Source organism: Theropithecus gelada, chromosome 5, assembly GCF_003255815.1.
Source record: "Theropithecus gelada isolate Dixy chromosome 5, Tgel_1.0, whole genome shotgun sequence".
Classification (NCBI taxonomy): Eukaryota; Metazoa; Chordata; class Mammalia; order Primates; family Cercopithecidae; genus Theropithecus; species Theropithecus gelada.
The window spans coordinates 90,001,023-90,112,131 of NC_037672.1; the positions used below are offsets into that span (position 1 = coordinate 90,001,023).

A 111,109-nucleotide genomic window follows, 5' to 3' on the forward strand; every position below is an offset into this window, starting at 1 on the left:
AAAAAAAAAAAAAAAAAAAAAAAAAAAAAAAGAAAAGAAAAGAAAAAGAAAGAAAGCAACAAGGGTCACTAGCTTTCATTTGACTTTTCATATTGAGGAAGCCCTTAGAACATGTTTTCCCACCCACCCCGTTTATTAATATAATACCTTGATGTACAACCTCGCATCTTCTGATGGACCTGATATTAGGATAACCTGGGTCTGTGGAGTCCATCCAGGTAGTCTCCAAGGTCTGGAGGAGTATGGGGTTGGATGATGACAGAAGAGGTCAACCACTACTTCTTTCTGTTTCTTAAATACATTGCCATGGCTATTCTGATGTCACAGTCCTGGGATAAAGTCAACAGACCCATCCTTCAGTTTCCTCCAACTCTCTACCAGTTCCATTTCTAGATGGCTCCCCATAATGTGTCCGAAACTGGTGGGTTCTTGGTCTCACTGACTTCAAGAATGAAGCTGCAGACCCTCGTGGTAAGTGTTGCAGTTCTTAAAGATGGTGTGTCCGCAGTTTGTTCCTTCAGACGTTCAGATGTGTCTGGAGTTTCTTCCTTCTGGTGGGTTCGTGGTCTCGCTGTCAGGAGTGAAGCTGCAGACCTTCGTGGTGAGTGTTTCAGCTCTTAATGGCCACGTGCACCCACTGAGCTGCAACAAGATTTATTGCAAACAGCAAAAGAACAAACTTTCCACAGTGCAGAAACGGTCCCCAACAGGTTGCCACTGCTGGCTCAGGCAGCCTGCTTTTATTCCCTTATCTGGCCCCACCCACATCCTGCTGATTGGTCCATTTTACAGAGAGCTGATTGGTCCACTTTACAGAGAGCCAATTGGTCCATTTTGACAGAGTGCTGATTGGTGCGTTTACAATCCTTGAGCTAGACACAGTCACAGAGTGCTAGTTAGCTAGATACAGAGTACCAACTGGTGTATTCACAAACCCTGAGCTAGACAGAGTGCTGATTGGTGCACACACCATCCTCTGGCTAGATATAAAAGTTCTCCAAGTCCCCATCCAGTTCAGGAGCCCAGTTGGCTTCACCCAGTGGATCCTGCAGGAGGGCTGCAGGCGGAGCTGCCCGCCAGCTGTGCCTGCACTCCTCAGCCCTTGGGCTGTCCACGGGGACCGGGTGCCACTGAGCAGGACGGGGCGCCCGTCGGGGAGGCTCAGGCTGCAGCGGGGGAGCCCACTGCAGAGGGAGGAGCTCAGACATGGCGGGTGCAAGTCCCCAGCCCTGCCCTGCAGGGAGGCAGCTAAGGCCCAGGGAGAATTTGAGTGCGGCCCCGGCGGGCCAGCACTGCTGGGGTACTGGGCGCAACCTCCACAGCTGCTGGCCCAAGTGCTAAGCCCCTCACTGCCCTGGGCTGGTGGTGCCAGCCGGCCCGCTCCGTGTGCTGGGCCCCCCGAGCCAGTGCCCGCACCCGCCGGATCTCACACTGGCCCGTCAGCACAGCCCAGGGTTCCCGCCGGTGCCTCTCCCTCCACACCTCCCTGCAAGCAGAGGGAGGAGGCTCCAGCCTCAGCCCGCCCAGAGAGGGGCTCCCACGGTGCCGTGGTGGGCTGAAGGGCTCCTCAAGTGCCACCAGAGTGGATGCCCAGGCCGAGGAGGCACTGAGAGTGAGGGCTGCTAGCACATTGTCACCTCTCAATAGGAGTGGTTGTCTTCTACCTGGTTAGACTCTTGGTTTCCCTCACTTTCTATCCTCCAGAACACCCTTCAGGATCCCCTAATTGCCAAGTGAGAATCCAGCCCTGGAGATGATCCAAGGGAGGAAACTGGTGGTACCACTAGGTGAGTCCTGCTTACCTAAGTGGTCATACAGTGTCTTTCTACCTTAGCATCTCGTTTCCTAAGGCTTACTGTATCCTTGGGAGAATTTGACCTCTTTTGATGTTTATTCCAAATTAGTGAGAAGTTTTGTATTCCTGGTATTGCAGTGCTAAGATTCAGCATGAACCTTGTCCCACTCTTCTGTTTTAACCCACCAGGTCATCCCCTCCAGTGCCCCAGAATAATCCCACAGATGCCCAACTTTCACTGGGCCTGCAGCTCAAAAACTATGGAGAGTTACCAACTAGACTACACAACTCCAAAAACTTAGAAAGTTTCTCATGCTGGCCTCAGCCTTTCCATGCTCTTTCTTACAAATGAGGTCATTCTGCCCAAGCCTACTGACCATTCTGCAAGGACTGTGCTGGACATAGGGCTGGTATGAGTTTGAAGACTGGTGGGAAGAGGAGCTCAATTCAACTCAGGAAATTTCCACTTTGTTTACTATCCCTTCACCTAGTAAACAATGCAAAGTATATGCAGTATTCAAGCATACATACATGATGGCTCGAACTAGTGAACATTGTTTCATTGTGACTTCCTTATTTCCTCAGAAGGCATGTTCAAAGTTGGGTGGTCTCAGCAGTTTGTACAGAGGGAAACATTTTCTAAACCAGAGGAGTTCAAAGCCCAAATCCTCCTGCCTTTAATGCCAATTTAGGTTTTGGACTGGAGCCTATCAGCTCATGTCACCTTCACCTAATGTCCAGGTTCTGAATTCATAAGTTCATTCTGTACCATAGTTACATACCTAGTCTCAATTCTCCATTTTATTTCTGTCTGGGCAATTAGATTTATTCCTTATCTTTTCTTACTCTTTTCAGGGGCATTTCCAAACTTTCACCTCTCTCCTTGGACTTTCTACCATCTTCTCCATTCTCCCTCCATTATAGACTAAAATATGTCCATTGAAATCTATATGTTGAAGCCAAAACTCACAATGTGACTATATTTGGAGACAGGGCCTTTAGGGAGGTTTAAAGTTAAATGAAGTCATAAAGACGATAGGGACCTGTGATGGTAAATTCTGGGTCAAGTTGACTGAGCTACAGGATGGCCAAGTGGCTGGTAAAACATTATTTCTGGAAGTATCTGTGGTTATTCTAAAATATATTAGCATTTGAATGGGTAGACTGAGTAAACCAAATTTTCTTCTCCAATGTGGGGAGGCATGATGCAATCCATTGAGAGCTTGAGTAGATGAAAAAAGTGGAGGAAAGAAGGATTTGCTGTCTCTGCCTGACAACTTGAACTGGGATGTGGATCTTCTCCTACCTTCAGCACTCCTGGATCTCAGGCCTTCAGACCTAGACCAAAATCTACACCATTGGCTCTTCAGCACTCAGGCTTTCAAACTATACCACCAGCTTTCCTGGGTCTCCAGCTTACAGATAGCAGATGGTGAGACTTCTCAGTCTCAAGGATCATGGAAGTCAATACCTTAAAATAAATCTCTTTATATATACATATATAAAAAAATATATAAAATAACTCTCTCTATATAAAATATATGTATTTATATATGGGAGATTGGAATATTAGACTATATGTATATACACACATATATATGTGTACATATATATGGTCTAACATTGTAACTATATATAAAGTGTATATATATATAGTCTCCTATTGGTTCTGTTTCTCTAGAGAATCCTGAGTAGTACAGATTTTGGCACCAGGAGTGGGTCTAGAGGAACAGAATTTTTTAAAGAGTGTTTTCTGAATTGGTTCTGTAGTTTCTAGAATCGGCTCTCTATTGTGATTAGATTTAAATATGCTAATGAATATATTTCTAGTAGTAAAGAAAGCTCTGATTGTCCATGTTGTAATCTGGCAATAGAGATATGCAAGATACCTGCACTGGATACTCCTAATCCACTGCTTATGAGAAGCAAGAAGCTGGGTGATTGTGTATATGATACTTTCCAACATTTTTCAAAAATTAATGAATATGCTAAGGTTGGCTGGTTGCTCTTAATGACACTGGAAAACGTGGTTAAAAAAAAAAAAAAGCTCAGGGATTTGTATTCCAGCTCAAGTGCCATATAAATGATCTGAAGGCTCTGTGTGTTTCCTGAAAGAGACCCTTATTTTCTGTAGCCGCAAGGCTGAGATGATTGAAATATCAAATCACATGCAGAATCTCATCCTGCAACTGGCTGAATTATAACAAGTTGAACTCCCAGCCTTGCAGAGTGTCTACCGTTAAAGTAGATTGGGATTAGGAAACAATGAGATCCTACAAATTGGAATAGTGACATGTGGGATAACCTTGATGAATGAAGCTGGGAACACTGAGTTTCATCAGTGAGTTTGAAGACTCATCAAAATTCTGATGAGTCTTTTCTGGAGTGTAAGATTTCTCCTCATCCCCAGTACAGGCAGTCTCCCCATCCCCAGTGGCACCGGTGTTTTCACCTCTGACTGAGGAAATAAACCCTGCAGTGACTGAAGAAACTACCATGTTCTCTCCTGAGGCAGTTGCCATGCAACACAATGCTGAGTCTCCTCAAGACCCATCCCTACCAATCCTCTTTGCTTCTAGACCTATAACTAGACTCAAGTCCCAGTGGGCCCATAAAGGAGACTTAAAAATGTGACCCATGAGGATGTGAGCTACACTCCAAAAAACCGACTCCAGTTTTCTAATTTATACAGCTAGACATCTGGGGAATGTGTGGGAATGGATATTAAGGGTGTGGGGGCCAGGCACCTTGGCTCACACCTGTAATCCCAGCACTCTGGGAGGCTGAGGCAGGTGGATAACCTGAGGTCAGGAGTTTCAGACCAGCCTGGTCAACATGGTGAAACGCCATCTCTACTAAAAATACAAAAACTGGCTGGGGCTGGTGGTGCATGCCTGTAGTCCCAGCTGCTTGGGAGGCTGAGGCAGGAGAAAATCGCTTGAACCTGGGGGGCGGAAGTTGCGGTGAGCCGAGTTTGCGCCACTGCACTCCAGCCTCAGCAACAGAGGGAGACTCTGTCTCAAAACAGCAACAGAGGGAGACTCTGTCGCAACAACAACAAAAAAAAGGTGTGGGTTAATGGTGGAAGGAACAGAAGGAAGTGGAAGGAACAGAAGGATCAGGTTAAATTTACTGAGATAGCTTCACTAAGCAGAGATTCTGCATTTAATGCTGCAGTTCTGGGAGTCAGAAGGAGCTCTAAAAATTGGTTTGGTTGGGTATCTGAAACATGGACCAAAAGATGGCCCACAGTGAGCAATCTGGAAGTGTCCTACCTGCCCTGGTTTAATGCAGAGGAAGGGAATCAAAGGTTTAGGGAGGTTGATATGTTAGAATGGATTTGTTACTTAAGACATAGTCATTCACCCTGGGAGGATTCAGAAATCATACCTTTCATCAATAACATGAGAAATGAATTTGTGTGGGGAGCCTAACATTCTTGAAAAAGTTTGTGATTGCTCTTCTCTGTAGATGGGACCTCACTATGGGAACTACAGCCACTGAATTGGGAAACCTAAATGCAATGGGAATAATTGGATCCCAGGGAGGCAGGGGCCAAGTGGTGGGGCAGGGACTAAAGGTAGGTGGGCCTGGTAACCATAATGAACAACAGAGTCAGAGAAGCAATCAGAATAGTCTGACTCTCACTAACTTCTGCTATTGACTAGTTGATCACAGTGTGCCTAGAAGTGAAATAGATAAGAACCTACTAAATTCTTACCTCATCTGTATAAGCAGAAAACTTCCAGGTCAGGTAAACAAAAATCTAACCTGAATCATAAAAACAGAGAATGACAGCTACTCAATCAACCCCCAGATTTCAGCTAACTAGGATTCATGGGTCCAGGAGTCAAAGAGTAGAAAAGGGAGTGAAACAATTCAATATTAACCCTAGTGACAGACCCAGAACACCTTGAATAAAGGCGACACTAAATCCCTTTGAGGAAGGACTCCAGTACACTGTCAAAAATTTACACTATTAAGGCTGGGCGCAGTGGCTCACACATGTACATGTAACCCCAGCACTTTGGGAGGCCGAGGTGGGTGGATCATGAGGTCCAGAGTTTGAGACCAGCCTGGCCAATATGGTGAAACCCCATGTTTACTAAAAAATTAGCCAGGCATGGTGGTGCATGCCTGTAGTCCCAGCTACTCAGGAGGCTTAGGCAGGAGAATTGCTGGAATCCCAGAGGTGGAGGTTGCAGTGAGCCGAGATCACGCCCCGCACTCCAGCCTGGGTGATAGAGACTCCATCTCAAAAAACAAAAACCAAAAACCAAAACAAAACAAAAAATTACACTATTAATCTCCTAGTCTTCCCCAAAAGAGCTATGGTCTTTTACCAGGATAACTGCATTGAAAAAAAGGAAATAATCAAACATCTGTGGGACTACTGGACTCTGACTCTGAACTGACACTAATTCCAGAAGACCCGAAATATCTATATATACTGTGGCTCACCGGTCACAGTAGGGGATTATGGAGGTCAAGTAATCAATAGATATTGGAGAATAACAATGGATTATCATAAGTTTAACCAGGTGGTGATTGCAATTGCAGCTGCTGTACCAGATGTGATTTCATTGCTTAAGTAAATTAACACAAATGATTTTGAAGGTTGGTGGGAATGGGGACTTAACTATGGAAACTTCCATTTTATTTACCATCCCTTCACCTAATAAACAATGCAAAGTATATGCAAATATTCAAGGATACATGATGATTCGAGCCAGTAGACATGGTTTTGCTGGGACTCCCTTTTTTCTCAGAAGGCATGCCCAAAGTGGAGTTGTGTCAGCAGCTTGTACAGAAGAAGAAATCCTCAAGGTCAGAGGAATCCAAAGTCCAAAGCCTTTTAGATTTGTCAATTTAAGTTTGGGGCTGGAGCCTGTGAGCCCATTTTGTGGGGTGACATAAAACACATTCTCTGGTGTCTGATTGACAGCCCCACTAGGCAGAGATTCTGCATTTAATGTTGCAGTTCTGGGAGTTAGGTCTTGTGATGGTTAATGTTGAGTGTCAAATTGATTGGACTGAAGGATGCAAAGTATTGTTCCTGGGTGTATCTGTGAGGGTGTTGCCAAAGGAGATTAACATTTGAGTCAGTGGACTGGGAGAGGCAAACTCATCCTAAATCTGGGTAGGCACCATCTAATCAGCTGCCAGAATAAAGCAGGCAAAAGTTGGAAAGAGCAGACTTGCTGAGACTTCCAGCCTTCTTCTTTCTCCTGTGCTGGATACTTCCTGCCCTCAAACATCAGACTCCAAGTTCCTCAGCTTTTGGACTCTTGGACTTAATACCAGTGATTTGCCAGGGGCTTTTGGGCCTTCAGCCACAGACTGAAGACTGCACTATCGGCTTCCCTATTTTTGAGGTTTTGGAACTTGGGCTCACTTCTTTGCTCCCCAGCTTGCAGACAGCCTATTGTGGGACTTAACTTTGTGATAGTATGAGTCAATACTGCTTAATAAACTTCCCTTTTTATATACATCTATCCTATTAGTTCTGTCCCTCTAGAGAACCCTGACTAATGCAGGTCTCTAACAGTTTGTTTGGTTGGCTGTCTGAAACATGGACCTGGTATCTGATATGCAGCTATTGATCTGATAAATTCCTTTCTCCATCCCTGCCAATAATCTCCACCAGAAGTTGTTTGTTTTCAGTGGGCAAAGTCAGCAATGCACCTTCACTGTCCTACTTCAAGGTATGTAAACTCTCCAGCTCTATGTCATAATTTAGTTTGCAGGGCTCTTCATCACTTTTCCCTTCTATAGCATATCACACTGGTCCATTACATCGAGGACATTATGTTGATTGGACCTAGTGAGCAAGAAGTAGCAATTACTCTAGACTTACTGGCAAGACATCTGTGTGCCAAAGATCAGAAAACAATTCAACAAAATTTTAGGAGACTTCTATCTTGGTGAAATGTTTCAGGGTCTTGTGGTGTGAGGCTTGTTGAGATGTCTTCCTAAAGTGGAAGATAAGTTTTTGCATCTAGTATCTCCTGCAACCGAAAGAGGTACAACAACACCTACTTCCTTTGTAAGAAACACTATTGGCCTGCTAGTGGGCCTTAGGAAACCTAGAATGGTTAACACATTACCATGAAACCTGGACTGTCCATCATGAACTTGGTGTTCTGTCCCACCAAGCCATAAAGTTAAGTGTACACAGAGGTACTCCATCTTCAAATGGAAGTGGTGTATATGGGAGACTGGCTTTGAGCAGGCCCTGATAGCGCGAGTAAGTTACGTGAAGTGACAAATGCCCATGCTTCACACTCCTGCTACACTGCCTTCTCTCTTCCAGCCTCTACCCAAGGCCTCATGGGGAGGTACCCTATGATCAGTTGACAGAGGAAGATTCAGGACTGGTGTACAGGTGATCCCACACAATATGCAGACACCACAAGAAAGTGGACAGCTGCAGCACTATGGCCTCTCTCTGGGACATCCCTGAAGGACAGTGGTGGACAGAAGTCCTCCCAGTGGGCAGAACACCAACCAGTGTACCTGATTATTCACTTTGCTTGGAAGGAGCAATAGCCAGTGATATACCGATTCATAGACTGTGGCCAATGGCTTTGCTGGTCAGGGACTTGGAAGGAACATGATTGGAAAACTGGCAACCAACTTATTTCCCCTGGAAATATGGGGAAGAGGGATGTGGTTAGATGTCTCTGAATGGGGAAAAAACATGGGAGTTGTGTGCTATTACCAAAAGGTGACCTTGGTAGAGGAGGACATGAATAAGTGGATAGATGACTGTTCTGAGACTAGTCAGCCTCTTTCCTCAGTCACCCCTGTCATTGCCAATGGGCTCATGAATGAAGTAGCCATGGTGGCATGGATGGAGGCTGTGCATGGGCTCTGCAACATGGACTTTCACTCACCAAAGCTGACCTGGCTATGGTCACTGCTGAGTGTCCACTCTGCCAGCAGCAAAGACCAACATTGAGAGTCCCTGATATGGCACCATTCCCAGGGTGATCAGCCAGCTACCTGCCCATGGGTTGATTACATTGGACGACTTCCCATCAAGAAAAGAACACCATTTCGTTCTTAGTGGAATAGACACTCTAGATTTGGATTGGCCTTCCCTGCATACTTCTAACAAAACTACCATCCATGGACTTACAGATTGCCTCATCCACTGTTATGGTATTCCACACAGCATTGCTTCTGATGAAGGAACTCATTTCACAGGCAAAGATGTGCAGCAATGAACTCATGCTCATGGAATTCACTCCCTGAAGCAGCTGTCTTGATAGAATCATGGAGTGGCCTTTTGAAGACACAAAGTGGGCACAGTACCTTGCAGGACTGGGGCAAGCTTCTTCAGAAGGGTTATATCTTCTGAATCAGCATCCTATATATATGGTGTTGTTTCTTCCATAACATGGATTCACTGGCCTAGGAATCAAGGGGTGGAAATGGGAGTGGCACAAATCACTACCACACTAGTGATCCACTAGCAAAATTTTTGCTTCCTGTCCCTGTGCCCTTTGCTCTGCTGTACTAGAGATCTTTGTGCCAAAAGGAGGAATGCTTCCATCAGGAGAGAGAACAACGATTCCATTGAACTGACAGTTAAGACTGCCACTGAGCCACTTTGGATTCCCCATGTCTCTGAATCGACAGGCAAAGAAGGGAGTTACAATGTCAGCTAGGGTGACTGATCCTGCCTACCAAGGAGGAATTATACTTCTGTTCCAGAATGGAGGAAAGGAAGAGTATGTCTGAAACATGGGAGATCCCCTAAAGCATCTTAGTATTACTAAGTCCTGTGATTAAGATCAATGGAAAAGTACAACTCAATCCAGGCAAGATGACTTAGCCAAGTAGTGGCTAAGACCCCTCAGAAATAGACTGGGTCACCCTGACAGGTAAAGAACCATGACCAGCTAAGGTGCTTGCTTAAGGCAAAGGGAATAAAGCATGGGTAGTGGAAAAAAGTAGTCAGTCACAAGTACTACCTACGACCACATGACTAGTAAGAGGAATGAAGACTAATTCTCATGAGTATTTCTTCCCTATCTTGTCATGGATCTTTGTGTCAGTTTTAGTCTTACTTCAGGCTGCTGTAACAGGGTACCATAGACTGGGTGCCTCATAAACAACAGAAATGTATTTCTCACAGATCTGGAGGCTGAAAGTTTGAGATGGTACCAGTTTGACTGGATTCTGGTGAGGGCCCTCTTCCAGGTTGTAGACTACTGACTTGTCCTTATATCCTCACATAGCAGAAAGAGGTTGAGGAGCTCTCTGGGGTCTCTTTCTGTAAGGGCACTAATCACATTCCTGCAGACCCCACCCTCATGACATAGTGCCTTCCAAACCGCCTTATATTATCACATTGGGGATTAGGATTTCAACACATGAATTTTGGGGAGTCATAAACATTCAGTCCCTAACACACTCTATATGTTTTCTTCCTTCTCTTATTCTCTTACCTTGTGATAGATGTATTGATATAATAACATTTAAGTATTAATTTTATATCATATTATTTAAGTAATGGGATATTATGGAGAAGAGTAAATATCACTCAAATACCTCATCTTCTCTTCTGGGAAAGGAGTTGGTGTGTTTTCAGTTGTATGCAAGGTAGTTGTTATCGTGAGGTGAAATTACGACATTGTTATTGTCTTTATTTGGAGTTTATGGTTTAAGGAGATGTGTATGGGTTCCAAACTGACAAAGGGTGGACTTGTGATAGTTAATTTTGTGTTTCAACATGACTGGGCCATGGAGTGCCCAGACATTTGCCCAAACATTTTTCTGGGTTTATCTGTGAGGATGTTTCTGAATGACATTAACATTTGAATCTGCAGACTTGAGTAGATGGCACTCAATAATATGGATGGGTCTCATCCACTCAATTTAAGACTTGAAAAGAAAAGAGTAGAGGAAGAGGGAACCCTTCCTGCCTGACTGCTTGAGCTGGAACATGAATCTTTTTCTGCAACCAAACTTGGTCTGAAACATTGGCTCTTCTTGGGTTTTGAGTCTGCTGGCTTTTCAACTGGAACTACATCCAGTTCTCCTGGTTCTCAGGTTTTCAGATTCAAACTGGAACTTATGGGTGCTTGCAGATTTTGGGACTTCTCGGCCTCCATGACTGCATAAGCTAATTCCTTAATAACCCCACCCTCTACCTACATATGGTACATACCTACACATATGGTACAAACACACGCAAGCACTATTGGTTCTATTACTCTCCAACCTCCCACCTTGCCTCACAGCACCCTTTGAATCCCCTGTCTAAGCTTGACTTAACAGGGTACAACCATTCAGAGCTCCTCCATGGGTCTAAGCTTAAGAGCGGGGACCAGGTATTATCCCTAGTCCCTAACCCTCTGCCTGACACACAGTCAGTTCCTCCAGGGCTCACCTTCTGCTTTCCTGCCTGCTGAGTACTTGGCTGTCAAGATTTCTGTGCTGGCTCCCAGATGGCTTCGGCCAGACTATACTGGGGGCTGCCTTGTGCATTTCCTCTACTCCTTTGAGTGATGTTGCCCTTCGTCTCCTCAGAGCAGCAATGAGATCCTCCAAAGCTCTTTCAAAGTAGGGCCTAGTGGAGCCAAAGGCAGCTTCCAGGATGTCAGGGCTAGACCTGGCCATCCTTAATTGGCCTTCAACATTTCACTTGGCCTATGGCTTTTAGCACTAATCACAGAGGAAAGTTGCAAAAGCACAGGGCATGGGGTTGGGGTGGCATGGAAGAAAGCACATAGGATTCAGAACTAGAAGATGCAGGCTCCAGGCATACTTCTTTCAGTTACTAAGTGTGAATTTGAATAAGTCACTGGAACTCTGCAACCCCTTTGTTTTTTTGTTTTCATTTGTTAAATGAAAATAATAAAATCTACCTCATCGGGTGGTTGTGTGACTAAAATGAGACTATGTAAAAAGCACTTTGTCAACTGTGAAATATAATTATAAGCCTCTCGAAATGGATCTATCCTTAGAAGTTTTCCAAAACTAAAGAGGGAAGAATTTTAGTGACAGCCTTTGAATTCCAAATATGTATGAGTGAGCCAATGAGGAAGAGAAGGCTAGAAGGACACAGTGAACAAAGTGGACCAGATAGGTGAATATAAAATCTTATTTACATTGAAATCTATGTGGACAATCTCTAGTTATCAAATTATAGCTCTTCTTCACAAGAGCTGAAAAGGAGCAAGAAACATTCCAAAATACTCAACTACTATACTCTGAAGTAACAGACTGTCTGTAACCATTAGCTGGGAAACATGTTACTACAGACCTTGTAAAACATGTCACAGGATACTGTGTTTATTCGGTTAATCTGCAGAGTATGTTTGTTATAGAAAACTGAATTTGCTCAAACCATAAATGAGCTTACCAACCCTGGGTTAATTTGCTCATCACTATGTATTTGATGTATTTTGCAAGTCAGAAAGCATTCAGTACATACCTATGAGAATGGCTAAAATTTTAAAAACTGAAAATACTAAATGCTGATGAGGGTATAGGGAGCCACTAGAACTTTCATACATTGTTGATAGAAATGCCAAGTGGTTATGACTTTGGAAAATGGCTTGGCAATTTCTTACAAAATTAAACATACACTTATCCTTTGACCCAGCAATCCTATTTGATCCCAAAATGGTCTAGAGAAATAATAGCGTATGTCCACAAAAATATTAATAATTGCCCTGAACTGGAAATAATCCAAATGTCCACCAACATTTCATAGCACATCCATTCAATGGAACACTGCTCAGCAATAAAAAGCAATGAATCAATGGTGCATGGCTAAATCCGAAAAGCATTACAAGTGAAAGAAGCAAAAACAAAAGGCTACATAACATAGGATTCCATTTATATGACATCCCAGCAAACGAGAAAAAATTAGAACTCACTGGATGCCAGGGCCTTGGGTTGGAGAGAGGGCATTTCCTGTAAAGGGCACTAGGAGACCTTGAATGAGCCAGACAGCATACAGACCTACAGAACTCAATCTTCTTAGCTCTTGTCAGACTTTTGTTTATTTCTTGGGGCTCCCCAAGGCGCTGGGGTGGAGACGGACTTTAGCTTCAACCTCAGCTTTCCAACTTTCCAGCTATGTTGACTTTAGACCAGTTACTTAAATTCTACTTCAGGTTCCTCTACATACTTCACCTAAGTGTTGAAAGGTGTTGAAGGAGGTCAGTATAAAGCACACTGGCTGGACACTTTTTCTCAAAGGAGCTAAATGATGTCAATAAGCAACCAACTGGTCTTCTTGACTACATCTCTAAAATCCATTAGAGCTTGCTGACCCATCCAGGTGTTGGAGCACCAACAAAACCAGATCCATGAGTATGCAATGTGGCATCACACCGATTCCTGATCTCTCCCTATTATACCATACTCTCCAAAAGGAACTCTCAGCTCTAGCCCAGTTGGTGTTTCTGGTCTACCATTTCTAAGTGTCTAAAGGCACTGACACTCAGTGGGCATAAGGCCTCCCATTCATAGGTCTTTCCTAATTCTTCAGTCTCTTGATTTTTTACTCCAGTTTCCTCTATGCACTCTTGTAAACTTTAATGCCTCTGTTACCAATTTCACATAGGAATTCTGCCTAACACACAATTAAAGTTTGTTGATACAATGATTATATTGAGAATCTGAAAACCTGATGTAGGCAAAATAAGGACTTGGAGGATTTATGAGCACTTTGAGACACACAGAACACAGACACACAGAACAGGTTGCTAGAAGGCATCTATTACTTTATTCAATAATTTTGGAAATGTGATAGGATTACAAACCTTGTCCAGGCCCTACTCTTACAATGGGATACATAGAAGTCACTACAGGTAATGAAGCTAAAATGAACAATAAGCAAGTAGAGACAAAGAAAATGCAATGACTTTCAACATGCTATTGAAAGTTGGCCCAAAACTTTTTCATGAATTATTTCACTGGTAATGAGTACAGCTGTAGCTTTCTATACCATCACACATGTATCCTAAGATTTCTAGAGAACACTAGTTTGTAATTTTAGATATTCACACTTAGGCAATTCTGAGATGTCTCTGCTGCAAAGTGTCAGAGGGAAAAACAAACCCTTTTCAGCTTCCTTTCTCACAGCCAGGATTCTTTACAATCTATATTCTTCAGAGAGTGATTGCAAAGGAATTTCTTTCAAAGGACCGAATACACTTATTGGAGAAGAGATTCACATTTTAAATGATGGTTTTTAAAGTTTCCATTTAATTACTATAGTCAATCTTTGTTTTTCAGTTTCCAATTATTATTCTCGGCATAGCCTACGTACTAATTCACCATGATTTCTAAGCAAGTACTTATATACATGGGATGATTTTATTTTTTGTTAAGGCAACTGGAAATAAATGCTAGGAACAAATTCTGGCAGAGAAAAAGCTAAACATTTTTCTGCTGAACGTGCCAAAAGTGGTGAACATGCCGATTTTGAATTACCTTCTGCCTTACCGGGCCAGAAAGCTTGATGTGTTACTTCCTCGCGTGATAGGTTTTTTTTTTTTTCTAGCTATAGTAAAGTCCCAAAAGCAATTCTTTTGTAAAGGAATCAAAAGCTTTCATCTTTTGCTTACTCTTCATGTAAGGATTTGGAGGTAACATTCCAATAACTCATTTCTATTTGATGCAACCAGTGACCATAGAAAAAGCATGTCCTGCCTTCATGTATGCTCAACAAATTAAGAAAGTCACTGTCTGCAAACAGCCAACTTTCTTCCTCACTTCGGTAGCCCTGGGGTTGAGCCAATCGTCTTCGATTTCTTCCTGTGGGTGTTTTTCATTTTTTCAGTTCACTTTCCTCTCCACCCCATCATTTCAAAGGGCTTAACAATGTCTTTCCTTTAGAGTGATCTTGTGTAAGTTTTTCCGTCATGGGTATGTCTGCAATTCATCTCTGCTGGGTTTTTTGTCTTGAGCCAGCATTCGTGGCTTACTCTCTCCTCAGTCTATCTTGTTCCAATTACACCGGAGAACTTTATTTCAATTCCCATGAATATACATGTAGAGTCCTAGTACTGTCCAGTGGAATAAATCTCATGTTCCTATTTTCTATTACTGGATAACATGTCTCATGAGTTTCTACTGTTTGCTCTGCCACAAGTTAAGAATTCCCTGTCCTAAGGTTTGTTGCCTCTCACTGCTATCAATTTGGCATTAAGCTTTTTCCTTTATCTCCACCTCTCTTGATGTCTAGAAGCAGAGGTATTTTCTTGGCGTGATGCTCAGCTTTTGGCCCAAATTATGGTTTAAAGAATCATCCACATTGACAATTTTAACAGTGTGCACCTGGATTCTAAGGAATCTTATTTTCTACTTCCTCTCTCTTGCTTTCAAGCTTATAAAAATAAAAATCATCCTCGATTTATTCTTGGATTTTCTAATCTTTACATGTTTCTTAGGTCCTGACAATTCTTTGCCCAGAGAGGAAATTCTGTTATCTGCTTCCTTCCATTTTCTGGCCATCTACTACATGGCCAGAGGTCCTCCCTCAGAAAGCTTACATTCTAGTATAGTGTAAGACAATTTTAGAAAAGGGTAGCCAGGGCTAATACACACATACAGATCAATTGGGTGGCAGCCTTGAGGGCAGTAAAAGTGGTCATTCCTGCCTGGCTTGTGGCCCACAGTATGTGCTTAATTCTTCTTAGCTCAATGTGTAAAAATATACAAAACACGGTGGGTTTTTAAAAAATCACGATTTGGCTGAGGAGTGACTGCACTATCTTTAATCAAAACATTTAAAATACTGTTTCTAGATTGGAAGAGACTAAAGAGGTGTAACAACTAAATACAATGCTTATCCCTGGATTAAAAAGATAACAGCTATCAAGACCATGACTGGTACAAATGGGGATATTTAAATCTGCACAGTTTATTATAGTATTGTACCACCATTAAACTTCTTGAGCGTGATCACTGTATCATTGTATCATGCATCATAGGAGAATGCCCTTATTCCAAAATATCAGGTGTGAAGTGTCATAATGTAATTTATTCTCAGAATCTATTTACAGAAAGTGAGAAGTACACACACATGTATAGCACAAGAGTAAGGCAGGAAATACGGTAAAATGTTAACAACTGAAAAATCTAAGTCACAGGTACACAGATGTTCATTATATTATTGTAGCTTTGGAAATTTTCAATAGAAAATTGGAAAAAACAAACAAAAAAGGATGAAAAATGCTTTAAAGACTACCTTAAATGGTTTTTGAAGAGAAAGTCAGAAGAGAAGAAAAAATTTACACATCTGTTCTGAAACCAAACACAAATACTTTTTATTTATGGGATATCATTTTACATCAATTTCATTGAAACCTAAAACCAGTTTGCTTTACTCAAGTTAGGTGGCATAAGCTGGGAGTCACAGGACTTGCACACTTTTATGAATGTAATGCAAATACCGACGACATGAAGCATTCACAGTTATAGGTTACCTGCTGCCATTGAACAGTAACCCCCAATAGAAATTATTTTATGAAAAAAGCAACCCACGTTTTGGTCTCATTTACAGACACCCAACATTTTAGTTGGTCAACGAAATGTATACATTTATTATACAACATATGAAGGAATAAAGGATAAGGCTTACAGAGGTATTTTAGCAGTTGTAATAATAAAAACTAAGGACACAAACTAACTTTTAAAGCTTTCTGTATAAACTTCAAAAGCACTGTTAAAATGGAGAGTGAGAGACAAAATAAATCTATTGTGAAACCAGAATCTAGGTTTGTCTAGTCAGATTTATAAAAACGTAATTCAGAGTTCATGCTTCAAAAAAGGTGCATGTAACATTACAGTGGATGTTTGGGGCAAATCAAGTAATAAAATTTCTGACCTACTTCAGCAGCAAACATCTAAAGGTTGTATTCCATGACAACAGAGTATTGCAATGTGGAGTTCAAAACACAATAGAAAAAGAGAAAGGTTTGTAGACTTAGGTACTAAAGAAAACCCAGATGAAGGCACCCTAATTTATTCAACAGTAGCCAGTAAATAAGTTATTGATGATTGTTCAATTTTGTGCAACTTAAGAGAGGTTGTTAAGAAAATGTATTACTCTGACCCCTTTTTCTCCCCTTAGAAATAACTATATAAAATCAAGAAAACCAAGGGTAAGCACTCTGCCACTCTGCGGTCACAGAGGTTTATTTTTCAAGGCAATTTAAAGATTATTTGGAGCTTTCTTAATATGCAAGATTATCCCTTTGGAATACTTACTTTCTTATCATACATAATGCAATAGTTTTTACACAGTTTTTTCCCTACCATCAACATGTTGATTGTGGAGTAACTGTAACATCTCCCTCCTGTAACAATCCTCTCATTTTAGAATTAACTGTGCTTATTAGCATTTAAAAAAAAATCTATATTCTAGCATAATGTTTAAAATAACTCCATCTATGATTTACATTTGCTTTAAATAAAGCTACAGTTGATCAAATTTAAAGAACTGTATGACCTGTTGCCTTTAAAGTGTAATTTTTTAACTTTATGGAATGATTTTGAAAATGAATCAATTCACAGATCCAAATCTGCCTAGGCCAGCCACCACTGCAAAACAAATGCATCCATCACATCAGTTTTAATAGCTGTTGCTTGCCATCAACATGTTCTATTCTTTTCAGATATTGGTTTATGCAAACTGGTATTAATTTTTAAGGTTGAAAGTGAATCTGCAAACAAGGAGTGGTTAAGTATGCTTAATCACTACAGGGTTTTTTAAACTTCTGGTTTATTTCACAGCAAATAAAACCTTTCATTTGGTAGAAAAAGAAAGTCGTTGCATTCTACTATATCATTATTTTGTATACACACACGCACTGTATATACATACAAAATTTCTTTCTTTGGTGGGTTAGTTAGGGAAAAAATATGAAAATGTGAACACTGTTTGCAAAGAAATGGTAAAATAGTGGTCAAGAGTAGCATTGTCTGTGTGCTTTATTCACTTAATGCCATTTAAAGGATCACATGTCACCCACAAGAATTTTTAGCCAGACTTCCAAATAACCCAAACCTTTTCCAATCATCACATGCTTAAATCACGGATCTTGCTGACGACAGCATTTACTTCTTCAAATGCACCACTCACTCAAATCATTAGACTTTTGTGTTTTCACAGAACTTTAGGGACTGAATTAGTCATTCAATAGCACCAGATAGTTGGGGTGAAAATGTCATCTCTATATTTCCTCAAGAATGGCAAAAAAAAAAAAAAAAAAAGACATAAAATACAAACCTAAAACTACCATTCTGTTTATTCTTGTTTCCTCATCCACAAAAATAATGGCCATCACCCTTCTGTACAAATAACTCAGGTAATGAAAAGTGGCCCCTCTAGGACAGGTCCTAGCATGTACTGGGTTAGCTCAATGCTGGTGGTTTCTTGTCCACTGCCTGCAATGGACATGCTGCCAGGAAAAGCCTAGCATGAAACAAACAAACAAGGAAAACAAAACAGAAAACAAAACAGCTCTCACTTATAGTATGCTTGTTTTCTCAAAAGGCTGGAAAATTACACACCAAATTTTAAAAAGCTTAATTGAAAATTCAAGCCACAACTAGAAGTGTGATGCAGTTATAAATAGCCAGCAAAACCATGAGGTTTTCATTGAGGAGGCAAAATAAATTTTACTTAGAGTGGCAAAGAAAGCATTAGCAGATCAATCACTGGCTAGAAGAATGCAAAAGGAAAAAAAGAAAACAAACGAACAAAAAAGTTAAAGAATGTTTACAAGAGTTTAAATCCCATTCTTTTAAGAAAAGAGGTGCAATTTGAGTTTGTTCATTGGTACCTACATTCAAGCTACTATAGTTTTAACACTAAAAAATAAACAACTTATATACCTCGTGTGGTGGAAATAATTTGTGGCATGTTACATATCTATATGTTCAAATAATTATAACTTTCATCATTTTAGAACACTAATATTGTTAAATATACCAAATGATATTTGGCATATGCCTCTGAAAAGTTATGACTCTTACCTCCTTCCAGAAGTTGGCCTCTTAAATAGTAAGGTTAATTCTGGCAATGTTTGTTCATGGTAACAGTTTTGTCGTGTTTTCTGATATGCTACATAGGAGACCAAATAAAGTATAATTGGTTCATTCAAAAAAGGGACTAGAAATGCCACAAAATTATTTTTACAATACATTTTTCAGAAATAATCTCTAGGTGAAGGTTTTTCCTTTTATACACATATACAAAATTTAAACAGCAATATACACATAATCACAGTGAGGACATTGGCAAATTCACCAATCTGTAGTGTAAATACAAACTGCAAAGCAGCCTTCGAAGAGAACAATGCCACACAGCAAGCAGAGCTGGCCAATTCAATAGCAAACACCAACATGTTCCTGCGAAAGGGAAACAGTGCAAGAAAAGCAGCATGCGCTTTGATACAAACAGCAATTTATGGCTAATGGGTGACATAACTGTGGTAACAGTGACTCTCTCGCTGCTATGCATAAAGTCCTAGGACATCTGTTTGTCTTTATACCATTCCACAAACTCGTCCAACAAAACTGGCCCTGGAGTGAAAGAGAGAAACAGTAGTAGTAGTAGTAGTAGTAGTAGTAGTAGTAGTAGTAGTAGTAGTAATAATAATAATAATAATAATAATAATGATGTAGCCGAGGCTTTTCCCAATGAAGAGGATATAGAAAGGTACATGAATGGCAGAAGGGTAGTGGCAGTACTTACATGCTCCATCTTCATCATAGTTGCTGAGGTCAAGATTAATCGTTCTGCTAAACTCTAGGACATTGCACCACTGGTCTTTATTAATAACTTTGTATTTTGATTGCTGATGGAGGGAAAAGTAATATGAATTACTGACACTTGAAAAAATGGGACGGTTTCAATTGCTCTATGAATCAACATTTAAGTTCATGTAAGGTTAACTCTTTGCATTTGAGGTTTGTTAAGCACCAATCTAGGAGGATGGTGAGGGAGAGTAAGAGTTGAATTTAAGATGACAATTGTCATTACAAAAATATTATAGGGTCTCAATACAAAATGGAAAGCACATCAAAATAACATGATTATACATCCCCAGAAGTGAAAATTCTAAACTGCAAAAGCTGTTTTATATAAAATGGGGATAATATCTACTTCATAAAGATATTGTAAGAATTAAAAGAGATGATTTACTAATTTATGTGAAACACTTCATTCAGTGCTTGGCACAAAGTAAGTGCTAAATAAAGAGTAGGTCCCATTAATATAACCCCTGACATAACCAGCACTGCCGATAGCCAAGCCTTTGGCTTAAAGCACACGCAGCAGCAGGTTACTTGATGAGATCCAGTAAGTGCTGCAAGTGGTCTCAAAACTAGGTATTCTTGTCACAGAAAAAAATTACTGTTCTAATAATTCAAAACTGGAATCTGATCATAAAAGAAACTAGAATAGCTGTGAAATAGTTTTTCTATTCCTCTTAGACAAGAACTTTGCCATGTATCTATTTAAAAATACAGTATCCCTGTACAAAGATTCATAAATAAAATCCAGAACCAATGATTTTTAAATCCTCCCCACTAAAATCAGAAACATAGTAAAACAATACAAGTACATAAAAAGCAAAGAGATTTGGGCCAATGGTTTTGAGGATGCAAACACAAGAAAAGCTGAAATGAGAGGAATACTGTCTTTTTTAAAGAAAAATGCAGACTAATATAAGAGAACAAAGCACAGACTATAAGTTTAAGTTTCTAAGCAAGTAAAAGCAAAAACCAGTTCTGAAACAGTTGATGATGCACCTGGAATTATGCAAAGTCAGATTTCCTCCAGGCCAGGTCTTCCAGCTTAAGACTCTTTACACGCAGGTGCAAATCCAGCTAAACTCTCTGAGAACAGGAAACTATTTCTATTTATTTTTCCAAATAATGATAACTCATCTCAACGGATTGCCAGAGAAATCAGAACAGATTATATGTCGACATGGACTACTGGGTAAACAGATACTTACGTAAAACAAGTTTTTAAATTTTTGAGGAGTCCCAGTTAGTAATGTTAAAAGAAAATTTTAATAACAGTTCTCAAAGAATCCTATCAGATATTAAAATTTTCTGGACTATTACATAAAGTAAGTTGTGAGAAAGATTATTCAAGAGTGAAGCCAGAGTCATCATACAGCCCAGCATTTTCTCAAAGACCCAACACCCTCATCCTTGCAAACAAAGGACCGTTTTTAGAAGGGCTTGGGGTGGGAGGGAAAGGAGGATGCCATATATGACAACCCAAGTAACTCAAACTTGTATCCCATATACTTCCAGGTCCCACAAAATGACATTTCAACAAAACCAGTAGCTCAGAATTTCTGATCATTAATACTTAAAGCCCACAAACAATGATGGAATAAAGTGCTGGACTGTTTTGATACTGATCTGAAGACAACTTAAACTGAAGGAGATATTGTCAGTTTGCCTAATACTTAGATTGATCTAAGGTCCTCAAGTTACTTGGTGATAAGAGTAGATAAGAACAGATTATAAACTAATTTTGGTAAGAAGGCAGATGACTGTCTTTTAAACCTCTGCTTAATAAAAGTGGAAGTTCATCTAAAGTCAAAAGAAAGTAAATCTTCTTTTTCTATTGTTACAAAGAACAGAAAATATAAACAAAAGTGAAGCTTTAAAATGGGGATGAGAAAAGAGAGAAAAGGACAGAGCTGTGGCTGTTTTGGATGCATTTTTAATGTGGAATGAAGCAACACAACATTAAACGCATACACAGATGCACTCCAAGAAGATAGGTAGTTGCTGACTGACAGCAATTATGTCACCATAATTCCCACATAGACAGAAAAGTACAACAAACAAAAAATTACATACAATGGGTAAATAAAATTATTTGGTAGTTCTAAGCAAGCAAACATACATTTCATAAAACAACAATTTGGTACCTCTAAGAATTGGTGAAAAACTGGAAAAAGGGGCCAGATTTTTCCTAATAACAGTCCCAACATGCACTTGGCAGTGTTTATGTCTAGGCTGCGCTGGTCCTTTTCCTGTTTAACAAACAAAAACAAGGATGAGCCAGATGCCCCCAAATAATAAATTCCAATAATTGCAAATGTGTACTCACTTCAACAGGAAATTAGTAAACAGCTCATTTATCATACACCTTAAAGACCCTGCATCCACACTAAGGTTGGGGAGGGGAGGTAGTCAAACACAATGGAAGGCTTCTGCATTGCGATATTATATAAATTTACTGTGAGAAAGATTTATGTCAACTGAATGATCACCCTAACGCAAAATCAATTAGTTATGTTGTAGCAGTTTCTACAGTCTTTTCATGGGATTAATAAAAACTTGTAAGTCAATCACTTGCATGTTTGACATTTATGATAATTATCAAAATCCTAATTGTTGACCATAAAGCCTTTAACATAACTTAACGGAGCTTAAAGGTTTTGATGCCTATGATTAGGAATCAGGTTTCCTTAATAAAAATATTTTTTTCAACAATTTGATTTCATTGATAAATATTTTTCTTGAACCTAAACATGCTGGAATTAACTTCAGCTCATACCAAATGCTGGGGCTCTGAAGTGTCTCTCTAAATCGAAGGATATATTCATCTACCCACTCTGGTGGAAGGCAGGAAGTCTATCAATACAGTCCTTCAATAGACAGATGGATAGATAGATTTCTAAGATGTAAATTTCCTAGTAGAATACACCTAACTAGTAACCAAGTGAAAGACAACATTCCGTAAGGACACCAGAAAAAAGATAAGAACATAAACCTAAATATGAGCAGGGTAAGCTCATTCCACTTACATTTGCAATTAAGGATCCTAATTTCTCATTCCCGTCCTTCTTATATGCTTCCATTCCAGAACTACAAGTGGTCAGTTTCCATGGAAAGGAATAGAGGGCCTGGGACCATAAGCGTACCTTACATATCCAAAGCTAGTTTTCATATGGTATCTTAACTACAGTGGAAATTTGTAAAAGTATTTTTCTACAAAGGGAGAAAGTGCCTGGCTAGTCCAGTGGAGTGGAATCTAAATGTTCAAATTAAGGGATGATGCTGTGACCACCACCTTAAGCCACATATGCAGCCATATATACCTCCTGATAAAATAAATCATCACTGCAAGGACTCTTAACAGTGAGGTACTCTTTAGCACACCATTTCTAGCCATGACCCTGAATTGGGACTTTATACAGCAAATGTAAGGGCCTCACTTAACAACAACAATCAAGGTAGATGAAGATAAGGAAACTTGTTGCCTAAGGAAGATGTGCAATAGATCTGGCCTTTTGGTCTAGGTTGTGAAGTGTAACGACTGTCCATGAATAGACCAGGTCAGATGGCTCCGCATCAATCTTCTTTCAGAGGTCACATAACTTAATTCTGATGAGGGCAGGTGTATCTCAGTTCCACAGTTCTATGCAAACAGGTGGGACCTCCTTTCCACAGGGTTCTCTGCCTGCCCCTTGGCCATATGTATTGTCCTGCTCAGGGCTGCAGTACGCACTCCCAATGGAGAAGAGGACAGGAGAAGAGGTCATCTAGAGACTGCCTGCCTTTTGCCAGCCAAACTGCATTGATTTGTTGTGTTTCAAGGGCTTACACTTCTGTGATGCACCGTGCAAGCAAATGCAAAACTTCCTCTTACCCTGTAACACAGGTGTGGCAGATGGCAACAGCACACCATACTATGAAGCAATCCACAAGATAAACGAGTAAACTGTTGAGAAACACACGCGGCACCACAGGACTGGGCCAAAGTCCATTTGTTGAACAACAGCTCATGCAGCACTGGGCTGACGACACTGGCGCTCTGGAAAAGTTTTCCCTTTGCCGAGTTTGTAATCATTCACTAAACCCCAAATCTCTAGTCTTGTTGTGATATATATTGTGCCTTCTTCCATCATCATCATCAATGCCTACGTCCCCGTCACAATGGACATACACTAAGGTGACAAAAAAGAAAAAAAAGATACAAAAGACCTGGACAGACTCTTTGCAACAATATAATCATCTGACAAACTGATGATCATGAAGGATTTCAATGCATATGTTTGGCAGTGATGCCAAAACATGGAGGAAAGGCATCAGACTCACAGGACTGGAAAGCTGAACAGCACTCACTTACTCCTGCTCTGCAAGGGTGCCAGCCAGCAGCTCTCAATCACTAACACCATCTTCGGCCTAGCAAATAAGAGAAAGATATTATGGATGCACTCACAATCTGAACAGTGGCATCTCACTGATAACCAACATTGCCTGTGAGTGGACTTGTGGCTATGTGCAAATGACCATGACTGGAAACACTCAAAATTCCCGGGAACAAGAGTCGAGAGCTCCCACAGCAAACATCTAATAAACATCAAAATTGGAGAAACTCGCAGGGGGTTCTCTACAACAATGATCCTAATGACATTCTCTGCAAAAGAGTTCCCAATTAAAAGTGAAATGAATCTCCCAGGATGCTATCAGGCAGCCATCGACTTTATAGGCATTTTAAAAAAAAATCACCATAACAAATTCAAGGAGTACAGTGAAGACATCCAAAAGCTCTTTGTAAGAAATTAAAATTGTACACTGTCAGCACCAATCCTGTGACCCTCTGCTCATGGAGCACCAAGGAGCAAGGGGCAGACCAATAGATTCCTGCATCCCAAGGTCAGAATCAGACAGAAGGTACCTTGAGAGCCTGCCAAGAGCCAACCAGCATCCCCAGAAGGCCCATCAAGGTTAAAGGAGAAGGAAATGAAAACATCTCTCCCTACCCACCTCTTGACCCAAAATGTGTATGTATTTCATAAACTTTAATTTACTAAGATAAAAAGAATTTTGTGTCATTTTCCAAATAGTAATACGAACTGAACAGGCTCTATACATGAAAGACATATCAATCCCCCACAATATACAACTAGATTCTACTTTGTGGTCTTCCTTAATGTAGATTAAAAATAGAAGTTACAGAATGATATAGTACAGCTGTAAAACCAAAGGATCCTACTCTAAATATTCTACTTTATGTTTTATAAATGGAATAAATATACTCCGTAAGCTAAAGACTAATAACAGCTAGTGTAAAGAACAGTGAAATTTTATTAAAATCTGATTTAGAGTTCTAGTATGAAATAAAAAACCAGTGCCTTTGTTTACATAATACTGTTTCTGTACAGGTCCTCCTGTTAAGAGGTGACAGTTAAGCATTTTTTTCTTAGATGACACAAATGACCTAACAACTGAAACAAAATAGTTAACTGTAAACATGTAAATATAAATATATTACAAAAATGACCTTTAAACATCTGAGTATCCAGATCTGTTAAATCAAAGGCCTCTAACTATTTCAAAAGATGTATTTCCAATTTATACCAAACTTTACAGCTTAAGACTTACATATGAAAAAGAGGAACCCTGAATTATTAAAATTACAAAGAAAAAAATTCAACAGGAAAAATAAAAACCCAGAAGATTTTCAAGAGAGACTAGCTGGAATCAAGAAATAATATACAGGCAATCACAATTCCAAACATAAATGGTGAAGTCAGAAATTGGTACATGAAATCAAAAGGCCTTAAAAGCGAAGACCTATTACATGTGTCATGGTGTTCCAATTGAGGCCACAGGAAAAACAGACATAGAGAAAATGCAGTCCTCCTTAACCCAGCTACCTAAGTAAACAAAAGATAAAAATAGAGGGCTGTAAAGAGCTCATATCTTAAATATTGTGGCTCAGTTTATGAAACCAAAAATATAGCAAAACAATTTTTTGAATGGGAGTTTATGCTCTTAGAACTTAGCTAACATTAGTTTAGAGAAAACAATGTTTGCAAGGCAATCGATTAAGCTCAATTCTTGACACTTTCTTTAAAACAAAAGGAAAACATCTGCCAACTGGCACAGGAGTTCATTATTATTTTATTTGGTACAATCTGATTCTACTACTGTAAGCACTACTCTCAAAAAATGTCATTATTTGAAATGACATCTGCAGACACCTAAGTAATATCAGTGAAGAATTCAACAATTATTTCTAATTCTATGGTTAACTTTTCCTGAGAACTTACTTCAAGTTAGAAACTGTTCTAAGTGCCTTACACTTAAACTTATTTCACCTCTATTAGTAAACAGGGATTACTATAATCCCCAATTTATAAATAAGGAAACTGAGGCACAAGGAGTTAAATACAGTCAACAAACGGTAGAGCTGGAACTTGAGCTAGGAAGTTGATTCCAAGCTGGAGCTCTTCACTGCCTACCAGGCTGCTTCCCTCAGAAGTAAGGAGGGAAGAGAGATTTCGATATGAAGAAACACACAGGCTAGTAGGCTCTACCAATAACTACTGAGCAAATTTGCCTCGCTCTGCAACAACTAAAGAGGAATCTTAAGGATAAAACTAAGATTTTCAGTGTAATAGATGTGGGCTTAGATGACTCCATGATATTCTTATTCTTACTATGACCCAGGTCTACCTTCTGTTTTCTTTGTAATTGACAATGAAGTATGAGGGAAAGTGTGAGGGGAGTGCGTGAGTGTGCACGTGGACACACGTTTGGGCGGTGGCGTTGTGTGGAGAAGGAAATTGGATGAATACATCAACTAACAAATGAAAGGCTGACTCAAATCAGAAGAGGAAGTGAATCCAAATGATTGCAGGAGATTTAGGTTAAGCTTCAAGACAAAATTTCTCTGATAACAGGGGTTGTTGAACACAGGACCTAGCAAAATTTTCCTTGGTGAATTCTATGAGTAATATCCATAATCATTTCTGGTTTGGCCATTGTGGTACTGAGAGGAGGACAGTGTACCAGTTTGAACCTGTGTGGTTGCTTACAGTTTCCTGAAACATGGCCTCAGAAACACTGGAGAAGAGCAGTCGGCCTGTTCTGCTGGGAAAGAGAGTACATGGAAGGGCTGACAGACTTGCTCTCTAACCTGCCACAAGATTACCTCTCAGTAAAAGCCATTCCCACTGGAGCGTTCTGCCTCTACAAGACTCTTCATGCAACTTCTTTAAGGTTTTATTTCAAGAAGTGAAAAGGTGACCTCTCCAGTGCCTCCTCCCATCTTCCCTTTCACTCGTTCCCCTTTTCCTGAAAGGCCTCCCTTTCTCTTCCTCTCTAGCAGCTTCTCCTAACTTTGCTTCCTTCTTGATCCTGTCTGGTTCACCTCGATCACTCCACCAGGGCTCCTCTCAAACTTCTCACTCTAAATCTGTCCGTTCCTGCATCAAGGCAGGACTGTAATGCTGGAAACACATCCTGCTCTGTGGAGAACAACAGCACTGCAAATCCACGGTCTCTGCTCTCACCTGACCCTCAATGCTGCTGATCAGCGCCCCACTCAACCCCACACACACCCTCCTCCAAATGCCACGCGCCAGCCTCTGCACAACCTTTGAACCAGCAAGCTTGTCTCCATCACAGAGAAGGTAAAATATCCAATGGACTGACACTTATAACTAGTCTCAGATCAATGAAAAATTATATAGTATTTTAGTCTATTCTCTTCACCTAATCTTGTTCTCACTAGGTCCTTTTTTAAAAAGGAAGCAAGGAAAAGTGGCTGCTTTATTTAAAAGAATCCATACAACAATACTTGTTTATATAATGAAATTTACATTGAGGGCCAAAAACCCTATGCATAAAAATACTGAGGCAAAATTCCAACTGTAGAAGAGAAATGATCATGTTGGCCCTTGTGTATATCCCACCGTCTTTTTCTAGCAAGATTCTACAGGGGGAGGAGAGCTTTGTGGAGGGAAAGGCAATGTGGCTCTGTGAAGGACACTGGCCTGGACGTCAAGGGCAGATGCAGGCCCTGGTGCTGCCCCCCCTCGCTGGCTCTCAATCTCATCATCCTACATTGATAGGCCTGGACCAGATGACTTCTGAGGATCCTTTTCAACTATAAGTAAGTTCAAGTCAAAGATAAATTAGGAGAAAAATAACACAACTTTATAGCCAAGTACTATTTTAAATTGGCTACAAGTTTCAAAGGGAAAGAAAGAAATGATCGGCTGATCATTTCTTGGGGCTGCAATTTTGGTAGAGAGCTGTTAAAGGGGCTATTTTATCATTTTCTGGTGTTGTACTGTAGTTTCTTTCCAGGCATATTAACGCAGAATTTAGAATAATTAATATATACCACCATTGTTAGTTGCAATATAATATTCAGGATATTAAAATTATATCATAAAGCTCAACTTTCATTAAAGTGTGATTTTTAAAAGGTTCACTGCTGGTTGAGTTTTTACCTCCAGGAGTTCACTTTTCTAATAGGAAAAAAAAAAGATTTGAGGGGGAAAGAAATGAGGTTTGAGTTCTTCTTCCAACCAAGATAGGCTAACAGGCAAGATTTCCCTTTCCACTTAAAAACAACCAGCAAACTGGACAAAAAGATGAAATGATGGCTTTAGACGATGAAAAACAGGCAACACAAGACTGAGATCCCCAAGAAAAAGAAAATAAATAAGGTAAGCCCTAGGTTGATACCAGCTTACTCTGTGGAGGTGGTTTCTAGGCCATAGCAAGGGAGGGGGAACCCAAAACTGAGCCCAGCAATCTTGCTGAGTTGGACAAGACACAGCTTGGAGTTCGAGGTGGCAAAGATAACTATAATTTATGCAGCCAAATACTAGTGAGGTGGGAACTACACAAAGAGATGTGAAGGTCTCCAGAGTGGTCTCCTTGAGTCTTTGGCCATATAAACCTGTGAGAGGAAACAACCTGAGTCTGAAAAGAAACATTGCAAATGAGTGAGCCGAAGTCCCCAGGGTTTTTTCAGGACTGGGACAGTTTGTAGTCCCACCAGTCAGCATGGAAAGATCTCATAGTACACAAGGCATTGGGTAGAATCCTCAAAAAAAATATTGCCTTAGTAGTGGGGCCAAATCATCCCTATCAAGACTGCTTTGGACCAGCCCTTCCAAAGGGTCAAGCTGATTCCAAGTAATTTATGCACTTAAAAAACAAACTCAACACTATCTAGAGGAATACAACAAAACCCACAGCAACCAAATACATAAAATTCACAATACCCAGCTCCAATTAAAAAAAAAAAAAAAATACAAGCAATGCAAAGAAGCTGGGCAAGTGACTCACATAACCAAGAGAAAAATAAACCAACAGAAAGACACACAGAAATGACAGATGATGGAACTAGAACATAAGGTTATAAAAATACCTATTATAACAAGTTCTAGAAGTTCAAGGAAGCAGAAGAAAATATTATCATGATGGGGAGATAAACTGGAGACATAAACAAGACCCAAATGGAACTTTTGAAGATGAAAAATATAGTATCTGAAATGAAAAATATATTGGGTGAGATTAACAGATTAAACACTGCAAAAGAAAAGATTAATACTGGAAGACATAGTAATAAAAATTATTAAAAATGAGACAGGGAAAAAACTGAAAAAATAAAAAGGAACACAGCATCAGTAGCTTGTGGGACACATTCAAGCAACCAAACATAGTTATAACTGTAGTCCCAGAAGAGCAGAGAGAGAACAGAAAAAATATTTGGAGAAATAACAGCAGAAAAAGTTCCCAACTTAATAAAAACTATAAATCCACAGATCCAAAAAGCTCAACAATCCCTAACCAAAATAAACATAAAGAAAATTATTCCAGGGAGTATTATAATAAACTTGCTAAAAAGCAATGGAAAGAGAATAAAAAGTCAGAAAACAAAAGACATGTTTAAAGGAATAAAGATAAGAATGACACCAGATTTATAATTACACATGATGAAAGATAATGCAGAGACATTACTGCAGTACTGAAAGAATAAAGTGTCAATCTAGAATTTTTTACCCAGAGAAGTCTCTTTCTAAGTTGAAGGCAAAATAAAAGCTTACAGAATTCATCACCAGCAGATCTATCCTATGAGAAATGTTAAAGAAAGTTTTTTAGGCAGAAGGAAAATGATACCAGATAGAAATCTGGATCTACACAAAAGAAATGAAGAGCATAGAAATGATATATTTGGTATATCTGAGTAACAATAAAAGACATTTTTGCCAATTTAAAGCAAAAGTTATAGCAGCATATTGTGAGATTTACAGCCTAAATAAAATATATGACAGAAACAGCATGAGGTATGAGAGGGCAAAATGAAAGTATACTGTTGTAAAAGATTCTTGCATTATACATGAAGTGGCATATTATATGAAGGTAGGCTGTGAAATTTAAAGATGTATACTGGAACGCCCAAAGCAACTACTAGGACAAAAAAGTTAATAAAGCAATAGTAAAAATAAAATGGAATGATTTAAAAAATTAATCTAAAAAGAAGGCATGAAAAGAGGAAAAAATGAACAAAAAATAGGTGGGATACATAGAGAAAAAATAGCAAGATAAGAGATATAAATTTTGACCATACCAATAATTACATTAAATGTAACAGTTTCAGCATCCCAGTTAAAACACATATTGTCAGACCCAACCATATGCTATCTATAAGAAACCCACTTTAAACGTAAAGAAACAAACAGGTTAAAAGTAAAAGATTTAAAAAAGATATAGCATGCAGACTTTAATCAAAAGAAAGTTGGAGTGAACACATTTGTATTGGACAAAGTAGACATCAGTATAAGGAATATTACTAGAGATAAAGAGAGACGTTTCATAATGGTAAAAAGTCTCAATTCATCAAGAGGATATAACAATACTAAGTATGTCTAAACCTAATATCAGCGCTTCAAAACATGCAGCAAAAAAGTGATAGTGGTGACAGAAGAAATACAGGTGGAGAGTTCAACATTCCTCTCTCAGTAGTTGATAGAACAAGTAGACAGAAATCAGGAAGAATACAGAAGACCTGAACAACACTATCAACCAACTTGACCTAATTGACATTTATAGAACACTCCACTGACAACAGTAGACCATTTCATTCTTCTAAAGTACGCATAAAACATTCACTGCAGCAGACCATATTCTGGACCATAAATCAAATAGATTAAAATTATACAGGGTATGTTCTCTGACCACAACAGAATTAAACTGAATATCAATAATACAAAGAATATCTGGAAAATCCTAAATACCTGGAAAATAACATACTTCTAAATAATCAATGGGCCAAAAAAGAATTAACAAGGGGAACTAGAAAATATTTTTAACTGAATGAAAATGAAAATACAACATCTCAAAATTAGTGAAAATACAGCTCAACAAAACAAAGCAAAAAAGAACAGGATCCATTAAAAAATTTATCTTAGAGCATATTTTAGCTAAACTGAATCTATCTGGTAATTAGGCAATGATTAAATATGGTTGTTTTTATTTATTGTTATGTGAAAGGGCTTAATCCACCAATATTAATTGAGACTCTCCTTTAAAACAAAGGACGTACAAAGGAAGAAAGTACAGAGTCCCTCAATCTACCAGGAAAAATTAAGTTCTGTACTCAAACTTCAAAGTCAAGCAGAGGAGACACCAGGAGTATGTAACTGAAACCAGCACCACCCTGACAGGATGATCCCTGACAGGCTGACGGGCAGGCTGTGTGGAAGCAGAAGCACGTGGCTCAGACCCAGGGCCTGGATGGATACAACTATGCTAGTGCAAATGGGGTGCTAGGCAAGGGCCCAGCATGACCAAAGGCAGAATGCAGAGATGCCAGGAAGCAGGGCCAGTGAGCAACCGTTAATGCAATTTCATCACAATGCAGGCATTGCATGGGGAAGCTTGGGACTTAGTTGTGAGGGTCTGGAGTAACCCACACACTAGACCTGGAGACAGAAGGCCTCGGTTTGAGTCATGGATCTGCTATGAACAACGTGGCCATTTCTCCCCTTTGCTGAAGCGCACTTTCTTACTCTGTGGACTGAAACCACCCCTGGCTGTCCCTCAGAGCTGCCGTGGGAACAACTGTGTCATACACACAGGGAAGTGTTGGGTCGATATAAAGACAGTGGGGAGGTACTAGAGGCTGTGGGGAGCAGGAAGGTGGCTGAGTGACCCAGGGGCTGAAGGAAGAGGAATGACACCCTAGTGATGTGAGCGCTGGGTAAGAAGTGAAAGAATGTGGACATGAGGCTACCAGAAGAGTGTTGGTAAGGAGAAGCACGGCCTCCACCGGTAAGGCTGCAGTGGAGGCACCAAGAAAAAGGTGGCCAAAGGAGCACTCATGAGATGGGCCAGGGTGACTGCCCCAGAATGGGACGGAAGCCAGGGAGGAGTAAAGCAGAACCTGGATCTAAAGCACATTGAATATCTGGGAGAACTGTGACCCCCCAATCAAGGAAGTTAGAAAATAGAGGTGATTTGAGTAGAGAAGGTATGATGTTTCCAAATGAATTTCTGACCATACTATAAGAAACAGCTGACTTCGGGAGGAAAAAAAAAAAAACTCATGAAATAAACTATTTAATCCTAGAAATCAGTTAACTATTTTAAAAGCATTTAGCAAAAAAAGCATATGACAAATAACTTCCCTTTTCTTTTTTTAACCTCGAACTCCTGTTCTTAAGCAATCCTCTCACCTCAGCCTCCTGAGTAGCTAGAACTACAAGCATCATATCTGGCTAATTTTTAAATTTATTTTTTATAGAGACAGGGTCTCAGTATGTTACCCAGTCTGGTCTCAAACTTCTGGCTTTAAGTGATCTTCCTGCCTCAGCTTCCTAAAGTGCTGGGGTTACAGGTATGAGCCACTGTGTCTGGCCTGGCATGTAACTTTTATATACTATTATGTAAATGCCATTTTATCATACACTGTATCTGAATTTTACCTCATCATTTTTAACATCAATACATTGCTATGCATGGTGTGATTTTACTAGAAGGTTGTAATAATGGGAAAACGCATGAATGAAGGCACCACAGAGAACGTTATTGCAAGATGTATCAAAATTCACTATCTCCTTTGGTGCTGAACTGGCAGAGCCAAAGAGAGTAAAAGTGAAAAAAATCAATATGGTGGCAAGGAAAAAAGAATCATTTGTCACTGAGTTCTCTGCCTTAAAAAAAAAAAAATCATTAAAAAAAATGCAATCAAACAAGAAAGCCTAGTCACCTGAATCCACTAAACAAACAGACTTAACAGAAAACATCATTTCAGAATAAACTATAATTGTATGGGATACAGATTTTGTTTGAATTGAGTATGATGCCAGCTGGTGCTTCAAAATTCACTATGTGTGGTGACTAGGCTGAAAAGTAAGACTTTTATTTCACTCCAAGGGAACCACTTTCACATACTTCGACTTGACTCACTACGTGAGAAACAGGGTAATTGCTTTTCAAAACGATGATTAGAAAAATACATTTGAGTAATGTTCACTGAAAGTAGCTTAGGTCTAAAATTCACATGATTTCTAAATACAATAATAACACCCAGGGTGAATCTGAATTAGATATGATTAGCTTATTCTGGTAAAGTCAACAGGAGAAGGTTTGTTGTTCTGTGAGAAGGAAAGCTTTTCCAAGCTTATCTAAGAGACATTTAAGACAGTGTGTGTTGCATGCCCATGTTACTTCTAAACCAATTGCAAGAGCCAGTAAACGTCTGCCACTAGAGCTTTTTGCTGACTTACAAAATGTTTGCCCAGAATCAAACTTCGTTTTCAAAAGCATACATGTAGAAAGAAATGCTAACTAGCATCCTGGGAGTAACTTATTCAAGATTTTTTGCTGTGGCATGTAAAAACGAACCTCAAAAGGAAATTTTAAAAGCGGAGGGAAAAGAGGGAAACATCTGGATAGGCTCCAGAGAACTCACCCGTGCAAAGTCAAACGCATATCTGTAAATAAGTTTAAAGTTTGTAGAATCGTTTAAGAATGATCTTAAGTAATCCAAAGTATTTCTGAGTTTTTCTGTTGTATCACATCTAGAAAAACAAAATAAAAGCAAATTATGAACTGAGTTCATTTATTAATTTTTTTAATTGAGGCAGTAATATAAACCCAATACCAAAGGAAAGAACAAACCCTGAAGTTGAAACCCATCCATAATCTATTTTCTCTACACTTAAAAAATTTTTAAATGTACAGAAAAGTTGAAAGAATAGTAAATAACCACTCATATACTATCCCCTTGATCCAGCAATTAACTTTTTTTCTATTTATGCACTCTCTCTCATATACGTATACATTTTCTATACCATTTAAAAGTTGCAAACACAATGAAACTTCATCCCTAAACACTTCAAAACCATCATCAGTCTTACTACTGTATCAATGTTAACTTTCTTAGCTGATATACAATCCACATGCAAATTTCCCAGTTATTCCCCAATTTCTTTTATAGCTGTTTTCAACCAGGAACCAATCAAGGACCATGCACTGCTTTTAGCTGTCATATTTCCTTAGTCTCTAGAAGAGTGCCCTGCCTTTTTCTTTCTTGACAATGTCATTTTTGGAGACCAGACCACTTGCTTTTGCAGAATGTCCATCTGTCAAATAATTTCCCTATGATTATATTAGATCCAACACTTCCAACACTATATATGATCATAGGGAAATCATAATTTCCCTATGATTATATTAGATCCAATAACATTATTCATCATGTCTGTCTATCCCTGTCCCATTACTGGATTCCTGTTGTTACGGTGGTGTCTACCATTTTCCATTGAAAAGCAATTCTTCCTCTTTGAAATAGTAACTATCTACAGGATGATCCCTTGAGACTATAAATGTCCAGTCCTAACAACCTTTCACTCAATGTGTATTGTACACTACTTAAACTTCCTATTTTCCTCCTGTCTCAATATCCCCACAAATAAGCAATGAACATCCTATCCAGGAGACCAGGTCCACTAGTGATAAGTCTGCCCCCTGCCACAGGGTCCCCTTCTTGCCCTCCCCTGACTATGACTGAGTGACATCCACACCCACCAATCTGACATCCAGGGAAGGAATTTGCCCATGGGTCCTCACTCTCTCTAGGTTCCCCACCTGCTTAGCAGAGCCCACTCCCTGGGAGCTTCTCCCATATAGCTCCCTGTGTGGCATGCCATGCTTCCCTCTCTATAACCTGAGAATAAAATAAATCCTTTAATCTCCTATGCCTCTCCCAGTGGAAGTTCTGTGGCCATGCTGGAATGATCTTTAAAGACCTCACAAGGAGGACATACTCGGGACAACACACAATGCTTATAGCATCCATTGGTGATACCTGCCTGAATCAGTAACATCTGAAGATCCAAGATGGTGATTTTCTAATCCTATCATTCCTTTTACATTTATTGGCTATAATTCTTCTATAAAGAAGAGCTCCACACATGACCTTCTTATTTTCTGGACTTAGGATTTTTTGCGTTTAATTCAGTGTGTTATAATCTGTTACTGTCATTATTCTTTTTGACTGTACAAACTTTCCCCATTTGGGCAGTAGCCCCCTAAAGCTGGTTCTAGTTTCCTTCTGACATGTCCCCGCCAAGTCTCTGAGCATTACCTTACTTTCTGGAACAAGATGTTCCAGCTCACCCTGTTCTTACCCTATTCCAGACTTGAAATCAGCCATTTCTCCAGGGAGCCTTGGTGGTGATAATCTGTTTTTACCAGTAAGTGATACAGTGTTTACTTTTCATAAGCAAGCAGACTTACTGGCTCTTTTTACAAACTAATTTTCTGTTTGCAATATCTAGCCCTTAAAAATGAGAATCAAGAGCCACCATTTTCACCAGCAATATTAAAGATTTTCAATGCTGAATATGTATTGTGTTTCTCTATTATAGATCTTTAACCTACTAAGTACAGATAATACATATACCAAGTATTATCAGTATGTTTTATATACTGTATAAACTAAAATGGTTCATAATAGAGCACACTAATCTATTTTTAAAAACAAACCTGTTTTTAAAATCTGCTGCTTCTTTGTACCTAACTACAAATAAATCCTTATGATCTCTTTGTTGAGATGATAAACTAAGAGCCTGCAATTAGGCTAAATGTTTAATTTCTATGAAACAGAACAATTTAGAAAGTCCTTTATTTCTTCCTAATGTGAAAAGTAAAAAAGATTAAAATTGGGTTATTTTAGAGTCGGAAAACACTTCTTCAAGAGAATGACACATAAGCTAAGAGTTGAGAGATAAGCAGGAACTAGATATTTTGGAGAGGTGGGAAAAGCTCTCTGTCTATTAGGAACAGCATATGCAGAGGCCTAGAAGCAGATAGGAGTATGGTGTAAGTCCAACAGACTAAAAGACAGCCACTGTGGCTGGAGGGTATAAAGGAAGATGGAAAGAGGTGTAAGATGATGCTGAGAGGAACACGGAGTCGGGCTCATAAAGGGCTTTTGTAGTCCAGAGTGAGGGTTTTTAAAATTACATCCTAGGAACAAAGGAGGACACCTGCCACTATGAGAAAGACCATGATCAGGGCTGCATCTTGACAAGCTCACTCTTGATCTCCATGGAGAAGGACTGGGGGGAAGGAAAAGAGATACGGAGAACCAGTTAGAGATCTAGCGCCAGAATCCCAATGAGGGGGTCACAGGGACTAGAAAGATACACAAGAAAGCAGTAAACAGGAGTTAAGTCTGGAAGGCAGGGCTGAATTTACACTGGGTGCTTCTACTATAGGGTTAGTGTTTTTAATGGTGTGCATATAATAATATAATATTAATAATAATGGTGGAGGGTCACAGAGGAGGGAAACTGGGTAACCCAAAACCATAAAGTCCAGGTCCCTGTTCTTCACTGGAAAGAGGGTCAAGGACCAAAGCCACAGATTTGACTGGCAGTTTAGTTTAGTCCTGTCTAAGAAGAAGAAGAAGAAGAAGAAGAAGAGCAGTTGTTTGTTTTAACAGATTCAAGAGCAGGAAGCACTAATTTAGATAACTACCCCATAGTTAAAAGAAAATAAAGTTAGCTATAAATCTCCAGGCAGAGCTACTATGAGAAGAAATGTGAAGTTCTGCAGCATGCCTGGGAGCAAGTCCAACACCTTGGCAAAAAGATGTCCCTATGTTTGAAAGAGGCTCAGAGATCCTGTCTGAAATGCAGGAAATGAACAGTTCTTGTGCTTTTCACATAAAATACACAAGTAATATTACTAACTCATGTACCCATTAAAAACCTGGGGTTGGAGCTAATATTGCCAATACAGAGTTTAATCTGCTTTAAAGGGGGTCTTGAACACACAAAGCCCCTGGACTGGCCCCCAATAGTGAAACAGGCCACTGAGTCACCCTGTCCAGAACCACAGGCTGCCATCTAGTGGCCAGTAAATATGCACATCTTCAGACTCGGTTCTAACAGAGCCTGGCTTGGGACATGTAAGCCACCAATGTGACTTTAGAAAGCAGCCACATCTTTAACTCAAGTCTTCCAACATGTTTCTATGTACCATGTATAAAAAAACTTGTAGAAGTCACAGTGACAGTGCCACGCTTCTAAGGAACACCATTTCCCAACACAAAAAAAAGCACACAATGTTTTCTTTTTGAGTTTGCTGCTGTAACAGATTTGTAAGGACAGAAATCAACACAGTAATCTTCAAAGTTTATAAAATCAGAGGTAGCTTTCCCCTATTACCCAGGAAAAGGCCTCTGCCCCTTCACTTAGTCATCCCAAAGGTATTTTTCCAGGCCATCATCAGTTTATTGTAGTTACAATTCTCACTTTTTTTTTTTTAAGTTTAAGCACCACAATTAGCTTAATTCATCAGACCAAAACAGGAGCTGTGTCTTCTCTGGCAGAGGAATGATCTCGGGAGTGCAAGGATAGATGTTCCCTACCAGCTGCCAGCCTAAGACCAAACTCTCACACCATTCACCTCCTGTTCCAGGTTCACAGGTCCTAGGGAAGCCAAGCACACAATTCCTCTGGAGAGCATCAAGGAGATTAATTTTTGAGAGCCCAGGCATAAGCCATAAGCTGTACTTCAACACCCTAGTTTAATGATGCTACCAGAGACACCCAGGAAATGACAGAAACGATTGAAAACTCTGGTTTCACAGCCCATGGGCTTTCTGTTTCTACCACACTCCCACCATACAGTAACTTTTTTTAAAAATCTTTTTTGCAGCATTTTAACTAAATATAATGAATGGTCTGAACGTTTGCATCCTCCCTAAATTTGTAGGTTGAAATCCTCACCCCCAAGACGATGGTATCAAAAAGTGGTGCCTTTGTGAGATTATTAGGTTCTGGGGGCAGAAACTTCATGAATGAGATTAGTTAAGAGACCCAAGGGAGCTTGTCTGCCCCTTCCAACATGGGAGGACCCAGTTAGAAAGCACCATCTCTGAACCAAAAAGCAGGCTCTCACCAGACACCAAATCTATGGCGTCTTGGTCTTGAGCTTCTGGGCCTTCAGAGAAATAAAATTCTGTTGTTTATAAGCCACCCAGTCTAAAGCATTCTGTTATAGCTGCCTAAATGGCCTAAGACATGAATATATATAAATAAAGATTTTGTTCTATACTTGTTAATTCCAGTTTGAGATCAAAATATTTCATTAGATAGGTTTAATACAATCAAAATGAGCAAAAATAGAAAAGAAATCCAAAACAGAAGACAAAGTAGTTTAAAAGATAGATTACTTTCTGCCTTTAGAGCATGTAAACGATTACTCTCTGGGTTTTCTTGAGTACTAGGTGCACATACCTCACAAATACAATGCTTATTTAGTTACTTTACTGGCATAAAGATAAGTGACCGTGTTACTTTTAGATCTTTTGCCTTAATATTGTTCATAAGCCCCTCCTCTTAATGGACTTTATCTTACTCATGGTTTTTGTTTCCCTAGGGTCTGGAATACTACACTTGGCATATCACTGCCATTCAAACATTTGCTGAACAAATGACTAATCTAGAAAGGCTGGAAAGTAGGGGTGGGAGGGTAGGCAGAGGTTCTTCAAACTTGAAGTTGGACTATTTTTGAACTACAAAGAAACTTAAAAGTTATTCTGAATAATTATCTCCACCTCATTGATGAGGACACCAACCTCAGAGTTTCACATCACAAAAAGCAAGCAGTTCCTCCATGTCTTTATAGTGGATCAGGCTTGTCACTAAACTCCGAATTGCAAGGATCAAGTGGCAATCACCCTGAGAACCCACCTGCCACCACCTGCATCATACAAAGTGGCAAGCAAGGTTCCCAACAAACAGCCTGAAGGAGTACCCTGCACTCAGAACGCGGACACAGACCTCTTCCAGGAAATTGCTTCTCACTTCCCAGGAGACATGGCCCTCAAAACACATGGGCAAGGTCTGGTATCAGGTAATATTCTTTTGCAGAGGGACATTCTTTTGTAAAGAACTTAGTACTATACAAACTGGGTATCACACCTTCTTAAGACAAATAAAAATGGGCCTGAAAATGTTGATGGTGCCTCGTCTGAAGGCTGGAAATAAAATCCTGATATGCCCATGCATTCATCATCACAAGGACACTTTAAAATGGAGCCATCGGCTACTCTACTCAGCAATGATGGCCAGGCACGGTGACTTACGCCTGTAATCCCAACACTTTGGGAGGCTGAGGTGGGCAGATCACTTGAGGTCAGGAATTCGAGCCTAGCCAACATGGCGAAACCCCATCTCTACTAAAAATACAAAAATCAGCCAGGTGTGGTGGTGCCCTCTTGTAATCCCAGCTACTCGGGAGGCTGGGGCACAAGAATCACTTGAACCCAGGAGGCGGAGGTTGCTGTGAGCCAAGAGCACGCCACTGCACTCCAGCCTGGGTGACAGAGGGACATTCCGTCTCAAAAAAAAAAAAAAAAAGAAAAGAAAAGAAAAGAAAAGAAAAAGGAAGCAATGAAGAAAAGTGAGAAAAATAATGAAAGAGAGTGAATAGGATTAAAATCATCAGGAGCTGTTCCCCCAAAAGGACAAACAAGTTTTAAAACATTTCAGAGAATTTAACTCTAAAATTCTAGAACACACTCTGATAGGAAAGTATATTTGTAAAAGGGTGAAAAGGGTGGTTTGGCTTTTACCTAAAACTCGTTTGTCATCAGATAATATTGTTAGAAGGAAGAATATGATTTAAGAATGAGAAGTCTTAAGTGTTCTTCCCATCTCTGCCACATTCACACATCACCGATCACCTCTTTGCCTCAGTTTCCTCATTTGTAAAATGTTCAGGATAAAATCTGATCTGTCTTCTTCACAAAGTAGCTATGAGGCATTCAAATGTGAGAACAGTGAAAAGTCTTCATAAACTACTAAAGCACAATGTGAAAGCACTCTTAACAATAACAAATGAACAGTGACATTAAAAGTGGACAAATTCCAAAATTATTTAAATAAAACCATTTCGACTCCAATTCTAATCCAGTAAAAATCAAGATCTATTATTAGATCTATTATCTAATATATATAAGATCTATTATCTTAAAGTGAAAAGAAAAAGATAAGTCATCCCAACTACTTTAGATTAAAATTACTATGTTAAGAATTAGCACTTCATCTTCAATGCTATTTGAAACATTTAGTCATCCACTTTAACTTCATCTTTCAAGGCCTAATATAAAATGACAATTTGTTTTCTTGAATGAAACTGAGCAAACACACAACACGCAGGCGCATGCACACACGCACATACTGTATGCACAAGGCAAATACATAAAACCACTGATTTTTCTTATCCTGGGTCAGGTTACACAAACCAAATCTTTATTAATTTTTTAAATCACTGGAGTAATGAAGTTTTAATTTTACCCAAAGCTAAAATCAGAATATATAAAGAGATATCAAATATTTTAACTTACAAGTTATATGTTACTCAACTTTTTCTCACTAACTATAAACCAGATGCCAGTAAGTCTTTGCCTTTTAATCTCTAAAACTGCACCGTCCAACTCAATAGCCACTGGGCACATGTGACTACTGAGCACTTGAAATGTGGCTAATACAAATGGAGATGGACCATAAAATGCACCCCAGATTTTGAAGACTAACCATGAGAAAAAATAACATAAAAATATCTCATTGACTTCTTAAAAACACTGATTATATGTTGGAATGAAAATATGCTGGATTGTTTGGGGTTAATAAAATAGATTAAAACTGATTTTACCTGTTTCTACTTTTACATGCGGCTATCAAAAAATCTTAAATTACATAGGTGGCTTTGTCATATGAGAAAATGTTGGTCTATTTCTCTTGGAGAGAGCTGCTCTACAAGAATACCAACACACTCTGTCTCTCCACATACACGTATAGACAGTTTATAAATTCGCCCAGAATAGTCCTCAAAATGGGTCTTAGTCTTTACATCCTTGGCCACTGAGGAAGCTTGGCCAGACCACCTGACTTCCTTCCACTCACTCAATCACCTGAAACCTGAAGTACCAGGAAGAGGCAACCACCTGGGAAGGGCAGGGACCCCACGAGTGCAGCCTAGGACTTACTGGAGAGAAGTCATTCCTTTCAACCACTCCTGCAGAGTAAAATAGCCCATGTTTTGTGCATCCAATTTCCAAGCTAGGACAAGCATAACTACCTGTTAAAAAAATACACAATTAAAAAAATATATTAGACAAATTAAAAAAGAATAAACAAACAGATCTGTCATTAATACATTAACGTTTTGCCAAATGCGTCTGTTTACAGTAGTTCAGTCACTGAAATATGAGCAGAGTTAACTTCAAAAATGAGTTCTAGTTTGGCAAATATCCAAAAAATTTGACAATATCGTCTGCTGATAAGAGTTTGGAGAAGCATGTATTCTCCTGATGTACAATAGTGGAGGTGTAGGGTGATCACTCTCTCCAGAGGGCAGTATCAAATGTAAAACCAGTTATTGACAATTCCACCTATGGAAAGTTATCTTATAGGTCTACCTGTAAACAGACACAAAGATGAATAGTCAACAGTATTTACTGCAGTACAATTTGTAGCAGTTAAAGACTGAAAACAACCAAATGTCCATTAATAAGGGACTGGTTAAATACTTCTTTGCTGAATACATTCCATATAAAGGAATACTATGACACCACTAAGATGAACAAAGTAGAACTAGCTGGACAAATATGGAATAATCTCCAAGATGTATTAAGTGAAATAGCAAGGTGTAGAACAGTGGATTAAAACATAACAAGGTGGACAGGAGGAGACACGCAGTGGAGTTGTAGCACATATACTTTAATGTTTGTGAATTCACTATATACACTGGTTGGAAATTATTTTAAAGTAGTCCCACATTCCACTTAAGACAGCACTATGCCTGGAATGGGCCCAGGGTCTGTGGCATGGTCCCATCACTTGTAAAGGAGGGTCAGGCCCCCAGGTGCCACCTGTGCTTTTGTGACTCTTCTGAAACCATGCAGGTTTCAGAAACGGTGACAACTCTGGTTTATGCCACTGCTTGCTACTGTTTCACTTAGCTATTTTAGAGAAAAGATAGCACAGAGAACTGATGGTGAGTTTTAATAAATACCTGAAGGTGTAAAGACAAAATGACATTTCAAAGGTGCACCCAGTTTTAAGCTATCTGGAATGCTACATAGGGACAGGGCTGAGGCCATGTGTGATTGGGACAAGAGGAGGAAGCCTTCCTTCTCATCTACCTCAAAGATGCTAGAAGAGGTGAGAAGTAACTAAAAAAGAATGTCAGTCCTAAAAAGGTAAAGAGGAGGGACAGGGCCTTCTTAGGACCATTCTGCCAGCCACTCTGTAGAACTGGTTATCTCTGGACGGTCATTCATATATAAGGAACATCCAAGTCCTACAATGGGAATCAGGTACACACTGTTAACAGGCTCTCTCTCTGTACTGAAACAGAAAAAGGCAATGGGTAGAGATATATGTTTCTCCAAGGACTAGGATACCCAACATTGGCAGTTAATTCGATCTCTTTACTTTTAAACCTAAGGCTTCATTTCAGCTACTGAAAGAATCATTCAAAACCATTAAAACACCATCCCTGTGCCCAACTGGGTCAGATGATGGCTGTGGTAAAAGGAACTAGGATGATATAAAAACATGAAACATGAGGCAAGAAATCATTTTTAATGATTTCTGAGCCTCCGAGAGCCAACATGTCCATTAAAAACTCTAGAACAAGAGTAGTTAGGAGATTCAGAAGCTCTTCTTAAATTGTCTGCCAATAAGCTAGGTTGTAGGCTAAAAAATCTCTAGCTTTGTCTAATTTACATCTAGAGTAGTAAGGAGAAGCTTTCTCTTGATGCTTTATGGTTTTCCTCACCGGAAATTAGTATCAGTGAGAACCTACGAAATTTTTAGGATCTTTCATCAAATAAATCAGTACATATGAATTTTTGAAAGTCATTAGGTTGTTTTAGATTAAAAAATTTAGATTACTAGGTAAATCACTAGGACTGATTAGTAATGATTGCTTACAAGGCTAAAACATGATTGTTAAATAGGTTAGAAAGTGGTGACTTAAGAGACCGAGGGGCTACTAAGAATTTCCCAAAACGATGGGGTTACAGTTCTTCAAATTATTCACACATTAGTGGATTTTCTCCTCATCCCTCAGGTGTCTAGGAATTCTGACTCTTGCATATCAATTTACCTAGGACAACTAACCAGCTCATATTTTCGAATGCAAACTAGGTATTCTCAAACCATCTCTATTCTACTCTTTACCAAAAAGATTTAAAAATTCTACATAAACACTTGTTAAGTTAAAAAAAAAAAATGGTGAGGTGCAAGAACACACACACACAAGTATGAATGAAACATGGCCAAGCAGCCAAAACAGATACTCATAATGGGCAAGTTCCTAAAAAAGAGACTTTCATAAGTTAACTAACAAGAAAGCTAAGTACTTAAATAAAGAATTTTGCTGTTATCTTGGTAAATGAACGTAGACTTGAATTTTACAAGCCTGCTTAATTTCATAAGCTACAAATATCAGGCAAGGTGAGGGTTTTAAATACTTTAAACGTGCTTGCCTATCAATGCAGACAAGGCTTGAAAACACCATATTTCACCACTTGTTTTACAAACGTTAATGTCTTTGAAATGGGAATGCATCCACAATTGATATAGCATGTCAGAATTTATTTAGCAACACTTTTTCTTTCTTAGTGATATAAAATAATATAACTTCTATTGGTGACAGCTTGGAATTGAAGTACATACAGTGTAAATATTTGGATAATATTCTTTTTTTTTCTTTTTTGAGACAGAGTCTTACTCTGTTGCCCAGGATGGAGTATAGTGGTACGATCTCAGCTCACTGCAACATCCGCCTCCTGGACTCAAGCGATTCTCGTGCCTCAGCCTCCTGAGTAGCTGGGATTACTGGCACACGTCACCACACCCGGCTAATTTTGGTATTTTATTAAAGATGGGGTTTCACCATGTTCTCCAGGCTGGTCTGAACTCCTGACCTCACGTGATCCACCCACCCACCTCAGCCTCTGAAAGTACTGGGATTACAGGCATGAGCCACCACGCCCGGCCTACATACTTGGATAATATGGCCTTTTAGTCTTTAATATGATTCTAAATTTTAAGGCTATTTCTATTCCTACAGAAATGGAGTTCTTTTTGTTTGTTTGGAGACGGAGTCCTGCTCTGTCACCCAGGCTGTAGTGCAGTGGCATGATCTTGGCTCTGCTCACTGCAACCTCCACCTCCTGGGTTCAAGTGATTCTCCTGCCTCAGCCACCTAAGTAGCCACACCCAGCTAATTTTTGTATTTTTAGTAGAGATGGGGTTTCGCCTTATTGGCCAGGCCAGTCTCGAACTCCTGATCTCAGGTGATCCACCTGCCTTGGTCTCCCAAAGTGCTGGGATTACAGGCATGAGCGCCACCACGCCAGGCCAGAAACAGAGTTCTAAAGGACTCATAACTACCAAAAAAGAATGACAATAACTATCTTTTATTGAGTACTGGTATTTGGGGGTGAAGAAACTTGAAGAGCTGGGCCTCCCTTTCTTTTTCAGTTAGAATCAACATCAGTGCTCTCCCATCCTGACAGGCTTTTCTGCCTCTGAGACTAAATGCTCAGCTAATCCCTCACATACCAGTGAGCCCTTTGTCTCCCAATCTTCTCAGCCTCTAACTTCAAGCCCAGGCCCTGCTGCCACTCCTCTGTCATATACTTATTACGGTACCCATGTGGAACCTCCAGAGCCCCTCTCAAGCCCAACTCACTCTCAGCCCTCTGACTACACTGTTTAGAAAACACTCTGCCAAGCTTGGCCCAGCTCTCATAGAAAACTTCCTTCTTAAATTCAATGTAATGGTCTTTTCTTGTGCCTATGGCCCAGTCTATGGTAAAATACTATTGACCCAGGTGTCCCGAAACCTTCATGCCAAGTTGGGTAATTTATTGAAATACCTGAACTGGAATACATTTAAACACACACACACACACACACACACACACACACACACGATAAAAATCTATGTAATAAGTGAAAGACATTCCAAAGGCTCTTTAGAAAATTTAAAGCATTGCTGGGGGCCGAGGTAGATGACAGAAGCACAGAAATGGTAAGGGTAAAATAAAAAGTTTAAAGAAAAAAATGTGATTTTTGCTAGTTTCTTTAAAAGCATGATATATATGCCTGGGCAGATGTCTTCGAAACAGCCTGAATAAAGGGAATGATCTCTTGAGATCTCTTCCAGATCATAAATTCATTTAGGGTCTTGTACATATTTGTTAAACTGGAGCTAATGTAATATTAAACTGCATAGTTAATGAGGCAGTGCATGTGTATAAGCATAGTTTTTCATTTTAGTATAAGAGAGGTGATGTGGGAACGGAAAAAAATATTCAACAATAACATGTTAAGAATTAGGCAAAAATAATTAAGCCTATAAAAATCATTCTAATTAAAAATAAATATCTAGGGCTTTTTACATTATAAAAAGCAATCATGGCTGGGTGCTGTTGCTCACACCTGTAATCCCAGCACTTTGGGAGGCTGAGCCAGGTGGATCACAAGGTCAGGAGATAGAGACCATCTGGCCAATATGGTGAAATCCCATCTCTACTAAAATATAAAAAAAATTAACCAAGTGTGGTGGCATACACCTGTCGTCCCAGCTACTCAGGAGGCTGAGGCAGAGGAATTGCTTGAACCCGGGAGGCGGAGGTTGCAGTGAGCTGAGATCATACCATTGTACTCCAGCCTGGTGACAGTGTGAGACTCTGTCTCAAAAAAAAAAAAACAATCACTTTCTGAACTAAATTCAATTGGAAGTAAAAGATCTGTGAAAAAGTCTTGATAATTACAATCTACTCAAAATCATGGTGAATAATTTTAAGTCCTACATTGACTCTACATTAGGCTGAAACAACTACTGAGGGGCACGAAGGTACACAGTGTACAATGTGGCCTCCAGTTGATCCGTCATTGTAGGCAAATGTGGCCACACCATTTTGTAAGCATCTGGCTTACTGTACCTTTTACATACAAGAAATTAAATGAGAGAAAAAATAACTGTAGTTACACCATATCACTTACAAGAATGGAAAATGTGCTTATAAGTCAAACTAGAATTGGAATTTATTTCTTAGATTGCTTCATAAAAACTAACATACCATTAGTTTTTATTTATTTATTTATTTATTTATTTGCTAAAGAACAAAGATTTAAGTAAGAAAAATAACCAACGGATTCACCCAACTCAGTAAGTTAGACTCACGTTTTCTGGTTCAACACCAATGTCTTCACAAAATTTCTCCATGCCTTCAGGGCCTACAACATCATCAGTTCCTGTGAAATACAATCTTATGTAAATTAAATCTGACCATGCACACTACTCTATTACCACTGTAGTAGTAATATACTGTCAACAAGTAAGACTTAAAGGCCCTTAACTCCTTTTGGAAAAAAAAAATCAAGTATAAGTTGAAAAGTATTCTGGAATTCCAGTATCTTTGAAGGACTCTACTTTGTACAATCATTTAAATCAACTTATCACCATGTCCTTCAATCGTTGGAATATGGTATATACCATTTGTCTAAAGTTAAGGCTGAATTCAATTCCTCCTCTTTAAAACAGCTTAATCTTCAACTCTTACTTGGGTAATAATTTCAATACATAAAATAATTTTTGGAAACACAGCAAAGAACCACATAATAGTCTCTATAAAATTAAATAAGAAAAAACATAAATGTTTCTTTTACATAGAAAAAAATCAAGTTATCACTCTGTTCTTGATAAAGTCAGTAAGGTCCCCTATTTCTGTTCTAGCATTAGCCCTGATTCTTCCTGAAGGAAGCGTCCACACATTCCATCTCTAATTTATCTCCGTTTCACTTTGCAGCCATTGGAATTTGGTTTCTTCTTCTCCTAGCTCTCCACTGAAATTCTTTTTGCCAAGGTCTCTGATAACCCCCTAAATGTCGAATCTAACAGACAAATTCGGTCTTTGTTTTAACTGACCATTGTGTGATATCTGAAAATCTGAAGCAGTTCTTTCTTCACAAAACTGTCTCTTCCCATGACTTCTGGAAGCACCCTCTCTCATCTGGTTCTCCTTCTTCCTCTCTTCTTTTGGCTTCTTTATGGGTTCTTCTGCTTCTCCCAGATGGTTAAATTTGATGTGCAAAGATTCATCCTTAAACCTCTTCTAGTGCTTGCTATATACATTATTCTCAGGAAATTTCAACCATACTCAAGGTCTCAGGTCCTACCCAAATGTCTTTCTAGACCACATTTTCCCCTTACTTTTGAACTACTTGCCACTTTATTCACTAGCTGCTCTACCTCCTGTTTAACTGCCATAACTACACTCTTCTTCTGCTTCACACCTACTCCTCCTGAATTTCACATTTTCAAACACTGCCTCACTAAAATGGAGCCCAATGTCTCTCCATATCAGGCCTGCTTATCCTCTGGTATGCTGTCCCAGCTGGTGGCACACCCAGAAATAGAAACCTGGGAGTCATCTTGTATTCCTCCTTTCTCCCACACCCAATCAATTATCAAGTGTACTACCAATTTTACCTTCTAATTATTTCTTAATTGTGCCTCTCCTGCACCATGCTCTTTCAAAGCTTTATTCTTGACAACTACAGCAGTCTCCTCATGATTTCCTAATTCCAGAGTCTTTCCCCCTTGACCCATCCTGCAAACAGCCACTGAAGGGATCCACTTCAAACGCAATCCCATGCTGGCTTAAAATCCTTCAATGGCTCCCTAGAGCCTAAAGATAAAATCCAAAGTGTTTGGCTTATCACATAAGGTTCTCTATGATCTAGTGCCTTTCTTCCCTCCTCAGTCTTATATCTTTCTAACTGTAAAACAAGTTTCTCAGAAATAAATGAATCAATAAATATTGCCGGATGAGTAAAAATCAAGGTCCAGAAACACCTACTTAAATGTGGCTTCACTCTGCACCACCACCGAACACACACCCAGCATGGTATTACTCTTTGTGTCTCTGCCTATCTTCCTCTAGTCCCCTTCCTGTCCCCTCCTCTCCCTTCCCCCAACTCCCCTGGCTAACTTATTCAACCTTTAAGACTCAGAGCAAAGGGGCAGTCCTCTCAATCTCCCCACCTGCAGAGGCTGGGTCAGGCGGTCCTGTGACCCCTCGCAATGCTAGGAATGGTTCTCACACATTTAGCACACTGCATTCAAAGTCCCAGCTCATCTGTCTTTCCCTCTAAGCTCAAGAGCAGTTCTTTTATTCTTACAAGTTCAGCATACCATCTGGTATATAGTAGTTGGTCCAATAAAAACTGAATGAAGGAATAAATGAATGGCTGAATACCAGAATATATAGGAATCACTCTACAATCCTCCCATACCCTCTAGATCTAGCAAGTCACCAAGTCCAGCAGAATCCACCATCTTAGAATGTATCCATTTCACCGTGTTAGCCAGGATGGTCTCGATCTCCTGACCTCGTGATCCGCCCGTCTCAGCCTCCCAAAGTGCTGGGATTACAGGCTTGAGCCACCGCGCCCGTCTCTACTAAAAAAATACAAAAAAACTAGCCGGGCTAGGTGGCGGGCGCCTGTAGTCCCAGCTACTCGGGAGGCTGAGGCAGGAGAATGGCGTGAACCCAGGAGGCGGAGCTTGCGGTGAGCCGAGATGGCGCCACTGCACTCCAGCCTGGGCGACAGAGCGAGACTCCGTCTCAAAAAAAAAAAAAAGAATGTATCCATTTCATTACCATAACATTTACTAGACACATTCTGGAGCTATGCACTGCAGTAGCTGCCTAGGGTGCAAATGGTCCCTGCCCTCCATGAAGGGAGACAAGGCACAGGAGTAACTTCAATACAAAGTAACAAGACTTTCACTAACACAAAGTATATGGTGGCTGTTCTTAACAAAGGAGGAACATTAAAGTCACAAGAAGCTCCTGCTGGAAAGTCTTAAGTCATTTTTCTGCTTCGAATCCTTGGCTCTCCCTAAAGTTCAAACTCAGGCCCTTCCTCATAATCTGGCCAAAGCAAATACTTTTCTCTCCTTGCCATTATTTTCCTTTTAATCACAAATGTTCTACTTTGTTACACAATGTTTTGCTTCATATATTCAAATCTGTTACTTTTTTCTGGGATTTTGTCCCCTTTTATCCCCTTTTTTATATAAATGTATAAACATAAATATAAAAATATAAATTTTTATATAAATATATATATTTTTGTATTCCTAGTTTTCTTGATTATCAGAAGAAAACCAAGTAATATTTTAGTTTTGTACATTAATACGTAAACATGATAAAAAGTTTCATTTGAAAATAAAAAATAAAGATGTTCCAAAAGTGAAGTTATCCCCCTCTAACTCCTCCCTACTCTGCAGAGACAACTATTTATTAAAGAGCTTCTTTAACAACACTTCCCAAAATAAGCCATCTCATAGAATTGTATAGGCATGGAATGTATACATATTTATTGTTTCTAAGTTTGCCCAGGCATTCTCTCTGGCCTTCCAAGTGTAAAGTAATTTAATCATTTCATCTGCAATGATCATTTCTGTCTCCTCCTTTCAAATATTTACACTCCTCCTTTTTCTTGTCTAACAGCAGTGGCTAGTAGCTTCCAAAACAATGGCAAATAAGAGTAGTGAGAGTGGCCGGGCGCGGTGGCTCAAGCCTGTAATCCCAGCACTTTGGGAGGCCGAGGCGGGTGGATCACGAGATCGAGACCATCCTGGCTAACATGGTGAAACCCCGTCTCTACTAAAAATACAAAAAACTAGCCAGGCGTGGTGGCGGGCGCCTGTAGTCCCAGCTACTCGGAGGCTGAGGCAGGAGAATGGCGTGAACCTGGGAGGCGGAGCTTGCAGTGAGCCGAGATCGGGCCACTGCACTCCAGCCTGGGTGACACAGCGCGAGACTCCGTCTCAAAAAAAAAAAAAAAAAAAAAAGAGTAGTGAGAGTGGACATTCTTATCTCATTCTTGACTCATATAGGACATTTAGCATTTTTATCATACAATATATTGCCTGCTTTCTTTGGTTTGAGAGTGCATATATCCACATGTGCACATTCATGTATGTATTAGACACACGACACATCAATTCATTCACATGATAAAATATCCAAATAGAGAAGATACAGAGTAAAATAAACAGTTAAATAAGAAAGTTGCCTTCTCCCTTTCTTTACCAGATAGACATGTATCCTCCTGGACCTTTTTGCTATATATGGGCAAATATATACTAAAATGCAGTTTTCAAATTTGTACATAGGTTTGTGAGGTACCTGTAATTCTACACCTTGCCTTTTTCACTGACTGTGTCTGGTAATCTTCCTGTGACAGGACCCATATATCTACTTCATTCTTCTTAGCTAATATTAATACATTTTATGTTATCCCATTGTAAGTGTATATGTGTGTATTTATTTATATGAATCAAAGTTCTTTTCATCATTCTACTACTGTAAAGTATTTAGGCTGTGAGATTAAAGAATAATTATTCTGATAAGGAAATATTCATCTATTCCTATTTTGTGTTGTTTCTAGCAACAGATACTTTTTGGTATCTACTGATATGGCTTATTGAGAAGTAGTTGCATAGAGCTGGGGGCAAGTTACTTTGTAATTCTTTTAAAATTCTCTTTGGTTTCTATTCTTCCTGATTTAAAAAAGCTCTTTCTGTACAACTTAATTTTTTTTTTTTTTTTTTTTGAGACGGAGTCTGGCTCGGTCACCAAGGCTGGAGTGCAGTGGCGCAATCTCGGCTCACTGCAAGCTCTGCCTCCTGGGTTCATGCCATTCTCCTGCCTCAGCCTCCCGAGTAGCTGGGACTACAGGCGCTCACCACCACGTCCGGCTAATTTTTTGTATTTTTTAGTAGTAGAGACAGGGTTTCACCGTATTAGCCAGAATGGTCTCGATCTCCTGACCTCGTGATCCGGCCACCTTGGCTTCCCAAAGTGCTGGGATTACAGGTGTGAGCCACCGTGCCCGGCCTGTGCAACTTATTCTTGAGCCTAGCAAGCCGCCTGCATTTGCCATGCCTCTGCACAGGGCTTGGGTGTTACCCGGCTTCCCCTCCCCCTCGTGCATCCTCCAACTTGGCTGCCGCCGTCTCTTTCTGTCAATGTTCACTATAAAGATAATGTTTCTCACTTATTTGCCTGTTTGCCACATGGGAAAATGAACTCTGAGCAGAGTGCTTCTGCTGACTGCACCCCAGACCTCAACAAAAGTCTGCTGAGGTATACTTTGCAGGGGTTATGTAAGTTATTCATGCTTTTTCTTTTTTCCCAATTTTATACAGTGTTGTTGTACTACTTATATATACGCATGTCTGTGTTTTCGAAGAGCAAGATTTTAGAGTATAATTTGCAATGGCATGACTGTCAAAAGTAATATCTTATCCAAAATAGTTAAAATAGTTTGCCAATCAAAATTATTTAAATGCTACCAATAACCCTGCCATCTTAACACTTTTTTTAAGAGATGGGGTCTCACTATATTGCCCAGGCTGGTCACAAACTCCTTAGCTCAAACGATCCTCCTACCTCAGCCTCCCAAAGTGTTGGAATTACAGGCGTGACCAACTGCGCCCAGCCCTAACACCTTTCTTCTCATCTTTCCCATGCACACATTTAAATCTAGTTGTAATCACATGATTTGTTGGGATTCTAGTTGCATTTTACACTAAATTTACCTGTAGAATTAAGGCAATTACCTCTGTCAAGCAAGCTAACAAATATGCCACTGGCTAACACAAAGTAGGTTAGAAGTGAAGTTTGAGTTTTTTTTTTTAACTTATATCTAAAATAATAAGCTATAAAATGCCCTAGGTGACAAGATACTGGAGGTACATCTGGTAAGGCTGATATATTGACAATAATCCAGAAAGAAGTGGTCCTTCCACTTTCCCTGCCATCTTAAGCAGGGGCCCCTAACTAAAGGTATTTGACCTTTTCATGATGGCCCCATAATTACAGCACGCCACATCACGGAGGCAAATGGGGCCCACATGGTCTCTTTGGTAGTTTTTAACATCTCTTCCTTCGCTATCAGACCAGTTTATTATTTGTTACAACTGTCCATGACTGACTTTATTTCTGGTAAACCAAACAATTCTGCTATAGAACTTAATCCAAAATAGACTAAGGGCCTACAGTCAGAACTTGTAGAACTATTATGACCTATGTATATGAGCTTTGGTATAACTGTAAAACCAATGTTGGCACCTGTGTATTTGGTTTAATTCATTATTCTTAGATACATTTCAAAAAGTGGAAGTTATTAGATAAATTATGTAAACTGGTTGCCTTCATTCTTTTTTTTTTTTGAGACAGAGTCTCGTTCTGTTGCCCAGGCTGGAGTGCAGTGATGCAATTTTGGCTCACTGCAACCTCTGCCTCCTGGGTTCAAGTGATTTTCCTGCCTCAGCTTCCCGAATAGCTGGCACCTCAGGCGCATGCCACCATGCCCAGCTAATTCTTTGTAATTTTAGCAGAGGCGGGATTTCGCCATGTTAGCCAGGATAGTCTCGATCTCCTGACCTCATGATCCACCCGCCTTGACCTCCCAGTGTTAGGATTACAGGCGTGAGCCACCATGCCCGGCCTGGTTGTCTTCGCTCTAATGAAACAAAATGGGAGTCCAGGTTCAGATCAAGGTCTAAATAAACACTTCCCCTAAACCTCCCAGCTAATCCTTTCTAAAGTCACAGAGAGCTAAAGTACCAAAGTGCAAAAGGGAGTAAACCTACAATCAGAGAACAGGAGGAAAAGCCCCCAGCGAAGGACGGTTTATTTATTACATTTCTGGAGATCAGAAATTGAGCTGGTGGAGATTTTAGAAAGTGAGAAGCTGCATTCTAGAATATGCAGTGGACGACTGGGGTTAACTGGCCAGACATAAGCTTGGAGGAGCTGGGCTCAGGCCTCAGGAGCCACGTAAAGCAGAGAGCAAGGTACAAAGTGGAACTGAGAATGCTGGAAAGAGCTGAAGGTCCATCCATGTGAAATCATCACACACCAGGACCCTGCTGCCCCTCCACTCCAGTGTCCTCCAGATTAAAAGGCAAGGAGTCAGCATTTATCCTCAGCCCAAACCAGCCTGCTCTCTTCTATGGAAAATGAACATGGCTCAAGTTCACTTATAAGCCCTCTTTGTGCTGGTATCTAGGGGGCCTGTGGTCTCACAGCCTGCTCCCACAGACTCATCCTACAGCACAACCTGTTAGTCACACTGGTTCTTCTCCCGATTCATTTTTCTTGACTAATACTGACCTACAGTTTCAGTTCATGTGGTTGAGAATACACAAAATGAAAACACATGCCAATGGGGCTTTCAGTTATTCCCAATGCCAGTTATTTTCCCCATGGACAAGCTATAGCAAAAGGGGGAAAAAGAAAGGGATGGCTAAGGGATGAGTTAAAATGAACGACTTAGCAGGGATTTCAAGGAACCTAAATAATGTAGCTTAATCTTTATGTCCAAAATGTCACCTTTCTGCAGTCAGAGAAAGACAAACAAGAAGAAAAGTCATCCCTTGCTATTTTCTTAGCTTCTGTTATGGAAAAATCTGTTTGCTTATAAAGGAAGGTACACCAAAAGATCAGAATAACTATGCTATGGTGATGGGATTAAGTGTACTTTTTCTTTGTTTAAAATTTCCTTCTAATAAAACATTTTCATAACAATAAATGTGAATCAATATAAGAAAGCAAGAGATCTTCATAATCAATGTGATAAGAATATGAGAATGCTCTTCATTCATTCAGAACCTATTTACAGAATACCTGGCAAAGTGTCAATTACTTTTGGTTTTTGGAGACAAAGTCTTGCTCTGTCACCCAGGTTGGAGTGCAGTGGTACAATCTCAGCTCACTGCAACCTCTGCCTCCCAGGTTCACGTGATTCTCCTGCCTCAGCCTCCTGAGTAGCAGGGATTACAGGTGCATGTCATCACGCCCAACAAGTTTTTTTGTATTTTAGTAGAGACGGGGTTTCACCGTGTTGCCCAGGCTGGTCTTGAACTCCTGAACTCAGGCAATCTTTTTGCCTTCGCCTCCCAAAGTGCTGGGATTTCAGACATGAGCCACCGCACCCAGCTGTCAATCACTTTTACTAGAAATTCTAAAGGTTTCCAAGAGATTCGGGTTCAATGAATCAAACAAATTCATGTTTGTCTGTAAACATGAAAACAGACAAATGCTAAAACCATCTATGTGTTTGCACTAGTGTCCATGCCTCGCGAACAAAATCCAGATCAAAGTTGTTAAAGGAATGACGGAGAATTCATGAGAAAGATGTTGGGGTAGCTCACAAAAGTCCAAAGAACAACTACAGGAATCGGAACTGTAGCCTCTCAAGTCCTCCACCAGAAGAGAAAGACATGCTCCTCCCAGCTTCAGTCTGAAAACCCCTGGGAAGACTTGTCTGACTGTCCTGGCCTGGGTTATGTGCCAGTCACCTAGACCAATCTCTGCAGACAACAGGGGCAAGGCTCTTATCACAAAAAGGGTTGGGTGGGAAGAGGAGAAAAATAGCCAGATCAGGCTACAGGGGGAATTCCTCATTTTGATACCAACAAAAGGGAACCAAAAAAAGTTATAAACACTATCCTGTGAAGTACAGAAAAGGCTACTAAGTTAATTAAGGGTTTAAAAGATGTATAGAGCATGTTAGATAGAAAAGTGGAGAAAATCACTTCAGGCAAAAGCACAGGGAGTTCACTGTCTTTTATCCTGCAGATAGCAAGGATTTTTTTGGCCAGGAGATAGGGTTGGGGTTGGAGGGGAGCGGTTGGGGTTGTTAAGGAATGCATGTATGATCTGCTCAGCTTAGTTTTAAAAAAATAAGACAACAGTGGCACATGGCAGGCTGTCTGGAGAAGAGATTGATGACAGGAAAATTGGTTTGAAGGTTGCTGGAATAGCCAGTTGGTAAGTTATAAAAGAACCTGAAGTAAGGTGAAAAAGAAGAAAGGTGAAAGAGTCTTCAGCTTGAGCTTGTTTGAAAATTTTTTCTTTTTTACACCACACAAAGCCACAATAACAAATAAGCCCCAGGTTGCAACATTATATTACCCAACCAATTATAGTAAGTTGTAAAAAGACAGACTAAATTTAAGACATTTTAAGTGACAAAACAAATGTTTTCTCCCAAATGATCTTTCCAAATAGAAACACTTAATATAAAGAAATTTCACTGCTCTAGGGGTTCAAAGCAGCAAAGCTTATTTTAACAGAGGTGCTTTGACCAATAATCACCCACTATCAGCATTCTAAATAGTTTTCCTAGCAATCCAAAGTACTTCTCCCAAGTCATTTCATGTTTTCAGTTCCTTTCTAGTGTTCTGAATTATTTGGCTTAGCTGCTGGCTATAAAAATAGGCCATTTGGTGATTTGTTAAAGCTATGTCCCTCTCTCCCTCTAACAGGGACACACACACACACATACACACACAAATTTGAAATGTACACATTTTTAAATTCTTTAATTACTTCTAAGGTACTCCTTATTGTCATAAGGATCAGTCTTAGATGATACAAATGATTACCTACCTGCATATTCATAGAACCATTCTAAGCACCTTTTACTTGAAAAGGCTTCTTCTTCAGTCTTTATTCTAGTTGAATCATATTTTCTATACATGCTAGAAATTGAAAAAGCAGTTTTAAGTTATTTAAAGATACTGAGTTCTTTTAAGTAGCAGATAATTTATATTCTTTTACCCAAACCAGACATCTATTCAGTCAGTATTTTAAGTATACTTTAAACATTTTATTTCCTGCATTTGCAGGCTTCAGCTTTTAACTACGGAGTTTAAACACATTCACTCCTAATATAGAATTGGTAAGCACTTAATGTCAGTTTTTCTCTGATTAAGAAATAATCAGTAAGAACTGAGCAGAACAGGTATTTGATATACTCCCTTCTACCTCACCAGCCAGAACTAACTACAAAATAATGGTGAGATACGGCAAGAAATGTCTAAGGTGTTTTCCGCAATTAATAAGCCTACAACTCATGTCTGACTTCTGTGTCTTACAAGTTAGGCTGGGCACAGAACACAGTCTAAGGAAGAATCTCTCAATATTAGACAACTCAAGAGAACACTAAGCAAATAAAAAGAAACATCAAATCATGTCCAAGCTTCCAGGAAAAAAATAAACTTTGATGTAAGGCTGACAAAGACAATGTCCCTTGGGTGGTTTCTTGATTAGTATAACCTTAGAAACCTCAGGAGACAGAAGTATAGAGAATCCAGCTTCTGCCTTTTTCTTCAAATTCTAGCCTTGTGGACAGCCCAGCATAAACTGGAGAACTGAATCAGGAAGCACAGCAGCCTCCTGTTGCAAGTGTGACCTTCCACAAAAATGACATACTCATAATAACCAGGGGCTGAGGAAGGTAGGAAGGTGATACTCCCTACATGGAGAGGGAAAAGGAGGCAATAGCTTTAAAATGATGATCTGGATATAAAAATTGTAAGTATACACATTTTTGTATCCCTTATTTATAAATTACCTAGTTGTGTATATAAGCATTTATAAATACAGTTTTTATTTATACAGTATGTAAGAATATGAAAATAATATTCATTAATTCCCCAGTCTATGCAGGGGGCTGGTTCCAGGACCCCCACCTATACCCAAATCTGCACATACTCAAGTCCCCCAGTCAGCCCTGCAAGACCTGTGTATACCAAAAGTTAGTGCTCCATACAGGTGGGGTTTCACATCCCTCAGTGGTATATTTTCTATCTCTGTTCGGCTGAAAAAAATCCACATAAGTAGACCCGTGCAGTTTAAACTTGTATTGTGCAACAGTCAACTGTATAATTCTTTTTTATTGAACACTGACTCATGATCTAGACACTCACCTGATTATCAGTATATACCTCTGATTAGTTTCTGGGTTTTAACACCAAAAAAAGAACATAGTTACAATAAGGTGTTAAGTTACTGAAACTGCAAACCAGCAGTTCTGTATTTCTTCTATAAAAGGTAGCCATACCACCTGGAAACAAAAGTGGATACCGGCCAAGTGTTCAAATAGATATGTTCTAATTCTGGGCCCAGGCATTCCTATTTCAGCTTGAAGCCTGTAACTGGTCAATAACTTGGAGACACTATATTAATTATTGAAAAATACATAAAAAAGAACCCAGAGTATACAATGTAATATCATTCAGCAAATAAAAGGAATGAAATACTGATACATGCGATTTCAAGCAAGAATCTCAAAAACATCCTGCTTAGTGAAAGAAGCGAGACACAAAGACCATATCCATAAAACGGAAATCTGTCAAGACAAAGTAAATTAGTGGTTGTCTAGGGCTGGGAGTGACTGAATGGGGATTAGGGATCTTACTGGGATAATGGAAATGTTCTATAACTGGTTTGTAGTGATGGTGTGCACAACTCAGTTAACTTAATAAAAATCACTAAACTGTGCACTTAAAATGGATGAACTTTATGGTATGTAAATAAAGTTGTTTATAAAAATAAAGTTGTTTATAAAAGAAAGGGCAAGAATGAAATTCAGAAACTGTAACTATACTGCCAGTTTCAAATCTGGCTTTATCATACTATATTTTATTAGACTATGGTGAGAAAATATTAAGTGCTATAAAGTCACAAAATGTTGTGTGATTGTCAGAATTTAACAATTCTGACAGTAACATCCATACCACCAAAAAAGTATCAAAGTAGCCTGCCTTTGTAAAGTTGAAAAATCACTGGCCTAAAGATTGCTGGTGATTATTTTCTAAATCACTACTAGCTTCTTTTAGATAATATTTTCTATTCATTTGAGATATAAACAGTGACATTATTTTTACATTTTCAGAGTCTTTCTTATTCCTCTGAGTTGTAGTATACAAAGAATCACAGCTCGAAAGAAACAGAAAAATCCCACTTAAATTCCCTGGATTAACAGATGTGGAAATTCAGGCCCATTAGTGATGTGACCCACAAAGCCAGAATGGGGAAAGATGGAGAAAGGTAGAAAAGACTAGACAATGATGTTCGTTCATTGTTTCTAAAACAAGGAAGAAAAAACTACTTACTAGACTCAGGGTGAAACAATAAAGATGTTTGAAATAAATGAATCTAACATGCCCTTGGAGTTATCAAAATTAGCAAGTTCACTTATCTGAAAGAGAAGCAATTTAAAGAGTCTTGTTTTTCACAGTTCTATCAAATTCTCATCCATGTGAGAATAAACCTCAGCTTGGCTGATATTCTGGGCAGGCACAGACCATTAAGTACAGGCAGATCTCTCCAGCTCTGTGGTTGAAGTGAATGAGTGAGACCCGCTTAAAGAACAAGAGACCAATTCTGTGGTCCTCAGCAGGCACAGACAGTAAGGCTTTAAAAGGAAAGAAATCAACTCTGCACCAGTTTTGGGCGATCAATGGATTAAGATAAAACTTTAACTTCTAAGAATTCAAATTACCGAATTTGTTTTTTTGTTTTTAAACTAAAACACAAAATAAATGTGATCAAATAATTACATTTTGAAAAATTGACTGGCAAAGCCAAAACAATATTCCACTTGACATCTGCACACTTAGAAGACCCATACTAAATTAGGTAGAAATGTGCATCTTCGACATATGTATCACTGATTCTGATCCACTGTCTCTACATCATACCTATCATGTCTACTTTTCTTGGCAGATAAATCATCTCCAGAGGCAGGTCTTCTCTTTTTCCTTGGTGGCATCACTTTATTAAAGCAGTCTGAAGAACTGCAAGACCGCAGACTTCCTACAAAACAAATTCAAAGAGCACAAAATTAAGGTATGCTACATCCTAACTTCATACTTCCAAAGAACAGTATTGCTAAATTAAACACTTCCACAGCTTGTATTGTAAAGAATTTAGATGTTAAAGAAAAGATGGGCTTTCAGTTCCTTTTTGAAAAAAATGTTATGGTCAAGAAATAAACCTACTGATGACACAACTAAGTTAATACGTCCACCAACCCAAATCACACTAGAAATAGAAGTTATTATAATTTCAATTGACTCTCCAAAAATACTCATCTAAGTCATTTAACCTTTCTGTTTCTCCTATGTCAATGTTCTCTCAAAACGAACTACAGAGGTAACAAGTCAGCTCAACGAGCAACCCTGACTCTAAAATACATGTAGGCACAACAGTCCCAGTACTCTTAACCTTCAAGAGATACCTGATTTAAAAAAAAACAGGATTTGGGATTTTTTAAGCAGAAGTCTGACATGACCTTCAGCAAAATGTCCACAACAATTTTGTTTATTTCTGCCACTTGAAGATTTTGCCATGTTCAGTCAGGGTTTTCAGTAAGGAAACATAACTTGCATTTGGTAATTGTCTGATATTAAAATGTAATAACAGATAATAATAGCCACTGAACACTTATGGAGGTGGAGGGGGATTAGGTAAATGGCAAAGCTCTTGCTTCAGGCCGTCTTAAATTATAAATTACAAGACAACTATAAGATGATTAAAATACCCCATCTTGGTACAAGTGCCCTCAAATATATTATGTCATTTGGTTTCTACAATAATCATGAATGACAGGCAGGGCAAAGATAATTATTTCTACTTAACAGACAGGGAAAACTAAGGCTTAGGCATTCGAGTGACCTCCTGAGGTCTCAGGAGTGAAAAGTGGTGAATTCTGAATCCCATGCCTTTCTTCCTTGCACAAGCCCTTGGCTGAAGACCCACAGCTCTCAGGGAGTGATGAGGACAGGAGACCGTGAAGGGTGCTGGGGACTGAATGATCTGCAGTCAATGAGTGAGTTTCAGTTCTTTACCTATGGGGTTCTATCAGTCACTAACCTACCTGGGGTCTCTCATTCACCATTTGAAGAATAAGCATTGTTATATAGCTACCTCTCAGGATTTTTATGAAGGAAAAAAATATCCATTCAATAAGTGTTTAGGCACCAAGTGCCGTGTTCAGGTGTTGCTGAAATAAAGAAATTGGTTCCGAGCAGCACCGTGGAAGGAGGCATGCGCACTGACCTTATGGCGGCCTTCAGCATTCACTGAACTCTCAGGACACGATTCACCAGCATGTAACATATTTTAACAAACAGGGAAATCAACGCAGAGATAGATTGAGTGACAGCTGGAAAGCAGCACGTAAAGCCAAGGTATGAACCCAAGCAGCCCAGCAGCAAAGCCCAAGCTCTCAGCCACCATTTGCTGCCACTTCTATGAGGCCATAAAAGCGGAAACTGGGAAGCAGAGAACTAAGGACAGAGCCCTGGGAAAAGAAGGTAAAACCTAGGCAGGGAGGAAATCCAGGAGAGTGTCATGTCCTGGAAGCCAAAGGAGGAGAGCATGCTTTGAGAAGGGAGTGTCCAATTGCAGCACAGAGGTCAACTCAACTAAGGAGTGAAGGCACACATGAGATTTAACAATCAAGTACAGTGTCCATGGATCGGTGGGAGTGCAGGCCAGATTGCAACGGGCCGTGGAGAGAAGTGAGGTGAGGAAGTGGACACAGTGAATGTGAACAGCTCTTTCCAGATACCTGCTCTGAAGGCAGAGAGAGCTGTCAACAGCCAACAGTCACAACCCTGCTAAGAGCAATGATCAGAGCTGAAACCCAAATCCCAGTTCATATCTGGGTTTCTATCACTGTGCTAAGTTCCTGGGGTGACATGCTTCAGCAACATAACAGTCCAAAGCACCTTTTCCATTATAAATTGTGACTCTGGCCCAGATGAGGGTCCTTCCCAGACCCCAGTCTTGGACAGTGCCCAGGCTCAAGGATCCTGCCTGCTCCTTCAGCACACCACCAGTTCAGGTCTAAACAGATGACCCTCAGTCAACATTCCTGGGGACCCAACCAGGCTCTTTCCTTCCAAGGATAGGAGTAGAGGGCTCTTCAGAGACACTAGGCACCCCCATATCTCTCTTCCCACACCTGCAATGAGAACTGGAAAAGAAAGAATCAGGGAGAGTGCTGCCTACCACCCCACACACCCCATTCATCTTCCCTGTAAAATGTTGCCCCGTTCACAAACACCACTAAAGCATACTAAAAGGTCCAAAGAATTGCAGTGATCCAAGCTTCTGCAGATTGCCAACATACAAAAACAAAGATTTATTCATATCTATTAATGCCCTAGGGCAGGGCTTTCAGAATGAAAAACATGCCCTGCTCAGCTGTAAAGCGTGTTATATTGCCCAGAAATGAAGAGTCTGTCCTGATCCTCAAGGCTGGCGTCTCCCTCCTTAGTGGTATATGTGGGAATAAAAGACATTTTCTTCCAATAGCAAAATCATGGTTTGGTTCTTAGCTTCTGGTCTAGCAGTAACCCCTCCCCTTCCACATGTGCAGAACACAGAAGAAAATGCATTTGTCTCCTCAATCCATAAGAAGAGAAACACTGTTTAAAATACTGTCTACACCAATATTCACCAATAAAAGTTCATTCATTAGCTCCTCTACCACCTGCTTCTTCCTAGACACACACTGGTACAACATTTGGTTTCCACTGAATCCTACTTGTCAAGATTAGCATGTTTTTGGTAAATACACAAACATCATAAGTTAACTAACATTTTCAGCTTTCTCTTATGTTTCTTTCTTATTGATAAATGCTTTCTATTAAAAGTTTCACAAATACTTTTTTCTTCTGTCTGTGGAAAACTTACTCATCTTTGAGACCAAAATCATCCCAGATTAGCAAGTGATCTGTCATTTATTAAATTTTTTATCTCCTAAGAGGCATGACTTTTTTTTTTTTTGGTAAATCTCTCCACTCTAATCATCAGCATAAGCAAGTGACAGTTAAGGGGTCATTTTTTCACAAAGAAACTGTGTCTATCCACCTGCCCCAACAGTCATTTAAGTTCAGGCACTGACCCGCTGACTCTCACACAGCTGGCTGACAAGGAAGATGAAGCAAACTCAGACCCAGGAAAGGGAAGGGAATTGACTGAGGACCACACAGCACAGCTGGTCAAGGTAGAGTCTCCCTGGAACCCATTCAGGCTACAAAAAAAGCAACTTTTTAATGCTTCGGAAAACAACTTTACTTAAAATAGTAATTTGCCAAAGTGAACTAAATCAACAAAATACACAGAAAACACTCAATTCAAGTCTGTTTGCCTCAATCCTGCTCCCCCAATAGTTGCAGGGATCCCAACTAAGCAAGAGCAACAACTAGGATTTCTCGAGTGTACGTAAAATGGCACATACTGCTTTACGGGGTCCTACTTGGTTCATTTGTGCACACTCATCATCTAATACAGTATCTTCTTACAGTAATAATAAGATACATCATTACTGAGTCATACGGTAAACTCTCAATAAATATTTGTTGAATAAATGCTCCTAAAACATATATAAATCAGATTCTGCTAAAGAAAAAAAAAAGTACATTTCCAGAGACTTAAAACACCTATGAGTAAATAAAACACCATCATTTCATATTTATTCCCCATGTGTCACTAAAACAGTTAACTTTAAATTTCTTACCAGATAGGATTTTTTAAAAGACATATTCAATGAATGTTTGCTTCTTAAAATAACTCTGTGATGTTTTTATGATAAAAATACTTAAATAGAAATAATTTCTACAAATTTGTATTTATTTGTATCATTAAATTTAGACTTCACTGACTCAGAACTTGTATCTTTGCATTACTTGACTTCACAAGTTTATCTTTAAGCTACAAAAAATATACAAATAACATAAACAAGAATGTTATGGAATATTTATCTGCTTCAGAAAATGAGCTATTTTAACCATTTTAAAGTACCTACTTAGGTACAAACATCTGGCATTAGAGGTAGAAGCAAGACATTAAGGCTGATGTTTTAGTGAATCTGAAATCAATCCTCCTATCATTAGAAGCTCTTTCTTAATGTTTTGGTGTTTATATGACACTTAGGAAAGCAATCAAAATTGTGTGCAATTTTTGCCCAAAGATTACTGTTTAAGTTCAGGTTTATTTCTTTTGGGTTCAGTGTTTCAAGAGAACAAATTAAATATTTTTTAACGGACCCCATCTGATTTCAAATAAATCAGTCAACGAATATAGCTTTTCTTCCCACATTAACCAGAAATACTGCCAACATTTTTTTCAACAGGTCTATCCTAGTATTTATGACAGAAAGTACATTTTAAAGGGCAACTTGAGTTCATCTGGTTCAGACTAAAGGCCCTTTATCATCTATCCAGTTTGCTATTTTCATAATAATTTAATTACATAGCACATTTTTCTTAACGAATAGTGCCTAAATATGTGATTCACTTCCTTTTTTTTTTTTTTTTTTTTTTAATCTTTCTGCTCCGTGGTCCTCAGGTAAAAAAGAATACAAGAGGTCTACAAAATTAGAGAATATTTTTTACTTCTCCAAACTTAATACAAATAGATGTGCCAATACAAAAATCTCACTGTCTCATGTTTCATTTTAGTGAGCTGATTGTATCATAGCCTTGTTTCATTTACTAACATTTTACAGAGTTCATTCTGCCACTTTAGTACTTTTTATATAGCTATTTCACCTCACTTTTCATTGAACAATGTCACAAAGATAGTTATTTAAGTTGATAAATAGATTGCCTCTTAAGATCTTACCAGTAGCTAATATTTTTATTTCATTTTCTTGAACAGATCATTGAACTGCTAAAGACAAAAGAATTTTTTCCTCTCTCTAAATACTTCTGACATCTATCATCTTCATCCTTACTCATTTATTTATTTATTATTTTTTATTTTTTATTTGAGATGGAGTCTCTCTCTATAGCCTAGGCTGGCGTGCAGGGGCGTGAGCTCAGCTCACTGCAACCTCGGCCCCCCGGATCCGGGTTCAAGCAATTCTCCTGCCTCAGCCTCCCGAGTAGCTGAGATTACAGGCATGCACCACCATGTCCAGCTAATTTCTGTATTTTTAGTAGAGACGAGATTTCACCATGTTGACCAGGCTGGTCTTGAACTCCTGACCTCGTGATCCACCAGCCTCGGCCTCCCAAGGTGCTGGGATAACAGGCGTGAGCCACCGTACCCAGCCTGATTGGCTTTTTAAAATTCACTACTATTTTGTGCTCTTTCTCCAAGAGTAGCCACTAATTCATTCTGTCTTTTTCCTTTTGGTGGGATGAAGACTGGGACACACAAAAGAAAGGCATGAGAGGAGGCAGAGCAGGAAGATACCCAACCTCTGTGACTTAGGTTTGGCTCTTCTGCACACAGTAGCATTGCCCAGACTACTGTTAGGTCGAAAGACTTAAAGAAGTACTACAATGACTCAACTTTCTCAGATTTCTAAACATCATAGATTTTATGTTGCTCAGTTTTTAAAGTATACTCTGTTGGGTACAGGAATCACAAGCGATGCTATAACCAGATGGGAAATGTTAATGAAGTTGACTACTCCAAGAAATTACTAACTGACATTGACTGGGCACTTACAAGGTACCAGGCAATAAACCAGCACATCATACTGATGGCAGCAGCAGCCGCCTGGAGCAATCACTGTCATGAGGTGGGCTGCAAAGGAGGAGGAGCAGCAGGTGCTGCACCCTCCACGGAGCTGGGAACAGGCAGGAGCCCCACCCCGTTCTGAGCTGTGGGGGCAGGAGTCTCGCCCTCCCAGCACAGCTGCAGCCGCCCAACCATGGCTGCAGACCCAGGCATCCCTGCACTCTCAGGGACTGGGAAAGCTCCCTGCCCCCACAGCCTCAGAAGTGACTGCTTCTACTTCCTGGCATCTCCCCACTCCAGGTGCCTTGTCCAATATCAGAATAAAGTTGAGGCTGAGCCCAGGCACTGCTGTGACCTAACCAGGTGTGCACATGCTTGGGGCAGCACTAACACACCAGCCCCCTGCCGCCTCAGCCCCCTTCAAACTTTGGGCACCAACAAGCATGAAGGGGAGGCTGGGGGGTGCTGAGAGCAGCTTGGTGCAGACCTGCAGGTGCCGCTTGGCACAAACAGCCTGAGTGCCATGGGCACCATGGATGGCAAGCTGATGGCAGCAGGAAGCAGACAAGTTTCTGGGCAGAAAGGGGTGGGTCCCTGGTAAATCCCCACCTTCAAGCCTGGAATGGCCTGAAGCCTGGAGGCTGGGCTGCCAGTTCCAGGGACTAGAGTGAGAACTTATTTTGCTTTTTCCAGGCCAGCTCATGGCCACCCATGGACCAATTAGCACGTGCTTTCTCCCCTCTGAAGCCCATTAAAAACCTCAGACTCTGCCAGACTCGGGCAGAGGACAGGACAACCTGCCTGCAGATAGGAGCTACTCACTCCAGGTCTCCTCTCCGCTGAGGGCTGCATAGATGTCGGGATGACCTGCCTGCAGAAAGGAGCTACCCACTTTGGGTCTGCTGAGAACTGTTCTGCCACTCGATGAAGCTCCTCTATACCTTGCTAACCCTCTAGTTGTCTGCATACCTCATTCTTCCTGGATGTGGGACAAGAACTCAGGTTCCGTGTGCATGTGTCTTTATAGCAGCACTATTCACAATAGCAAAGACTTGGAATCAACCCAAATGTCCATCAGTGACAGATTGGATTAAGAAAATGTGGCACATATACACCATGGAATACTATGCAGCCATAAAAAAGGATGAGTTTGCGTCCTTTGTAGGGACATGGATGCAGCTGGAAACCATCATTCTTAGCAAACTATCACAAGAACAGAAAACCAAACACCGCATGTTCTCACTCATAGGTGGGAACTGAACAATGAGATCACTTGGACTCAGGAAGGGGAACATCACACACCAGGGCCTATCATGGGGAGGGGGGAGGGGGGAGGGATTGCATTGGGAGTTATACCTGATGTAAATGACGAGTTGATGGGTGCAGCAGACCAACATGGCACAAGTATACATATGTAACAAACCTGCACGTTATGCACATGTACCCTACAACTTAAAGTATAATAATAATAAATTAAAAAAAAAAAAAGAACTCAGGTTCCGCCAAATGGCAGGACTAAAAGAGCTGTAACACGAACAGGGCTGAAACACACCCCTTGCCACTTGCCACATTGTGGGCGGTGAAGAGAGAAGAGCTGCAACCCTTTGGGGAGCCCAGACCTAGGGGATCCTTGAGCCAGGGCTGTGACACCCTTTTTGGGGTTCTGTGGTTCCTAGAATCTCCAAGCTTCTGGGCGCCACCTTGTTCCCCTCGTCCAGGTGCAGGTGCCCACAGAGGAAGCCACATGCAGTACATCTGGTCCAGCTGCAGCCTCGCACAGAGCTGGCGCCTGTACTAGCGCCCGTGCTGGCACCTGGCGCTACTTGCCCCACTGCAGCAGCCAGCGTGCCTGGCTGTGTGCAGTGATTGGACCGGGTGCTCGCTCGCTCACACACTGCTTGCCACTCCGTGCCTAACTCGCACTTGGCAGGTGTGGGATCCAGGCCAGTAGTGCGAGCTGAGTGCAGCCTGCCTGGCCAAGTGGGTGGAAGGAGCCCAGCAGATACAGGCAATATTCAGGCAGAAGGTGCCACCAGCCACAGAATTTTCCGGCTGGCGAAGCAACACCCAAGAATCCCATGAAAAGTACTCCCAGTATTAGACAAATCCACTGTAACCAAAGCAAAAGTGGAGGCATGAGTCCAAGTATACTTTCATTTAACTGAATTTCAACTGCCACACTTTGGGTTAAATATTTACATGCAAAATTACTATACTAACAATAATTATCTAATTTAAAAGTTCAAAAGTAACTATTAAAACTGGTCCAAAAGTTATATTCCTGCATTACTGGCGGTGGCTAAAAGTTAAACACATACGTGTACATAAATCAACAGAAGGAAGGAACATATTATAAAATATCCATTGATTGGAAAATTACACAGCCATTAAAAAAGAAAGCAGATACTTTATAAATGTGTTAATATGAAAAGATCTCGAAGACATACTGAGTGAAAAAGCAGTAAATGTAAATATACACTTGTATTTAAGGAAAAAAATACATCATCATCATCATAATTTGGTTAACAAACAGAAGAAACTTAAGTTACCTCTGGACTACTAGTGGGGGATGGAAGCTAGGGGTGATAAACTGGGACAGAAATCGTCACTTTTTGTTTTATATTTTTTCAATACTTCTTTCAAAACCACAGGGACATACTGCTTTTAAAATTATTAAATAAATTGATTTTGACTGTCCTTGAGTTGATCTATATTTGCCAATACGGAAGGATCAGGTGAAGGGACCCTTAGTACCCCTGAACTCCTAGAACACTCCTAGCGCAGTCTCTGCCCCTCTGTCTCACTCCTTTCCCCCGGAAGAAGGAGTACCTGATCTAAGTGCTGAGAGACTGAATGAGCAGAGAGCCTAACCCCTCGAACTCCCTTTCAGATCTGCCTGCCAGTGGAGCAAGCTGAAAGTCATAATGCAGGGTGTGAAGGGTCAGCAGGTGTGCTGGCTTGTGCTTATGTAGTTGTGACAGTGATTCAGGTGAAATGCTGAAAGTCCTGTGCATTCTTGCTGCACATCTAAGTTGTGTTTTCAAAAAACACTGTTACTTCAGTCTCCATCTTACACCTAATTTTCAATTGATTTTGAATCAATTTAGAGGAGAAGGTGGGGACAGTCCTAAATCTCAACAGCCCCCAAAATGCACCATTAAATGAAAAAGAAAAACACACTATAACATGTACAGTATGATATCACGGGATGCTAAATTAAAAACCACTACTATAAACATATATGCATGCATACAAATGTGAGAAAGGATCCTGCACCCTCTCATTCCCTCGGCTCTCTCCTTCGCTCACCTTCTTGTACTGCCATGCCCTTCTCTAAAGAGATACCTGCCATTTCCCCCGGCAAGCTCTCTGGCCTGTGGAGGAGGTCAGCATGCAGCTCTGCCTTGCCCAACTCTCCAAGCATACTACAGCCTGACCTGAAGGCCTGCACAGGCTGCAGGCTATGACCTGTACAGTGCCTATGATGATATAATACCACCTATGGAGAAAGTTCTTGCAAACAGACATTTAGATAGCTCCTCCTTCCAGGTGTTGTGGAAGAGTAGCTCCACACTGGCTTGGCTGCAAAACACTTTACAGATGTAGGAGGTGGTGTCATAGAGGAAGATTACAGAGGAAATGTTGGTGCTGTACTGTTTAATTTTGGCAAAGAAAAGTCTGAAGTCAAAAAAGGTGATTGAACTGCACGTCATCTGTGAACAAATTATTTACCCAGAAATAGAAGTTCAAAGCTTTGGATGATACTGAAAGAGGTTCAGAAGGTTTGGGTTCCACTGGAAAGAATTAAAACTTATGCTAAGAATAGAAAATAAGAAATCATACCTTTTTCTTAAAAAATAAAGAGTTTTTGCTTTGAAAAAAATGTCTGAAAGAACCAATGTTAAACCATGCGCTGGCAGATAGTGATAGGATTAGGAGACATAAAAGACAACTGTCACTTTTCACTCTATTTACTTTTGTGCTATTCAAAATTCCCCAACAAGCACTGCTATGGCCTCAATGTTTTTGTCCCTCCAAAATTCACATGCTGAAATCTAATCTCCAGTCTCTTGGTATTAAGAGGTAGAGTTGGGAGGCAATTAGGTCAGGAAAGTAGAGCCCTCATAAATGGAATTAGTGGCCTTACAAAAGAGGTCTGAGGAAGGTGCTAAACTTCCAGCAAAATTATTAAAACACATTTTAAAGTGTTTGAAAATGGCCTGCCCCTTCTGCCATGTTAAAATGCCTGCCCCTTCTGCCATGTTAAGATGCAGTGAGCAAGAGGCACTATCAGTGAGGAACAGACCCTCACCAGACACAGGATCTGCTGGTGCCTTCACCTTAAACTTCCCAGTCTCCAGAACCATGAACAATCAAGTTCTATTGTTTATAAACTACCCAGTTTAAGGGATTTTGTTACAGCAGCCCAGACTAAGACAAATTTCAATTCATCTATTACTATGGCCATTTTCAAACACTTTAAAATGTGTTTTAATAATTTTTGCTGGGAGTTTAGTAACTATAGATCAAATGTAAGTTTCTGAACTTATGATTACTAACAGTTGAGAGAAGTGGTTCTCAAATTGTGGTCTCCAGACCAGCTCCATCAGCACCACATAGGAGCAAACTCTGGGGCCCCACCCCAAGTCTACAGAACCAGAAACTCTGGGGTGGAACCTAACATCTGTACTTTAAACAAGGCCTCCCCGCAGGTGATTATAATGCCAGTTAAACTCTGAGAACCACAGACTTAGAGGACACCTTACACTAATCAAGCTCCAATTTTCCGATTCCTAAATCCTCAGTAACTATAAACACATATATACACACACATTAAATCATTTTTCAGCTCAATTTCTCAAATATTTGTGGAATACCTTCCAAACTGCATTACTGTAGCACCTTTTTAGTATAAATGAAAATACTGCAGTAGAGAAAAAATGGTATCTTGAAACAATTATTCAAGAGAATCTCGAGCCTCTTTAAAGGCATTAAAAAGTGCTTCCACAAGAGATTTCCTACTGGAAAGAAGCTATAACATGGCTGCCTTCATTACTCCCTGAAAAACAACCTCAGCCAAGGAACAACTTGTTAATGGAGTACATTATGACAATACAGGACATTCATAGCTAGTATTTCTCTTTCCTAATTTTACATTAAGAAGTTATTTAAAATTAAGTAGTGTTAGCATTTACAGATACCTGTTTGGTGATCGTCTTGGCCAATGTCTTCTGTTAGGTTCTGAAAGAAATATGTTCGTTATTACCAAGAAATCACACACCGTTAGCATTTTCATAAACTGATATCCTAGTATCTAGAATCTAAATTTTTATCAAATACTCTTACACAAAATGACTACTTCAAACAGGTGGTAATTTTGTCTTTAAAAGAATGACTTACCAGCTTATTAAGGGTGTGGTAGATCTTATGAATATTTGCCAGTGTTGAGAGATGAGAGTTCAGCTGAAAATCTTGAAAAGAAAAAGGAAAAATGTCAGCCTCATTTATTTCCAATATCATAAAAAAAAAAACAAACTCAGAAAATAAGCAAATGTTTTGAAATAATTAAATACTATCTCAATTAACTTGACACTAAATTGTTTTAAAAACATGCAATTAGTGACCTACCTCCTAGAAATAGTCTGACAACAAAGTTAAATTCCCAACCAAATGTTAAAAGTTCATGAAATTTTCATGTGAATTCTAAGGTAAAACAAAAAATACTTCAGTAGTTGTAAAATCCTGTCAGCAGTGAACTTGAACTTAATAGAAAGACATCAATGTTAGCATATTAAACAAATCATAAAAACAGATTAGTCTCAAATGAAATGTTCACTTTCCCCTCTCTTCTCTAGAAATACTGGTATAATTAAGTAAGCTCATGGCAAGAAAATGATAGAAAAGCATCTCAACATTAGTATTTCTTTTTTCTTTTTCTTTTTTTTTTTTTCGAGACAGGATCTCACTATGTTACAGCCCAGGCTGAAGTGCAGTGGCGCAATCATGGTTCACTGCAGCCTCAACCTCCCAGGCTCAAGTGATCTGCCTGAGCCTGCAGGGTAGCTGGGACTACTAGTGTGCACCATTATGCACGGCTAATTTTTCTTTTCTTTTTTTTCTTGTAGAGACGGGGTCTTTCTATGTTTCCCAGGCTGGTCTTGAACTCCTGGGTTCAGGTGATCCTCCCGCCTCAGCCTCCCAAAATGTTGGGATTAAAGGTGTGGGCCACCACACGCATCCTCAACTTCAAGTAAAGTATGTTTGCATACATATTGGGCAATAAAAATGTAAGCTGAAAGTTTATTAACAATTTCATATGTAAGCACCACTGGAAGTATTTTCATAAAATATCAGGATTTACATTAGTTCCTTCTTTCCTATTAGTAAAGGTTAGTATGAAAACGACCATGAAAAGATATTGTAACTCTCCAAGTTATACCATTCTGATAAAAAGAAAGAAAGAAAAAAGCACCCTTTACTGAAACACTTTATTGAGGACACGTATCAGATCCAAAGAACAGACCCAAAGAGCAGGTGCTACAACATCAGGTGTCTGTGCTTGGGCTGGATCCTCTGGGCTGTTACTCTGAACCCTGAAAGCAAGCTGGCTTCCCTGTTCACAGAAAGTTTTACTTTCTCTTCTAAAGCTTGTTGGGCATCCAGTTCTGAGTAGGTCTGCAGGGCAGAGGGGTTGGCAGAAGCAGAGCCCCTAACATTCACATGCGGTGTCAGGAACAGCAGGCCATACCTGTATACATACACGTGCACGTGCACTGTTCACAGTCATAGCCATCTAGAATGGTCCCAAAAACCAGCGTTTTGTGCTGAGAGACAGCCAGAGCAGGGCCTCAAGCTCTAAATGGCCCTGCAATACAGATATGCATGAATTTCTTAGCATCCGAATAGCCTAGCCATGCTTAAGGTAAATGATGACATAATGTGGCTCAGAATCTGGATTTTTCATCTAAATACAACTGCACAGAGGTTTAGAAAAGTATGTGCATTGTATACTTATTTATTTACATTTATATTTACTAAACAAGAACGGGGTAGAAGCTAGAAGCAACAACCCTCTCGCCAGCAAGAGGCATCTCAGGACCAGCAAAAGGTGCTGAGGAGCTTGAACATCCAACTCTTGCACCTCCACCTGATCTACTACCAAGCCATAGCCCCTTTTTTGTACTCTCTCAGATTAAATATAGGAAGACAAATGATACATTCCATTATCACCTTAATATATGAAGTTAAACTCTTGGGCTACCAAAAAGACAAAAAGCAAAAACAGAAAACTTTAGGCTCTGCATTCTGTTTTCACTGAGGACAAGGGAGGGGAGAGAAAAAGGGGCTTGCTAAAAGCTATTCCAGCAATGAGGTCTCTTCTAACTCTCCAGGCTATGCTTTTGTCATTTCACCACCCTGCTGTTAATTCAACTCCCAAAATTTCCATAAGAGAATCTAAATAAACCAAAACTGTTGTATGTTTCTCCCTCCTTTATATAAATATGGAAGAAGTAGACAAGACAAGAAACAAGTTATCCTCAATCTGGAATTCCAGGACTTTCGTGGGTTGGGCCCAACTCATACTCCAAATATCTTCACCACCCCACTCCACAAAACCCTTCCTTCCAACCCCACATTCTGCCCACTGCCCTTCCTACACATAACAGAATTCAAATGTGTGCCCACACATGCGTGTGCACACACACACACACAACCACTCTATTCCTGTCAAAAATCTACTTTGCTTCACAACCTGAGTCTGGAGTCTTAACAGCTGGTTCAAATCTCAGGTCTACCAGTTATTTAACCTAATTCCCAATTTTCTCATCTGTAAATGAGGATAAAAAATTCTCCTTCATAACGTTGTTGTATGGTTGAAAATATTTATCAGACACCTATTACAACGCCTAGGTATGTCAGGTACCCATTACAATACCTGGAACATAGTAAGTGCTCAATAAAAGACATCAATTCCCACTATATTTACTTATACCATTCTCCATACCACACAGCTGTCTAAAATAGTCTCTAACTTTTCCTCAGTCCAATTCTCGCCTCACATTAATGATCCCAAGGTCAGAGCTTCCTCTGTAATTGAGGCAGGTGGCCTGGTACATCTTTATAGCCTATGATGGTGATAGAGTTTGGATATATCTCCATCCAAGTCTTATGTTGAATTGTAATTCTCAATGCTGGAGGTGGGGCCTGGTGAGAGATGTTTGGATCATGCGGGCGGATCCCTCCTGGCTTAGTGCTGTCTTTGAGACAGTCAGTGAGTTCTCATGGGGTTCAGTCATTTAAAAGTGTGTGAGACCTCCTCTCACCCTCTCACTCTCTCCTGCTTTCACCATGTGATGTGCCTGCTCCCCATTCACCTTCCTCCATGATTATAAGCCTCTCTAGAAGCCAAGCAGATGCCAGCACCATACTTCCTGTAAAGCCTGCAAAACTGTGAGTCAATTAAATCTCTTTTCTTTTATAAACTACCCAGTCTCAGGTATTTCTTTATAGTAATGCAAGAATGGCACTGCTACTCGTATACCAGCAACTGATGTTCATAATGTTGACTGCAGATAATCACAACACACAGGAACAAAAATACAGATATTATGTTTAAAATCAGGTTCCACACATGAAGTTTTACTTTACTAAAGGCAACAGGAGTAAACAGGTTCATTTCACAAATACATAATATATGTCAGCAATTCTCCATTTCTATATCCAATCCCTATTGCTACCACACCATCATCACTTCAACCAAAAAAACAAAAAGGAAAAGGAAAAAATGAAACCAGTAACATGGATAATTTTTCTTTCGTCTCATCAACATAAGGAAAAGTTAAGAAGACACAAATTCAGGAGGAAAAAAAGACAAAAATGGCATTAAAAGATAGATTCACAAAGGTTAACACACATTGGATTTACAGTTCATCTGTTCAATGCTCATGGCAAGTAATAGACCTTGAAATCTAAAGTAAATTTCACCTCCTTAAGGCATAGATGTTAAGGATAAAGATCAAATGCTTTACCGAGAATGTATTCTGGAAAGCACTAACTGATTCATAAAAATTTCCTTCTGCTCATATTTCAATTCCAAAGGATAAATGCTAGGTTTTGACTGCATTCCATGATCAAATGGCTCTCCAAAGTAAAGCAGTGCTGAGTCTGACTCTCCTGGGTGACATGGCAACTCTATAGTCTGTATTAAAAGCAGCAATCAGCTCTGCAAAGGCAGAGCGTGTTTGATAAATAGCTTGCCTACGTTATCTTCTGGATTTTCTTAAAACTACCAACAACTGCAGATTGGGCATAAACTTGTCTGGGTTATCTGGTTTTTGTTTTTGTTTTTTGGCTTGTTTTAACTACCATTTGCTGTGACCTACACAAAAGAAAAAAAACGAATGCCACTGAGGGTGTCCAAGTCCATTCCCCCAAACTACTTTAGGTAAGAGAACTCCACAATATAGGCAGAGACATAAACATTCATAAAACAATTATTGATAAGTTCAGACAATGACTGTCAATTGAAAGAAACAAAAATTAACAGTCCTAATAGTTTACTCTCATAAGAGGGTTAGAAACAGAATTTAAATCGATAAAAAGCAAAAACTTCCCTTTATACCATAGTCACTTGTAAAATATAACTGGGACAAGATCTCAATTATAATGGCAACAAAAAGCAATAATACATATAGGAATAAACTCCAATATGTATGATTTTATTGTTCAAAATGAACAATAAAAGTTTACTGAAAGATATACACATAGAGAGATATTTCTGGAATAGAAAGACCCAACGTAAAGCAATCACTTCTCACTTCACTAAACCACAAATTAATGCGATCAAAATTCCTATTCTGCTGGCTCCCCAGTTCTCCACCCCAAAAAAGAGGTGGGGAAAAGAAGGAAGTCAGGCAAGCTTGGCAAATTGATTCTAAAGTTCATCTGGAGAAATAAACATGTTAGCCCTGCCAAGAAATTGTTGAAAAAGAAGAATGAGGATGAACTTGCCCTATCAGATCGATACACAGTATAAAGCAGAGCCTGGTAAACTCTGTGTGAAGGGCCAGATCCTAAGTATTTCTGGATTTCTGGCCCATACAGGCTCTGTTGCAACTACACTGCCATAGTAACTCAAAAGCAGCCATAAACAATACATAAATATGGCTGCTTTCCAATAAAGCTTTATTTATAAAAACCAGGTGGTAGGCTGGATTTGGCCCATGGGTCATTGTTTGCCAAGACCTGGTATAAAGGTACAGTAATTAAAATGTTATACTATGTGTGCAAGAAGAAAAATCAATGACAGAGAATTGACAAACATATACATATAAATATGCATACACAACATATAATTAAATGGCATTTCAAATTCAATGGAGAAGAGATAATAATTCAGTAAACAGAGGGGCAACTGGTTAGCATGTAGAACAAATTAAAATTAATTCCACCTCACCCAACAGTTACAGATGGAAGGGGAAGCTGTTCAAAGCAAAAGAAAACTTATTATGGGCTCAGGGCCTTGCACACTCTGCATCTACTAATCTCTCCAATCTCATCTTCTACCCATCTTCCCCTTGTTCATTCTACTTAGCCACAGTGAGCTTCCTACTGTTTCATTAACACTCCAAGAACACTCCCACCACAGGGCCTTTGCACGTGCTGTTCTCTTTACCTTGAGCCCTCTTCCCCCTAATAATAATATGGTTGCTCTCACACTTCATCAGGTTTCCATTTAAATATCACCTTTGATGGATATGTTAATTAGCCTGATTTGATCACTCCACAATTATGCACATATCAAAACATCACATTGTACTCCACAAATATATACAATTATTTGTCAATTAAGATAAAATTCTTAAAAATCACCTCCTCACATAACCTTGCCAGATCAACAGAGCCCCCTCTTCACTCTATCATCTTACCATGCTTTGCTTTTCTTTACAGCATTAATGCCATCTGACATTATATATTTGTCATCATCCTCTCCCATTAGAATGTAAGCTCCACAAGGGCCTGTGAATCCTGCTTGAGCGTTTAGATTTAATCTCCTAAGGATCTGTACTTCGAACAGGGGCACCAGAGACCATGCAAACATAATGACAGGCATGGCACATTCCAGCAGCATCAATTCTAATCAACAATAATATGACAGTCTTACATGAGAACAAACATAATCCCCACATCAAGCTGTGCTCCCGGAACCCTGAGACAACTTAATTCACCAAACTCTGCACAAGAAAACATTGGTGGGAAGTCTGAGAAGCACTCCTGTGAGTCTTGGTGCCATGGAAGTGTTCTGATCAGGAGAGTTATTTAAAAAGATCACTCTAGGACAAGTGTGCAGCAAAGATGATGGGTGATCTGAATTTAGAGTGGCCATTTATGGAGATGACTAGAGGTGACTGAGGTGGGAAAGGATTAGGGCCATTAGACAGGGGCTGTAAAAGTGGAGAGGAGAGATTCTGAGTACACTGGAGTTACAGAAAATAGACATTTAGCTCACACAAATTCAACTCTTCTCATTTGGTCAAAAAAAAAAAAAAAAAGGAAGAAGCAAGATGAAAAGAAATTTCAGTTGTCTCAGTAACTGCCCACCCCCCATCTACTTAATGAGCATGAGACGTGACACATGAATAGTCACTCCATTGGTCTGTTTCCACATGCCAATCAGATTTTGTGCATCTCACAATACGGGATGAGTCGAGTATTTAAAATGATGTATTTTCATAAAACATGGTCCCTAAACTGAAGTTGAAGCCAAGGCCAGATGCTCAACTGGTGCTCAAATAAACAGCCAGTGATCTATTCCAATGCTGGAGGAAGGAATGGGCTGTGCTGGATTCTTCTGAGGCAGCTTCCAAAGGGGAATCTTCTGCAAGTGTTTCCAATGGTATTTTTAACACCAATGATCTTCACCTTATATAGGGACTTTAGAACCAACCTCTATATAAAATGTGATTGCAGTGTAAGGAAAAACTAACAGGACTGTACATGAGAGATGAGAGCGAGTGAGGCACTCAATGGTTCATGTTCTTTTGTCCAATTCTCATTTTATTAGCTTGAGCAGAGTCAGAGAGCTAGCTATGGCCAAGCTGGGCAAAACTCCTATCTTCTAACTCCTAATCCAAGGCTACTTCTTCCATTCTAAATTATTTCCAATCAAAGCAAAAATATCAATCTCTCTTCACACTCTGTAATACGAAAAAAGCAGCAGCATTTCCTACCCAAAGCTGTCAATAAGCAAGCACATACTTAAAATAATTTAATATTAAAGAAAAAAAATTTTAAACTGGCTGAATCTAAAACAATTCACCATTTTCCCCCCAGGGAAATAATGGTACAGAAAAGATTTAACACTAATGTTAAATTTCTATTTTTAAGCACAATTCACTCTTCTGGTCACTAAAGTGTCATCAAAGTGTTTTATTATTAAACTCCAGCTGAGCAATTCTCTCAGGTATAAAAGTTTTAAATAGTATTATGGTCTTAATAAATGCTTTTTGATGATGATGAAAATGACGAAATAAACCTGTAAAGGTGGCAGAAGGGCAAAATAATGACCATGTTATTGCCAAAAAAGCAAAATATTACTGGACAAAATTAAAGGTTACCATCTAACCTCGGCACTCATCTAAATGTCTCTGGAACAGAACAAGAACACAACTGAGGTACAGGGATCTGCCTCTCTAACTGGGATTCACCAGATAATGCTTAAGGGTATTTCAAGCCATGGGTCACATGGCTCAGGTTCCTGAAAAGTCAATTTTATAACGTGATATGGGAAAAGAAAACAAAAATTGTTAAAGCCAAGGGTGCACTGTGGTTGGGAGCCACTGTTTAGATTTGCCTTGTTTCCTTCCTTCTAGAAATACATGCCCTCTTTTCCCATGGGTTTCACATAGACTAGGGATGAAAATGTCAACGATGTGGAGCAGACACCCATTCCAACCCACAAAGGATGCGTAACAACCACTTACTTGAATCACTGAGATGTTGTATTTGCTATTGCAGCATAAAAGAAAAAAAAAATTCTAGTCCTCACAAGGCTCTACGCGATCTGACCTAAGTCATCCCAATACATTATCCTTGCCTACTCCATTCTAGCCACACAATTCGTGAATATTCAAGTGAATTCCTACTTCAGGGCCTTTGCATTTACTGTGCCCCTCAGCCTCCATGACCCTTGATAGCTGTCCTCAACAGCTATCTTTCCTGAAATATTTATTTAAATGTCACCTCATCAGAGACATCTCATCTAATTTATTTATGCAAAATAGTATCTCCATCTCCCAGTGGATTTAGATTTTTTTCATAGCACTTATCACCTTCCTGATATTAATAGCTTTGTTGAAATATAATTCACATAGCATGCAATTCACTCATTATAGTGTAAAATTCAATTGTTTCAGTATATTCGGAGTAGTGCAAACGTCACCACAATCTAATTATAAAACATTTTTTATTAGCAGTCATTCCCCATTTCTCCCTTCACCCCTCTTCAGCCCCTAGGCAACCACTAATCTACTTTCTGTCTCTCTAGATTTGCCTACTCTAGACATTTTATATTAGTAGAGTCATACAACAGGAAGTCTTCCATGATCCTAACATTATATTATATATTTATTTATGTCTTTGTCACTCTTCCTAGAGCCCAAACTCCATGAGGATAGGGTCTTCCTTTTGCTTTATTCACTACTCTATCTCAATATATTTTGGAGTATCCCTTATCAGAAATGCTTGGGACCAGAGCATTTCGGATTTCAGATTTCTTCAGGTTTTGTTGTTTGTATTATACTTACCAGTTGAGCATTCCTAATCCAAAAATCTGAAAAGCTACAATGAATATTTCCCGTAAGTGTAATGTCAGCACTCAAAAGTTTCAGATTTTGGAGCATTTTGGGTTTCATATTTTCACATAAAGGGTATTCAACCTGTACCTACAACAGCGCAAACCTAGTACAAGGCAGGTACCAATAAATGGGGGAATAAATGCTTTAAAAATAGTTACTAAATTTAGCAACATGAAGGTTACTCCATGACCTCAGAGAAGACTGCAATGACAGAACTGAGACCAGAACAAAGTGGGCTGAGGATAGTATGAATGATGAAGAAATACAGACTATTTCAAGCAAAGACAACTTGTTCAGTAAGTTGGTTATAAACGGGAGACTAGAAATGCATGTGGGTTTGAAGGAGTGCTGAGTTTGGGTTTTACCATGGCCGGATTTGAGCATGTTTAAAATGCTGCTATTAGTTTTGCTTAGTATCCTGGAGAGTTACAGTAGCCAGACTGTGAAGAGGCAGGTCAGATCACAAGTCAGTGAAGATCTAATACACACTCAAAGATCATAGTACATATATTTTCAAAAAGTACAAAATGCAATTTTAAGTAAAAAAGATCACATTAAAAATGAGTTACATCTCAAATAACCTGAAATATAAAATGTACCATAAAGTAAAATCTATGTCAAAACCATAAAAAAGTAGTGTTTTAAATGATTTACAATACCAATTTACAACTCTGTATATTAACTGATAGTCACTAGCTATATGACATGGCACAGGTCTCAGTTTCATTTGTAAAAACAAATACATTCACATTTCAGACTAAATTATTAAAATACAAAGATCTGAAATGTTTTCTATACTGTAAACCTAGGAAAAACCAAAACCTAGGTTTATGGGTCAGTTTCATACTACATGTCCTTCATGGCTACAAGCAAGAATTTCTTGTTCTACAAAATGGATCATCACAGTGCCTGCCTCATAAGGATATCATAAGGATTAAATGAGTTAATGCTGCACTGTGCTTCAAACAGTGCACGGCACAGGGGAAGCACTACCAAGTATTGGCTTTTATGTCATAGGCGAGCAGGAAGGGTCTGTGTAATCTGCCCAGTGCAGTGCCCATGGCGGAGCTGTTGCATCTTTTGAGCCCCATCCCCACAGCCCAAAATAAACTCAGCTTCCTAATTAAGCTATTAATGTTTAAATGAAACAATTGGCTACACAGTGGAATCACTTAAGAAGATTGAAAAACACCAAATACCAGGGTCCCAATCCAGATCAATTAAATAAAAACGGGAGTGGGGCACCACGTGCTTCTCAAGCAGCCCAGGTGATTCTAACATGTAACCAGAGAAGTAGATTCTATCCCCGACTCTCAACTCAATCCCTGGCCTGCCAGTAGCCAATCTACTCCTGGAACAACCTCAGTACCGCTAGACAGGAATCTAACTCATTCACCATACCCTATCAGCACATGATGAAAAGGCCAAGGTCCAGGAAAAAGATTGCAGAGCTGAAAAGCAGGGTAAAAATCGAAAGAACTGAAAGTAGCAGGTGAGGAAAGTGTTAACTAACTTCATTCTCCTCATCAATAAATGCTATGTACAAGGCACAAAAGCCAAAAGCCAAGGGAGAAAACTGATAAGGGAGCGGGTCATTCAAAGTGACTCAGCATTTTCACTGAACACAGATCCAAAATTAAAGCCATCCAAGCATAATGCTGCTGGCTTTTTCTTCCTCTTGCAGGACTCAAAAAAGGGGCTGGGAGAAGGAACCATCCGCCCAAGGGAGGCAGCATCCATCCATCGCCCACCACACTGCCTGTGCCTACTGGTGCTATCCCAAGGGACTCAGTCACTTTAGGACACCCAGTCTGGCTGCACTCCCAATGTGACACGGTACAAAGGGCCCTAGCTTCATTCTCCTCACCCCACCTACCCACTGAAGGTGAGCACAAATAATCTGTGCTACCCACTGAAGAACACAGAATCACTGGATAGTTCAGAGTAAAAATCCTTTCATTTCACTAATGTTAAATGAGCCCAGATTTTGGTTAAAGAATGTCAATCAGCTCTGATAACAGAAAGCCCTGGGTTGGAGTCAGAGCTCCAACTGAGTCCTAACTGAGTGACCCTGTACATGCTTCCAAACTTCACTGTGCCCGTGTCCTCACCCATAAAGCCGAAATAACACAACCCTCTTTGCGAGGCTACTGTGAGGATTATTAAATGAGATGGTGCATGCCAAGCACTTAGCACAGTGCTGGTCCATATTATGTGCCAATCAAGGTTAATTGTTTTCATCCCTATTATTACTAGAACGTAGAAGACACTGAGACAGACTGAACCTAGAACTGCAAAAAGACAGGGCAGAAGAGATCACAAGGTGACGGTGTTTAAAACTACTAATTCACTAGCTATTGGACTTAAATGTACAACTATCCCGTTTCCTGTTTAATTAATAATTAAGAAGTGATCTGTGGTTTAATTTTGGGAATTGCATATGTAGGACAAGACATTAAACTTACCCTAACCTATAGGAAAAAAAAAAGAGAAAAATAATTTCAAAAATGTTAAGCAAAAATGATATTAGTAGTTGTTTTCTAGTTTTGCTGCAATGTCATTGAGATCTCCTATATTTAAAAATAACAAGTCTATTTAAATAAAATCTAAGAAAACTAAAAATGACTATTTCATTAGAGTATGCAAATACTTTGCCACAATTCTTCAGTTTCCCACTTAAAATCAGTTTTTAAATGCCTACTCTCATTGTAAGCAAACCGGCAAAAATGAGAGGAGATGAAGAAGAATGGGAAAGAAGAGACTCAGAAATCCCAGATCCTGATCCTGCTGAGACTCATTCCAAGAAGAAAAGAACCAAGACATAATCACATCAACTGGCTCTGTCATCATCATTCATAGGCCAGTGACAAAAGTAAAAAAAAAGAATTCCAATATACATGCAGTGAGTGTTCCAATCAGGGTTCAATGAAAAGCACAAACAAAATGTTAAGAATGATTTCAGTGGCAGTAGAGGGTTACCAAGACCACAGAGTCAGAATGCTTGGGTTAGAATCTCAATTCACCACTTATAAGCTGTGCGACCTTGAAGAGGTGAGTGATCCTTTCTACACCTCAGCTTCCTCATCTGTGAAATGGAGATAATAACAGTCCCTAACTTATTGAGGGCTGCTGGGAGGATTAAATGAGTTAATAGAGGCAAAGCAGATGAGGCAAATCCAAGATTATCACTGAATTTGTGTTAGTCCCTCCCCATTCCCCTTTGCTCCTCCTCCCTCCCTGTGCCCCACCTCCGAGCTTTCTTCTCTCAGTTCCTTTCCACTCATACACTCTCTCCCTGGTGCCTCTTTTGAGTCCTTCCCACCGCCCACCACCCCACCCCTGCCACCAGCTCTTGCCTAGCCCTGCACCTCACCTTCCCCTCCACTCTAGCCTACCAAACACTCACCCTCTCCTGCTACAGTTCTCTGTCCCCACCATGTTGTCACTGGCCTTGGAAAGCTCCCACCTGACCCCATGTGCCACCTGCACATGCACACAGATCCTGTTCTTCATATAATAAAACGTCAAAAGCTACACAACTCACATGACAACTGCTAACCATTCCCCACATGTTCTCAAAGCCCCCGCTGGGCATCCATCTAACCTAGCAGGCATCACCAATCCATGCATCCATTCCTTCTCTGTCTCCACCCTGAACTCACTGAAGGAAGCTCCTGAAGCCCCGGTCGGTCTCCCCAACGCAGTCCTGCCTGTGACAGCAGCACCTGGCAGCAAAAAAACCCTTGAATGTCTGCTGAATGGCTGAGTGAGGGAATGCCTCATTTGGTTCTGTTCTTTCTTATAACCTCTTTTCTTCTCAAGAGTTATTTTTTAAAGTCTACCTAGGAGACTATCATCACACAGTAATTATAAGCAACAAAAACATGTTATGTGTTTCATCTCATTTAATCTTTGGGACTACTTATAATCTTGCCTCCTACTTTCTTCCCCCTGCCTGCCCCCACACCTCTACTCTTAAGCACCCCAGCCTCTACTGTTCCTCAAATACAGGCCTGCTCTCCACTCTGAGCTTCTGCATTTATGTTCTCTCTGCCTGGAATGGCCCCTCACCTCCATCAGGGCTTAGCTTAAAACCTCCTTAGTGAAGCCTTTCCTGGCTCCGCTATTTAAAATTACAACACCCTCCACCCCACCCGACGCCCGCACACAGGGGTGCCTGCATGCACTCCTTCCCTGCTGTTTTTCTCTACAGAACCTATCACCATCTGACATACTACACAATTTACTTGTTATTATCTGCCCCCTCCCCTACACCAGAATGAAAACTTCATAAAAGATGAAGAGCAGGGCCCCTACACTAGAATGAAAACTTCCTGAAAGATGAAGAGCAGGTACGTAGTAGGTACCCAATAAACACTTGGCGACTGAACAACTCCACAGCCTTCAACAGGTAATTTTTAGGTGTGAGGGCTCTGAAGCCCACACAGAGCAGCTGGGTAACTCTCTTCCAGTCCCTCAGCTAGGAGATGACAGAGCAAGGATTTGAATCCAGCCATTTTGGCTTTCCTGCCTCCCAACATGACCTAAATAACAATTAAAAGACATCATCCCATCCATGGAGAAAACCCGAGCCCTGCATGTCTACAGGCCACAGAGAAGCCAGAAAAGCCATCCACTGGAAAGCCGCTCACCAGAACAAGTCATCTAACTCAAGACACTTCCATGCGGCAAAGTATTATTTATCAGATTGATAATTTATACAGCACTGATAGTTTTCCTTTGGATTTCATAGTTCAGTAAAAATGAGAGATTTATCATGCCTTTATTATACTGTAATATCCTCAGGAACAGCAAAGTGACAATTCATCAACTAATACGGAGGAGGCCTAAGATGACTAAAAGCCAACAATTATGGTAGTGGGGCAGGGAGAGAAGCACTGACTACAAGGGGGCCCAAGGGAACTTTTGGGGTAATGAAATGTTCTATATCGTTAGTACATTCACCAAACACTTAAAATGAGTACAATTTTATAATACATAAAATTATACCTAAATAACGTTGACTAAAAAGGTATTTGGTACATCAGATGTAATTTTTGGCTAAACAAAATAAACATTCCACTAAAACACACACACACATGCACACACATATTTCTGTAGCTAATATTCCCATAGAGCCAAAAAAAAAAAAAAAAAAATTGCACGAGGAGTTACGTATTAGCTCCTAGGCATCCCAACTTTTGGGGGACAAAGAATTAGGAAAAAGCAGCAGTAGAGTGGCACATGATGAGACCCAGTGTGTGGTTTGGAGTACTGCCTGACCACCAGCAAACACAGTTCCCACACCCACAGCTGGTATCGACTGTGTCCTCCTCCGGTCCTCTGGGTCACCTCTGACCAGAATGTACAGGCAGCCAGGATGAAAAAAAAACATCACTGCTCTTCACAAGGGCTTCAACCACCTATCTGACCAGCAACAGTGACAAGTCTGGATGCTGAAGTATCAGAATTCTTAGTGGAGGGCATCAGAAACTAATTCTAGCTAATTTAAACAAAAAAGGATTTATAAAAAAGGGGGAGTGCTATTACACAGTTTGCAGAATCTCCCCCTGGTCATAAGGGCACACAGCAGACTGCATCATGATTACAGCCACAACTAGACCTTGCCTCTAGAAGCAGCACGGCAGCCACCACTGTGCATCCCTCCAGAAAATGGTCACATGGGCTACTCTTCTTTCCTTGCCTCCAGCCTCAGGTTCACAGTCTCAGGTGAATGTGTCTGAGAAGATCTGTCTGCTAGGGTAAGAATTCTTCAACTAGACGAAGAGTCAGGGTCCCACAAGACTGACCGTGTCCATTACAGATACAAATGGATTACTCCCCATCTCTGCAAATCTACTGATACAGGCCAGCAAAAAACTTCACAAGGAAAAAAAAATCCTCGAAGGCAGAACTAGAATAAATGATACCACAGGTAATGCTATTTGAAGAAGGCTGGGGTCTTTTTTATATCTAGTGTTTTATTAAGTACATTAGTTATAAGCGACAAGCCTATCTTCCTAGATTGAACATAACTCATTAACAGCATTTTCTGATTAAAAGCAATTCAAACCTGAAGTAGCAAATACTTTGCTACATCTAAAACTGTCATACAATGATTGTTAAAATACCTAATTCTATTTAAAATGTATTTCAGTGTTTTTCTTCTTAAAACACATTTTTAAATACATGTTCTGCTTAGAATACTTCTCAAGAAGTACTTTTCCTAATGTACATTTCAAAAGAAAAAAAGCAAGCTATGAGAATTAACACCAATTGAAGTTGACTAACTATAAAAACTTACCAGCATTTATGATTCATCAAAGAAAATTTTACTGTGTAAATCTGAACTTCAACTTACAGTCTAAATGAAGAAAGACTTTCAACGATCTCACTATATTGTTAACTTAAGAAATAAATCCTTAGGACCAGAATATGGATATAAAATAAAAAGAAGGGAAAAGGACAAACACTCTAGGCCCCTTAACATCAGACCTGTTAATGCTGCCTTAACCTTCTGCAGGTAGGATGCTGACACGAGAGACCAGAAATGGATGTGTGCACATTCACAAACGCTCCTTCTGTTCCCTCAGCACATTACTAGCATTTTACTCTCTCCTTGAGAATTTCTCCATGCCACATTCTCTAAAACTGATATTTGCATATATTTGAAAAAGAAATATTAGTTTGCATACAACTGACTTTGTCTAAAAAATGCAAAGAATGAATAGGTGAAAGCTTGTGTTCCTTAAAGAAAAATCTAAAGATAATGAAAGACAACAGCAGCAGGAAGAATTACTTTTCCTAGATAATGCACAAGTTATTCAACAGTTGATCATTTAAGTTCAATTCAATACATATTTGGGGACCTATGCAACGCATCATGCTAGATGCTAAAGTGGATACTAGGTAAGACATGGTCCCAGATCTCAAAAAGGTAATAATCTAATTGGGGAGGGTAAATAAAAGTAAACAAGCAGCTATTGTTATGTAACACAAAACTGAGTAACAGAAGGAAGCACTGCTTCAGAGATTCCATGGAAGGAGAGAGTCTGCCAGAGAGGGAGCACAGCAAAGAAAAATTCTAAAACAGCAGCACTGAGGGCAGCTGGAGCCGGGTACAGTGGTGTGCACCTATGGTCTCAGCAACTCAGAGACTGAGGTGGAAGGACCCCTGGAGCCCAGAGTTCGAGTCCAGCCTAGGCAACATAACAAGACCCCACCTCTAAAAAAAAAAAAAAAAAGGGAGAAAAATGTATTGCTGGTTATTGTAACACTGTAAGAAAGGCTGTCTCAGACATAAGGCCATGGCAATAGGTATGGGAAAGAGAGGCTGGGCATGGGAAGAGATGCAATCTCTCCTTGCCACTGACCAGGGAAGAAGAGGATAAGAAATGTCCAGGATCTCAGTGTGGGTTATTAAAATTACTGCAGTTTCATTTACCAAATGAATAAAATTTATTAGTTTTGTTCTCTTCTTTGTTTTGACTATTAAGAAGCTCAGTGCCAAATATTTCTAACACATGGCAAGTGTTTCTGTGTACCTTATAAGTCTATATATAGATTTTCCTTCTCTTCACAGGATTTTATCTATATTTAGCAAGTCACCCCTAATTCTTTTAGAATAAGGCAGAAATGAAATCAACATAAAGGTTGAGACCAAGCCAGAGACAGCTGGCCGAAGTAGCTGGTTCAGGGATATAACCTGCAAGCTGCCAACCCAGCGCATTCTTCTCACCCTTCTTCCACCCTATGAAAGGCCATATCTTACAAGAGATGCTGGAAAATGCCAGACATTCACTGCCTCAGCCTCCCTCACAGCTAGCAGTGGCATGAGATCAGTTCGATCCAATGACACTGAAATGAAACTCTCCAAAGTGAGTTTCTGCAAAAGACTTCTCCGTTAACAGGGAGTTATAAGGAAATATGCACCTTCCCTGCTTTCCAATCCAGGCATGATGTCTGGTGCTACAGCAACCATACTGCAAACATGAGGCAAATGAGCCTGAGGAATAAAAGCTAAAACACTTAGAAGAAGAAAAAGATGCAAAGAGCCTAGATCATTAATGACATTATTAAGCCACTGCACCAGCTTTAGAACCAACTACTTCTAGGTTTCTTGCTACTGAACGATAATAAGCCCTATTATTTAAGCCATTAATTTGAGCATTGTATTGGCAAAGGCATCCTAACTGATACAACAAGAGATCATCATGAGGTCAGTTTCTCACAGGTTGATCTTTATACTGCTGAGTTACCAGGGTTATTAGATATTATTAGTTATAATTAGCAGATGATGATGACTGAGATAATAATGTAAACATGTAGCCAGGAAGAAGATAGTAAGCCAAGAAGAGCTGCTGGGAGCAACTTAACACAAAAACAGAAAAGGAGATAATGATAAAGTTTGAAAAAATATGATTAAGTGTCAGTAGGGGTACATAGAGGTTAAGAACAGAGGAATAAGAGAGTAAATGAATAGAAGTCCACTAAGATAGAGAAAATGAGGCAGGCCTTCTTTTCCAGCAATGTGACAGACAAGATTACCTAAAAATTCTTCTTAATATAAAACAGTAAAAAATTCTAGGTAACGTGTAAGAACCATCTGTTTAAATGAACAGCTAGGTTCACAAGAAAATAAAGGACCTCCCCAAGGGCCAAAAATCAAAAAGGAACCTAAAAACCAGAGCAGAAAGTGTACAGTGATACTGTGTAGGAGCCTAGGGCTTTGGGGAATGGATGGAGGTGGGCTGTATGTGTATAAAAAGCACCTGCTCTTTGGGATGTAACAGAACAAAAGAAAAAGAGAAAGCTATGACTAGCTTCATATTTTCTTTAAAAACACCATTTTGAAGACAATTATAGCTCTTGCATGTTTTTCAATCTCATCACTTTACCCTCTGCAAGAAAAAATTCCAGAGCTAAATGCATATTTTTGTACATATTTATATATTACCAAGAGTTTCCTGGATATTTCACCACACGATTATGTAAAATACGACAGATAGATATAAATGATCTCCACAAGAACACCACAGACTGCCCAATTTTTCACTCATCATGAAAAGAACCATCAAACAATCAAGTATCCAAGTTCAGTATGTTTGTAATCACACCAAAAGGTTTACAAACCTTAGGACTTCTTGGTAATATTTTTATCATCAGAAAAATTACAATATTCTTCTAATGACCATGTTGCCAATAGTTTCATAATACCTTATATTTTACATACAAAAATCTATCATCTCTGCATTAAATCTTAGCCTTCTACATTACAGATTCTGGAGTGCCTTCCCTGTAAACAGTAAAGGGAACTGGTGAAGGATGTGATGTTTAGGGAGTCTACCTACAGAGAGGAAGGTTTCTAATATTAAGGAGAGAAGGAATTGCAGCCTGCAGCTAAAAACAAAGCAAGCAAACAAAAAAAAAGTCTTACGGTTCTCCACTTCTTACAGTTTTCTTCTATTCTCATTTGCTTTCCAAGCTTCTTCGAAAATTGAAGACATCACATATCACCTTTGCTCACCTTCATATTTCCACCCTAAATTCCATTAAGCCACCTCCATCATTCATTTCAAGTGGGTTATTTTTTCAAACACCCCAAGAAATACCAACACACAGTCTACATTATCTTTACGAGGGTTACATGTACCTCCACTGTGTTCTCATATTTATGTAAGGCAGTGTTTGAACCCAGTGCTTACATACACTGGATGCCATAATACACCATTCTAAAGGTTGCTTTACATTGTATTGCTTCTTGAATGTTTTCCCACAACCTGTGCGCATGATGGTTCAAGACCAAGCATTTATTCCACGAGTGAGGCCAACAAAATGCAGGGGGAAATTCACTTGGGGATCAAGAACCCAAGCCTGAGAGGGCTGCGCCTGGCTTGGGCTCTCCCTCTCGCAAGGGAGAAGGGCTGGGGAGCCGCTCCGTCTCTGGGAACTCAACCGCCTCCCGAGAGCGCAGAGGGGCTGGCCAGGTAATAAAGCACAAGTTCGCCGAGCAGGGAGGCTCCGAGGGCGCGCTGCAGGCCGGGACTCGTTTCCACAGTTACCCACGTGCACCCAACCCAACCGCGGTCCGGCGCGGCCGCGACTACAAGTCCCAGAATTCCGCGGAACCGCATTTCCCCTTCACACTGGTTGACTGGAGACAAACCCTAAAGGAAACCCCTCAAGCGCCCTCCCAGCACGCCTGGGAGAAGTCGCGCCCCCAGGGCGTGGCGCGCGGCCTAGGGCCCAGCCATCCCTCCAGGGAAGCGGGTTCCATGGTACCAACCCCCACACCTAATAGCCAGAAATTAGACAACTGCGTCACAGACTACCAAACCCACGGACTGCCAGGGACCCCGACATCTCCCCCGCGCCAAGCCCCGGACCTGGCCTTCAGGGCCCGACCCCTCCGGCTCCTGCGGCGGAAAACCCGCAGCCCACACCCCTGCCCCGCCTCCTAGTCTCGCAGCCGGAGCCCGCGCCAGCGCCGACCTCGCTTCCCGCCGCCCCGGGGGAACCGCGGCCAGTTCCAACCTTGGGGCACTTACCTCGTCCCCTCCACCTCAGCACCGCCCCCTCCTCTCTCCGCACCCAGAAGCTTGGAATCCCCACTCAAGGGACCCTGCCTCGACGGGGAGAGGAAGCACCTCCCCTAAGCACAGTCTGACACCCCCTTAGCCCGGCTCCGGACCGAATCTGGACATGACAATCCTCCTGGCCAACTCCGCCCCACCTCCTCTTCCTCCCCGACTAGCTCCTCACCCCCACTTTATTTCTCTACCCCTGCCCCCACTCTGCCACCCTAAATCCTCCCCACCTTTTTCTCCTCTTCCTCCCAATCGCCCTACCGTTGTACACTTGCCCCATCCCATTACCTCAATATCTTTCCCTACCACCACTCTCCGCTACCCACCGCCCTTCCAACGCCCCTCCCGCCTCGCCGGACTCCCCAACTACCATTACACCCCAGTCCCTCCCACCACCTCGCTCTCCCGTTACATCAGCCCTCATCCCCTCGCCCGCCCTCCAGCCCCGCTCTGTGGCTGCCCCCATTCCCCCAACCCATTGTTCCCCCCACCCCCGCCAACCAGCCCTTCTTCCAATTGTCCCCGCCCCCGCGCCCCCCTCTCACTCACCCGCCTTTCTCACGGAGCCGCCCGCACCGCTCAGGCCTTTGGAAATCCTTTGGAATCCCCGCTCGCTCGCTCCCTCCCTCTCCTCGCCGGTGCCACCCTCCCGGCCCTGCCCGCTAGAGCCCAACGCCGCCTCCACCTCCATGCACCCCGGACACTCGGGTCTCGGCCCTTCATCGCAAGTCCAGCCCTCCCTTCCCCCAACACTGAAACAGAGCCAGTCCCCCCCCCACCTCCGCCCTCCCCGCAGGCCGGCCCCTTCCCCCTACGCCCGCCCCCGCCCCACGCCGCCCGCCAGCCCGCAGCGTCACCGCCCGCCCCGGCCCCGGGAGGGGAAGGGGTGGCTCCCGGGCAAGGGCTCCCGGCGCGTTTCGGGACCGGAGGCATGGGGCGGGGACTGCAGGAGTCGAGTGGCTAGTGCTGGTAGCCGCCCGGCCCCGGCCCGCTGGCTGGCTCTCCGCTACTCACTGACAGCGGCGGCATCCGAGTGCATTTTCAGGCAGCTCACACCCCGCTCGCCGCCCAGGATTCCGCGCTCGCCTCGCGGTCCCCCGACCAGCTCACTGCACCTCGGCTCGGAGCTGACGACCCGCCGCCAGGCACTCCCAGCCCGCCCATCTCGCCTTCTCCATTGGCTAAACCGCGGCGGAGAGGCCGCCCCGCCGCGTCTCTCATATGACAAAAGGAGTGCCGGTAGCGCTGGTCTGGAGCTGGCAGCGAGGCCCCGCCCCCCACGGGCCAATACGATTGGTCCTGGGGCCTTGTCTTCGTAACGCCCCAGGCGGAGGCCACGCTCCGGAGCAGCGGGTTGGGCCCGGCTGCTGTCAGTCACCCCCAGGGGTCCGAGAGCGCGTGTAGGGGCGATGCTGGAAAATTGGTCCACCTTGACCCTGAAACCCCGCCCAGTGGCGGGCGTGATTGGTGGAGCTGCAGACCCACCAAGAAAGATGGGTCGGCGTCTGAAACAAAGCTCGCGAAGTGTTTCCCAAAGAATCGAGCAGGCCAGCGCAGTTGGGGCGGCTCGTACCCGCTGCTGGAAGTAGGGAAGTGCGTCCGTCCCTAGCGCCCGGCGCGACGCGGCCGGGTCTCCCGCCACTTGTCCCACGCCTCCGGGCGGCTCCTTGCAGGAGCCCACTTCGCTCCGAACTTGAACTGGGACTTCCCTTGCCCGCTGTTTCCTACTGCAGGAAACTGGATTAAGAATTGCCGCGTCTTCATTTCCAGCAAACCCTGTGGTGAGGAGCAAATTTCCATTTCTCCTACGAAGATCCATCCCCTCCCCACTTTCGAAATCCACTTCTTTTCGAGAGTCCGCACACTTGTTTGCCAGAGTTCGCACACTTCTTTCCTCTCGTCACAAACGTCTGTTAAAGAGGCTTCGAATGCCACGAGCGTTGTCCGTCACACATATCTGTATGCCCCAGACATCAGACAGAAATACAGGGCCGCGCTCTAAGCTGCGGACTCAGCCTGACACATGGACCAGTCCAGGGGGCAGGCCACCAGCCCGCGAAAGACCCCCCGCGGCATCTAAGAAAACCTGTCACTCACGCGGAGAGGCCGTCCAGAAATTGAAACTGGCTGTTATTTGGCACAGAGAGACGCTAATTTTGGTGAATTCTTCTGACCCTAAGTCAAGAATTTGCACCATTTCCATGAGTTCTGCCCTGGTTTTTCAATACTTGAAACTAACTTAACACGCTGCGTTATAGCAACAGAATAATATTTCGAGATATTAACGGAGGATTCCCCCCACCCCAACCCACCCCTACCCTACCCTGCCTGCATCCCCATCCCCACCACCAACTCCAACAACAACATACCTACAAGGCATCCCCATATCCCAAGGCCCTGCCCCATCTGGGAGCCTCAAAGAGTGGTGACACCACAAATCACAGGTAACAGAACGCATGGTCTTTTTGGTTTTAGATTTCTACAGCCAAGGCTTTTGGGTTTCGAGGCTCTGAAATTTAGATTTTAAATCAGGACACAGATGTTATGCTATTTGGAAGGGGCTCAGACAAACCAGTTTCTGTGTCCCACAGCACTCCCATGCTAAAACGCTCCCTCCATCTTAATCTCTAATTTCTCTTTAATAAATTACATCCTTATAATTTTATTTATATCATATTTTTATCATTCAAACATTTATGAATCACTTTATGGAATCTCAGAACTGTACCTGAAGTTATTTATTATTTACTTCAGGTTCCTTCTCAAGACAAGAATCTCTCATAGAACATCCTTATTGATCACCTTTATCACGACAGTGCCTCAGCAGGGCCCCACAGTGATGGATAGGTACCTCTGAACTCTTGAGATAGCAGATTGCTTGTTGGGCAGATCTAGCAGTAAGAATGTCCGCCCTTACTCTGAGCAGGGACGCTGCTTCTGCATTCTTTCTTCTATTTATGTTTCAGCTTAATCTACATCTAGGAAATAGTAAATTATATGTCTTCTTATACAAGTTTCAAATCTTTTGTATGTGTAATATTTATGGGGTTTTTTTTTTAAACCGTTTACGTGGTACTTCAAAAGCTGAGACACATGTTATTTTGCACAGAAAAGGGCTTCCTTCGTGACACCTCTAAATTACAATAAGCCCACAATTGATTATAGCTAGCCATTTGCTGTATTAATTTATTTGCAGCATACTTTATAATAATGTGTATAAGAGTTAAGCTAGATGAAGGATGGGTTGGCTGCTTTGCCCCAGCTCCCAACACTGGCCTGGCATGTACATGGTGTCCATAAAAATTTATGGAATGTACAACCTGTTATTTCTCAACATTGCTTTCAGTTGAGTCAGTATGATTATTTTCAAGTAAAAAACAGACTTAGAGGTAATTTACCCAGATCTTTATAATGAGTCAGCTACAGCCTAACGATTAACAGGCAAAGCTTATTCCTAGTCGGCTGAGCCTCACTGCCCCCACGTTTTATGAAGTATAGTAAAATGACTACATAATGCTCTGCAAATATTAGCTGGTCATTTAAATAATCCATAACATATAAACCTTTGAGATCAGGAAACTTGTTATAGTTATTTTTTTATTTGCCTAGCACCTAGTACAATGCTTTCAAATATTGTAGTAGGCACTGGTTAACCATACCCCTTAAAATGAATGTTTACTATAAATGAAATTTTAGATCTGGAAAAGAACCTTGGTGATTATCAAATCCAATGTCCTCGTTTTGAAAATATGAGACTTGAGGTCCAAAGGAGTTAAATGTCTAATCTGAGTCATTCGGCTAGTTGATAACAAAACAGTGCTTAAATTCAGGTTTCCCAACTCTTAGTCTGGGTCTATCCTCTGTACCACACTGTCTAATATCAAAGCTTCAAGTTCCAAAGATAGGTAAACTACTCTCCCTCCCCATCTGAAAGTTACTATGCCAATCTAATACAAGTCTGCTTCATGGTGGAAATGTTGCCTTCTTTTTTATGAATTTCATTCAGGATTTTTTCAGTATATAATTCAATACTTTACTTTTTTTTTCTCATTGGTAGTATCCCCAAAGAACATGATCCCCATGGAGAGGTTTACTGAGATAATAATGTTATACTTCTGTACATTTATATTTGAATCCCTGGAGAAAAAAATTAATAATTGAATATCTTGGGACTGTGATGGGTAGAGATATTTGGAGACGCAGTCTTTATGCCATTTCATTTCACCCAGTTAGTGCCTTAGGGTAATATTGAAGCAAGTTACTTCATGTTAATGATACCTACTTTAATTGGAATTTTTCTACTTTATTAGTTGTACAATATTAATTTTAATCAGATATATTTTGAAATGCCCTAAGCCTAGATTAGAATGTGATATGGAGAAGTCTAGTAAGAGAAAAAAAAAAACAGCAGAGCTCTTCTATCAAATGTTAAGCTTTCCCCTAAATTCTGCTAAGCCCACTGTAGCATGCTTTTCCTGTGTGTGTTGGGATTGGGAGTAGAAGGAAAAATAGCATAGTCCTCAAGACTGAAATTAAGTTGGGGCTGCACAGACAGATAAATGTGTCCCTGGTAAGATTTAAAAAGAATAAGAAAGAACACAGTACAGGGAGGAATTAATTTGGCCTTAAATTACAGTGAGAGAGTTGGCGGAACTCCTTTAGTAATAAAAAGTCAGGCTAGGTGGGTTTCTAGGATTTGGAAATGAAAATAAACCCCCTCAAAAAGGAGAATTTATCCATAAAGGGCAGGATAGTTTTCTTTCTCCAAATATGACCAACTGAATTTGCTGTCCCAAGTGACAACAGATTCTTTCTTAATGCTTCCTATGTGACAGGCACTACTCTGATAGTACTGTACTGGTAAACCAATCTACTTAATCTCACAACAACCCAGTGGAGTACTAATAACTAATAGTATCCCCAATCTACAGGTAAGTTAACTGAAGCTTCAAGAGCTTTGATAACTTGCTACCCAGCTAATAAGTGAACGTGCCCCTAAGTAGCCAGACTCCCTGTTTTTAATATTCCTGTGCTGGGCATTTCTTGCTTGCTTGCTTTCTTGCTTTCTTTCTTGTTGGTTTTCTTTCTTTCCTTCCTTCTTTCCTTCTTTCTTTCCTTCCTTTTTTCCTTCCTTCCTTCCTTCTTTCTTTCCTTCCCTCCTTCCCTCCCTCCCTCCCTTCCTTCCTTCCTTCTCTCCTTCCTTCCCTCCTTCCTTCTTTCCTTCCTTCCTTCCTTCTTTCCTTCTCTCCTTCCTTCCTTCCTTTTCTCTCTCTCTCTCTCTCTTTCGAGATGGAGTCTCACTCTGTCACCCAGGCTGGAGTGAAGTGGTGGGATCTCCATTCACTGCAGCCTCTGCCTCCTGGGTTCAAGTGATTCTCCTGCCTCAGCCTCCCAAGTAGCTGGGGTTACAGGTACATGCCACCACACCCGACTATTTTTGTGTTTCCAGTAGAGACGGGGTTTTGCCATGTTGGCCAGACTGGTCTCGAACTCCTGACCTCAGGTGATCTGCCTGCCTCAGCTCCCAAAGTGCTGAGATTACGGGCATGAGCCACCACGTCTGGCCAGGTCCTTCTCTTTTTAATCAGGTTAATATATGCCCCTATACACCTCAGAGATTATTTATAAGAATACAATAATATGGATGTTAACATGCTCTCAAAAGATAGTGAAACCAGGCTGGGCATGGTGGCTTATGCCTGAAATCCCAGCACTTTAGGAGGCCGAGGTGGGCAGATCGCTTGCACCCAAGAGTTTGATACCAACCTGGGCCAACACAGGGAGACCCTATCTCTACAAAAAAAATGCAAATTTATCTGGGTGTGGTGGCAGCTGCCTGTAATCCTAGCCACTCAGGCAGCTGAGGGGGGAGGATCCCTTGAGCCCTACGGGTGGAGGCTGCAGTGAGCTGAGATCACACCACTGCACTCCAGCCTGGGTGACAGAATGAGACCCTGCCTCAAATAGATAAATAATAAATAAATAAATAAATAAATAAAGTGAAACTAGGCCTCTTTCTAGGGATGAACATCTAGCCACTCAGACTCCTTTTATAGATGTATATAATGAAAAGTATGGGTCAGAAGGATTACTTCCAGGTTACTAAATTCTTATCTATTTTACCCTTTGGCCTTATTCCCACAGCAAATGAGATTATTTATTCAGCGTGTTTAATGAAGCTCTGCTGAATGTTATAAATTCTCAACTTTGACATATCACTGAGAACCCAGGCTGGAGTGCAGTGGCATGATCTCGGCTCACTGTAATCTCCATCTCCTGGGTTCAAGTGATTCTCGTGGCTCATCCTGTAGCTGGGACTACATGCGCGTGCCACCATGCCCGGCTAATTTTATATTTTTAGTAGAGACAGTGTTTCACCATGTATGTCAGGCTGGTCTCTAACTCCTGACTTCGAGTGATCTGCCTGCCTTAAGCCTCTCAAAGTGCTGGGATTGCAGGTATGAGCAATAGCACCTAGCCTTATACTTTTAAATTTTCTAAAATATTCTGATTTCTTTCTTTAGAAAGAAGCCATCTTAGAAATCTCTCAGAAAAGCTAAGAATTTTCCAATTATACTTAGATGTGACATCTGTGTTTCAATTTTAATTTCATTTAGCAATTTTTTTTTTTTTGCCTCTCCTGGATATGGAGAAAATATCCTTTATTTGTAAATTATTTCTAACTTCTAAGATTTCTAAACACATCACTATCAGGGTAGCATTAGTAGTCTTTTTGCTAACATTTTATTCCAGTACAGCCATAGAATTCTTAAACTGACTTTTTTTCCTTTTTACTCAGGACCTTTTATTTTATGGAAATCACACCTGCCTAGGGAATTAACAAAGTATTTGAATAAAAATATATTCATTCATTACCACATGTTCTTCTCTGAATTGAGTATTTTCACCTTATTCTGCATTGAGCTAATCAAGTCCTAATGATGCTGCATTAAATTTGATCTCAGAAGGTGCAATTTTCCAATTGAGTCTAAACAATGCATGACCTTTATGGTGTTTTCCATAAATATAGCATTGCTTCAATTACTCCAGTTAGCAGGGGCTGGACGAAAGAATAATCATTTTATTTGGATAATGGCATCTGTGTATGATCGGGCTCTTCATTTCTCCTTGCCTTCTCTAGCCTGCTACCATGAATACAGTGTCTTTCTAAGATCCCTCTCAGGGCAGTACAGGAGACCCCATCCATCTCTGGTTGTTGGTGGCTGCATGGCAGCTGAGCATCTCATTATGGCAAAGTGAAGCATTCTGGGAAGTGGATGGGGAAGGCAGACAGCAATAGGAAATGGGGTAGGGAAGGGAGGATGGGAGCTGTGGAAAATATGTGCTCACTTCCTTGGTGATGATAACGTGTTATGGAAGTAAGAACCTCCTGTCCTAGGGGGGAAGAACATGCAGTACGTCAAAAACCCATGAGTAAGCAGATTCCAGACCCTACAACCAAGTTACAGCCACCTCAGCCACCCCATTCTGCCCAACACTCAGATCTGAACCCCAACTGAATCTACCACAGGAGCTATGCTGGTGGGAGAAATGCAATGAATCAAAGCATTGAAGAAAAATCTATGGTTCCAAAATTGAAAAAAAAATAAATTTGGAGACACACACATATGTTCATTTGCAGGCATGCACACAAACACGTGCAAATCACTAGCTTACCCCACTGAAAAATATTTATTTCCAACTAACCCGAATGCTTACATTTTACTTTGTTATACTGCCTCAGCCAAGACAGGTTAAAGCAAATGGCCCTTAACATTTTAGGGGTCACAGACCCCTTTTAATAATCATTCACAATGATGATTATCAGAGGCCTGCAACCCTCTCATGCCTACCCCACCGGCTCCTGAGTTAAGAATTCCTAGATTAAACATTTGAGTTAACAAGTATTTCATTTTTAAAAGCCAGGGGCTTTGGGGAACAATCCATGGCTATCAGTAATTTTGTTAGTGAGAGATTAGTTCCACTTTGTTAGCTTTCCTTCCAAGTCTGGTTGACATCCGAGCCTGCACTCAAATGATGGGAATTCTGTTAGGGGGCTGGTGGGTGAAGTGAACAGTTTCAGGCTGTAGAGCAGTGGGAGGAGGAAGGCTTGGCTTTGGGGGCCAGCATTTTAAGGCAGTGGGAAGGTACTGGACATGAAGCAAGAGAGGAGAAGAGCTCTTGGAGACGAAATGCCAAGAATAGATTTCATCTCTTTCCAAATTTTACCCACTTCCAGTTCGAAACAGGGGTCTAGTCAAAACTGCTTCTTGTGCAGCCACCCACACCCAGACTTGGGTACCCCCACCCACGGTCTCCCTTTGACATCTCTCTCATCTCATCATGGCATCCCCTCACCCTCAACCTGAGACCTCAAGCAGCTCCTCAAGCCCCAGAAATGCCCCAGACCTCCCAGCTGCCCTGTCCCCATCCCACAGGCTAATCTTAGCCTACAAGTCCAGCCTTGGGCCCCCACAACAACTTATCTCTTATTCTTTACTCTTCCATCTCACAAGCACTTTTTCTGACTTCAAAGCACCATCACCACAACCTCAGTGGTTCCTGAACCTCCATTCACATTTTATAACTTTAGCTTTGAGAAACATTTCAAATCCACAGATAACAGATTGGGGAATAGAAATATTGGCAAACATTTTATGTACCACTCACTTTGTACCAGGGTACTGTTTCAAGTACTTATGTTAAGTCATTAATCCTCCCAACAATCCCAAGAGGTAGATATTTTTGTAAAACTCACTTTATAGGTGAAAACACTGAAGCACAGAGAGGTAAAGTAACTTTCTCAAAGACACACAGCTAGTAAGTGGTGGAAGTCAGAGAATGAAATCCTAGCAGACCAGCTTCAGATCGGTATTTTTACTCACTGTGCTATGTTGCCTCTTTGATAACATTTTACAGAGGGCTGCTTGGCCACCCCCAACACAGACTCCAAATTCTTTAATGTGAAAGCTGTGCTTGTATTTCTAGCATCAGTAGATACCTAGCATAGTCTTTGGAGTCCACGGCAAATCTCCTGTGTTCTCTCTGCCCCCCATTGGGGCAACATGAAACACAGTTTCCCCAGTATCAGGGTATGGGCCTTTATTCTCTTCCTTGATAAGCAGATTAGAGGATCTGGAAACAGGACCACAAGTTGGTATATGTAAAAGTAGGTCCCTAAGTAGCAGAGTATAGTTGCAGGCAACGCGACTTTAAAGGATTGCCATTGTGCGTGGATCAGAAGTGCGTCATTTGCTCCCATTCTCCCACATCCTCTTTGGGAGCCTCTGCTTCCCTTTCCAGATTCCTGTCCCAGGTGCCCAGGGCCTCTGACCATGGCTCCTGGTGGGTGGCCCTCCTGGACAGACTGCTCCCATTTTCGGGACAAGGCCCATTCTCAGCAAGTAAAGGCAAACCTCACTCTTTGTTCCCTAATCTTATGAATAGGCTGAAGATTAAAAAGAGCTTGAGCAACATCCTTGAAGAAAGCCACAGAGAAGAAGCCTGAAGACTCAGAAGGAGAATAGACGAGTGCCAAAATTATTCTATTTTAATGATCTAGGGAAGGGTATAGGGCCAGTTGGGTGTGTAAGAGCCTCATGTCCTTTTAGCATCATGAAATGGAGATGCTTCTTTCTTCCCTGCCTCCCTGAAGCGCTCTCAGTTTGTGCTACTGGAGCACAAACTACCACCCTCCAAAACCCCCAGCACACATACAAAGTATAGACCCCAACGGAAACAGCCTAATTCAGATACCCTAGAGACGTTTGCATTTAGGACCTATTTTGATTAATTTGCCCTTATCAAAACTTGCTTTTCCAGTGTCTCATTCCCTCAGATCCTTGTGGATGATTGGCTTGCTGTTCTTGGTTAGGGGAAAAATATAGACAAGTTAAGGTATTATCCCGTACAAACAGATTTACAGCAAAAAAAGAAAAAAGAAAAAGAAAAGAAGAGAGAGAGAGAGAGAGAGAGAGAGTGAGTGAGAGGGAGAGAGAGAGAGATTTCTAACAAACAAATGGCTCAACACCAAAATCTAATATACTTCCCCAAGCCAGGCTCCCACTCTCAAAATCTCCCCTCCTTCCGCTCTCGGTATACAAATCCTCCTCCACCTTGATGCCACAGCTTAAAGCTCACCTCCATTAAGCCTTCCTTCACTGAGGCTCCCCACAGTCATGTCTTTTTCCACTTACTGCCTCCAGCACTAGAACAGAATTTTGCTGGAGAACCAGAACCGGAACAAAAGGGAATGGAATCTTGGGGCTAGATAATCTCAGAGGTCAGCTCAGCACATTCTCTCCTTTCACAGGTGAGGAAAGGAAGACACAGAAGTGGCCAGCCTGTGGACATAAGTGGGCTGTTTGGGGGACATCTGGAGTTTTTTCTGTTTAGCCCTCCCATCTTTGGCTGAGAAGGACTCCTTTGTCTATTGGGAAACTGTTTACTCCACCATTTATGCAACTAAGTTTTATTAGGGGTTGCCAGTCAGGGAGACTCCCACTCCCAGAGAGCATGTGATCTCAGCTGGACCAATAAATATCCTTTCCTGGAATTCTAAAAATTAGAATTAAGGAGAAGCAGCCTTCTGTGGCTGTGAGCTCATAGCTACCAACAACCATGGCTCCCACCTCATAGAAAAAGCTAGTCTAAGAGAAATAGTCGGAAACACTCATTTCCTTACATACTCATTTCATTCATGAAACAACTATTATTTATCCAGGGCCTTCAATATGTCAGACACTGTCCTGGGCTCTAGACATTGTACATTGTGCAAGAATGTACCCAGTTGCTGCCTTCATGGAGCTTGCCTTAAATAATCATGTAAGCAAAGTAAAACTACCATTTTAACAAGTAGTGAGATGAAAAAGTGCACAGTTTTTTTGAGAGATGTGGAATCTGGCTCAGTTGCTATATACAGTTGTGCAATTTGTGCACTTTATAAAACAGCATGAGCAAAGGGGCCAAGCAGGCTGAAATGTCACTTGTACTCTGCTCATCAAGCCAAGAACCCTGGTGAGAAGCTGTGTTTGCTTAGAAAAAGGGGCACTCTGTTTTTCACATACTGGCACTGTCTAGCCAAAGGGATCACCTTTTTCTAATATGCCCAAACACTTGAGTGGAACAGCCAGGAATCTGGGTGTGATCCAGTCAGGGAGTTGAGTGGTAGGAGGGGGAGGCTTCACTGAGGAGGTGACTGGAATCACATGAATGATGAGCAAAAGATAAACTAAATTGGAGGAAAGAGCTTTCCAGACACAGAGAACAGCCCACGCAATGGCCTTGTCTTGATGATGACTTTCTAGCCTCTGGTTTCAATCACTACCAAGGCCTGGCCAATTCTCTGTCCTTCCAGTGCATTGGTCTCATGGCAATCCTTCCCCCTCTATAGTTCAAGTTAGGTTTCTGTCCCTTGAAACCAGGAAAGTCACAGCTCATAGAGCAAAGCTTGTCCAACTCTCCTTCCTCCAAAGTCCAGGGAGCCTCCATTATCTCTACCAGACCTCATCCTTCCATGATAGAAATTTCTACTCTGTATGACTCCCTCTCCTTTAGAGCAAGAACTCTATCGTTAATGATTTAGCACTGTCTCTAGCAGATAATTGAAACTCAGTAAATATTTCACAAATCAAGATTTGACAAATTCTTTGCCAGTAGTCATTTCATCCACCATGGCCGGATGATGTGGTGAAATATTAAGGGATAGATTGGCTTTTCTGTACTTCTCTCATCACCCTCCAAGTTCATCCACAGGTTTCTACTGGTAATATTTCTATATGCAGTCTCGGGCTTATACTTACGTTAGTAGATGACTCCGATTTGAGTCTGATGACTCTAGAATTTGTCTATGGATAGCTAGAGGGGTTGATTTCATGAGGAAAAGAGTCTGCAGCTTTTGTTCTGTCTCAGTATGTTGAGTGCCAGTGGGCCCCCTTTAGGTTAAGATGCTTTTCAGATCTGAAAGTCTATTGCTGAATGTTAAAGATGACTTTCACTCTGTGCTTAATATCCACTAGGGCCCTGTCTAGAGGTGTCAGGCAACTCGAAATCCTCTGTGGTTTTGTCATCCAGCAACAGTCTGCGTTCCCATTGGTCTTTGTATTATTCTCATACTAAAGGCAATCACTCTTTGCGGCATATCCTTCCCCTGCAACTCCAGGGCCTGAAGAATTTCAGCTTCTTACTGCATCTCGTGCTGTTGCTGCTGCTGCCGCCACCATTGCTATTAGTTTTGTTAAAGAAGCTGGTGTTTGAGGCTTTTTGTTTAAAAGGCTGGTATTTGAGGCTGATATTTGAGCTGGTATTTGAGACTCATGTCCCTTTTTAATAAGCCAGACTCTATTGACTGAGACCCAGGCTGGCCTACAGAGGCTGCTGAATAAACCAATATTTGGGTATACAAATCATAGAATTAGGTTGCTATTCTTCCCAGCATCTTGGGATCCAAGGGTTTCGAGAGTATCTGTCATTCTTTTCACAATTCATCCCATAAGGGGATAAACATGAAGACAATGCATCCATCGGATTCTATTCACACTTTCTCCCCCAAAACTATAGAACCAGCAAATCTATTGAAGCCAGGTGGTGGGGGTTGCAAAAAGATGCTACACCTAGATTTTGCAATCAAATAGCCAAGGTTTGAACTTGGCTCTTCCACCCAACAGAGGACATTGTTATACCGCCTTTCTAGGCAAGATTTTTCTATCTCTAAAATGGCCGAATAGCGCCACCTGCCTCACAGTCCTGTTGTGGGGACTCAAGCAGACAATTCATAATGCGAAAGACAGAATAATGGCAAAAGAGACTTTGTAGATGTAATTAAGGACCCTGAGATGGGGAGATTATCCTGGATTCTCACTATGGGCCTTATGTAATCACAAGTGTCCTTAGAAGTGAAGGAGGGAATCAGAGAAGAAGATGTGATAGAGTCAGAGTAAGGCGATCTCTGGAAGGAGCCAGGAGCCAAAAGCTAATGAACGTGGTGACCTCTAGAAACTGAACAGGGCAAGGAAACAGATTTACCCTAGAGCCTCCAGAAGGAACACAGCCCTGACAACACCTGGATTTAATCCCATGAGAGCCATTTTGAAGTTCTGATTCGAGAACTGTAAGACAATAAATATGTGCTGTTTTGAGCCAGTAAAATTTGTGGTAATTTGTTATAGCAGTCATAAGAAATTAATACGGCATGTAAAACACTTATTCAGGTACCTCATAAAATTTCATAAGTTGCTGTGGCTTTCACTATTATTTTTGTTTCCTTTAGTCGGATTACTTTTGTGGTAAATGATAAAAGTTCAACCTTTATAGCTTAGGAAAAAAAAAAAAAAAAAAAAAAGGGAGTAATCAAGACAAGGCAAAGCAGGTATACTAATAGGAGAAAATGTATTTATTGAGCACTGGCCCTGACACTGAGAAAGGGGCCTCAGTGGCTTGCCTGGGACCATGTAATAAAAAAGCAGATACTCTTGCCCAGGACTTTGCACCTTTACAACGTGTTGCAAAGGTACAAGAGTGTATTAGAGATAGTCACTTGACTCCAGCAAAGTTGAGGGTCTAACAGAAAAGCAGAGAATTCAGAGGTAGCAGAGTCCAGCATTGTGCAGGAAGTGTCTGGAGCACTGGCCTGGTGTCAGTGGCAGCATCCTAAGTGGCCCATCTCTGTGGCAAGACTTGAATTATGCTCTAAACTGCTTGGTTCTTGCATAAGCTAGGGTTTTCAAACTTTCCATACATTCTATGAACTCCCCAGTGCTTTCCCACTAAATAAATCATCTGTATAAGTTAACCAGAGTCACTTTTGTTGTGTGCAACCAAGAATCTTGCCAAGTTCCACGGACATAATCTAGCCTCAGGGTCAACTTGATCCAGGAACTAGAACTCAAAGGGACTCCTCTCATTGTCTTGTTTCCACTTCTATGTATGTTTTGACTGGTTTTGGTTGTGATGGTGGTTTTGAGTATTTTGTGTGTGTGTGGTTTCACACACTTCTCATTTTGGTAAGGATATATTATCTTGCAGTTTAGGGTCACTCTTTAAAATGTGTGATCTCAGGATCTTGATTGGCAGGGCTTAAATCATGTGCTTATATCTAAGCCTATGGCACAGCAGGCGATGGAATAGAATAGGCCAGGACTGAATCATGTAACTTATTCTGGGGCCATTGGATACTAGGATTGGGAGCCCCAAAGGAACAACATAAAGTTAGTAAAGAAGGGGCAGTACTCAAAAGAAGGCAAGAGGCTGTTTCCAGAAGAATCGAGGAAAGAAATGCTAAGCAGGAAATTTTTTTAAAGATGTCTACTTTTTAATTGTTATGTTATGACAATGCGTTCATTTGTTCTAACAATACTTGTTGAGCACTTGCTATGTACCATGCACTGTGCTAGACTCTAGGGATACAGCAATTAGCAAAACAGATAAAAAGTTGTGTATAGAAATTCAAGGAACACTGAAAACTCAAAACAATATTGAAAAATAACAACAAAGTTGGAAGCTCACACTTTCAGATTTTAAAACTTACTACAGGTCTACAGTAATCTAGATGATGTGTTGCTAGCATAACGATAGACATGTAGATCAATAAGATAAGATTCAGAGCACAGAAATAAAAATGTAAGCGTTTATGGTTAATTGAGTTTTGACAAGGCTGCCAAAGCAATTCATCAGAGAAAGAATAGTCTTTTCAATAAATAGTGCTGGACAACTGGATATCCACAGGCAAAAGGATAAATTTGCCCTGCTACCTCACACCATATACAAAACATAACTCAAAATGGATCATTGACTTCGGTGTAAGAGCTAAAACTGTAAATAAAGGCTTATAAGAAAAAGGCATACATTTTTTGTGAACTTGAAATAGGTAATGGTTTCCTAGATTTAACACCAAAAGCCCAAGTGACAAAAAATATACAAATAAACTGAACTTCATCAAAATTAAAAACTTTTGTGCTTCTAAGGACACCATGAGGAAAGTAAAAAGGCCATGCACAGAATGAGAAAAAAGATTTGCAAATAATATATCTTACAAGGTATTAGTATTATGAATATATAAAGAACTCTCACATCTCAACTTTAAAAGGACAACTAACTCAATTTCAAAATGGGCAAAGGACCTGAATAAACACTTCTCCAAAGAATATACACAAATGTCCAATAAGCACGTGAAAAGTTTCCCAGTATCTTATTAGGAAAGTGCAATTCAAAACCTCAGTGGGATACCCTTTCATACTTAACTAGGATGACTCTAATCAAAAGACAAATGATAAGAAGTCTTGGCAAAAGTGTTACAGACCAACACATCTTGGAGAAATTGGAACCCTTATACACTGCTAGTGAAAATGTAAAATGATAAAGCAGCTTTGGAAAACATTTTTTCAAAAGATGGAAAAAGACGAGGGCATTATATGACAAAGAGTTCAATTCAACAGGAAGATAAAACTATACAAAATATATATTCACCCAACTCAGGAGTACTGAGATTCATAAAGCAAGTTCTTAGAGACCTACAAAGAGACTTAGACTCACACACAACAGTAGTAGAAGACTTCAGTGTCCCACAGACAATATTAGACAGCTCATCAGTACAGAAAATTAACAAAGATATTCAGGACCTGAACTCAGCACTGGATCAAATGGACCTGAAAGACGTCGGCAGAACTCTCCACCCAAAAGCAACAGAATATGCATTCTTCTGTCAGCCACATGGCACATACTCTAAAATTAATCACATAATTGGATACAAAACATTTCTCAGCAAATGAAAAATAACTGAAATCATAGCAACTACTCTTTCAGACCACAGTGCAATCAAATTAGAAATCAAGACTAAGAAATTCACTCAAAACCATACAATTACATGGAAACTGAATAACCTGCTCCTGAATAACTTTTGGGTAAATAATGGAATTAAGACAGAAATCAAGAAGTTCTTTGAAACTATGAGAACAAAGCTACAACATACCAGAATCTCTGGGACACAGGTAAGGCAGTGTTACAAGGGAAATTTATAGCACTAAATGCCCACATCAAAAAGCTTAAAATATCTCAAGTTAAAAACCTAACATCACAACTGAAAGAACTAGAGAGCCAAGAGCAAACAAATTCCAAAGCTAGCAAAAGAAAAAAAGATGAACCAAAATCAGAGCTGAACTGAAGGAGACTGAGAAACAGAAAACCATTCAAAAGATCAATGAATCCAGGAGCCGGTTTTTTGAAAGAAATTAATTAACTGGACCACTAGCTAGACTAATAACGAAGAAAAGAGAGAAGATTCAAATAAACACAATCAGAAACAACAAGGGGGATATTACCACTGACCCCACAGAAATACAAACAACCATTAGAGAATATTATGAACACCTCTATGCACATAAACTAGAAAAGTCCAGAAGAAATGAATAAGTTCGTGGGCACATAGACCCTCCCAAGACTGAACCAGGAAGAAATTGAATCCCTGGACAGACCAGTAATGAGCTCTGAAATTGAGTCAGTAATAAATACTCAACCAACCAAAAAAAAGCCCAGAACCAGACAGATTCACAGCTGAATTCTACCATATTTACAAAGAAGAGCTGGTATCATTCTTTCTAAACCTATTCCAAAAAACTGAGAAGGGAAAGCTCTTCCCCAACCCATTCTATGAGGCCAGCATCATCCTGATACCAAAACCTGGCTGAAACACAACAAAAAAGAAAACTTCCAACCAACATTCTTGATGAAGATTGATGCAAAAATCCTCAACAAAATACTGGCAGGCTGAATCCAGCAGCGCATCATAAAGCTTATCCACCACGATCAAGTAGGCTTCATCTCTAGGACGCAAGACTGCTTCAGTATACATCAATCAGTAAATGTGATTCATCACATAAAGAGAACTAAAGACAAAAACCATATGATTATCTCAATAGGTGCAGAAAAGGCTTTCAATAAAATTCAACACCTTTCAGCTTAAAAACTCTCAATTAACTAGGTATTGAAGGAACATACCTCAAAATAATAAGAGCCATCTATGACAAACCCACAGCATACATCATACTGAATGGACAAAAGCTGGAAATATTCCTCTTGAAACCCAGAACAAGATGTGGATGCCCTCTCTCACCACTCCTATTCAGCACAGTATTAGAAGTCCTGGCCAGGGAAATCAGGCAAGAGAAAGAAATAAATGGCATCCAAATAGAAACGGAGGAAGTCAGACTATCCCTATTTGCAGATGACATAACCCTATATATAGAAAACCCCATGGTCTCAGCCCAAAAGCTCCTTAAGCTGATAAAGAACTTCAGGAAAGTCCCAGCTTACAAAATTATTGTGCAAATGCCTCAAACATTCCTATACATCAACAACAGTCAAGCTGAGAGCCAAACATGAAATGCAATCCCATTCGCAACTGCCACACAAAAGTAAAATACCTAGGAATACAGCTAACCAGAGAGGTGAAAGATCTGTACAATGAGAATTACAAAATACTGCTCAAAGAAATCAGAGATGACATAAACAAATGGAAAAACATTCCATGCTCATGAACAGGAAGAGTCAATATCACTAAAATGACTATACTACCCAAAGCATTTATAGATTCAATACTATTCCTATTAAATTGCCATTGACATTCTTCACAGAACTAGAAAAAAACTATAATATTTTTAAGTTCATGTGGAACCAAAAAAAGAGACTGAGTAGCCAAGGAAATTCTATGCAAAAAGAACAAAGCTGGAAGTATTACACTACCTGACTTCAAATTATGCTACAGGCCTACAGTAGCCAAAATATTATGGTAATGGTACAAAAACAGGCACATAGACCAAGGAAACAGAATAGAGAACACAGAAATAAGGTTGCATACCTACAACTATCTGATCTTCAACAAAAATAAGCAATGAGGAGAGGATTCTCTATTCAATACATGGTGCTGGGGTAACTAGCTAGCCATACGCAGAAAGATTGAAACTTGACCCCTTCCTTACACCATATACAAAAATTAACAGAAGATGGATTGAAGACTTAAATGTAAAACCCAAGCTGTAAAAACTCTGGAACATAACCTCGGCAATACTATTCTGAACCTAGGAATGGGAAAAGATTTCTTGACAAAGACATGAAAAGCAATTGCAACAAAAGCAAACATTGACAAGTGGGATCTAATTAAACTAAATAGCTTCTGCACAGCAAAGGCAATGATCAACAGAGTGAACAGACAACCTACAGAATGGGAGAAAACATTTGCAAACTATGCGTCTGACAAAGGTCTAATATACAGCATCTATAAGGATCTTAGATTTACAATGAAAAGAAAAACAAATCCATTAAAAAGTGTGCAAAGGACATAAATGGACACTTCAAAAGAAGACATACATGTGGCCAGTAATAATATGAAAAAAACTGAACATTACCGATCATTAGAGAAAGGCAAAGCAAAACCATGGTGAGATACCATCTCACACCAGTCAGAATCGTTGCTATTAAAAGTAAAACAATAACAGATACTGGCAAGGTTGTGGAGAAAAAGGAATGCTTATACACTGTGGGATTGTGAGTTAGTTCAACCATTGTGGAAGACAGTGTGGTAATTCCTCAAATACCTAGAAACAGAAATATCATTCAACCCAGCAATCCCATTACTAGGTATATACCCAAAGGAATTTAAATTGTTCTATCATAAAGACACGTGTGTGTACATTCATTGCAACACTATTCACAATAGCAAAGACATGGAATCAACCATAAATGCCCATCGATGGTAGACTGGATGAAAAAAAAATTGTGGTACATATACACATGGAATACTGTGCAGCCATAAAAAAAGAATAAGATCATGTCTTTTGCAGGGACATGGATGGAGCTGTAGGCCATTATCCTTAGTGAACTAACACAGGAACAGAAAACCAAATACCACATCTTCCCACTTAGAAGTGGGAGCTAAATAATGAGAACACATGGACGCATAGAGGGGAACAACATATATTGGGGCATATCAAAGGGTGGAGTGTAGGAAGTGGGAGAGGACTGGGAAAAATGGCTAGTGGGTACTAGGCTTAATACCAGGGTGATGAAATAATCTGCACAACAAACCCCCATGACACAAGTTTACCTACCTATATAACAAACCTGCACATGTGCCTCTGAACTTAAATAAGAGTTAAATTTTATAAAACAGTTTTTCAAAAGTTTAAACATAGAATTATCATATGCCCCTGTAATTCCTCTCCTAGGTCTATACCCAAAAGATATGAAAACATATGTCGACATAAAAACTTTCATGAATGTTCACAGCAACATTATTCATATCCATTAATTGATGAATGGATAAATAAAATGTGATCAATCCATATAATGAAAAGTTAATGGTAAGGAATGAAGTGTTTTATACTTGCTACAATATGGACCTTGAGAAGATTATGCTAAAAGGAGCCAGTCTTAAAAAACACATATACTATAATTCAGACTTTATGAAATGCCCATAATAGGCAAATCTACAGAGAAAGAAAGTGGATTACTCATTGCCTCTGAGGATGGAGAGAAGAAGTGATGGCTAACAGCAATAGGGTTTTTTGGCCAGACACACGTGGTTTACACCTGTAATCCCAGCACTTTTTGAGGCCAAGGCAGGTGGGTTAGTGGGAGAGATAAAATTAGATTTAAAAACTGTTATATAAAGGGCTTCTCAAAAGATACATGATAATTGAATTTTACTGATAATGATGATGAACGATGTTGCTGTAACAGTGAATGCTGTGATGCATCATCTAGATCCTCCTTCAGAGTTATAGAACTTATTTCCCCACCTGATATCAGTGCTAGTGTGGCAGATGGCCCTCAGCTGTCGGCTGTCTTTAAGGATTATCATGGCTAAGGAGAGCTGCCTTGCCCAGAGTCAATGTCCCAGGGTAGCCCACATTGAATGACTTGTCAATGGAGAGATATAAACTCCCAGTCCCTTCATCCCAATGAGGGACAATTCTGAAGGGTCATTACAATTGCAGAGCCAAGACCTTCATTCAAACTGCAAGTAGCTTAACATCTCCCTCTTCTTTGCCCTGCTTCCTCCCCACCCTTCTACTGGTGCAAATCTCAAGAGCACTCCTTTATAAACCTGTGCACACCGATCTCCCTCTCAGCGCCTGGTTCCTGGGGAACCCAACTCAGGAGAGTTGGTAACGAGGGTGGTATAAGAAAGCAAATTGAGCTTGGGCTTTGAAGCTGAAGGGCTCACTACCACACTGGCAAAGAGGACCCCCTCACTTGTGCTAGATAAAACACAGGTAGCAGCTGGCACAAGGAAGTAGCACAAAAGTTAAAACCTATATACTGGTGAACCAGAAGACATATTGGTGGGAAGGAAAGTACTAGCTGGTGAGATACATAGCAGGCATTTGGGAAATATGGGGTGGGGAGAAGAAAGAAACTATAAAGACAGGGGGACTGGGTGGCTAACTGACACTTTGAAAAAGGATAAAGAAGGGCCAAGCGTGATTAATTGGCAATTAAAAGCCCAGTGTGAATGTCAGAGGACCTCCTTGGTAACACACAAAGAGCCTCTCATCTCCTGCAATTGGAGGTCAGAGAAAGCTGAGGAGCAGAATCAGGACTTAATTATAACAATGACAGAGCTTCACAGAAGATTAAACTCTCAACCAAGGCAAGTGTGCTCTGCCAACATCAGAACCCTGGTCAGGAAATGAGACTTTGACACATGACACGAAAAACGCAAGCAATCAAAATGAAACAGATAACAAACTTCATTGAAACTAAGATTTTTTGCACATCAAAGACACTACCAAGAAAGTGAAAAGACTGTCCATAGAATGGGAGAAAATATTTGCACATCATGTAAAAGTCTGGTTTCCAGAATATATAAAGGATTCTTGCAATTCAACAATAAAAATATGAACAACCCAATGAAAATCTGGGCAAAGCGTTTGAATATATTTCATCTCAAAGATGTACAAATGATGAACAAGCACATGAAAAGATGTTTAACGTCATTAGTTATTAGGGTTTTGTAAACCAAAACCTGAATGAACTATCACTTCACAGCTATCAGAACACTAAAATAAAAATTAAAAAATTTAAATCTGACAATACCAAATGCTGGTGAGGCTGCAGAGCTCCCATCCTCCAGGGGTGGAGAATTAGACCCGGGCCTAAGTCAATGAGCTCATTGAATTTCTTTGGCCATTGTAATTGGTTCAGTGACAGGCACATGACCTAAGTTAAGTCAGTCAGAGCCAGCATGTATTTGAGGTACTGGAGTCTTCATCTCTCCTTCTGTATTAAACCTGGGAGACCTACCTGAGCCATCTTGCACTTAGGAAGGAAAACTTGTCTAAGAAGAGAGTCAGTACACCAGAGGACAGAGCCAAGAGATAGAGAGAAGGAAACTGCATCCAAATGAAATAATTGAGAACTTAGTACGTTAGGTTGGGATTTAAGAGTCTTAATGCAATAAAAACAGTCTTAAACAATGCAGTTTAAGCCATTAGGTTTACAGAAGTAGTTTCCCTTAATACTTTAAACTTTTGATAGAAATGTCAGCAGGATGTGTTGAAGGCTATTCAAATACTATCTTTTTAATTACAGGAGACTTGGAGACTTCCTATTCATGTTAGGTTAGTTGACATCCTTCATTGCTATTATTTCATAACTCTGTATAAGTTTTTAGTACCCAGGAATAAGAAAGACATAATCCTATTCTTTTTTTTTTAAATTATTATTATTTTTTAAATTTATTTATTATTATTATACTTTAACTTGTAGGGTACATGTGCATAACGTGCAGGTTTGTTACATATGTATACTTGTGCCATGTTGGTCTGCTGCACCCATCAACTCGTCATTTACATCAGGTATAACTCCCAATGCAATCCCTCCCCCCTCCCCCCTCCCCATGATAGGCCCCGGTGTGTGATGTTCCCCTTCCTGAGTCCAAGTGATCTCATTGTTCAGTTCCCACCTATGAGTGAGAACATGCGGTGTTTGGTTTTCTGTTCTTGTGATAGTTTGCTAAGAATGATGGTTTCCAGCTGCATCCATGTCCCTACAAAGGACGCAAACTCATCCTTTTTTATGGCTGCATAGTATTCCATGGTGTATATGTGCCACATTTTCTTAATCCAATCTGTCACTGATGGACATTTGGGTTGAT

The 111,109-nt window shown here is 40.5% G+C and overlaps 1 protein-coding gene and 1 pseudogene across 7 annotated transcripts; one reads left to right on the plus strand and one right to left on the minus strand.

Annotated features, from left to right (window-relative positions):
• Positions 1–16,067: 16,067 nt before the first annotated feature.
• DCUN1D4 (defective in cullin neddylation 1 domain containing 4) lies at positions 16,068–90,243 on the minus strand. 7 transcript variants are annotated; one of them, XM_025385869.1, is made up of 11 exons: positions 89,977–90,237; positions 69,921–69,991; positions 69,722–69,761; positions 58,739–58,853; positions 55,641–55,732; positions 46,349–46,419; positions 41,130–41,221; positions 33,534–33,642; positions 21,730–21,834; positions 19,527–19,629; positions 16,068–19,354 (listed from the first exon to the last, which is right to left on the minus strand). In XM_025385869.1, exons 1-11 carry the CDS (start codon positions 89,999–90,001, stop codon positions 19,299–19,301), a joined length of 879 nt encoding a protein of 292 aa, XP_025241654.1. In that variant the 5' UTR covers positions 90,002–90,237; the 3' UTR covers positions 16,068–19,298. The 7 variants fall into 7 exon arrangements, 6 of the variants coding, with proteins under 6 accessions (XP_025241654.1, XP_025241656.1, XP_025241651.1 ...); XM_025385871.1 differs by having other exon boundaries at positions 89,981–90,091; XM_025385866.1 differs by lacking the exon at positions 89,977–90,237 and adding an exon at positions 89,512–89,654.
• On the plus strand, positions 67,844–68,328 carry LOC112624835 (annotated as a pseudogene).
• Positions 90,244–111,109: the final 20,866 nt, after the last annotated feature.

Excerpts from the sequence above, each read along its gene's own strand:
- DCUN1D4 (XM_025385866.1), bottom strand. The coding sequence starts at position 89,653 with ATGGAGGTGGAGGCGGCGTTGGGCTCTAGCGGGCAGGGCCGGGAGGGT. Across the intron at positions 58,854-69,721 it reads CCAAGACGATCACCAAACAG|GAAGTCTGCGGTCTTGCAGT; the intron begins GTATCTGTAAAT and ends TTTGTTTTGTAG. Across the intron at positions 19,355-19,526 it reads CTATGATGAAGATGGAGCAT|GGCCAGTTTTGTTGGACGAG; the intron begins GTAAGTACTGCC and ends CTTTCACTCCAG.